This window comes from Salmo salar, chromosome 05, assembly GCF_965601325.2.
Source record: "Salmo salar chromosome 05, fSalSal1, whole genome shotgun sequence".
Taxonomy (NCBI): domain Eukaryota; kingdom Metazoa; phylum Chordata; class Actinopteri; order Salmoniformes; family Salmonidae; genus Salmo; species Salmo salar.
This window is the reverse complement of record NC_138295.1, coordinates 12,287,744-12,431,922: the sequence shown is the minus strand read 5'-3', so window position 1 is coordinate 12,431,922 and position 144,179 is coordinate 12,287,744. Positions and strand designations below refer to the sequence as shown.

General features: G+C 42.6%; 4 protein-coding genes and 1 pseudogene across 13 annotated transcripts in view; all 5 read left to right on the top strand.

The window, feature by feature from the left end:
- Window positions 1-825, top strand: part of LOC106604323 (ribose-phosphate pyrophosphokinase 1) — a 6,590-nt gene extending 5,765 nt beyond the window's left edge. For all 3 annotated transcript variants that reach the window (XM_014198852.3, XM_014198850.3, XM_014198848.3), the window contains exon 7: window positions 1-825. This exon is cut by the window's left edge and continues 2,053 nt beyond it. The gene's annotated coding sequence lies outside the window, so the exon portion shown is untranslated.
- A 5,195-nt stretch (window positions 826-6,020) lies between these two features.
- On the top strand, window positions 6,021-11,653 carry LOC106604324 (solute carrier family 25 member 53). 3 transcript variants are annotated; one of them, XM_014198854.3, is made up of 2 exons: window positions 6,021-6,324; window positions 8,897-11,653. In XM_014198854.3, the coding sequence occupies exons 1-2, from the start codon at window positions 6,312-6,314 to the stop codon at window positions 9,778-9,780; spliced, it is 897 nt and encodes a 298-aa protein (XP_014054329.1). In that variant the 5' UTR covers window positions 6,021-6,311; the 3' UTR covers window positions 9,781-11,653. The 3 variants fall into 3 exon arrangements, with proteins under 3 accessions (XP_014054329.1, XP_014054330.1, XP_014054333.1); XM_014198855.3 differs by having other exon boundaries at window positions 6,310-6,780; XM_014198858.3 differs by lacking the exon at window positions 6,021-6,324 and adding an exon at window positions 8,174-8,553.
- A 19,771-nt stretch (window positions 11,654-31,424) lies between these two features.
- On the top strand, window positions 31,425-53,162 carry zgc:66447 (SLAIN motif-containing protein-like). Of its 6 annotated transcripts, none has more exons than XM_014198861.3 (9): window positions 31,425-31,696; window positions 32,274-32,953; window positions 42,926-43,080; window positions 46,272-46,403; window positions 49,248-49,388; window positions 49,669-49,998; window positions 50,203-50,346; window positions 51,347-51,614; window positions 51,816-53,162. In XM_014198861.3, the coding sequence occupies exons 2-9, from the start codon at window positions 32,286-32,288 to the stop codon at window positions 51,880-51,882; spliced, it is 1,905 nt and encodes a 634-aa protein (XP_014054336.2). In that variant the 5' UTR covers window positions 31,425-31,696; window positions 32,274-32,285; the 3' UTR covers window positions 51,883-53,162. The 6 variants fall into 6 exon arrangements, with proteins under 6 accessions (XP_014054336.2, XP_014054338.2, XP_014054337.2 ...); XM_014198863.3 differs by having other exon boundaries at window positions 31,433-31,696; window positions 32,271-32,953; window positions 42,926-43,065; XM_014198862.3 differs by having other exon boundaries at window positions 31,433-31,696; window positions 32,271-32,953; window positions 50,206-50,346.
- Window positions 53,163-53,594: 432 nt separating this feature from the next.
- Window positions 53,595-75,732, top strand: LOC106604320 (zinc finger protein 711). The gene is made up of 10 exons (XM_082975046.1): window positions 53,595-53,814; window positions 55,035-55,114; window positions 55,365-55,462; window positions 55,704-56,882; window positions 59,365-59,514; window positions 61,209-61,352; window positions 61,675-61,812; window positions 65,949-66,089; window positions 70,803-70,969; window positions 72,115-75,732. The coding sequence occupies exons 3-10, from the start codon at window positions 55,384-55,386 to the stop codon at window positions 73,234-73,236; spliced, it is 3,120 nt and encodes a 1,039-aa protein (XP_082831172.1). The 5' UTR covers window positions 53,595-53,814; window positions 55,035-55,114; window positions 55,365-55,383; the 3' UTR covers window positions 73,237-75,732.
- A 6,583-nt stretch (window positions 75,733-82,315) lies between these two features.
- LOC123743234 (uncharacterized) lies at window positions 82,316-101,590 on the top strand (annotated as a pseudogene).
- The last annotated feature ends 42,589 nt before the right edge of the window (window positions 101,591-144,179 follow it).

The window sequence follows — 144,179 nt, the reverse complement described above, 5'->3', positions numbered from 1 at the left end:
GTACAAACAATAGTACGGAAGTATTTTTCCCATGATGTCAAGCAAAGAGGCAGTGAGTTTGAAGGTAGGCCTTGAAATACATCCACAGGTACACCTCCAATTGACTCAAATTATGTCAATTAGCCTATCAGAACCTTCTAAAGCCATGACATAATTTTCTGGAATTTTCCAAGCTGTTTAAAGGCACAGTCAACTTAGTGTATGTAAACTTCTGACCCACTGGAATTGTGGTACAGTGAATTCTAAGTGAAATAATCTGTAAACAATTGTTGGAAAAATTACTTGTGTCATGCACAAAGTAGATGTGCTAGCCGACTTGCCACAACTATAGTTTGTTAACAAGAAAATTGAGGAGTGGTTGAAAAACAAGTTTTAAATGACTCCAACATAAGTGCATGTAAACTTCTGACTTCAACTGTATATACAGGCTACAGTTGCATAGTAGGCTATGTGTTTCATAAAATTTGAACGTATGAACTAATTCATAATGATAGGTTATCAGTACTGTACACACCAGATATGTCCAGGAAGTTACAGGTGCCTTTGTGGAAGAGTGGGGTAACATCTCACAGCAAGAACTGGCAAATCTGGTGCAGTCCATGAGGAGGAGATACACTGCAGTACTGAATGCAGCTGGTGGCCACACCAGATACTGACTGTTACTTTTGAATTTGACCCCCCCTTTGTTCAGGGACATATTATTCAATTTCTGGTAGTCACATGTTTGTGGAAGTTGTTCAGTTTATGTCTCAGTTGTTGAATCTTATGTTCATACAAATATTTACACATGTTAAGTTTGCTGAAAGTAAACACAGTTGACAGTGAGAGGACGTTTCTTTTTTTTGCTGAGTTTCGTTCAATTACTTTTTTCAAGGTAATAAAATGTGGTGTTTTGTGAATATGACAATTGACCAAAAGAATAATGAAATGAATTACATAAAATGGTTTCAACTTATTTCTATCATAGGTAAAGAATCCAAGTAGCACATCTCTCCATAATAGTATAACATCTTCATAAATGTGTTCAATTATAATCTACTGATGTCTTGCCACAGATTCCTTACATGAGTACAATGCCAAGAAAGATGCAACACTTTGTGAGTGGTCATTACAAAAGGTACAATTTGCATGTATGTATGTGTGTATATATATATATATATATATATATATATTTTTTTTTACTTCTTCATATAGTGGTTGGCAGGATAATATTTATGAATAATTTTATAAGAAACTTCCTTAATAAGGATCGGACCCTTTTTTTCAATTTTTGCCTAAAATGACATACCCGATATAACTGCCTGTAGCTCAGGACCTGAAGCAAGGATATGCATATCCTTGATACCATTTGAAAGGAAACACTTTGACCTTTGTGGAAATGTGAAATTAATGTAAGAGAATATAACACATTAGATCTGGTAAAAGATACAAAGAAACGTGTTTTTTTCTTCTTCCAAACATTCTTTGAAATGCAAGAGAAAAGCCAATGATTTAGGAATCTAGGCACAATTTCGATATTGGCCACTGGATGGCAGCAGTGTCTGTGCAAAGTTTTAGACTGATTCAACGAACCATTGCATTTCTGTTCAAAATGTTATATCAAGACTGCCCAAATGTGCCTAATTGGTTAATTAATACATTTTCAAGTTCATAACTAGCTAGCTGCCTATCAAGCTGCAGGGTTTTGTGGCTGGGACCGTGGATGTCACTGAGTAGGCTGATACCCGGACGGGCCACTGCATGGTCGTCGCCTGCGAGTTTGCAGATCTCTGCCGTGGCTGCATTCGCTGGCACCTCCATGATGGAGGCTATTTGTTGTCGTTGATACAGTGCGATCCATGTGTGCTGTTGGCCAGAGAACCGATCTCTCTGCCTGCCTGCTCCCCGCCTGCCCTGGTCTGTCTCTCCCATTCTGGTACAGGTGCCCTCGCCACTCTCTCTCTCTCTCCCCGGACCTTTGTTCGCCTACATCATACTCATACATCGCTGACTTTTTATTGATCAGAAGTTGGACTATTTGATTAGTGACTTTTAGGGCATTTAACAAACATGATGCTGTTGTTCATTTCGCTGGTGTCTACCTTTGGCTTTTACAATGTTGGCGATACTTTTAGAGCCCGTTGCACTGTGAATGAGGAAATATATGACTGTTTCTCCCTCGAGTATTGTGAGAAACCCCACGCTTGCTCCGGAAATGCACATAAGAACTATGCACATTTCTCCCGAACAATATGGGAGAAATCAGACTCTTGCGCTTACATGTCAGAACTGTTCTCTTGGAACTTAACCATGTCTCTGGACTTTACACATCTCCTGAAATATGTGGCGTTAAAGACTGGTGACTATGGATTCTCGTTCAAGTGCTGTCTGTAAATCCAAATGTTGTAACCCTCGATCTAGACTTGCCATTATCTTGCTGCTTCTATTGTCTGGAAATGTCCAGACAATCCAGAACCAGACATTCTTACCCCTGCAGAAATAAGTAGTCAGATTGGCCTGAAGTTTTTGCATATAAATGTAAGAAGTCTTCTGCCGAAGCTTGATTTTGTGAATATATGGATAAAAACTGCCGACCCTGATGCTTTCTGAAACCTGGCTTAAAAAATATGTCACTGACAAAAATATTGGCATAAAGGGTTACAATGTGTTTCGTACAGATGGTAAATCTAAGGATGGTGGTGTTGCTGTATATGTAAAAGACAAGTTCTCTGTGGTCGTTCTGACTTCTGTTACTAAACTTAAGCAATTTGAATATCTGTCTTTGAACCTAAATCTTGGCTTATCTTTAAATATTGTTGTATCTTGTTGTTATAGACCTCCATCTGCTACTGTTGGCTCTCTGGATTGTATTTTCAAATTGTTATCACAGAATGTTAACTCTGAGTTTGTCCTGATGGGTGATCTGAATCAGGACTGGTTAACATCTAGCTCTGACCAACTAAAAATTCTGTGCAATACCTAAAATCTCACTCAGATTGTCAACAGTGTAACTAGGTTGAATATAAAATATCCTCTTTGATTGATTTATTCTTAACCAATACTCCTCATCGTTTTAATGCTTCTGGTATTTTAGCAAATTACATAAGTGATCACTGTGCTATTGCCTGTGTGAGAGATGGTAAAATTCCTAAGAAATTTCCACGTGTGATTACGAAAAGAAACTGGAAGCGGTTTGATATTCAAGGTTTTTTACATGATGTATCTAGCATTGAATGGAATTAATCCCTGATGTAGAACTAGCCTTTTCTTACTTCCACAACGCATTCCAGGATGTATGCAATAGGCATGCCCCTTTAAAAAAATTCAGGATTAAGGGCAGAGAGAACCCTTGGTTTACTAAAGAACTTACAAAAATCATAAGGGAACGAAATGCTATGTGGGCTAAAGCAAGAGGGACTGGTTTGGCAGATGATTGGAAGGCTTTTAAACATCTTCGAAATATGGGTGTGGCTATGATCCGTAAATTGAAAGCAGACCACTACCTGAAATCTACTTCACAAAATTTAAATAATCCATTGGAGTGCAAAAAAAGATACACAGCTTCCCAAACAATTGTTGGTCGAAACACAGATTGTAACTGAGAGAACCTACATTCTGCAAGCCTTGAATCAGCATTTTTTTAGATGCAGGCAGTTTATTTGAAAAGGTCGAGGGTATAATTGAGCCCCCTATGATTTTACCTGACATAACTGTGCACTCCTTCACCAGGTTCTCCTTTTCATCCTTCTCTGTTTCAGAAGTGCGTAAAGCCCTGAAAGAAATTGATTTAAAAAAATTCCCTGGCCCTGATGAACTAGACCACCGCCTCCTACACCTAGCCGCTGACATCATTGCTCCCCCCTCTTGAGGCTACAATCCCGCTAATGGGATTGGTTGGACAACAACCAGTGAGATAGCACGGCGCGATATTCAAAACAAAATAATATCAAAATTTAAAATTCAAGTATTATACGGCAATATGTATTTTTAACATCACGCTTGATGTTAAGGAAATCCCCAAGTTATGGAAATCTGCTTTTGTACTGCCTCTCCTGAAAGGTGGAGATCCTTCGCTACTTGACAACTATCGACCCATATCAAAATTGTCGACCCATATCAAAATACAACAGAATCTGTATGATTTAAAGCTGATTCTAAATTCAGGTAAAAAAAAATGCATGGTATTTTCAAATGCCAGACATGTTACAAATCATGTCATTGCTACATTGGCTGGACATACTATAGAGCAAGTTAAAGTGTACAAATATTTGGGTGTGTGGGTTGATGATAAGCTGAGCTTCACTGTGCATGTAGAGAACTTGATAAGGAAGCTCAAGCTGAAAATAGGATTTTATTACCGGCATAAGGCTTGTTTTTCTCTGGAGGCCAGGAAGGAGCTGGTACGATGTACATTACTGTCGGTTTTAGATTTTAGTGATGTTATATATATGCAGGCCTCGACCACTACCCTGAGAGCACTTGATTCAGTGTATCATGCAGCCCTCAGGTTCATTACAGATCAGAAATGTCTAATACATCATTGTGATCTCTACAGCGCTGTTGGCTGGTCGTCATTGACCTTGCGTAAGCTTAAACACTGGTATACACTGATTTTATAAGGCCATATTGGGTAAAATGCCATTTTATCTCTGTTCTTTTTTAGTCAGGTCAGTAAATAAATATCAATTACGGTCCCATTCTGATTTGCTTCTAACAGTACCAAAAATTACAACAGGTCATGGTAGAAATAGTTTTAGTTACTTAGCGCCGTGGTCCTGAAACTCTCTCCTGAACATTTTAAAATGTGATGATCTAGTTTCGTTGGTGGAGTTTAAACACTTGATCGATGTGTATATCACAGAAGAGTGGAATTGTCTTCAGGACAGCTGTTTTTTTAGTCAAGACTTTTGTGTTTTTTAACGTAATATGTAATTGTTGTACTGTATGTGTGTCTATAGTTCTGTTTAATGTTGTGTTAGTGTATGTAATTTGTTTTGTCTGAAACTTTGTTCCCCCTGCTGCTATTGGACCAGGTCTCTCTTGGAAAAGAGATGTTATCTCAATGAGAAAAACCTGTATAAATAAAGGTAAAATAAAATAAATAACTGTGAACTCTCCTCAAACAGGGGGGGGGGGGGGGGGCACACACCGATCCTTTAGATTCATTTTGTTAATAAGTAGGTATGTCTGTGGCAACATCCAAACTCTTTTCCAACAGACAGTATCAATAAAACCATTCCAAAAGGCATGACATAAGGTACAGATACAACATCCTGTTGAAACAAGGCTCGTATAGATCTATTGATGTTGAATGGACTAAAAGAAAAACAGATCTTTCCTACTGATGAGTCAACAGGGTTAATGGTAGGTATGTTCTGAGGGTCTTGACACATTCCTGAATAATAAAGCAACACCTGAGGGAATGGCATCTAATACAATTGCAAAATCTTTAGGTGTTACAGGGATCTTGTAAAGTGAAAAGAATTCCTTATAATTCAGTAAAATACCCTCTGCATTTACAAGTTGGCTCATCAATAGGATATTTTTCAAATCAAATTTCATTAGTCACATGCGCCGAATACAACAGGTGAAACGCTTACTTACGAGCCCCTAATCAACAGTGCAGTTTCAAAAAATACGGATAAGAATAAGAGATAACAAGTAATTAAAGAGCTGCAGTAAAAAATAACAATATATACAGGGAGGTGCTGGTACAGAGTCAATGTGTGGGGGCAGTATGTACATGTAGGTAGAGTTATTAAAGTGACTATGCATAGGAGGCAATGCAAATAGTCTGGGTTGCCATTTGACTAGATGTTCAGGAGTCTTATGGTGTGGGGTAGAAGCTGTTTAGAAGCCTCTTGGACCTAGACTTGGCGCTCCGGGAAAGCTTGCCATGCGGTAGCAGTGAGAACAGTCTATGACTAGGGTGGCTGGAGTCTTTGACAATTTTTAAGGCCTTCCTCTGACACTGCCTAGTATAGAGGTCCTGGATGGCAGGAAGCTTGGCCCCAGTGATGTACTGAGCAGGAATCAGGAGGAATTATGGTCAGATTTGCCAAATGGAGGGCGAGGGAGAGCTTTGTATGTGTCTCTGTGTGTGGAATATAAGTGGTCCAGAGTTCTTTTCCCTCTGGTTGCACATTTAACATGCTGATAGAAATTTGGTAAAACTGATTTAAGTTTCCCTGCATTAAAGTCCCCGGCCACTAGGAGCACCGCCTCTGGGTGAGTGTTTTCTTGTTTGCTTATGGCGGAATACAGCTCATTCAATGCTATCTTAGTTCCAGCCTCTGACTGTGGTGGTATGCAAACAGCTACAAAGAATACAGATGAAAGCTCTCGGTAGGTAGTGTGGTGTACAGCTTATCATGAGAAACTCTACCTCAGGTGAGCAATAGCTCGAGACTTCTTTAGATATCGTGCACCAGCTGTTGTTTACAAAAATACATAGACCGCAGCCCCTTGTCTTACCAGACGCCACTGTTCTATCATGCCGGTACATCATATAAGAAGCATAAGATATTACAGTTTTGATTGTCCCGTTGGTAGTTTAATCGTAAGTGTAACTCGTCGATTTTATTGTCCAAAGATAGCAAATGTGCAATCAGAATTGAGGGAAGTGAGGGTTTATTCGATTGCCTTCGACTTCTCAGCAGGCAGCCCGCTCTCCGGCCTCTCTTTCTCCGCCTCCACTTCACGCAGATCACGGAGCTCGGGCCTGTCCCGAGGGAGCCGCATATCCTCCGCCTTGAGCTCGTCAGAGTCGTGAAAGAAGAAAAAGGATTTGGCTAGTCCATTGTGAGTAATCGCAGTCCTGATGTCTAGAAGTTATTTTCGGTCATAAGAGATGGTAGCGGCAACATTATGTACAAAATGAGTAAAAAAACAAGTTACAAACAACGTAGATAAACGAAAAAAAACACAATCTGTTGGGGGCACGTAAAACGTCTGCCTTCTGCTTCGGCGCCATTTTGGAACCAATATTCTAAAAACAAAGACGTTTTTTATACAATATGACCCGATTATTCCATATATAATATCTGTGTTGAGAAAAATTATGCTTATAAATTAAGGACCATGACAAGAATACCTGCTGATGAAAAGCAGAGTTTCACTGGAACTTTGTCAATATTATAATTGCAAACCAACATGAAGTTAAGGCCACCAAAACTAGAGAAGACATGATGAGGAATACAATTCCACATAGAAGTGGGTCTTCTTAGGAATTATTTTATCCAATTGATTATGCCTAAATATGTCAGTTCTTCTTTCACTGGAATATCATCATTTGAGGGTGTCACACAATCTTTGACAGCCATGAGTTCACATTTATTAATGTTAAGATATAGACGCTTTGGAAAAGGATTCTATCACATTGATCGATATGGGAATCTGACGAGCATCTTTCAGAAAAAGTGTAGTATCGTCAGCCAGCTGGCTTATAATAATTTATTTACCAGCTATGGAAATACCTCGTGCGGGACTATTATTTAAAGAATTTGTAAGAAGTTGGGTGATTAATAAAAATAGATACTGTGAGATAGGATAACCTTGCCTAATTCCTCTCTTTAACTCAAATCTAGGTGAGGTGCCATGTTTCAGTTTGGTAGAGCTGTTTCCATTCGTATAGAGTCAATAGCCTTACAGAAAGGAAGTGGAAGAGGAACGGATGCTCTACTGTGTATTTAACCACACCGACTTGGAAGGTGGTTTCAGTGGCGGTTCTAGACCATTTCAACTGGGGGGGCACAAACTCTTCCAGGTCGTAATAGGCCTACTTGGTTATTATGTCCTAATTTGGTTATTATGCGCTAAAAGAGAAAGGATTTCCTTATTACTAAAGAAATTCTAAAACTGCAGGCATTTCAACGGTGGCGCCCACAGCAACAGGGAGCCAGAGAGACACGCAGTTAAACAAATCCCCTGCTTTAATCTTGAGCTATAACTGCAACAACATTTTGACTTGATTCTCAAAAGTACATTTCGAGTATATTCTCGAAATATTGCCACTTTATTCACGAAATGTAATTTTGACTTTATTGTCGAAATATTGGCACTTTTTTAAAGTACATCGCTTCACTTGGCCTTATACCTATTTAAGCGATCACCCAACAATCCTGTCTTCTGTGATAAACACTCCCTGCACGACATTAATTTATAAGTGATGCTGTCCAATCGACGGACACCAGTCGTAGAAATCCATCCAATGGTAATTCTAAGAGGGGCGGGATCCTCTACCCCGACATAACATTGTCGGTGTTGTAATGAATTATTGTTAACCCAATACAACACACATTTATTTAGTTTAGATTTTCCCAATCGTTATTTTGGCCTTAGTCGTTTTGCCTGCCAGTTGAAAAGAAGCGTGGTCGCTTAGGGAAATACGATGAGTTTCATTTTGTCTCAATGAATACACATAAGGGCGTGATGTTCGCAAGGGTTGGTTTCATTTCGCTCGTTTCTTGTAAATGTTGCGATGGATTTGCATTCTGCAGATTGATTGGTTCCGACTAGGCTAGATATAAAACAAGACAATCACCTGTGGGCTAAAAAGTCGTTTTAGGTGTTCTGGTAAGTAGGCTAAAATGTCTTGAAACTGTTGCTCAATACATTTTTTCTTAGGTGTAAATTTATCGTAGAAGTGATTCATTAGGGCATATAGCTGATGAGCAAGTTTAAAGGTAGTTGATACATTTTGGATGGTGGACAGTTGTTTTTTTCCACAAGCTATTATTCTAAAGGGATTGTTGAATATTGCAGTGTTATCAAGAGTTATTAATGGGTTTGTTATTCATAGATTAAATTGAGTATTATTATAGGCTATATTTGTATGATTGTATTGTCCATTTAACTAGTCTGCATCTGTCTGTCTGTATCGACCCTCTCTTCAATATGGTGCATCTTGTTCTCTCAGTGATGGGGCGGGGTCCTGGACATAACCATGAAGACCACGTCCTCAGGACGAACACTATGGTTTGGCTCCCCAGCTTCCTGCATGGTGGGACTTCCAGCCTGGTGTCCACTCTCACCACCTTCCCCATCTACAAGATCGTGTTCCGCCAGCAGTTTCACAGCACCGTAGTCAGCCAGGCGATAGGCCAACTCAGGAAGGAGGGTTTCCTGAAGCTCTACAGGGGGGTGGTGCCCCCTCTACTGATGAAAACCCTGAACGGGACGCTACTTTTCGGGATACATGACACTTTCCTCCACTGTCTCTCCTCCATCACCAACCCCTGCGGTGTCATCCCTCTCTCCACGTTACCAGCTGTGGCCGGGCTCGGCACAGGCATGGTGGAGGCCTTGGTGTTCACGCCATTTGAGCGTGTGCAGAATGTGTTGCAGAACGGGGGCAACGACCGCAGCCTGCCCACCCTGAGGAGTGTGCTGGCCCGGCTGAGGGCAGAGAGGCTGGGGTCGGGGTACTACAGAGCCTTCATCCCCATACTGGCCCGTAACTCCCTGGGAAGCTGCATCTACTTCGGTCTGAAGGACCCCATCAGTGCTGCTCTGAGGGAGAAGGGGCTTCCTCCTATGGCCTCATCCTTCCTGTCAGGAATGGTAATCAGCTCCATGGCGATCAACCTGCCCCTGTATCCTCTGTCTGTGCTGGTGGTCAACATGCAGGCTGGGGTGGTGGGTGAGGCAGCGGGGGTGAGGGGGAGCTGGAAGGCACTGTGGGAAGGTCAGCTGAAGAGGAGCATCCCCCTGCTGTACCGCGGAGGTTCCCTGGTTATCCTCAGGAGCTGTATCAGCTGGGGAATCACTACAGCCCTCTACGACCGACACTCCGCACACTGAAACACAACACCTCATTGCTCCATTCCAGACAAGGTCTGCGTCACAAATTGCACCCTATTCCCTTTGCAGTGCACTACTTTTAGGGCCTTGGTGAAAAGTAGTGCACTATATAGGGAATAGGGTGCAATTTGGGAAGCACCCAGGAAGAACTTCATAGGGTGTATGTATGTCAATAGTCTGAAGTGCTTTCCTTTCTCGTCTCTTTCTCGCTCTCTCTCTCTTTCTCTCTCTCGCTTTTTCTCTTTCTCTCTCTCTTTCTCTCTCTATTTCTCTCTCTCGGTCTCTCTCTCTCTCTCTTTTCCTTCATCTGCCTGGTGTGAAACCTGAGTGGTGGGTGTGTATGGCATGCACCATATTGCGCACATCCGCTAGAAATTATGAGCAGATAAATCAAGATCAAAGGAGCAAAGGAGAGGTGAAGGAGAGGTGAAGGAGAGGTGAAGGAGAGGTGAAGGAGAGGTGAAGGAGAGGTGAAGGAGAGGTGAAGGAGAGGTGAAGGAGAGAAGAGCAGGAGAGGAGACCACTTTTGACTATTGAAACGGTACCCTTGGTGATGACCGCTGATGTCTTATGGATCTGTTCTGTTCAGGAATGCAGCATGTTCTCAAGGATGGTCCAGCACCTGCAGTTGGGCACCACTTTATTAGTCAGGCCATGCAAAACTTTTAACTTGACAGATTTCTATTTTGTTTTTGAGGGACAGCCGTTAAACATTTAATTACATTTGTATGGCCTCAGTCATCAAAACTCTCTGGTATCAGGTTTTTATGACCCAAAGATTACTGTGCAATGACGTTTAATGGTTCTATTTCTCTCAGGTGCCTCACTGTTTCCTATTTTTTTAAGTCCTGAATGTATCAAAGCCTAGGAGATCCATTTATGTTCAAGGTGCTCTGTCAAGGTTCGTCAACATGGACTTTAATATTTCAATGAACAACTGCATGTGAATCAAATAAGATATGTATCACTCAGTATAGGCCTACCCTTCTATTGTCTTATACCATTACCAACTTCTGTTTCTCACAAAATGGACTATAAGTGTATCTATTCTATTCTACTCTGAGAGGAATACTTGAATGATAATGTTTTGACCTCAGATAACATATACCAGACTATTACCATACAATGTTGATCCATAAAGCTGCATTATGAAATGTACTGAACAAAAATAGAAACGCAACATGCAACAATTTCAACGATTTTACCGAGTTACTGTTCATATAAAGAAATCAGTCAATTGAAATAAATAAATTAGGCCCTAATCTATGGATTTCACATGAATGGGCAGGGGTGCAGCAATGGGAGGGCATAGGTCCACCCACTGGGGAGCCAGGCCCAGCCAGTCAGAAGGAATTTTCCTCCACAAAAGGGCTTTATTACAGACATAAATACTCCTCAGTCTGCGGTTGTGAGGCCGGTAGACGTACTGCCAAATTCTCTAAAACGATGTTGGAGGTGGCTTATGGTAGAGCAATTAACATTAAATTCTCTGGAAACAGTTCTGGTGGACATTCCTGCAGTAAGCATGCCAATTACACGCTCCCTCAACTCGAGACAAAACTGCACATTTTAGAGCAATCTTTCATTTTCTTCAGCACAAGATGCACCTGTGTAATGATCATGCTGTTCGATCAGCTTCTTGATATGCCACACCTGTCAGGTGAATGGATTATCTTGGCAAAGGAGAAATGCTCACTAACAGGGATCTTAACAAATTTGTGCACAAAATTTGAGAGAAATAAGCTTTTTGTGCGTATGGAACATTTCTGGGATCTTTTATTTCAGCTCATGAAACATGGAACCAACACGTTGCATTTTATATTTTTGTTCAGTATATATGCCTGAGCATTAATACATGTTTTATCAAACCACACTTGAGTTTCATCTTGCAAGTTATTCTGAATATGTGTATGCATTTTATACTGAACTTCATGCTGAGGGAATTCTCTTCCTGTGACGAAGATGCTCCTTGCATTGCCCTGTAGGCTATAGTGTATATATCCACAAGGTGGCGCTGTGGTATCACTTTCTGATTTATCAAACGAACGCTGCACAAGATTGTCCCCCCTGAACTTCTCAACTCATAGATTTAGCCTGGCCAATGGTATCCCTCTTCTGGATGGATTGGGCCAATGCCGTAGCTCAGATTGGTGTCCATGTTGGTGTGAGAAAGGGCGTGCTTTCCCTATTTAAGCCTACACCCAGACGTTGTACCTGTAACGGACATTCTCACCGCACATCCCCGTACCAGGTAAATATTGGTAGCTTTAGTATAGAAATGATTCAAAGGCCATCTTGTTATCTCCCTCTGTCTGTTGGTTAGTTTATGCATGAAACCCCATGTTGCCATGATAGTCTAATAACGTTATTCTGGTGGGCGGTGGTGTTATTATGCAATTGTAAGCATTTTTTCAGACGTTTTTAAAATGTATTTTTTTAGACAGAAGGAAGGGACTGTCGGCAGGTTGTATTTTGATTGTCAGTAAAGAGTAGTCTATAGACTATTGGTTATTATTAGGCTATATGATTTATTGTTAGGATATTTAAGGATTTATTTTGATTGTCAGTAAAGAGTAGTCTATAGACTATTGGTTATTATTAGGCTATATGATTTATTGTTAGGATATTTAAGGATTTATTTTGTTTCTGTGTTGACAGCTCTGCAATGCATTTAATGCGCCTGCACCCCCTACACATCATTCCAACTAGGCTATTAAACGTGTCTGTGTTTAAATATTGTATGGTTAGGTTAGGCTAATTGTCATCATCATGGCTATATAAAATAGTTACAGACCTTGGTGTGATGACATGCCGAATATATTTTTAAAAATTAAGTTGTCGCACTGTTACCTAAAGTCCAATCAATGCATGTGATGCTGACGGCGCAACGCCATGGTTCTAGCCTACAGTCTGCATATATATTGGCGGTTCATCGGGGTGCGGTTTTATGATAAAACATGTTCTACCGGTGAGCTCAACATGCCTTAACATGACACATCCGTCAAATTATGTTATTTTTTTACTGAAGATGGCGTTGACACCTATCAATGAATCTGTGCGTTTTGCATAAATTGGTTTGGTGAAACAAAATCGAACCCATCACACCCAGTTATTGCGCACGCGGGCGCCTAGATAAGGTGGAGGTGGCACATGATATGCCATTGGCCCTTGCATGTGAAATCACACTGCAATGTAGACTTTCTAATAGTATGCTAAGAATTGCATTTGTGTTTAAATGAGTAGGCTAGAGGTCAACACAGATCTAATAGACTAGTAAGTAGCACCTTAACATCCTAATGCATGTAGGTTCATTCATTAACATCCTTTCATAGATTTAGAGAATTCAATGTTTCCATCCCAATATGCTCTTTCTGCAGCCTCTCGGAACCAGAACGTACCAGTACACGTTCCTGTATACCAGAACCAGTGCATTGCAGCAAACCTGAGTGCTTGGGTAACTCTCAGTGAAACATAACACCATAAGACAAGCTCTCTCTCTCACCTGACTATTTGTTCTCCTTTGTTAGATGGTAAATGGTAAAGTCATGGGAGTGGTGTGTGTTGATTCAAGTAACTGAATTACGTAACTAGCTAGAGTAGTCCATATGGATTATACGTGTGTGTGCGTGCGTGCGTGCGTGCGAGCGTGCGTGCGTGAGTGAGGTAAAGTGGGTGCGGCTGGACTTCACCTGCATGCACACACCTGTATTCTAGATAACATATTTGTCTAAGGGCTCTGTTTCTTTCTCTCTTTCTCTCTCTCGACATTTACATTCTAACTCTTTCTCCCTCAGACATCATCTAAGATGGGCGACAACAACCCAGTGAAGCAGGGAGTGGAGTCCTTTGACAAGAAGTGTCTAAAGAAGACCAATACAGCTGAGAAGAACACCCTGCCAACCAAGGAGGGTACGTTTCTCTACCCTCCTATCTCCTTTTCTGTCTCCTACCCTGTCTCCTCCCCTTATTGCTCTTACTCCTGTCCCACCCTATACCTGTCTCCCTCTCTCTGTACCTGTCCCCCTCTCCCTTGTCAATTAAATTACATTTAAATTTAAGGGCTTTATTGGCATGGGAAACATATGTTAACATTGTCAAAGCAATGTTAATGAATAAACAAATGTGAAATAAGCAATAGAAAATAACAGTAAATATTACACTCACAGAAGTTCCAAAATAATAAAGACATTTCAAATGACATATTATGTCTATATACAGTGTTGTAACGATGTGCAAATAGGTAAAGTACAAAAGGGAAAATAAACATAAATATGCGTTGTATTTACAATGGTGTTTGTTCTTCACTGGTTGCCCTTGTGGCAACAGGTCACACATCTTGCTGCTGTGATGACACACTGTGGTATTTCACCCAGTAGATCTGGGAGTTTATCAAAATCAAGGTTGTTTTTGAATACTTTGTGGGTCTGTGTAATCTGAGGGAAATATGTGTCTCTAATATGGTCATACATTTGGCAGGAGGTTAGGAAGTGCAGCTCAGTTTCCACCTCATTTTGTGGGCAGTGTGAACACAGCCTGTCTTCTCTTGAGAGCCAGGTCTGCCTACGGCGGCCTTTCTCAATAGCAAGGCTAAGCTCACTGAGTCTGTACATAGTCAAAGCTTTCCTTTATTTTGGGTCATTCACAGTGGTCAGGTATTCTGCCACTGTGTACTCTCTGTTTAGGACCAAATAGCATTCTAGTTTGCTCTGTTTTTTTGTTAATTCTTTCCAATGTGTCAAGTAATTATCTTTTTGTTTTCTTATGATTTGGTTGGGTCTAACTGTGTTGCTGTCCTGGGGCTCTGTGGGGTCTGTTTGTGTTTGTGAACAGAGCCCCAGGACCAGCTTACTTAGGGGACTCTTCTCCAGGTTGATCTCTCTGTAGGTGATGGCTTTGTTATGGAAGGTTTGGGAATCACCTTCCTTTTAGGTGGTTGTAGAATTTAACATCTCTTTTCTGGATTTGGATAATTAGCGGGTATCGGACTAATTCTGCTCTGCATGCATTATTTCCATGCATTGTACCTGTCTCCATCTCTGTTTACAGTATCGACCCTGTACCTGTCTCCCTCTCTGTTTACAGTATCTACCCTGTACCTGTCTCCCTCTCTGTTTACAGTATCTACCCTGTACCTGTCTCCCTCTCTGTTTACAGTATCTACCCTGTACCTGTCTCCCTCTCTGTTTGCAGTAACTACCCTGTACCTGTCTCCCTCTCTGTTTGCAGTTACTACCCTGTACCTGTCACCCTCTCTGTTTACAGTATCTACCCTGTACCTGTCTCCCTCTCTGTTTACAGTATCTACCCTGTACCTGTCTCCCTCTCTGTTTACAGTAGCTACCCTGTACCTGTCTCCCTCTCTGTTTACAGTATCTACCCTGTACCTGTCTCCCTCTCTGTTTACAGTATCTACCCTGTACCTGTCTCCCTCTCTGTTTACAGTAGCTACCCTGTACCTGTCTCCCTCTCTGTTTGCAGTAGCTACCTTGTACCTGTCTCCCTCTCTGTTTACAGTATCTACCCTGTACCTGTCTCCCTCTCTGTTTGCAGTAACTACCCTGTACCTGTCTCCCTCTCTGTTTACAGTATCTACCCTGTACCTGTCTCCCTCTCTGTTTGCAGTAGCTACCCTGTACCTGTCTCCCTCTCTGTTTACAGTATCTACCCTGTACCTGTCTCCCTCTCTGTTTACAGTATCTACCCTGTACCTGTCTCCCTCTCTGTTTGCAGTAGCTAAGTGCCTCCCACTGTTTTGTACAGAGAAAAGACGGCAACACTGCACTAGTATGACATAGGCCTGTTACTGATTAACCGAGAGCCTGGTACACACCTGAGGGTAACAATAAGAGGTCTTTGTCCTTCAACCTAATGCCTTTGGCTGGCCAGGAATTCATCAAATACTCAAAGGTGTGCCCTTCTACTGTAGTGTTAGTAGTGTGTTAGTGCCCTTCTACTGTAGTGTTAGTAGTGTGTTAGTGCCCTTCTACTGTAGTGTTAGTAGTGTGTTAGTGCCCTTCTACTGTAGTGTTAGTAGTGTGTTAGTGCCCTTCTACTGTAGTGTTAGTAGTGTGTTAGTGCCCTTCTACTGTAGTGTTAGTAGTGTGTTAGTGCCCTTCTACTGTAGTGTTAGTAGTGTGTTAGTGCCCTTCTACTGTAGTGTTAGTAGTGTGTTAGTGCCCTTCTACTGTAGTGTTAGTAGTGTGTTAGTGCCCTTCTACTGTAGTGTTAGTGCCCTTCTACTGTAGTGTTAGTAGTGTGTTAGTGCCCTTCTACTGTAGTGTTAGTAGTGTGTTAGTGCCCTTCTACTGTAGTGTTAGTGCCCTTCTACTGTAGTGTTAGTAGTGTGTTAGTGCCCTTCTACTGTAGTGTTAGTGCCCTTCTACTGTAGTGTTAGTAGTGTGTTAGTGCCCTTCTACTGTAGTGTTAGTGCCCTTCTACTGTAGTGTTAGTGCCCTTCTACTGTAGTGTGAGTAATGTGTAGTTTCTCTTCATTTGACTATATTTAAAGTAGAGGTTAAATCTTCACATCCAGGAACAGTACAGCATTGTCCCATTTGTACAGGTACGCCCAATGCATTCCAGTTATCAAGTACACACTTGTCTTACTGCTATCCAGCTGCATTGCAGAACCGTGTTGATCTTTTAGTGGTGCCGTGGCCTTGCGACACTCACCTATTACTGTGGTATTGATAACATTATGCTGAGTAGTCATATAGAACTGGTATTGATAACATTATAGTAGTCATATAGAACTGGTATTGATAACATTATAGTAGTCATATAGAACTGGTATTGATAACATTATGCTGAGTAGTCATATAGAACTGGTATTGATAACATTATAGTAGTCATATAGAACTGGTATTGATAACATTATAGTAGTCATATAGAACTGGTATTGATAACATTATGCTGAGTAGTCATATAGAACTGGTATTGATAACATTATAGTAGTCATATAGAACTGGTATTGATAACATTATAGTAGTCATATAGAACTGGTATTGATAACATTATAGTAGTCATATAGAACTGGTATTGATAACATTATGCTGAGTAGTCATATAGAACTGGTATTGATAACATTATGCTGAGTAGTCATATAGAACTGGTATTGATAACATTATAGTAGTCATATAGAACTGGTATTGATAACATTATAGTAGTCATATAGAACTGGTATTGATAACATTATAGTAGTCATATAGAACTGGTATTGATAACATTATGCTGAGTAGTCATATAGAACTGGTATTGATAACATTATGCTGAGTAGTCATATAGAACTGGTATTGATAACATTATAGTAGTCATATAGAACTGGTATTGATAACATTATAGTAGTCATATAGAACTGGTATTGATAACATTATAGTAGTCATATAGAACTGGTATTGATAACATTATAGTAGTCATATAGAACTGGTATTGATAACATTATGCTGAGTAGTCATATAGAACTGGTATTGATAACATTATAGTAGTCATATAGAACTGGTATTGATAACATTATAGTAGTCATATAGAACTGGTATTGATAACATTATGCTGAGTAGTCATATAGAACTGGTATTGATAACATTATGCTGAGTAGTCATATAGAACTGGTATTGATAACATTATAGTAGTCATATAGAACTGGTATTGATAACATTATGCTGAGTAGTCATATAGAACTGGTATTGATAACATTATGCTGAGTAGTCATATAGAACTGGTATTGATAACATTATAGTAGTCATATAGAACTGGTATTGATAACATTATAGTAGTCATATAGAACTGGTATTGATAACATTATAGTAGTCATATAGAACTGGTATTGATAACATTATAGTAGTCATATAGAACTGGTATTGATAACATTATAGTAGTCATATAGAACTGGTATTGATAACATTATAGTAGTCATATAGAACTGGTATTGATAACATTATAGTAGTCATATAGAACTGGTATTGATAACATTATAGTAGTCATATAGAACTGGTATTGATAACATTATAGTAGTCATATAGAACTGGTATTAATAACATTATGCTGAGTAGTCATATAGAACTGGTATTGATAACATTATAGTAGTCATATAGAACTGGTATTGATAACATTATGCTGAGTAGTCATATAGAACTGGTATTGATAACATTATGCTGAGTAGTCATATAGAACTGGTATTGATAACATTATAGTAGTCATATAGAACTGGTATTGATAACATTATAGTAGTCATATAGAACTGGTATTGATAACATTATAGTAGTCATATAGAACTGGTATTGATAACATTATAGTAGTCATATAGAACTGGTATTGATAACATTATAGTAGTCATATAGAACTGGTATTGATAACATTATAGTAGTCATATAGAACTGGTATTGATAACATTATAGTAGTCATATAGAACTGGTATTGATAACATTATAGTAGTCATATAGAACTGGTATTGATAACATTATAGTAGTCATATAGAACTGGTATTAATAACATTATGCTGAGTAGTCATATAGAACTGGTATTGATAACATTATAGTAGTCATATAGAACTGGTATTGATAACATTATAGTAGTCATATAGAACTGGTATTGATAACATTATAGTAGTCATATAGAACTGGTATTGATAACATTATAGTAGTCATATAGAACTGGTATTGATAACATTATAGTAGTCATATAGAACTGGTATTGATAACATTATAGTAGTCATATAGAACTGGTATTGATAACATTATAGTAGTCATATAGAACTGGTATTGATAACATTATAGTAGTCATATAGAACTGGTATTGATAACATTATAGTAGTCATATAGAACTGGTATTGATAACATTATGCTGAGTAGTCATATAGAACTGGTATTGATAACATTATGCTGAGTAGTCATATAGAACTGGTATTGATAACATTATAGTAGTCATATAGAACTGGTATTGATAACATTATAGTAGTCATATAGAACTGGTATTGATAACATTATAGTAGTCATATAGAACTGGTATTGATAACATTATGCTGAGTAGTCATATAGAACTGGTATTGATAACATTATAGTAGTCATATAGAACTGGTATTGATAACATTATAGTAGTCATATAGAACTGGTATTGATAACATTATGCTGAGTAGTCATATAGAACTGGTATTGATAACATTATGCTGAGTAGTCATATAGAACTGGTATTGATAACATTATGCTGAGTAGTCATATAGAACTGGTATTGATAACATTATAGTAGTCATATAGAACTGGTATTGATAACATTATAGTAGTCATATAGAACTGGTATTGATAACATTATAGTAGTCATATAGAACTGGTATTGATAACATTATGCTGAGTAGTCATATAGAACTGGTATTGATAACATTATAGTAGTCATATAGAACTGGTATTGATAACATTATAGTAGTCATATAGAACTGGTATTGATAACATTATAGTAGTCATATAGAACTGGTATTGATAACATTATAGTAGTCATATAGAACTGGTATTGATAACATTATGCTGAGTAGTCATATAGAACTGGTATTGATAACATTATAGTAGTCATATAGAACTGGTATTGATAACATTATAGTAGTCATATAGAACTGGTATTGATAACATTATAGTAGTCATATAGAACTGGTATTGATAACATTATGCTGAGTAGTCATATAGAACTGGTATTGATAACATTATGCTGAGTAGTCATATAGAACTGGTATTGATAACATTATGCTGAGTAGTCATATAGAACTGGTATTGATAACATTATAGTAGTCATATAGAACTGGTATTGATAACATTATAGTAGTCATATAGAACTGGTATTGATAACATTATAGTAGTCATATAGAACTGGTATTGATAACATTATAGTAGTCATATAGAACTGGTATTGATAACATTATAGTAGTCATATAGAACTGGTATTGATAACATTATAGTAGTCATATAGAACTGGTATTGATAACATTATAGTAGTCATATAGAACTGGTATTGATAACATTATAGTAGTCATATAGAACTGGTATTGATAACATTATGCTGAGTAGTCATATAGAACTGGTATTGATAACATTATAGTAGTCATATAGAACTGGTATTGATAACATTATAGTAGTCATATAGAACTGGTATTGATAACATTATAGTAGTCATATAGAACTGGTATTGATAACATTATAGTAGTCATATAGAACTGGTATTGATAACATTATAGTAGTCATATAGAACTGGTATTGATAACATTATGCTGAGTAGTCATATAGAACTGGTATTGATAACATTATAGTAGTCATATAGAACTGGTATTGATAACATTATAGTAGTCATATAGAACTGGTATTGATAACATTATAGTAGTCATATAGAACTGGTATTGATAACATTATGCTGAGTAGTCATATAGAACTGGTATTGATAACATTATGCTGAGTAGTCATATAGAACTGGTATTGATAACATTATAGTAGTCATATAGAACTGGTATTGATAACATTATAGTAGTCATATAGAACTGGTATTGATAACATTATAGTAGTCATATAGAACTGGTATTGATAACATTATAGTAGTCATATAGAACTGGTATTGATAACATTATAGTAGTCATATAGAACTGGTATTGATAACATTATAGTAGTCATATAGAACTGGTATTGATAACATTATGCTGAGTAGTCATATAGAACTGGTATTGATAACATTATAGTAGTCATATAGAACTGGTATTGATAACATTATAGTAGTCATATAGAACTGGTATTGATAACATTATAGTAGTCATATAGAACTGGTATTGATAACATTATAGTAGTCATATAGAACTGGTATTGATAACATTATGCTGAGTAGTCATATAGAACTGGTATTGATAACATTATAGTAGTCATATAGAACTGGTATTGATAACATTATAGTAGTCATATAGAACTGGTATTGATAACATTATAGTAGTCATATAGAACTGGTATTGATAACATTATGCTGAGTAGTCATATAGAACTGGTATTGATAACATTATGCTGAGTAGTCATATAGAACTGGTATTGATAACATTATAGTAGTCATATAGAACTGGTATTGATAACATTATAGTAGTCATATAGAACTGGTATTGATAACATTATGCTGAGTAGTCATATAGAACTGGTATTGATAACATTATGCTGAGTAGTCATATAGAACTGGTATTGATAACATTATAGTAGTCATATAGAACTGGTATTGATAACATTATAGTAGTCATATAGAACTGGTATTGATAACATTATAGTAGTCATATAGAACTGGTATTGATAACATTATGCTGAGTAGTCATATAGAACTGGTATTGATAACATTATAGTAGTCATATAGAACTGGTATTGATAACATTATAGTAGTCATATAGAACTGGTATTGATAACATTATAGTAGTCATATAGAACTGGTATTGATAACATTATAGTAGTCATATAGAACTGGTATTGATAACATTATGCTGAGTAGTCATATAGAACTGGTATTGATAACATTATGCTGAGTAGTCATATAGAACTGGTATTGATAACATTATGCTGAGTAGTCATATAGAACTGGTATTGATAACATTATGCTGAGTAGTCATATAGAACTGGTATTGATAACATTATGCTGAGTAGTCATATAGAACTGGTATTGATAACATTATAGTAGTCATATAGAACTGGTATTGATAACATTATGCTGAGTAGTCATATAGAACTGGTATTGATAACATTATGCTGAGTAGTCATATAGAACCGGTATTGATAACATTATAGTAGTCATATAGAACTGGGCTTTTTGGGCTGGGCATTGAGCTTTGCAGTCCAGCTGCAATGGAGAGGCGGTGCAGTTAGGGGGGGAGAGGCTGCCTTTTGGTGCAGAAAGGGTGTGGACTAAAGAGGGTTAAGTGCAGTCTGAGAGGGTGTGTAGAGGGAGATTTTTAGTGCAGACAGGGAGTGTACTAAAGAGGAGTTTAGTGCAGACAGGGAGTGTACTAGTGAGGGGTTTAGTGCAGATCTAGAGAGGCCTTAGTTCAGACAGGATGGACTAGACTGAAGCCGTAGTTCAGACAGGATGGACTAGACTGAAGCCGTAGTTCAGACAGGATGGACTAGACTGAAGCCGTAGTTCAGACAGGATGGACTAGACTGAAGCCATAGTTCAGACAGGATGGACTAGACTGAAGCCGTAGTTCAGACAGGATGGACTAGACTGAAACCTTAATTCAGACAGGGTGGACTAGACTGAAGCCGTAGTTCAGACAGGATGGACTAAACTGAAGCCGTAGTTCAGACAGGATGGACTAGACTGAAGCCGTAGTTCAGACAGGATGGACTAGACTGAAGCCGTAGTTCAGACAGGATGGACTACACTGAAGCCGTAGTTCAGACAGGATGGACTACACTGAAGCCGTAGTTCAGACAGGATGGACTAGACTGAAGCCGTAGTTCAGACAGGATGGACTAGACTGAAGCCGTAGTTCAGACAGGATGGGCTAGACTGAAGCCGTAGTTCAGACAGGATGGACTAGACTGAAGCCGTAGTTCAGACAGGGTGGACTAGACTGAAGCCGTTGTTCAGACAGGGTGGACTAGACTGAAGCCGTAGTTCAGACAGGATGTCCTAGACTGAAGCCGTAGTTCAGACAGGATGGACTACACTGAAGCCGTAGTTCAGACAGGATGGACTAGACTGAAACCTTAATTCAGACAGGGTGGACTAGACTGAAGCCGTAGTTCAGACAGGATGGACTAGACTGAAGCCGTAGTTCAGACAGGATGGATCTAGACTGAAGCCGTAGTTCAGACAGGATGGACTAGACTGAAGCCGTAGTTCAGACAGGATGGACTAGACTGAAGCCGTAGTTCAGACAGGATGGACTAGACTGAAGCCGTAGTTCAGACAGGGTGGACTAGACTGAAGCCGTAGTTCAGACAGGATGGACTAGACTGATATCGTAGTTCAGACAGGATGGACTAGACTGAAGCCGTAGTTCAGACAGGATGGACTAGACTGAAGCCGTAGTTCAGACAGGGTGGACTAGACTGAAGCCGTAGTTCAGACAGGATGGACTAGACTGAAGCCGTAGTTCAGACAGGGTGGACTAGACTGAAGCCGTAGTTCAGACAGGATGGATTAGACTGAAGCCGTAGTTCAGACAGGATGTCCTAGACTGAAGCCGTAGTTCAGACAGGATGGACTAGACTGAAGCCGTAGTTCAGACAGGGAGTGACGTGAGAGAGGAGCAGGAAGAGAGGAGTTGAGCTGTCACCATGGCAGCAGCCTTGTCAACATGAACTGATCCCTCCCCTCCCTGCTTCCTCCTTTCTCTCGCTGCGTCCCAAATGGAACCCTCCCTTCCATCAGTGTCTTAGATACTCCCTGCTTCCTCCTTTCTCTCGCTGCGTCCCAAATGGAACCCTCCCTTCCATCAGTGTCTTAGATACTCCCTGCTTCCTCCTTTCTCTCGCTGCGTCCCAAATGGAACCCTCCGTTCCATCAGTGTCTTAGATACTCCCTGATTCCTCCTTTCTCTCCTTGCGTCCCAAATGGAACTCTCCCTTCCATCAGTGTCTTAGATACTCCCTGCTTCCTCCTTTCTCTCGCTGCGTCCCAAATGGAACCCTCCCTTCCATCAGTGTCTTAGATACTCCCTGATTCCTCCTTTCTCTCGCTGCGTCCCAAATGGAACCCTCCCTTCCATCAGTGTCTTAGATACTCCCTGCTTCCTCCTTTCTCTCCCTGCGTCCCAAATGGAACCCTTATCCCTACATGGTGCCCGGCTCTGGTCAAAAGTTAAGCACTTCATAGGGAATATGGTGCCATTTGGGATGTAGACTCTTATCTATCTGATCCAATCCTGACCTGAGATACCGCATGCCCACTTCTCAAACTTCATCAATCATGCATTGAAGTCAGTGGGAGGGAGATTATTTGGGTGGATATTAAAGGTCCAATGAAGCCGTTTTTATCTCAATATCAAATCATTTCTGGGTAACAATGAAGAACCTTACTGTGATTGACTTCAATTAAAATGGTCAAAAAGAAACTAAAATAACTTCTTAGCAAAGAGACATTTCTCAAGCAAGAATTTTACTAGGACTGTCTGGGAGTGGTCTAAGTGGGGAGGGGAAAACTGAAAATGAGCTGTTATTGGCAGAGAGGTTTGGAACTCTCTTTCTTATTGGTCTATTAACTAATTTACCTCATGGTGATGTCACCACGGAAGGCTAATTCTCCATCCCACCAAAACAGGCTGGCATTTCAGGTGGTCTTTTCAAACAGCTCTAACACTAAAAGGGCATTATTAACATAACTTTCACAGTTTCACAGTATTATCCCAACCTTATAGTGTGGAAATGTATACACATTGTCTGTTAGTAGCAGTGTGGTAGGAGGTGTGATTTGGGTGGATATTCAAGTTGTTCTCTGTCAGTAGCAGTGTGGTAGGAGATGTGATTGGAAGCGCAGTAGTAAGCATCATGCATGTTCACCGCTCTAGAAACATCCGCTGCAATAACCCCCACCCCAGGACAGAGAATACTGCAATGCAGTGAGGAACCTCTAGTATAGAAATGTAGACCCCTATTGAATTGGGTTGGTTAGGCTTTCTATTTTCAGTTATCTATTTACCAGGTATTTACATCAGTATTACATGGTAATATTAAAATGACATGACAATTACTCTGTTACCATTTTCTATTGTGTAGTCTTCCATTTTATTTCATAAAGCACAATTTCCCCATAAATACCTGTCAAATATCAGACAGGGCTGTACAGTGCGGTATTACCAGCAGGTATACGATAAAGCGTCACACACATTTTGAAGATTTACTGTATAAAGGAGAGGGTTATTGATAACAGGATAAAAGACACGTGACCAATGACAGGAGAAGGAGCCAGCCAGGCTGATAACAAGCCAATGACAGGAGAAGGAGCCAGCCAGGCTGATAACAAGCCAATGACAGGAGAAGGAGCCAGCCAGGCTGATAACAAGCAAATGACAGGAAGTTGAGCCAGCCAGGCTGATAACAAGCCAATGACAGGAAGTTGAGCCAGCCAGGCTGATAACAAGCCAATGACAGGAAGTTGAGCCAGCCAGGCTAATAACAAGCCAATGACAGGAGGTTGAGCTAGCCAGGCTGATAACAAGCCAATGACAGGAGAGGACCCATCTGTCTCACAAGCTGCCTTTCAGCCTGCGCCCCTCCTGAGAGTGGATTCATCCTGTGTTCTATTGCCCAGTGACAGCTCATGATTTTAACGTTCAGTATGATGATTTTAGGACACAGTATCTTCCATTTTGGATTGGTTGTGGTGTCCTGTTTTGAGTGTTTTGGAATAGATTAGGTGATGAACAAATATCTGATAGTTTGGTTACTCAATATGCCAGATATCCATCACAACAGTGTTCAAGACATAGACTAATCACTAACTTCTCTCTCTTCCTCTCACAGATATCGAGCAGGAGAAGAAAGCTGAAGGAGGCTCCAAATGAAACGCCATGTTTCCTCTCCTCCAGTCGTCGTTCTCTCTTCTCCTCCTTTTAAGAAATATGTCTATCATCTCTGCTTCTGCTTCTTTGCGTTTCACCATGTTAATTAATCACAATGGCATTGACTGTGATGCTGTGGGCTTAGGGGTGCATGATTAGTAAAGGGAAGGGCAGTACGATTTTAACCATCAATGTTTTGAATTATGCTTTTTCATGCAGTCTTGGTTGGAAAGCTGGATAAGACATGGTGTTTGTTGAAAAAAAGGAAGAGCTGAGCATGTTGTGTTTGTGTCAATGACATATAATAGTGTCACCATCAACAGTTAACTGTTAACTATGCCCAATGTTCTGCCTGTACACAGTGCCATTCTGGATAAGTTCTGTAACAATAACATGAGAGAAGATATTTTTGTTTTAGTAAAATGAGTGTTGTAGTCTTGTCTTATTTTTTGGGACTTAAGCAATAAGATAAGTGTAATCTTGTGATGTTTTTGTTTATTATATTGAGTATACAATCCTATTAAGAAGATTTTTTTAAATGACGTATGAGTGATTATTAGCTAGTTTTATTTACTGGCAGAGCTAATTCAGGACAGGTTGAAGTGTAATCTGAGGCAGATACCAACCAATGACTGTGAATGACATATGAATGGACAAAGCCATTGATCGCGTGACACCATTCGTTCCTATGTGAAGAATCAATAGCGCATTGAAGCCAAATGAAGTCTGTTAAGATGGCGTCTCATGGAGACCTAATATGCGCAGTTTGAGCTAGTCCAGGAAGTGACTTTGCAGGATAGCCCCTTCTCATTGAGTAACTCAAGTTGAAGGCCGACCGGGGTACTGCAGATTGTCATTAGTAACTAAATTATCCGTGTAACTTGTTCTGTGTCCAATTTTTAAATAATCAGTTCAAGGACATACATCTGGTGTATTAGAAGCAATTATTTGGACCATGATTGTCTTCTAAACATGATTTCATTTGCATAAAGATTGACCACGAAAATGGACATTTTTCCATTCACTATAATCATGGGGCATCCTGTTTTCTGTAAACGATGCCCGCAGTACCACAGTCAGCCTTGAACTCCCATGGCTTCAATGAGAAAGGCCTGTCGTTCTCCCCTGATACAGTACCACAGTCAGCCATAAAATGAAAATATTTCCATTTCATTGTGTGCTACACAGGTATTGCAACACATTTTTCTTATCAGTCTCAACCAAGTGTACCGTAGCTGTGGATGTTACTGGAAGGTGCTGGTGTTGCACAACAACCAGCTGTGGATGCCAACTGATGCCTCCAACTCTAACTACAAACTCTTGCAAATCTGAGGAGTCAAACACGAAACACCCTTTATTATGATCCAACTATTACACCTTCAAAACAACTGTTACCAGGAGATGTTTCCATAGGAACAGCATTGCAGTACAACACAGGGCTGTTGCATATTCAGAGCTGTACAACACTTAGCTGGGTGTTTCCCTTGGATATTGAAATGCAGGCACTACCAAGGTTTTTTTTCCCACAAGTTCTGTATTGCTTGTGTTGTGTTTCACTTTGATGGTGTAGTGCCAGTCTCTGTCCCAAATTGCACCCTATTCCCTATATAGTGCACTCCTTTTGACCAGAGGCTAGCACTATGAGCCAAGGTCAAAAGTAGTGCACTACAAAAGGAATAGCATGCCATTTGGGACATATCCATACTCCTCCCTCTGCCTCTGCAACAGGACCCAGCATGCCAACAGAGAGGTGTGGTTTAGGTTCATAAAACAATAGAATGTACAATCAGTCCTGTACAAGTTATGATCAGGGTTGGGTAGGTTACTTTCTAAATGTTTCTTAACCTTTATTTAACTAGGCAAGTCAGTTAAGAACAAATTCTTACAATAATGGCCAAGAAATAGTGGATTCACTGCCTTGTTCAGGGGTAGAACAACAGATTTTTAACTTGTCAACTCAGGGATTTGATCTAGCAACCTTTCAGTTACTGGCCCAACGCTCTAATCGCTAGGCTACCTGCCACCCCAGGTAGCTGTTACAGTTACTAGTTACTTGTCCAAAATTGTAATCAGTAACGTAACTTTTGGATTATGTAATCTGATCACATTCAGTTACTTTTAGATTACTTTCCCTTTAAGAGTCATTAGAAGAAGATACAAATGTATGTTACCAATTGAATTACATCTATTACAGGATAAATCAATGTTAAAGTTTACATAGCTGGCCATATATGGATGTTAAATTTAACTTTATGGGTTGGTTATATAGGCTTCTTCTAACCCATCGTTTCTACTACATATAATAATACAATAAAATTATATCTTTACATTAATATATATAATAAGTCCAAAAATGGATGTAGCAACTACAGATTGCCCCTTTAAGTCTATCAGAAGTGTGCAAGTCTGAGCATGTGTCCATTAGGCCTATGGAATTATTTTATCAGCATGAATTAGATTGAGCAATAAAAGCCTCACTTGTATTCCATAGGCTGGGATCCGCACTATGCAGCTGTTGCAAGAGCGCATTTTCCACTGGCTGTCCACTGGTTTAAAAAACAATGATTGATAGGTAGCTTAAACTTCTTGAATTAAACCCATTATTGGGTTCAAATCAAATTGTATTTGTCACATGCGCCGAATACAACAGGTGTAGTAGACCTTATAGTGAAATGCTTACAAGCCCTTAACCAACAATGATTTAATTAAGAAGTTAAGAAAAATGGGTGTTAATTAAAGAAATTGAAAATGAAAAATAAAAGTAACAAATAATTAAACAGCAGCAGTAAAATAACAATAGCAATTTGTACATGTAGGTAGAGTTAAAGGGACTATGCATAGATAATAAACAGAGTAGCTGCAGTGTAAAGGAGGGGTCTGGGTAGCCCTTTGATTAACAAATACACATTTCTATTTGGAAACAGCCATCCACAACAACCACAATACGTAAGACACAAATAGCTAAATGAGAGAGCAGCAGTTTGATTTACTTCAGTGTGCTCTGTAGATATCAATAATAAGTGATATCCGTATCGCCGTAGACTACACCACTATGGACTGCTGTCATCCTTACCTCCAAGAGTTTATTCAAATCGGATAATCTTTGGATGCCGACAGCAGTCGTACCATTGGAAGACATAACTTGGACTGTAGCCTACAAAAGCCTATTCCTGCTCTTTTCCCGCGATCCATCAAAAACACATTTGTTGTGTCATCATAGTGGTCTATGATGTGGTCAGACTCGCTCAGGTGGAACAAACGTAAATTTGCGCCTTTTTTCAATTATGATTTGAACTGTCATTGAGAAAACAGAGAAGTGTCTAAATATTTTTTTCCGCAAACATCCTTTCTGAATTTAAAAGTAATCCTCAAAGTAATCATCTAGTTTTTCAAAAGTATCTTTAATCTGATTACAACATTTTTGTTGGTAACATAACAGATTACAGATACAGTTGTTATAGTTGAGAAAGGAAGGAATCATGTCAGGAGATTTAAAACAACTGCATTCCACAATTGATCATGGATCATGCCTCCACGTCTTCCACAGCTCTCCTATTGTGAAAGTGCACATACAGTGCCTTAAAAAGATTTCACATCCCTTGACTTTATCCAAATGTTGTTGTGTTGCAGCCTGAATTTAAAATAGATTCAATTGAGATGTTGTATCACTGGCCTACACACTATACTCCATAATGTCAAAGTGCAATTACATTGTTACAAATGAATTAAAAATGAAAAGCTGAAATGTCGAGTCAATAAGTACTCAACCCCTTTGTTATGCCAAGCCTAAATAAGTTCAGGAGGAAATATTTGCACAACAAGTGAGATAATAACTTGCATGGACTCACTCTGTGTGCAATATTAGTGTTTAACATGATTTTTTTTAACCTTATCTCTGTACCCCACACATACAATTATCTATAAGGTCCCTCAGTCCAGCAGTGAATTTCGAACACAAATTCAACTACAAAGACAAGGGAGGTTTTCCAATGCCTTACAAAGAAGGATGCATATTGGTAGATGGGTAAACAAAAAATAATTCACACATTGACTATCCCTTTGAGGATAGTGACGTTATTAATTACACTGTGGATGGTGTACCACTACAAAGATACAGACATCCTTCCTAACTGTTGCCTGAGAGGAAGGAAACAGCTCAGGGATTTTACCATGATGCCAATGGTGACTTTAAAACAATTACAGAGTTTAATGGCTGTGACAGGACAAAACTGAGGAGTAACTAGAAAGTTGTAGTTACTCCACAATACTAACCTAATTGAAAGAGTAAAAAGAAGGAAGCCTGTACAGAATACAAATATTAAAAAACATGCAATAAGGCACTAAAGTTAAACTGCAAAAAATGTGGCAACGAAATTAACTTTATGTCCTGAATACAAAGCGTTATGTTTGGGGCAAATCCAATACAACACATCACTGAGTACCACTCTTCATATTTTCAAGCATGGTGGTGGCTGCATCATGTTATGGGTATGCTTGTCATCGGCGATGACAAAGGAGTTGTTTAGGATAAAAAGACATGGAAAAGAGTTAAGCACAGGCAAAATTCTAGAGAAAAACCTGTTTCAGTCTGCTTTCCAACAGACACTGGGAGACAACCCCTTTTAGCAGGACCATAGCCTAAAACACAAGGTCAAATATACACTGGAGTTGCTTACCAAGATGACATTGGATGTTCCCGAGTGGCCTATTTACAGTTTTGAATTAAATTGTCTTTAAAATCTATGGCAATACTTGAAAATGGCTGTCTAGCAATGATCAACAACCAACTTGACAGAGCTTGAAGATTTTTTTTAAAGAATAATATGCAAATATTGTACAATCCAGGTGTGCAAAGCTCTTGGAGATTTACCCAGAGACACTCACAGCTGTAATCACTGCCAAAGGTGATTCTAACATGTATTTACTCAGCGGTGTGAATACTTATGGAAATTAGATATTTCTGTATTTTATGATCCCATATTTATGGGGGTTATCTAGCCACAGTAAGACTTTTTTCTTTACTTTTGAACAGAAAAGTCCCCCCTCTCATCTTTACTTTGAATCCAGACCATAACAGCTCACACAGTGAAGAATAGGGTGGTGTACAGACACAGTAACATGTGCTGAAGCCTACTTGTTAGTACATGTTCCCGAACCAGCAGAGTTACTATCAAACTAACACTCACAGGTTTCACCCTCTCTCTCTGCCTTCACTTTGGGAACCCAACCCAGTATTCTTCCAATAGATCAACATCAGGTCTCTGCCCAGGGCTTGTTTCTGGTTGTAGGCTACTAACTCGTATAGCTCTATTATCTACAGGTACAATTCAATAAGTGAAGCATGTTTATTACCATGAGAATCACCGTTGCAACAGAAGTAAGGGTTCTGCAGAACTTGAGCAATGATGGTATGTGTGGGTCTTGGCACAGATAAAGAGAGGTGTTGCATCACAATACTACAGAGGAGTTATTTTCTTCAGTTGGTTTATGTACCCCTTTCACAGCTCATGTAGTTTGTTATGTTAGAGACAGGTTATTTGGATAATTATAAGTATTGTGGATTAGATGTCTTGGAATGTTTGGTGTTGTACTAGGTATGTTATTTACTCTCATGTTGACAGACACTTTTGTGGCTAAAGAGTGTATAGTACTGATGACAGGGCTGCGTTTAGTACGCCAGAAAGGAAACTCTACTGTACTGAATGACCAGTCGAAAAACGCTGTAATTATGGTGGCTCAGAAGGCGATTACTCTATAGTGTGCTGCAAGTGTTTTGCAATTTGAAATAGTCACACCCAGAGCAATGTGTTTATTTATTTATTCTAAATACATGGCTCTGGTCATGGCCATACCACACCCACCAAACGGGAGCAAACGTACCTCAAATGCTGTTGAAGAACGGTTCTCATCGTTTTGGGGAAACGTGTCGTTTCATTTCAAATCGTCACGCAACGTAGAAAAACGTTAAAGCGAACTCGACGCACCTCAGCTGTGACAATGGATGAGTTTTTCTTTCCCCTTTTATTTGGCGACATCTAGCGCATGAGAAGAGAACGACAGGTAATACCTGAAGTCGCCTGTAGGTGGCACCAAATATCGTGTTAATGTCAGGTAGGGGGCGGGACCAATGCTCTGATTGGGTCAACTCGAGTCCCTCAAAGCTGGCAAAACATAGCTGCTTAGTTAGCTATCTTTACTAACTAGCCAGTTACAGGCTAACAGGGACATGGCTTAGCGTGGTTCGAGCCATTACATCGATAATCATATAGCTATATTGTTATTACATACATCTTATTTACTTAGAAAAAAAAATGTATTCCTTGTAAACGTACTTGATTAACGCAAACTCGTGCGTTGGATTTATCAGGCTAATTCGAGCATTTCTTGACAACACGGCTCATCTCAACCGGTGAAGCAAAGGTAGGTTTGTTATGTTTAGCTAGCGCTTTAGCTTGGTGGCTGGCTAATCAACAGTTATCTTGGAAATGCATCGATGTAACAAATGATCTATTGGCTTTCATTGATAAATTATATAAATGCATGTGCTTTAACGTGAATTATATCTAATTAGCTAGCAACAAATGGCAACTAGACGCTGCACTTATCTTTAGCTGCAAATGTTGGCGGCATTCAGTGAAACTGAATGTGAGTGGGGGGAGATGCGGTTTGTGCCCGCTGTTGCTAGTCTACAATTTGTCAGCCTTCGTAGCTTCGGCCGTTATTTCTTTATTCATCATGGCAGCGTTATTAATTATAAACATGGGAGTTTGTTAGTTGATGTAGTCAGAAAATATATTCAACTGCCGTCTATGGCTTTTATTGGCATGTAAACGTAACAAAGTAACTAGCTATGATCAAATTGATTAGTTATCCCACCACGATGAGCTTGCAGTTTGGGTGTTTGTTCGGATGATTGTTAATCTCGAAACAGGGGTTTGAATGGTTTGTTCCTTACGCGAGCTGCTGATCGAAACATTCGATTATCTTCCCCTAGCAGAACAGGACCAACATGGTAGTTCCGGACAGCGCCGGTGAGGTCCAACCGGCAGGCAATGACTGTACCGGGGGTCTCATGAAGGCGTCCCAGCCGAGCTACGAGGAGGAGCAGGAGCTAGCAGGGGTGGAGCTGGAAGAGGTACGTAAGCTCCAGGAGCTCATTCGAAGACTCGAGGTCCAGAATCAAACACTCCGCAACAGGGGAGGCAGTAAGAATCTACATCTCAGAGGAGCGACCACCACAAACAGTAACCTCACAACCAGTAGCAACATCAATGAGAGAATCTCTTCCAGCGAAGAGGTGACCAACACCAACTCTCCTCTCAGGTTGGGGAGCAGTGGAAGTTGTGGAACGGAACTAGGCAGCAGCAGTGACTTGGAGCTGTCCCCTCCTCAGGACAGTAGTAGCAGTGAGGATATGTCCCCTCTACCTGCAGCTAACCGGATAGAGGATGCGGATGGTGGACTGTGTGCAGGCTTTCTGACCCTGCCCTGCGGGAACGGACCAGGACCGGCGCAGACCCAGGGGCTAAGCCCAACCCCAGAGAGTCCCTCTCTGGACAGCTATGAGTCTGAGACTCTGGCCGAGAGCGACTCAGGAGTTGACCAGTTGGCCCTGGATGAGGTTGATGTTCTGGACCTATGGGAGGACCTTGCAGAGGTGGATGACGAGGACAGCTGGTAGGTACCATGGGGATAGGAGCGAGACAAAGGAAGCATCTGAAATTCCAACCTATTTCCTATATAGCTAATGCAGTACTTTAAACTGGGGCCTGCATAAGGCTCTGCTCAAAAGGAGTGCACTATATAGGGAATAGAGTGCCATTTCAGATTCAGTCAAATATCCTCTGCACACTGTTTGGAAGGTCTCCTACCTTTTATTTTCTATGCTCCGATCATAAAGGGTCTTAGTCAGCTTTTTAGTCTACGGTCCCTTCCTTATCTGCTGTGTATCTGCAGATTCTGCTCTGTTCAGATGAAAGTTATTCCCAGTAGACACTAGACATGTATTCTGATCACTGCAGATGAAGGAGAGGAACACATGTAGACGTATCTTCACTAGTCTGCAGCCCCACATGTTGGAGGGGAGACATCTGTTTACCACTGTCTCCAGGGGTCAGCGTGATGTCATACTGTGTGTGGGATGAGTTTGTGTTCACACTCAGGATGGTGGAAGGCCCTATAGCCAGATGAGTCATTATGTTACTGTTCTGTTGAACCTTTCACTCTCATAAGTATAGGGACTATGACTGCGACCTTTAGTCATACCAATGTCCCAAATAGCACCCTATTCCCGTTATAGTGCACTACTTTTGACCAGGGCCCTAGTGCACTATGTAGGGAATAAGGTACTGTTTGGGACGTGACCCTAGGTTGGAGGTGGGTCTCTGCTGTGGGCAGTTGGCCTGGTTTCCGTGATACGCAACAACCAGAGGAGAACATGCAGAAAAATACATGCAGATTTGATGCAGCTGGGCTAGTAGGCCTTTAGATGGAAATATCTGAGCGCTGCTTCTGCCTTGGAAATGCTCGGCTTTGTGGGCTGTATAAAATGGGCACTGACAGGCAGTGCCTCTGATCACTGAATCTATGTGACTGGGAGAGAGAGGCTGGGTAGTGACTGAAATGGACAGAGAGGGGGAGTGCCTTGCTCTAGAGGGAGAGGGGCCACTGTTGTCGCTGGGCGAGGGGCAGCCAGCCAACGCGTTTTACTCTGGGCACTGTGTGTGCGCTCAGCAGCAGTAGTGATTTTCTCCTCTGACATGAATACCCAGAGAGGGAGGAGGAGGCTTGAGCGCAGAGCCAGAACTAGTGCAGCACAGCTGGGCCTCTCAACGGCCGAGGAGACATGGGTCCTATTCACTAGGCACCCAACTGAATAAAACGGACTGAAACTTGTCCAATAAGAAAGGCACTTGTTTTCCATTTTTAAAGCATTTTGCTATGGTGGGCCCTAACACATACAGCCTTTGGGCCCTAACACATACAGCCTTTGGGCCCTAACACATACAGCCTTTGGGCCCTAACACATACAGCCTTTGGGCCCTAACACATACAGCCTTAATAAAATACATACATTTAGTCTCAAATAAATAATAAAACATGTTCAATTTGGTTTAAATAATGCATAAACACAGTGTTGGAGAAGAAAGTAAAAGTGCAATATGTGCCATGTAAGAAAGCTAATGTTTAAGTGCCTTGCTCAGAACATGAGAACATATGAAAGCTGGTGGTTCCTTTTAACATGAGTCTTCAATATTCCCAGTTTAGAAGTTTTAGGTTGTAGTTATTATAGGACTATTTCTCTCGATACTATTTGTATTTCATAGACCTTTGACTATTAAATGATCTTATAGGCACTATTATATTGCCAGCCTAATCTCGGAAGTTGATAGGCTTAAAGTCATAAACAGCACTGTGCTTCAAGCATTGCGAAAAGCTGCTGGCAAACGGAGGAAAGTGCGGTTTGAATGAATGCTTACGAGCCTGCTGCTGCTGCCTACCACCGACCGCTCAGTAAGACTGCTCTATCTAATAAAATGTATTTATAAAGCCCTTCTTAAATCAGCTGAGAGAGAGAGAGAGAGAGAGAGAGAGAGAGAGAGAGAGAGAGAGAGAGAGAGAGAGAGAGAGAGAGAGAGAGAGAGAGAGAGAGAGAGAGAGAGAGAGAGAGAGAGAGAGAGAGAGAGAGAGAGAGAGAGAGAGAGAGAGAGAGAGAGAGAGAGAGAGAGAGAGAGAGAGAGAGAGAGAGAGAGAGAGAGAGAGAGAGAGAGAGAGAGAGAGAGAGAGAGAGAGAGAGAGAGAGAGAGAGAGAGAGAGAGAGAGAGAGAGAGAGAGAGAGTAAACAATAAACAACAAATACAAGCATTGGGTCATTAATATGGTCCGAAAACATAAAGTTTATTCTTTCAGTAAAATACATAACCGTTCTGTATTTTATCGAATGGGTGGCAACCCTAAATATTGATGTTACATTGCACAACCTTCAATGTTATGTCATAATTAAGTAAAATTCTGGCAAATTAATTACGGTCTTTGTTCGGAAGAAATGGTCTTCACACAGTTCGCAACGAGCCAGGCGGTATCGAGCAGCTGCATATACCCTGACTCTGCTTGTACTGAACGCAAGAGAAGTGACACCATTTCAGGCACCGCCATTGATTATGTGCAATGCAGGACAAGCTAGTTAAACTAGTAATATCATCAACCATGTGTAGTTAACTAGTGATTATGATTGATTGATTGTTTTTTATAAGATAAGTTTAATGCTAGCTAGCAACTTACCATGGCTCCTTGCTGCCTGCACTCGTGTAACAGGTGGTCAGCCTACCACCCAGTCTCCTCGTGGATTGCAATATAATCGGCATCCAAATATGACGATTACCGATTTTGTTATGAAAACTGGAAATCGGCCCTATTTAACCGGTCGACCTCTAGCCCTAATACATACAGCCATAGGTAGTCCAATAGCATGACTTGACTTATTGCTTCATACTTGGCAAAGTTCAAAAGAGTGTGTGTGTGTGTGACGAACCAAGGCTGCAGCATTTTCCACAGCCAGAGAAGTGGAAACAAGGCATTAGTGGTCCTTTGTTTATCCCACATGATTATAATTTTTTTAACTTTTATTTAACTAGGCAAATCAGTTAAGAACAAATTCTTATTTACAATGACTGCCACACCCGGATGATGCTGGGCCTATTGCGCGCCGCCCTATGGGACTCCCAATCACGGCCAGATGTGATACAACCTGGATATGAACCATGGTGTCTGTAGTGACACCTCAAGCACTGAGATGCAGAGCCTTAGACCGCTGAACCAGGATGTCTGTAGTGACACCTCTAACACTGAGATGGAGAGCCTTAGACCGCTGAACCAGGATGTCTGTAGTGACACCTCTAACACTGAGATGCAGAGCCTTAGACCGCTGAACCAGGATGTCTGTAGTGACACCTCTAACACTGAGATGCAGAGCCTTAGACCGCTGAACCAGGATGTCTGTAGTGACGCCTCTAGCACTGAGATGCAGAGCCTTAGACCGCTGAACCAGGGTCTGTAGTGACACCTCTAGCACTGAGATGCAGAGCCTTAGACCGCTGAACCAGGGTGTCTGTAGTGACACCTCTAGCACTGAGATGGAGAGCCTTAGACCGCTGAACCAGGGTCTGTAGTGACACCTCTAGCACTGAGATGGAGAGCCTTAGACCGCTGAACCAGGATGTCTGTAGTGACACCTCTAGCACTGAGATGGAGAGCCTTAGACTGCTGAACCAGGCGGGAGCCCATGTATGGTCATAGTGCAGTCGCTGCTCGGGGCTTCTACTACTGCTGGCCCAGTCGCTGCGCGGGGCTTCTACTACTGCTGGCCCAGTCGCTGCTCGGGGCTTCTACTACTGCTGGCCCAGTCGCTGCTCGGGGGCTTCTACTACTGCTGGCCCAGTCGCTGCTCGGGGGCTTCTACTACTGCTGGCCCAGTCGCTGCTCGGGGGCTTCTACTACTGCTGGCCCAGTCGCTGCTCGGGGGCTTCTACTACTGCTGGCCCAGTCGCTGCTCGGGGGCTTCTACTACTGCTGGCCCAGTCGCTGCTCGGGGGCTTCTGCTACTGCTGGCCCAGTCGCTGCTCGGGGCTTCTGCTACTGCTGGCCCAGTCGCTGCTCGGGGGCTTCTGCTACTGCTGGCCCAGTCGCTGCTCGGGGGCTTCTGCTACTGCTGGCCCAGTCGCTGCTCGGGGGCTTCTGCTACTGCTGGCCCAGTCGCTGCTCGGGGGCTTCTGCTACTGCTGGCCCAGTCGCTGCTCGGGGGCTTCTGCTACTGCTGGCCCAGTCGCTGCTCGGGGGCTTCTGCTACTGCTGGCCCAGTCGCTGCTCGGGGGCTTCTGCTACTGCTGGCCCAGTCGCTGCTCGGGGGCTTCTGCTACTGCTGGCCCAGTCGCTGCTCGGGGCTTCTACTACTGCTGGCCCAGTCGCTGCTCGGGGATTCTACTAGAGGTCAGCCGATTAATCGGAATGGCCGATTTTTAATTAGGGCCGATTTCAAGTTTTCATAACAATCGGAAATCGTTATTTTTGGACGCCGATTTGGCTGATTTAATAAAAAATAAACATTTTACACCTTTATATTTAACTAGGCAAGTCAGTTAAGAACACATTCTTATTTTCAATGATGGCCTAGGAATGGTGGGTTAACTGCCTTGTTCAGGGGCAGAACGACATATTTTTACCTTGTCAGCTCGGGGATTCAATCTTGCAACCTTACGGTTAACTAGTCCAACGCTCTAACCACCTGCTTTACATTGCACTCCATGAGGAGCCAGCCTGTTACGCGAATGCAGTAAGAAGCCAAGGTAAGTTGCTAGCTAGCATTAAACTTATCTTATAAAAAACAATCAATCAATCATAATCACTAGTTAACTACACATGGTTGATGATATTACTAGTTTATCTAGCCTGTCCTGAGTTGCATATAATCGCTTAGGTACACGTTGCTCCAACCATAAACATCAATGCCTTTCTTAAAATCAATACACAAGTATATATTTTTAAACCTGCATATTTAGCTAAAAGAAATCCAGGTTAGCAGGCAATATTAACCAGGTGAAATTGTCATTTCTCTTGCGTTCATTGCACGCAGAGTCAGGGTATATGCAACAGTTTGGGCCGCCTGGCTCGTTGCGAACTAATTTGCCTGAATTTTACGTAATTATGACATAACATTGAAGGTTGTGCAATGTAACAGGAATATTTAGACTTAGGGATGCCACCCGTTAGATGAAATATGGAACGGTTCCGTATTTCACTGAAAGGAAAAACGTTTTGTTTTCGAGAGAGGTCATTAATATGGTCGAATCCAGAAACTAAGGCTCGTATTTCTGTGTGTTAATAGAGCAGTCTGACTGAGCGGTGGTAGGCAGCAGCAGGCTCGTAAGCATTCATTCAAACAGCACTTTCGTGCGTTTTGCCAGCAGCTCTTCGCTGTGCTTCAAGCATTGCGCTGTTTATGACTTCAAACCTATCAACTCCCAAGATTAGGCTGGTGTAACCGATGTGAAATGGCTAGCTAGTTAGCCGGGTGCGCGCTAATAGCGTTTCAAACGTCACGCGCTCTAACACTTGGAGTAGTTGTTCCCCTTGCTCTGCATGGGTAACGCTGCTTCGAGGGTGGCTGTTGTCGATGTGTTCCTGGTTCGAGCCCAGGTAGGAGCGAGGAGAGGGACGGAAGCTATACTGTTACACTGGCAATACTAAAGTGCCTATAAGAACATCCGATAGTCAAAGGTATATGAAATACAAATCGTATAGAGAGAAATAGTCCTATAATTCCTACAACCTAAAACTTCTTACCTGGGAATATTGAAGACTCATGTTAAAAGGAACCATCAACTTTCATATGTTCTCATCTTCTGAGCAAGGAACTTAAACGTTAGCTTTCTTACATGTGTGGCAAAGAAGGGGGTCGAGTGATAAATGGCAGATATGTGAGGGCAGAACTAATAAACGGGCTCTGCCCGATCACTAAAATGGCCACCCCGATCAGAACTACAGATCACAAAATGGCCGACTGCCAAAACTACAATTCCCAGAAGCAAGGGGAACCCTCAGAGGGTGGAGCTGACCCACAGATAAAAGGTCAAGAAAAACCAGGAAGAGAGAGAGAGGGCGGGAAGGATCTATGAACCATAGAGAAAATCTACATTGGCTGGATTTACCGTGTACGAGCTGGACTGTTTCGGACTTACCTGTTGGCGTTTAGACCTGGACCTACCGAGAACCAGATTTGTGTACCGAACCCTGCTATCCTTGACCTTACCTGCGGCCTGGGTGGACCAGGACCGCGAAACAAACACACAAGTACTGTCATGTTCGAAATAACTTTCATTCTGGGCTGACTTTGGTGACAGTTTCCCACTTAATTTGTGACAAACGCTCCTAACTTTGAAGAGGTTTGCCACACATGGCACATATTGCACTTTTACTTTCATCTCCAACACTTTGTTTTTGCATTATTTAAATCAAATTGAACATGTTTCATTATTTATTTGAGGCTAAATTGATTTTATTGATTCATTATATTAAGTTAAAATAAGTGTTCATTCAGTATTGTTGTAATTGTCATTATTACAAATAAAAAAAATAAAAAAATGGCCTATTTTTTTTTTATTTAATTTTTTTAATCTGTACCGGCTTTTTTTGGTCCTCCAATAATTGGTATCGGCGTTGAAAAATTCTAATCGGTCGACCTCTAGCTTCTACTACTGCTGGCCCAGTCGCTGCTCGGGGCTTCTACTACTGCTGGCCCAGTCGCTGCTCGGGGCTTCTACTACTGCTGGCCCAGTCGCTGCTCGGGGCTTCTACTACTGCTGGCCCAGTCGCTGCTCGGGGCTTCTACTACTGCTGGCCCAGTCGCTGCTCGGGGCTTCTACCACTGCTGGCTCAGTCAGGATTTGCATCATTCAAATGATCATCTAACTCTCTTCAAATGAATGTCAACCCTGTACTGCTTTTGCTGTCTGGTCTGTGCTCTTCTGTTGTACTGCTGTTGCTGTCTAGTCTGGGTTCTTCTGTGGTGTAGGAGGAGCGTGGCTTGTTTACCAGAATTGAATTAACAGGATTGGATTACCTCAAAATGTTTAATGGCAGACTGCTAATTCCAAGTGAATCCGTCTTCATTTAATTTCCCCTCTGTACGCCACAATGTTCATCTGGGCATGAGGCTTGTGTGCGTTTGCCAAGTTCAGGGTGTTTTAAACTATTATGTGTTTGTTTTACCTGTCCCATTTTGTACAGTATTGTCCGATACGAACGGGTACCATATTGTATTCCTGGTAGCTACTTTAGTAGCTGATCTGTGGATTAACAACCCATAGCAGCAAGGCCTTGTTCTCTCTACCACATTATTAACCATTCTGTATGAACCCCAGGTGGTTATCACTACTACAACATTAAATAAATAATCTGCCCAGGCATGGACCCCTAAGCTGCTTTGGGCTGGTGGCTAGGGCTCAGGACTGAGTCCCAAGTGGCACCCTGTTCCCTTTATGATGCACTACTTTTGACACCAGAACCCTATGGTTGTAGTGGACTACATAGGGAATAGGGTGCCATTTAGGCTAGAGGCTGGATGGCTGCTGCTGGGGCCTAAACTTCTGCTTCTAAAAACATTTACTGAGAGGTATGGAGAATTCTAGTAATCTGTGGGGGTTGAGACTGGAAGTAACCCGGCTGTGCAAGGAACAAGCCAAGAAATGGAACACAAGCTAAGGTGAACAAAAGTGTCCAATGTCCATGCATGAGTGCTTTGTTTTGCCTGCAGATGATGGCGTGCCTACCAGTATTTCTATTTAGCTCTATGTATAAATAACAACAACAACAACAACAGGTCCATTTACCAAATGATCTGCCCTTAGTGCCTCTACCCTTCAACTGTAGCTCTGTGTATCAAATGATCTGCCCTTAGTGCCTCTACCCTTCAACTGTAGCTCTGAGTATCAAATGATCTGCCCTTAGTGCCTCTACCCTTCAACTGTAGCTCTGAGTATCAAATGATCTGCCCTTAGTGCCTCTACCCTTCAACTGTAGCTCTGAGTATCAAATGATCTGCCCTTAGTGCCTCTACCCTTCAACTGTAGCTCTGAGTATCAAATGATCTGCCCTTAGTGCCTCTACCCTTCAACTGTAGCTCTGAGTATCAAATGATCTGCCCTTAGTGCCTCTACCCTTCAACTGTAGCTCTGTGTATCAAATGATCTGCCCTTAGTGCCTCTACCCTTCAACTGTAGCTCTGAGTATCAAATGATCTGCCCTTAGTGCCTCTACCCTTCAACTGTAGCTCTGTGTATCAAATGATCTGCCCTTAGTGCCTCTACCCTTCAACTGTAGCTCTGAGTATCAAATGATCTGCCCTTAGTGCCTCTACCCTTCAACTGTAGCTCTGAGTATCAAATGATCTGCCCTTAGTGCCTCTACCCTTCAACTGTAGCTCTGTGTATCAAATGATCTGCCCTTAGTGCCTCTACCCTTCAACTGTAGCTCTGAGTATCAAATGATCTGACTGTTAAACTGGCCTAGGTACCTAGGCCTACTACTTAGCATCGGCCACCGCTGGTCAGCTCTCCAATTACTAGAAAGAAACTGTTCCAGGATCAAGTTGACTGACTACTGAAACATCTGTAGTGAGAGACCTGGATAGCTGCTGTCTTCATTGTTGCTGGTCCCAGTGGGATAGAGGGCTTGTCTTTTGTGTTTGTCCAATGGGAAGATGAGCCCAAGTTGATTACTCAAAAACCAGTTCGCACAGCCAGGCCTCTTTTGTGTGTGTTTTGTGGCTCAAAGCATTCCCCCATGTGACCCGGATCAAACGTCCTAACGAACTTGGCAGTTTGCACTGTACTTTTTTCAAGGAGAGGGACTAAAACACTCACTGCTACTTAGCGTTACTTCACATGTACTCAAACAGTTAAAGCAATGCAAGACGATCGGGCCCAGCGCTGATGTTCAAGACGATCGGGCCCAGCGCTGATGTTCAAGACGATCGGGCCCAGCGCTGATGTTCAAGACGATCGGGCCCAGCGCTGATGTTCAAGACGATCGGGCCCAGCGCTGATGTTCAAGACGATCGGGCCCAGCGCTGATGTTCAAGACGATCGGGCCCAGCGCTGATGTTCAAGACGATCGGGCCCAGCGCTGATGTTCAAGACGATCGGGCCCAGCGCTGATGTCAGTTGAGATCATCACCTTGTGTAGTAGACTAGGCACATTGTCTACAGTAGGCTAGGCGTGCTGTAGATGTGCCTATTTCAGACAACTCATGCAGTAGAAGGTAATGCATAGTGATGGCTGGGAGAGGACAGTACAGTAGAAGGTAATGCATAGTGATGGCCCGGAGAGGACAGTACAGTAGAAGGTAATGCATAGTGATGGCCGGGAGAGGACAGTACAATAGAAGGTAATGCATAGTGATGGCTGGGAGAGGAAAGTACAGTAGAGCCCTCATTAGGAGATGGGGCCATGCACACACCAGTGCTGCTGATATTGCTACTGTGGAAGGAAGAGGTAACACTGCCAGGTATGGGCTGAGCACACACAGCACTGCTGTGGACTGTGGTTATTGCCCGGGAATCTGGGATGGGCTAGAATGGGCAGAACTAAATGGGTTGAGATGGAGTGGTGACCGTCTAGGATTGGATAAAAGGATGGTTTAGCAATGCCTTATGTATGTAACAAAGACATGCTGCTGTATGTTGAAACAAGTCTATTTCTAGTAGTAGGTGATTAGTGGTATGAAGGATAACGAGTTTGTGTGTGGTTGTTCCACCAATGCGTAAGACTAGAAGACAGGCCTCCTGCAAACATTCCCACACAGGACAAGTTATTAAATGCGGAACTCGCATGCCAGAGAACCATTTAATGCTGTGTTCTTATCCCGCTGTTCGCTTGAGTGCAGGCAGGCTGGATGAACAGGCTTTGATGCTTTGCAAAATGTAAATCGCCTGTTTCTGTCCCTCCCTCTTGCTGTCTCGCTTTCTCCATCCACCACCTCCTTTCTCATCCTCTTCCTTTCATTGCTGCCTGCCTCATTATCCACCACATCTCTCCCTCTCTCCCGGCCTCTTTTATATATATATATCTTTTTTTCTCTCCCTCGTCTCTCTGCAGGTTGTATGTCTCCCCTAAGAAGCAGGTAGTTGCTGAGCCCAGGCCTGAGTCTCCTCTGAAGTGGTGTCGGAAGGTTCTGGACCACCCCAGCCCAGAGACGGAGGTGGCCTGTCGCACCCTGCTCAACCGTCTCGACCAGAGTACACACCTACCTAGTAACCTTGATAATAACCTTTATAATGATCATATACCAACTCTAAAGTAACTATAGTAACCAGTCACCTTATACTAACCATGTAATAACCATGTACAATAACCTTATAGTAATCCTATAATAACCATATACAACCTTTTGATAACCATAAAAAAACAACCTTACATTAACATTATAACAACCCTGTAGGAACCCTTCTACAATAACCTTGCTTCCCGCCAGTGCCCAGTAACCTTATACCAACAGTACCAGTGCAAAGTAACGCTCCAATCCGACACCCAATAACCTCATAACAAGCAATAAACAAATAAGAGGAGCTTGGCACTGACCAACAGTGAATGCAGTCATAACACATTACCTGAGGCAATAACCAGTACTGCCTCCTATCCAATAACATAACGTTATGACTATAACTATTGTTCCCTGAAGGAGGGAAACGAGGTACAACATACTATAGGGAGTCTTACTCCAGCGACTTCAGTTGAAGGATCTACAAACACGCCTGACATGGCCAATGAAATCTGCGCCTCGCTGGAAATCCCGTGTTCCACAGGTTCTAAGTGTGAGGCTTGGATTCAGTCCTTGATTTTTAATGCTGCTGTTCACCGAGCCCAGGAACAGGCGGTGTGGGGCCAAACAGGTGTTGTACCTCGTTTCCTGTCCTTCAGGGAACAGTAGTTATAGTCATAACGTTACGTTCCCTTTGTCAGTCAACTTCGGTACAACATACTTTGGGGAAATATAATCACACCCCAACGTTATGGCGAGATCACAAGACAATTTTCTGGTGATAATGAAGTAAAAGTTTTGTCAATCATGAGAAATTCTATAAATAGGAGTGGACGTATTGATTGATTAAAATCAGCTTTTATTGCTGGGGGTTTGATACAACACACGCAACTTACAGCAGATGTGCTCTAATTAAAGGTCATTGTAGTCTCTTACTGCCTCTGAGGCACAATGACACTACTGTCAACCGATCATCAATATGTCCACACGTACTGTATGTATAGAGTTTCTCTCAACAAAACAACTTGTCGTGATTACGAGAAAATGTATGATCTTGGCATAACGAGGGAATGTTTTCATTCACGCGTCTTCTCTGGACTTAATTTTTATGAGTGCAGATTTATTCGCGTCATGGTTGCGCCGTTACAAAAGTGAAAATGGCTTGCTTCTAGCCCAACCAGGTAAAGAGATCGGACCCATGTTACCGCTGCAACATTTTAATCTTCCTATAGCGGATCGCCGGGACCGCATTTAACGTTCATAAACCATGTCCGGGCCATTCTAAAACTACTTGAGCGCCGTTAAATATTTGTTTACACTTCGTTCAGTCATGTTACCTCGTTAGCTAGCTAACAACCTGGTAACTTTGCTAGTACATGTTACCTCGTTAGCTAGCTAACAACCTGGTAACTTTGCTAGTACATGTTACCTCGTTAGCTAGCTAACAACCTGGTAACTTTGCTAGTACATGTTACCTCGTTAGCTAGCTAACAACCTGGTAACTTTGCTAGTACATGTTACCTCGTTAGTTAGCTAACAACCTGGTTACTTTGCTAGTACATGTTAGCTAGCTAACAACCTGGTTACTTTGCTAGTATACGCAAACATCTGGGGGGCAAAGAAAGAAAGGAAAGGGAATCAATGAATGACAAACCTGACGTTTTTAGAGACATTACATTGACAATTGTACACCGTATCTCAATAGGGAAATTGTGTTTTTTTTTTTACACAATGTAGAAACCTAATCATCTACAAAATGACTGTAATTACAATGACATGTATTCGTATGGACGTGTTTTGCTTTTATAGTAAACTGTCTTAACAGTGTTACATGTTAGTTTATAAGGCATGTGTGCTTCGAAAGTAACTAAATTCTATATAGGCCCCATATATGCTGCTTCTCAATCAATCAATCTAAAAAAAAAAAAATGTATATCTAAATTTCATGTGGTGCTCCTAATGTAGAGATTCTCGGCAACTCCACCACCACCAGTAATTTACCAGTGTTAGATCCAGCAGCACACACCCATTCATTATTTATTTATCCGGTGTGCATCTGGTACTTCCTGCAGCTACTGAACTTCAACAACCAAGCCATTCACACCGACCAGGGCCTGGCTCAATGACCACGTGATGTCATGGTGTAGAGGCTGGCTGTTGGGTTGGATTACCTTGCCCTGGGTCAGATAGACAGAGGTATTCGCACCAGAACACAGCTGTCAGGCCATGAAACTACCCACTTTAGAAGTGAAATGTTGACATGCACACCACCGTGCTGCTCATGTGTGGTACAGGAGATTACAGCCCCAGAGTTGACTTCATTTTAGAAAAGATCAAAGAGAACTCCTGCGCTCAATGTATTACATCAGCTACCCACTGGCACAGGCAGCTGGCAAATATAGGAAATCATTCACTAGGCTATAACCTACCCCATAGTTATGTTATATAAGTGTGATATTGGAGAGTTTCACCCTCCCACACTTGATGTGGCCAATGGCAAACAGTACTGCTTCCTGGAGGAAGTAAATTAAAAATTATAGGAACCAGTGCCTTAGGAATAATGACCTACTATAGCCTCATTGCTACCTCTAGATCACCCTTATAGGCTACGAGAACAGTTTCACCCTCCCAAACTTGTTTTGGCCCATTGGCTCTGGCAATGATTCAGCATGAAGGTAGTGGCCAACAATGACGCTGTGTGAAGTCGGTAAATAATATAGACACCATTATTAGCTCTTCATAAGTATTGCTATAGGACAGTAAGTTCTAAAACTCTTTTTGTGCAGGCACAGGCATTGTCCCACCTTAAGTCTTGGAAACGTCATCTGTCCTACTAAATACACAAAATCAATGCCTTTAGTCTTGCTCTTTTGCAACAGTTTTTAAAATGAACCAGCCACGGCCGACCATTTTTGAAACGATGATGAAAGTTGTAATTTCTCTTTTGATCAGGAATTACTTTTAAAGTTCTTGTTCACTTCAGAATCAGTACCTAAAGAACTGGTAAAGGAATCCTGAGCACACACTTCCACCCAACTGGTGTTTTATTTGTCTACAAGGTCACAGATTTTGGCCAAAAATTGAAGTAAACACTCCCTTTGCACGATACAGGTTGCCTTTTTAAACGGTGCCTTGACTCTGTTTATGTAACTGTGTGTCGTCTCCTCTCCTGTGTGCCTTTAGCGTCTCGCTGGAGGAACATCTACAGCAGCTCTGGTCAGACGGGGGAGGCTGGCTCCTCTGGCTCTGGCCTCCTCTCTCCTGGGTACCACAACAAATCCACTAACAAAATCCTACTAACCAGTGGTGGCTCAGGTACGCATGATAATAATACACCACGTGCTGCTTTACTTTCAGCTGCTCTCTCTCTCTCTCTCCAGTGTGTTTAACAGTGTTGGTGGAACTCAAGATTAAAGTAGTATCAGACTAAAAGTAACTTTTAAGTTCTTAGACCGCTGTGCCACTCGGGAAGCTAGTCTAAGGCACTGCAGCGCTTGGGGCGTCACTACAGATTCGGGTTCAATCGCAGCCGACCTCAACCGGGAGACCCATTGTCCCAGCGTTGTTTGGGTAGGGGAGGGTTTGGCCGGGCCGGAATGTCCTTGTCCCATTGCGCTCTAGCGACTCCTGTGGCGGGCCGAGTGCATGCATGCTGACATGGTAGCCAGTTGTACTGTGTTTCCTCCGACACAGTGGTGTGGCTGGCTTCCGGGTTAAGCAAGCAGTGTGTAAAGAAGCAGTGCGGCTTGGCGAGGTCGTGTTGCGGAGGATGCACGGCTCTCGACCTTCATCTCTCCCGAGTCCGTACGGGAGTTGCAGCGACGGGACAAGACTGTAACTACCAATCGGATACCATAAAATTGGGGAGAAAAGGGGTAAAAAAAAGAATTAGTACCCGTCAAAAGTTTGGACACTTACTCATTTAAGGGCTTCTTTATTTTTATTATTTTCTACATTGTAGAATGATAGTGAAGACATCAAAACTATGAAATAACACATGGAATCATGTAGTAACCAAAAAAGTGTTAAACAAATTAAAATATATTTTAGATTCTTCAAAGTAGCCACCCTTTGCACATTCTTGGCATTCTCCCAACCAGCTTCATGCGGAATGCTTTTCTAACAGTCTTGAAGGAGTTCCCACATGCTGAGCACTTGTCGGCTGCTTTTCCTTCACTCTGCGGTGTGAAGGAGGTCGGGTGATTGTGGAGGCCAGGTCATCTGATGCAGCACTCCATCACTCTCCTTCTCGGTCAAATAGCCCTTACACATCCTGTAGGTGTGTTTTGAATCATTGTCCTGTGGAAAAACAAATGATAGTCCCACTAAGCGCAAACCAGATGGGATGATGTATCGCTGCAGAATGCTGTGGTAGCCATGCTGGGTAATTGTGCCTTGAATTCTATATAAATCACTGACCGTGTCACCAGCAAAGCACCATCACACCACCTCCATGCTTCACGGTGGGTACCACACATGCGGAGATCATCCGTTCACCTACTCTGCGTCTCACAAAGACACGGCGGTTGGAACCAAAAATCTCAAATTTGGACTCATCAGAACATAGGACAGATTGTGTATGTTTCTTGGCCCAAGCAAGTCTTTGTGAGATGCAGAGTAGGTGAATGGATGATCTCCACATGTGTGGTTCCCACTGTGAAGCATGGAAGAGGTGTGGGGGTGTTTTGCTGGTGACACTGTCTGTGATTTATTTAGCACCCTTAACCAGCATGGCTACCACAGCATTCTGCAGCGATACGCCATCCCATCTGGTTTGTGCTTAGTGGGACTATCATTTGTTTTCCACAGGACAATGATTCAAAACACACCTACAGGCTGTGTAAGGGCTATTTACCAAGAAGGAGAGTGATGGAGTGCTGCATCAGATGACCTGGCCTCCACAATCACCCGACCTCAACCCAGTTGAGATGATTTGGGATGAGTTGGACCACAGAGTGAAGGAAAAGCGTCCAACAAGCACTTAGCATATGTGCGAACTCCTTCAAGACTGTTGGAAAAGCATTCCAGGTGAAGGTGGTTGAGAGAATGCCAAGAGTGTGCAAAGCTGTCTTCAAGGTAAAGGGGGGTTACTTTGAAGACTCTAAAATATATATTTTGATTTGTTTAAGACACACCCAAGTGATTTTGGAACTTTTCATGTTGAAACACTATCCCATGTTTAAATACAGTAATCTGGGCACCTGGACCACCTTTTGAGATGTGCTTTTTGTTAAGTAAATCAAGTGATGAATGAGCTGAAAGGGAGACTGGAGTTGGACTTTAAAGTATCAGGTTTTTAACAAGTGTTTGTTTTAAATGTTTGTTTACAATGTTTGCTGTTTTTTCTGGGAAGTTTTCAAAGGGTTGTTCTCCTCAACTCAACGTAAAGGGTCAAAGGTTGGATCTATTGTGTATATTGGCCTTCTACAGCAACGATTCTGAATGGTATCTTATGTTATGCATTGATGATAATTTCACAACTAATGGCATTTACAGGCATGTTTTGCAGAGTGGTGTGGATATCAAATACTTTGGCCCTTAGCGATACTGGGAAAACAAACGTTTTAACTTCTCAAGGTGTGGGTGGCGCTATGTAAACCAACACAATGCTTATGTTATGATGAACACAGACTGTAAATAACACTCTTTGCATGAAGTATGTAAATGCTTTGCTTGCTGGTGACCCCTCCTAATCCCATCTGTTATATAACCAAACACCCTGCATTATGTTGCCTCTTTTTCAGTTTGAATGAAGTGTTTATGTGTTTCAGTTTGAATGAAGGGTGGGTGTGTGTGTCAGACGATGGCCTTGCTGATGCCTAGTAGAAACATCATGCTTCTAGCTGTCCTCAGCACTGTGTCTAGACTAGGACAGACAGGGAAGTCAGGACTTCTAAATATCTCTTCTCATAATGCAGGCCTGATCCAGAAACAATTTCCTAGCTCTATAGTGTTCTCAGGGATTATTCTCAGAGATTATTACTAGACCAGTCTCTGATTAGGCTAATAAAGAGAATTGACTACTCTATGGATAATGTATAGTTGCATGTCCTTGGTTTTCAGGTTGTATTATAGTCCCTTTTTTTTATCCCTCAAGGGGCTGTTGTGTGGGACTACTGTGGTGGATTATATCTAAATCATGGTGTGTTGTTTTTCCAGGCTACATGAGTATGTACTCTGCTCTGAGTTCCCAGTCGTCTATAGACAGTGAGCTGAGTACCTCAGACGACTCCATCACCATGGGTTACAAGCTACAGGACCTCACTGACGTCCAGATCATGGCCCGCCTACAGGAAGAGAGTGAGTGGTGTTGTCTAGAATAATGACTGTGGTGATAATGTATTTCAGGAAGAGGGTGAGTTGTGTTGTGTAGAATAAGGACTGCAGTGATAATGCCACTGATAAAGAAGAAGACCGTAAATATTCTCACTCTGTGGTAGTGTGTGCTTAGGGCAGGACTGTGTTTGTAATGTGTGGGTGTGCATGTAGATACTAAATACACAAGCCCGTAGACGCTTGTTCTTTCATGTGTATGTCTCTGGCAGCAGCGTCCAGGCCCTGTAACTCTCTCCACTCTCAGGTCTGAGACAGGACTATGCCTCCAGCTCTGCCTCAGTGTCTCGTCGTAGTTCCTCTGCCTCCCTCCAGTCTCTACGTCGGGGTGGGACTTACAGCGACCAGGAGTTTGATACCTACAGCCTGGAGGATGAGGAGGATGAGTGTTGCTCTCTGCCCCAGCGACGCCTCCGCTACTCCCCCTCTCCCCTGGGCTCGCCCCGCTGCCTCTCCCCCTCCCCAGGCTCCCAGGGCCAGGCAGAGTACAGCAGGCTGGGGGGCCCCCGGTTACGCGCTCCACGTCGATCGCTACAGGGGCCCGGGCCCGAGCTGCTCAAGTTCGCCAAGACCGAGGGTAGGTGGAGACTGGAGAGGAGTATTCATGCATCACACATTAACCTGAAAACATGGCAGTATCTGTACACAGTCAGAACTACATGGAATTGTCAGTCAGATGTACTCTGTATCGTTTGAAGACATGACTTATAAATCGATTAGTTCTATAGAACGCCGTTTCAGTTCAGTCTTTCTCCAACTCAAACCGTGTGTGTGGTTCCAGAAGAGGTGAGGCACAGCATGCCTAACCTGGCCCCCCGCACCAGCCTGCGATCCCTGGAGGCAGTCAGGAACAGCCGCAGCATGGAGGCTAACCTCCAGAGCTCTGGCAACCGCATATCTCACCTGCCCCACTCCCCCTCCTCAGGTAACCCTCACCTGGTCTGTACACCTGCCCCACTCCCCCTCCTCAGGTAACCCTCACCTGGTCTGTACACCTGCCCCCTCCTCAGGTAACCTTTACCTGGCCTGTACACCTGCCCCCTCTTCAGGTAACCCTCACCTGGCCTGTACACCTGCCCCACTCCCCCTCCTCAGGTAACCCTCACCTGGTCTGTACACCTGCCCCCTCTTCAGGTAACCCTCACCTGGCCTGTACACCTGCCCCCTCCTCAGGTAACCTTCACCTGGCCTGTACACCTGCCCCCTCTTCAGGTAACCCTCACCTGGCCTGTACACCTGCCCCCTCCTCAGGTAACCCTCACCTGGCCTGTACACCTGCCCCCTCCTCAGGTAACCCTCACCTGGCATGTACACCTGCCCCCTCATCAGGTAACCCTCACCTGGCCTGTACACCTGCCCCCTCCTCGGGTAACGTTCACCTGGCCTGTACACCTGCCCCCTCCTCAGGTAACCCTTACCGGTACCTCGCCTGTCTCAACTCCCCACCCTAAAATCACTAATATTCCTCTGGGTGCAGGCATCTAGTCTACAACTTCTCCCTCATTACTGTCCCTCCCTCCCTGGTTATACACCTCAGTTCCACTAATATTCCTCTGGGTACAGGCATCTAGTCTACAATTCCTCCCTCTCCCTGGTTATACACCTCAGTTCCACTAATATTCCTCTGGGTACAGGCATCTAGTCTACAACTTCTCCCTCATTACTGTCCCTCCCTCCCTGGTTATACACCTCAGTTCCACTAATATTCCTCTGGGTTCAGGCATCTACAACTCTTTTCTGACACAATTCCTGATGTCAAGTATACAGAGAATATGTGCTCTTCTCTCTCATTACCTGAATTGTACTGTCATCAGAGCATTGGCATATGAACATGAAATAAGTGAGAAGACCACATGTGTATTACTTTACAGTGTGGATAGGACTCTCCTGAACCCATCTCATCATGCCCATCACCCCCTCCCCAGGTATGTCATCCAGTCGGATGCGAGGCAGTGGCCAGTCCCCTCTGTCCATGCGGGTCCCTGTCAAAGCCATGGGCTCCATGCCAGGGGCCCGCCAGCCCTCCAGGGGCCTGCCTGTAGCCCAGAGTGGACCCAATGGAGGGATACGGAGGGTCCAGTCCCCAGGGCCTGCCAATGGGGGAGCCTACCCAGCTGGAAGAGCCTCTACTGGGGGTGGGAGGCAAGCAGCAGCCCCATCCTCCAGGGGAAGACTGGCCCAGACACCTAGAAGGTGATTATTTAGAAATACACATTCAGCATTATGACTTGGGATGATTACTTCTCATAAAGTGAGTTGATAGGAGTGTGATTCTTCAGTACAGTCACTCCGTTGGTTAAACGTGATTACTCCTTATCAGTGGCGGCCACAAACCGTTTGAATGGCACTCTTACAGCTATCAAGACTCATGTCATTGTTGTCTTTGTTTGTTAGGTCTATGGGGATGACTAGAACGAATGGCCCAATCTCAAATGAGTCGTGGAGAGACGGCTGCTACTGAGGCAACAAGGACACTTCCTCCACCTCTCTCCTTTACCTCACATTTTAGTATAAACACCAACATTGCGTACTGACTCTGAACATACCCCTGTGGGCAACACCAACTTACTTGCCTCTGAACATACCACTGTAGATGAACAGACCTTCCTTGGCATGAAGAACCCTCTCACACCACGGATAAACTGGAGAGACCGGATAGAGAGTGACTGAGCGCACATGGATAAACTGGAGAGACCGGATAGAGAGTGACTGAGCGCACATGGATAAACTGGAGAGACCGGATAGAGAGTGACTGAGCGCACATGGATAAACTGGAGAGACCGGATAGAGAGTGACTGAGCGCACATGGATAAACTGGAGAGACCGGATAGAGAGTGACTGAGCGCACATGGATAAACTGGAGAGAGACCGGATAGAGAGTGACTGAGCGCACATGGATAAACTGGAGAGACCGGATAGAGAGTGACTGAGCGCACACGCACACACCGTTCTTTCGCTCTAGGGACCTAGACAAAGCTTCCACAGAATATGTTTTTAACAAGTCAATTCCAGTCTATATTTTCTGATAGTTGTTGAGAGAAGACTAAGGGTTGTTTTTTTTTATTTGTTTACGTTCTGTAGATGTACAAATGATTGAAGACTTTGGGTGGACTGTTCTATTGTGTGTGAAGTTAAACTCCTAACTGATATGAAGGTGATCTCATCTTGGGTGTTGCATGATGTTTGTTTAGTTTTCTTTCCTCTGAGGACAAAGAAATTAGTTTGTTACATAATAGCCTTATCAATAGTAAGTCTGTTCTTCCAAGGAACAAACCCCATGTTGATGCGTGTGGGAAGGTTTTTTTTGGTTGTGATTCCTCCTATAAGTGTTGTCTATTTGTGTTTTGCCGAGTCTGACACAACGCAACATCTCTGGACCACACTGCCCTTCCATCAAGACCCCCTTAAGAAAAATAAAATGAATATTATTGTTGGGTTAAATTCTTTGTGCCAAGGTGCATTTCTGATGCTGCAGCACTGTTTCTAAAAATCCAATAAAGTACTACTTGTAGTTGAGATACTGTATGCGTTGATTTACCACAGTTGTTTTTACTGCATATCGGTAGGTTCATCTGTTTTGGGTTTTGAATACCACTGTACGACTAAAATGAACTGTTTTATGCACGAAGCAAAGGCCATATGCCTTTTCTAAGACAACCAGCTATGCACCCTTATGCGGAGTGCCTCTGAAAATCAGGAACTGTAATGAAAATGAACAATAAAACCTACCCAGAACTTGAATGTTTACTTTGTTTCTCGTGCAGATGCTCTTCCTCTGCTCATCATGCATGGACCATAGATCGATGTGCCTTAGGCTGGAACACATTCTGCTATATATATAAAAAATCTTGTGATTAAAACTCAGAACCTATGAATAATCCCACTGTTATATCCAATTGAACCAGGCAATTTGTCTATTCCAACATGTGTAGCTGTCATAGTAGGGGACAACTTTATTAGGGTACATGAATGATGAGTGTGCACATGATTAATTGTAACTTCAATGCCCTGCTGTCCTCTATCCAATGTTGAACCCTGTCCGATAACCAAACACATGTATATTCTTATTTCATCAACTGCTGTAACAATCCTGATCAGTAGGTAAGTCAATTCTCTTTGTGTCAACTTGACAATATCGATGTGAACTCAAAGCTCTCGCTTGCGTGACGCAAATAGACAGGGATCAGCGCTAAACGAGGCCACGCATTGTCTGGCCCACCCGCCCTCGGTTGCGAGCGAGCAACGTGATTGGCCCAGGCCTCGGAAAGAGTGCCCGGGGATCCAAATGTACAGGCCGCATTTATCTTAGAGTCGAAAAATAAACCCAAACAATAACAGACACAAGCGAGAAAGGAGACATATCGACGATCCATTTGAAGGAGTCCATAATAAGGTAAAACATTTCGAAACGATTGAAATTGCATATCAAATATAAGACTAGGGCCCAGTCGGCCGTTACGGGCCTTCTACAGCCCGTCGAAAAACAACATGGTTGATAATGCCGCATGCGCTAGCTAACATGTTAGGCTAGCTAGCTAAAGTCCCTTCGCAATTACAAATGCATCGATAAATGTTTAGCTACTAGCAATGTTGTGAATGTACACGTCGATTGTATTTATTGTGGTATCGATCGCGTGTCACGGTGTTCATTTAGCACCAATCGTTGATGTATGAAGGTTTTATGGATTTTTAAAACACGCTATCAAACTAGCTAACCAAAATGGCGGAATCGAGGCTAACTAGCTACGGTTGTTGTGGTCGCAACGTTTTATATATACATATATCGTATATAACAGCCACCAAGCACTATACACACTGTTCAACGACTTATTACTGTTATATACATCCCTTTCTTTGCAGTATTGCACAACGTTGCGTTTGTGGAATTTCCCCCCAGATGTCGACATCTGCCGCAAAACGTCTGCACAACTCCGAACAAGCTTACTTAGTTCGTTATTAGCTAGCTGGCTAGCCCGATACAGATAGCCCTCTACCCCACCGCCACCCAATGAATGTGGATGTTTGCAAGTGTTAACACGAACATTTGGCAATCAGGTGGAATTAGTAACACTAACTAGTTGGTTCTGTTCGGTTTTTTTTTTTAAATAGCGAGTGCTCGCCAGCATGCCCTACAGTTGCATAATCCAGGCAGCCATGAAATTGGGCAATGAATGGTGGGCGTGTGTGGGACAGCTCAAATCATTGCAATTGAGAAGCAGGAAAAACAACCGTTATATATCCGTTCTAGGTCTCTTTCGACCGTCGCATAATAGAAATATGACCGAATATCTCATTATTCAGTCATATTCCATCTGAGCTAGGACTGACTCAAATGGCATCAACAAGTGTTAACTAATCAACAGTTTCCACAGTAGCACCAATTAAGTATGTGGTCATATTTTTCCAGCCATTAATTTTGTCAAGACCGACACAGCTATGCCAGTAGCTAGGATTCGGCAGTTTCAGTATCCTTATCATAAAATAGCTTACACAGAGGATATCTACTGGATATGTGATGTCATCAGTTTTTCCCACACTTCCTCTTGTGTTCCCTGGATGAAAGATCAATGTTTTCAGTGGCATCTTTCTCAGTTTGTTGTCCATTCTTTGCAGGGTTCTCTCCCCAAATGGAAGGAAGAAACACCAGCAACACATTGTTCATATTTTAGAGAGCATTGGCATCAAATGTGAAGGTAATACACACTGACAGTAATTCATATCCAGGGCCTGTCTCTGAGTAGGTGTGCTGCTCTGGGATCTGTCCATATAATATTATTCATTTTGATCTAAAAGCCAAACTGATCCTAGTTCAGCACTCCTACTCTGAGATACTTTCTGGATACCGGCCCTAATCATCTGACATTCCTGAATTCACATAGTGTGTAACGAGTATTGAACCTCTTGAAAGGATGTGTAGGCCTAACATGAATACTTTTATTTAAGCCTTTTTCAGATCAAAGAGATGGACCACGGCGGAGGGATCCTGGAGCTACACACACAGGAGTTAAAGATGCCTCACACCATGATCATGCAAGACTTTGGTAGGTCAATATAGCCTTGTGATAATGTATCCTTTGGGTTCATTAGCCTTCACTTGATAGCCCAATGCCTCATGCAAAGTTAGATGTTGAACACACTACAGCAATGTCTTGTGTAGATGTACCTTTTTTTTGGTGCTTTTCAACTAAGACGAAAGCCTGGAAATGCCTCAGGCCAAACCAGGGCTGCAGTGGAAAAACATTCCTGTAATAATCTTCCCCCTCTTACTGTTTCCCTGTGCAGTGGCAGGAATGAGGGGCCTGGCCCACATCGACGGGGATCACATTTTGGTGTCTGTGCCTGAGGGCATGCTCCTGTCTGATGTCATGACGGACGAAGGCATCCTGCTGGAGCACGGCCTGGAGGTGCAGGGCCTCGAGACGCAGGTGGAAGGCCTAGAGACGGAAGTTGAAGGCTTTGGAGCGGAGGTGGTGGAGCTAGAGACACAGATGGTCGAGGGCCTGGAGGCGGAGGTGGAAGTGGAGGGCCTGGAGGCGGAGGTGGAAGTGGAGGGCCTGGAGGCGGAGGTGGAAGTGGAGGGCCTGGAGGCGGAGGTGGAAGTGGAGGGCCTGGAGGCGGAGGTGGAAGTGGAGGGCCTGGAAATGGAGGGCCTGGAGGCGGAGGTGGAAGTGGAGGGCCTGGAGGCGGAGGTGGAAGTGGAGGGCCTGGAGGCGGAGGTGGAAGTGGAGGGCCTGGAGGCGGAGGTGGAAGTGGAGGGCCTGGAGGCGGAGGTGGAGGGCCTGGAGGCGGAGGTGGAAGTGGAGGGCCTGGAGGCGGAGGTGGAGGAGGCGGAAGTGGAGGGCCTGGAGGCGGAAGTGGAGGGCCTGGAGGTGGAGGGCCTGGAGGTGGAGGGCCTGGAGGTGGAGGGCCTGGAGGCGGAAGTGGAGGGCCTCGAAGCGGAGGTGGAAGTGGAGGGCCTGGAGGTGGAGGGCCTGGAGGTGGAGGGCCTGGAGGTGGAGGGCCTGGAGGCGGAAGTGGAGGGCCTCGAAGCGGAGGCGGAAGTGGAGGGCCTCGAAGCGGAGGCGGAAGTGGAGGGCCTCGAAGCGGAGGCGGAAGTGGAGGGCCTCGAAGCGGAGGTGGAAGTCCTAGAGGAATATCTAGAGACTGAGGTGATTGAAGGCCCTGAAATCGGACACGAACACTTGCTGGGTTCCGACGTGGCCATCGAGGAGGCTATAGACTCTCACCATCACCATGTTCTAACCTCAGACCTCATCCAGGGCTCAGTCCACCATCACCACCACCACATGCCAGACCAGCTTTTTGTGGAGCACCAGGAGGAGGAGGACGGGTTGGAGGGCTTGGACCAGGAGGTGTCGGTGGGGGAGGAGGAGCCAGTGATCCAGGCCCACGAGGAGCTGCCGGTGGACGTGGAGGCTGTCTCTCTGCAGACTGATGAGGAGGACTACCTCATGATCTCCTGTGAGTCAACTAGCCCTACAAACAGACTAATGAGGCTTGATTTTATTGAATGATTTGCTATGATCAGTGATATTAGGGCTGTCCCTTCTTTCGACCAATGGATTGGTTAGTTTTTAAACATGTATTTTTCCATATAGACACACCCTATGTGTTTTAATAAAATCATCTATGTGCATTGACAGTTTGATGCCTTAAGAGGGTGCCAGAGATCTAGAACCAACTATCCTCCCGCTCCTGCTGGCTTTCTGCCATTACTCTCCTGAAGTTTCCAGTAATAGGCTACACGAGGAGTCGGCAATCTTTCTCATGTGGAATGCCAATTTATCTTACCATTTCTACCGATCTACGTGACAGTTATGGTTTTCATATTCACATTTTTATGAAAGTTTAATTTAATTAATAATGACGTCTTCATATCTCAATCATTGTCATGTGGTTAATAAAAATTCTATCCAAATCTAAATGAAAATGATACAAACCTAAAACGTTACTTCCATTGCCAACTATGTAAAAACAAATAAAAACCTTACAGCCTGCAGATAGAAAATATCCTGATTTAAAAAAAATAAAATAATTAAAACAAATCCTATAATTCCCATTGGCTACACATGGCCTGTCTGCAACAAACTTGAAACATTGTGTCAACAATTAACATGTGTCCAGCCTGAAGCTAGAACTATCGAACTTGTTCCTCTTATAGAATATTAGCTAAAAAGTATTGTGGAGCTCCTGCACCTAAATATAAACAGCACCCAAAATGAGTACCGGAACCTATTACAGTCGAGCACTGATAAGAAGCATATTTTATGATGTTTTCACTGGATCACAGAATCACATTTTTCCCTTTCACGCTGAGGGGTTATCAAAAGAGAGCTGGAAAGATTTTTTCAAATACATTGAGGAACTATTGTCATTCTCAATGGATGTAAAAACAAAAATTGTTTGCTTGCTGTTTGAGGTGAAGAAAACATTACTTTGAGAAGCTCCACAGGTGGTGGTGTGTTAAGCCAATCAGAAATACTATCAGATCCCCAAATGGGCACATTTATGTCTACATTTGCGCGCATGCCAGGTAGCCTATGGGCCTACTTCCATGTGTGTGTGTCCTTACTCAACATTTGACAGGAGTGCTCCAAACAAAAGACAATGACTAATTTGACAGAACTCATAAATTAAATAAACCAAAAGTTGTTTTTCACAAGTGTACCAGGCATAGGTTGTGCACTCTGCAAACGTGTCCACATTGACACTGACAACAGGAAGACTGGAATAATATTGAATGGATTAAACAAATGACCGTAACAAACATTGTAGATTAGGAATGAAGGGTACATGTACAGTGGTGATATATGTAAAATGGAATCGATAGACACTAACAATCAAACGCAACCAATTCACACAATGAAGTTATGAGACAATGAATGTGCGCAAATTGGCGGTAGAGAGACGAATGCCGAAGTCGGCATTTACCGTGATTTAGCCTCAGCAGAAGTCGGGGCATCCATACTTCTTGCGCTTCGCGGAGCAGTGCAGAGCTGTTGTCAAGGAAGTGAGTTTCTATTTATACAGGGTGTACCGCTTCCCCCTACCGTCAACCAATCATGTCAATGCGGAGCTATTCAGAGCCCTCTTCATTGTTACAAAATTTAGGGGGCTCATTGACTATGTGGCACAGAGCTCGATTTGGCCTATTGGAGGCAACGCAATTGCGTCACACCTTCCATATGGGCCTCTGACAACATTTTAGAATCAAGCATAAATTGGCTTTTAGTCTAGAGTCTAGGATGAGTTGGACCGCAGAGTGAAGGAAAAGCATCCAACAAGCGTTCAGCATATATGGGAACTCCTTCAAGACTGTTGGAAAAGCAGTCCAGGTGACTACCTCATGAAGCTGTTTGAGAGAATGCCAAGAGTGTGCAAAGCTGTCATCAAGGCAAAGGGTGGCTACTTGGAAGAATCTCATTATATAAAATATTTTGATTTGTTTAACACCTTTTTTGGTTACTACATGTGTTATTTCATAGTTTTGATGTCTTCACTATTATTCTACAATGTAGAAAATAGTAAAAAATAAAGAAAAATCTTTGAGTAGGGGTGTCCAAACTTTTGTCTGGTACTGTGTGTGTATATGTATGCATGCATGTGTGTATATGTATGTATGTATGTGTGTTACTGCTCGACCTAAAACCATCTCGGTCGACCAACAGCCTAATGACCAAGCGACCAGTCGCCTAATTGGGGACAGCCCTAATTTGAATCAATGTTTACAACCACTGCAAATGAATAGGCTACAATAACTCTTTTGACCATTTTTGCCTTCCATGTCCTTGGTATTGTCCTACCCTGCTGCTGGGTAAAAGCTTACTGTCATGTGTTGTGTGTCCATCCAGTGGATGATGATGTTGGTGTGAAGCTGGACAGAGGAGATACTCCTCTAGAGATCACTACTGTAATCTTTGTGTGTGTGTGTCCGTCCATCCAGTGGATGACGTTGGTGAGAAGCTGGACAGAGGAGACACTCCTCTAGAGATCACTACTGAGGTGATGCATGACGAAGAATCCAACAAGGAGGGGTCAGAGGTCATCAAGGTCTACATCTTCAAAGCCGAGGCTGATGACGATGTGGAGATAGGTGAGTGATACTTCTATCTCGTTCAAAACAACTGGGAACTCTCCGACTTCAGTGCTTTCAAGACCACTGGGAACGCAGAAAAAAAGAGCTCCGACTGGGGAATAATCGGTTTGAACGGTCATCCAACTCGGAAACTCTGGCATCTTTCTAGAGCTCCAACTTTCTGGCCTGAAGATCGCCGACGTCATGATTTGACCTCGGTTATTTCAGAGTTCCCACTTGTCTTGAAAGCGCCATTCTTTCATCAACGAGGCCAACATTTCAAGAGCCACGTGTCAATTGAAACGTGAAGCATCATTTTCATATTCTGAATGGCATTAAACTATCTTCTAACGTGAAGTATCAGCTACATACATGGAAATGATAGTTTAGATGGTAAGTGTTCCCTGGAGGAGTAGAGAGAACATAAACTGTGTGTGACTAGCTAGGTTTCCATCCAATTGGTGACAGATTTTTATGCAAATATTCCAAAATCTACATAAGAAAATATGCGCATTTTCCCACCAGTGCTATTTCCCCAAAATTTACTTTTTGTATATAAAATCAGTGCGTGATGACGTAGTGCACACAAAATGTACTTTTTCGCTTACGTTTTCATGTACTGAATAAAAAGTAAAAGTTAAATGTGTTTCCATCATTTTCAACTCAACTGATTGTGACAAAACTAACTGTTGCGTTTTAAATAGCAAATGTGTCTACTCTGGTCTGAGTACAACAGCTCTCAGATAAAGTGAGGGTAGGCTAGTCTACATAATGACATTATTATGGACAACAGACAGATGTAGATTATTTGTCAAACAGCAGTCAAGCATCATCTCACCAGAATAAGACCCTCGATATTTATTGAAAGGAGCATCAATGTCACAGTGCACTTTCAGCACCCTGTGAAGTTCATCACAACTTATTTCATCTATAGCCTAATAAACTGCATGGTTTCCCGTTGTATTGGGAGGACCACACAACATATCATCGCGTGACTCCCAAGTATACTTCCATATGGTTATTCTATATCAATATTTGCACATAAAGGCGTTTTCTCGTGTAATTAATTTTACCGTCATACAACGATCCCACCATGTCGAATAATTGACAAATTATCTGTCAGCATCTATAAAATTGTACCAAAACTTCCTGTTTCCATCACAGCTATCGCAACTTTGTTTTTATATAGTATAACTTTATTTATTCAAAACAGTTATAGTGCTATTTCTATCGTTTTTATTATATTTCACTAGTCCTGCATGTTGGAGCTCGAAGCCTAAGATTTTCAATGTACCCTGCAATCACACCTGCAACCCTAAACATGTGACCATTAAACACTGTGAAACTCTACTAGCATTAAAAACTGTCTGTTGAACACTCTGAAACTTTACTAGCATTTAAAAACTGTCTGTTGAACACTCTGAAACTCTACTAGCATTAAAAACTGTGTATTGAACACTCTGAAACTCTACTAGCATTAAACTGTCTGAACACTCAAACTCTACTAGCATCAAACTGTCTCTGTCTATTGAACACTCTGGAACTCTACTAGCATTAAACTGTCTATTGAACACTCTGGAACTCTACTAGCATTAAACTGTCTATTGAACACTCTGGAACTCTACTAGCATTAAACTGTCTATTGAACACTCTGAAACTCTACTAGCATTAAAAACTGTGTATTGAAGTGTGGTTACTGTCTTTGTCTGTAGGTGGGACCGAGGTGGTGTCTGAGAGTGACTTCCATAATGGCCACCATGCTGTGTTGGAGTCTGGGGGAGGAAGCAGACATGGCCGGGGGGAGAGGATGGTCTACATGGCTGTGAAGGACCACGCCCAGTCAGAGGAAGATATCAGTGAGTAAACACTCTTCTTTAAAAAAAGAACTCCCCATCTGTGAAGGCTTGTTAGTGGAACCCTTAATTTCACCTGTCCTATCATGTGATCAAACACGCCTGGATAGGTTCATTATTCTTCATTTGTTTTCTCTCCAACAAATAGCTTTCACAGGTGCCGTTCAGAAGGATTTGAAGAGGACTTTGTGCAAGTCAAGTGTTTGTGCATGTTCTGTACATGTCTGTGTCGCTCTGTTTTCCAGACGTGGCCGACGTGGCTTAGCAGGTGTAGGTGGTTGAGGAGGAAGGTAAGGGTTGTTACTGAATCTGTCTGCGTTTACAGATGTGTCAGACATGGCAGAGCAGGTGTACATGGAGGTGATTGTAGGAGAGGAGGAGACCTCTGCAGTCCAGGAGAACCAGCTAGATGACTCTCCAAACAGCAAGATGTTAGTCCCTGTCTCCTGGGCTGCTGCCTACGGTAAGAAATACGGATTTGTTGCGTCAACTGGTTTTATATTCATTAATAACAGCATTCCTTAATCTGGATATAACACACACACAACTATGGGCTCTATTTTTAACAAACCTAACGCAATGGTAAGTCCAAGCCCTGGAGGTAGCCCTGGAGGTAGCCCTGGAGGTAGCCCTGGAGGTAGCCCTGGAGGTTTGATGAATAAACAAATTGTGGCTTTTGTCGGGGCTTGGCCCCTCACTTGCCGATCGTAACATGCTCCATGGCTAAATATGTGGTTGTGTATTTACTATCTTTTATGTATTGCCTTGGAATCAACTCCAATTCCAATGTTAGTTTGTTTTATAGTTTGTTAAACAGCTTACAGAAACAAAATAACAAAATATAGACCTATCCCGTCTTTGCTGAATATGTTGGCTCGAACCTGTTTGCAGTCCACATTGTTTTAAGTAATTGCATGGCTTTAATGTGGAAATATATACATACAATCAGCACTACAGGGCCTACAGTCAATTACATTAGGACTGAGCATGGACATGCCAAACGTTGTCAATAAGCATGATTAAATTAATTGTTATTATTTTAGGCTTAAAAAGAGAGAATAATTGTAATACAATTCTAAAGAAAAAAACTTGTTTTTAAATAAGCTAAATGTCTAAATACACTTACAGGCACCATAATTGCTTCCTGCGGGCATGTCATTTTTAAACACCGCAGGCTGTGGTTTTACGCACATCCAAACTGTTCACAGCAGCTGGACAAAGATCCCATGTAAAGAGAAAGGGAGAATGTCCCTTCACCCGTTATACTGCTTCCAAATATGTTTTATGTACATGTTGGAACTGTCTTACAGATCGCAGTCACACGGACGTTCTCACCGTTAAACCAGGACACTGAATCATTCTAATAAGTTTGGTTTTAATCAAATTAAACAAAACCAATCTGTTTTTCAACAACAATAAATCCATGTAAAATGAAATATTATCATAAAATATATTGAACCAGCCAAATTGCAGTTGAAGCAGCTTTCGTTATAGTAGGCTGAGGGTAAGAGTAGCCAACAGAGGGCTTGGGTTTAAACCAAAAAAAATGAAACGGGAAAACAATTTGTTACAGGAAAGTAACTTCTAAATACGAGGTTGGCCGGTATTCACCGAGTTTCTCATCTCTCGTTTCACGATGGACGTTGAAACCCGTTGCCCTGAGTCTTACTATACTTATGTTGACTTTTTGGGGACCAACAGTTAATTCCCATTCAAAATCAGATATTGCCTAAGCCGGCAAAATGCCCTCACTTTTCTGAATTTAGTTGGTTTACTATTCTTGTGAGGACTTCTGGTACTCAAAAGTATAGTAAAACGTGTACACGGGCGCACACACAGACCTTTCAGGAGTAGTGCTTGTTTTAGTATTTTCTAAACCTTATTTCTCCTCCCCTGCTGTTTATATATATATATATATATATATATATATATATATATATATATATACAGTACACATTAATGTATCTATATGCTATTACACTGAACAAAAATATAAACGCAACATGTGAAGTGTTGGTTTCATGAGCTGAAATTAAAGATCCCTGAAATGTTCCATACGCACAAAATGCTTATTTCTCTCAGATTTTGTGCACAAATTTTTTTACATCCCTGTTAGTGAGCATTTATACTTTGCCAAGATAATCCATCCATCTGTCAGGCGTGGCATATCAAGAAGCTGATTAAACAGCATGATCATTACACAAGTGCACCTTGTGCTTAGGACAATAAAATGCCACACTAGACTGTGCAGTTTTCTCACACAACACAATGCCACAGATGTCTCAAGTTTTGAGGAAGCGTGCAATTGGCATGCTTACTGCAGGAATGTCCACCAGAGTTTTTGCCAGAGAATTGAATGTTAATTGCTCTACCATAAGCCACCTCCAACGTTGTTTTAGAGAATTTGACAGTACGTCTAACCGACCTCAAAACTGCAGACCACATATAACCACGCCAGACAGGACCTCCACATCCGGCTTCTTCACCTGTGGATGGTCTGAAACGAGCCACCCAGACAAGCTGATGAAACGGTGGGTTTGCACAACCGAAGAATGTCTGCACAAACTGCCGGGAGTCCTACGTTATCCACCACCATCACCTCATGTTTCAGCATGATAATGCACGGCCCCATGTCGCAAGGATCTGTACACAATTCCTGAAAGCTGAAACTGTCCCAGTTCTTTCATGGCTTACATATTCTCCAGACATGTCACCCATTGAGCATGTTTGGGATGCTGTGGATTGACGTGTACGACAGCATGTTCCAGTTCCCAGTGTCCAGCAACTTCTTACAGCCATTGAAGAGGAGTGGGACAACAGGCCACAATCAACAGCCTGATCAACTCTATGTGAAGGAGATGTGTCGCGCTGCATGAGGCAGGTGGTGGTCACACCAGATACTGACTGGTTTTGTGATCCAAGGCCCTACCTTTTTGTTTTAAGGTATCTGTGACCAATAGATGCATATCTGTATTCCCAGTCATGTGAGATCCATAGATTAGGGCCTAATGAATTAACTGATTTCCTTATGAACTGTAACTCAGTAAAATCTTAGAAATTGTTTGATGTTGCGTTTTGTTTTTGTGCAGTTTAAATAAGTCTTTCTCCTCCCCTGCTGTGTAATTCAATTTAAAGGGCTTTATTGGCATGGGGATCGTGTTTACATTGCCAAAGCAAGTGAAATAGAAAATAAATTGAAGTGAAATAAACAATAAAATGAACAGCAAACATTACACTCACAAAAGTTTGAAGATTAGACCCATTTTAGATGTCATTATGGCTATATTCAGTGTTGTAACAATGTGCAGATTGTTAAAGTACAACAGGGTAAATGCATCTAAATATGGGGTGCCTTTGTGATGGCACTCGGTGGTATTTCACCCAGTACATATGTGACTTGATCAAATTGGGATTGTTTTCAAATTCTTTATGGGTCTGTTATCTGAAGGAAATATGTGTCTCTAATATGGTCATACATTTGGCAGGAGGTTAGGAAGTGCAGCTCAGTTTCCACCTCATTTTGTGGGCGGTGTGCACGTAGCCTGTCTTCTGTTGAGAGCCAGGTCTGCCTATAATAGCAAGGCTATGGTCACGGAGTCTGTAAGTAGTCAAAGCTTTCCTTTATTTTGGGTCAGTCACAGTGGTCAGGTATTCTGCCACTGTGTACTCTCTGTTTAGGACCAAATAGCATTCTAGTTTGCTCTGTTTTTTTGTTAATTCTTTCGAATGTGTCAAGTAATTATCTTTTTGTTTTCTCATGATTTGGTTGGGTCTAATTGTGTTGCTGTCCTGGGGCTCTGTGGGGTGTGCTTGTGTTTGTGAACAGAGCCCCAGGACCAGCTTGCTTAGGGGACTCTTCTCCAGGTTGATTTCTCTGTAGGTGATGGCTTTATTATGGAAGGTTTGGGAATCACCTTCCTTTTAGGTGGTTGTAGAATTTAACATCTCTTTTCTGGATTTGGATAATTAGCGGGTATCGTCCTAATTCTGCTCTGCATGCATTATTTGGTGTTTTACGTTGTACATAAAGGATATTTTTTCAGAATTCTGCATGCAGAGTCTCAATTTGGTGTTTCTTGTTTTGTGAATTATTGGTTGGTGAGCGGACCCCAGATTTCACAACCATAAAGGGCAATGGGTTCTATAACTGATTCAAGTATTTTTAGCTAGATCCTAATTGGTATGTTGAATTTTATGTTCCTTTTGATGGCGTAGAAGGCCCTTCTTGTCTCTCAGATCGTTCACAGCTTTGTGGAAGTTACCTGTGGTGCTGATGTTTAGGCCGAGGTATGTATAGTTTTTTGTGTGCTCTAGGTGAACGGTGTCTAAGTTGGAATTTGTATTTGTGGTCCTGGCAACTGGTCCGACAGAATCTGTGCAGAAGATCTAGGTGCTGCTGTAGGCCCTCCTTGGTTGGGGACAGAAGCACCAGATCATCAGCAAACGGTAGACATTTGACTTCAGATTCTAGTAGGTTGAGGCTGGGTGTTGCAGACTGTTCTAGTGCCCTCGCCAATTTGTGTGTGTGTGTTGAAGAGGGTGGGGCTTAATGTGTTTTTATATGTAGATAAGTCTGTTTCTCCTGCTGTTTAAATGTAGATAACAACAGTGTGGACGCAGTGAAGAATGGAGGGACCAGGCCATACCTTCAGATCAGAGATGGTCAGGACACCAACAGAGCCCTCAAACAGAAGATCAAGAAGAAGAAGAGGAATGGCGAGACACGGCAGTGCCAGACCGGTACAGACATTACATTATCACGGCAGTGCCAGACCGGTACAGACATTACATTATCACGGCAGTGCCAGACCGGTACAGACATTACATTATCACGGCAGTGCCAGACCGGTACAGACATTACATTATCACGGCAGTGCCAGACCGGTACAGACATTACATTATCACGGCAGTGCCAGACCGGTACAGACATTACATTATCACGGCAGTGCCAGACCGGTACAGACATTACATTATCACGGCAGTGCCAGACCGGTACAGACATTACATTATCACGGCAGTGCCAGACCGGTACAGACATTACATTATCACGGCAGTGCCAGACCGGTACAGACATTACATTATCACGGCAGTGCCAGACCGGTACAGACATTACATTATCACGGCAGTGCCAGACCGGTACAGACATTACATTATCACGGCAGTGCCAGACCGGTACAGACAGACATTACATTATCACGGCAGTTCCAGACCGGTACAGACAGACATTACATTATCACGGCAGTGCCAGACCGGTACAGACAGACATTACATTATCACGGCAGTGCCAGACCGGTACAGACAGACATTACATTATCACGGCAGTGCCAGACCGGTACAGACAGACATTACATTATCACGGCAGTGCCAGACCGGTACAGACAGACATTACATTATCACGGCAGTGCCAGACCGGTACAGATATTACATTATCACGGCAGTTCCAGACCGGTACAGACAGACATTACATTATCACGGCAGTGCCAGACCGGTACAGACAGACAGACATTACATTATCACGGCAGTGCCAAACCGGTACAGACAGACATTACATTATCACGGCAGTGCCAGACCGGTACAGACATTACATTATCACGGCAGTTCCAGACCGGTACAGACAGACATTACATTGTCACGGCAGTGCCAGACCGGTACAGACAGACATTACATTATCCCTTCGTCTGACATGAGCTCAAAGAACATGCAACTAGTTATGTCTCCTTAATATATAAAATGATCAGAGGGTTGAAAACATGGCAGAGATTCCCTGATTCTTCCTTTTTGTTTCTTGAAATTCTGCTCTTAGACCTTGTGTGAGTTTTGATCTGCTCCTCGGTAATATACACTACATGGTCAAAAGTATGTGGACACCTGCTAGACAAACATCTCATTCCAAAATCATGGGCATTAATATGGTGTTTGTCTCCCCCTTTGCTGCTGTAACAGCCTCCACTCGTCTGGGAAGGCTTTCCACTAGATGTTGGAGCATTGCTGCGGGGACTTGCTTTCATTCAACCACGAGCATTGGTGAGGTCGGGCACTGATGCTGGGCGATTAGGCCTGGCTCTAAGTCGGCGTTCCAATTCATTCCAAAGGTGTTCGATGGGGTTGAGGTCAGGGCTCTGTGCAGGCCAGACAAGTTCTTCACACTGATCTCGACAAACCATTTCTGTATGGACCTCGCTTTGTGCACGGCGGAAGGTAGCGTTCTCGGGTAGGTAGCGTTCTCCTGGCATCCACCAAATTTGTTTGTTGGACTGCCAGATGATGAAGCGTGATTCATCACTCCAGAGAACGTGTTTCCACTGCTCCAGAGTCCATTGGCGGTGAGCTGTACACCGCTCCGACGCTTGTCATTGCGCATGGAGATCTTAGGCTTGTGTGTGGCCGCTCGGCCATGGAAACCCATTTCATGAAGCTACCAACGAACAGTTCTTGTGCTGACGCGCTTCGAGGCATTTTTTTATTTTTTTATAATTTTTTTCACTTTTATTTAACCAAGGTAGGCCAGTTGAGAACAAGTTCTAATTTACAACTGCGACCTGGCCAAGATAAAGCAAAGCAGTGCAACAAAAACAACCACACAGAGTTACACATGGAATAAACAAACGTACAGTCAAAAACACAATATACTTTTTTTCTATGTACAGTGTGTGCAAATGTAGTAAGATTAGGGAGGTAAGGCAATAAATAGGGAATAGAGGCGAAGTAGTTACAATTTAGCATTAACACTGGAGTGATAGATGTGCAGATGATGTGCAAGTAGAGATACAAAACAATTATTTATAACAGTATGGGGATGAGGTAGTTTGGTGTGCTATTTACAGATGGGCTGTGTACAGGTACATCGGTAAGCTGCTCTGACAGCTGATGCTTAAAGATAGAGAGTGAGATGTAAGTCTCCAGCGATTTATCTTTTATTTAAAAAAAAAATAATGAAATTTGTTCCAGTCATTAGCAGCAGAGAACTGGAAGGAGAAAAAAAACATAACAAATATTTTAAGAATTATAGATACAGAACTCCTTTATGCACTCGCTATGTCCGATTTTTAAAATAGCTTTTCGGTGAAAGCACATTTGCAATATTCTGAGTAGATAGCCCGGCATCACAGGGCTAGCTATTTAGACACCCACCAAGTTTAGCCCTCACCAAAGTCAGATTTACTATAAGAAAAATGTTATTACCTTTGCTGTTCTTCGTCAGAATGCACTCCCAGGACTTCTACTTCAATAATAAATGTTGGTTTGGTTCAAAATAATCCATAGTTATGTTCAAATATCCTCTGTTTTGTTCGTGCGTTCAAGACGCTATCCGAAAGGGTAAAGAAGGGTGACGCGCCCGATGCGTTTCGTGACAAAACATTTCGAAATATTCCACTACCGTACTTCGAAGCATGTCAACCGCTGTTTAAAATCAATTTTTATGCCATTTTTCTCGTAAAAAAGCGATAATATTCCGACCGGGAAACCGTGTTTTAGTACAAAGAGAGAAAATAAAAACATGGGGTCCCCTCGTGCACGCGCCTCAGTCTCATTGTCCTCTGATAGACCACTTACCAAAGGCGCTAATGTTTTTCAGCCAGGGGCTGCCTCGACATCATTCAGCTTTTTCCCGGGTTCTGAGAGCCTGGGAATGCTAGTTCTGAACGTCACATGCTAATGTAAAAAGCTGTTTTTTGATATAAATATGAACTTGATTGAACAAAACATGCATGTATTGTATAACATAATGTCCTAGGCGTGTCATCTGATGAAGATCATCAAAGGTTAGTGCTGCATTTAGCTGTGGTTTTGTTTTTTGTGACATTATATGCTAGCTTGAAAAATGGGTGTCTGATTATTTCTGGCTGGGTACTCTGCTGACATAATCTAATGTTTTGCTTTCGCTGTAAAGCCTTTTTGAAATCGGACAGTGTGGTCAGATAAAGGAGAGTCTTGTCTTTAAAATGGTGTAAAATAGTCATATGTTTGAAAAATGGACGTTTTTGGATTTTTGAGGAATTTGTAATTCGCGCCACGCCTATCATTGGATATTGGAGCAGGTGTTCCGCTAGCGGAACGTCTAGATGTAAGAGGTTAACTGACTTGCCTAGTTAAATAAAGGTAAAGAAAATAAATACGATTTCCGATTGTTAAGAAAACTTGAAATCGGCCATTCCAATTAATCGGTCGACTTCTAGTTAACATGCATGAAACGAAGGCTTTTACGGTTACAGAAGTCAACAAATGAGAGCGCCTAGGGAATAGCTGTGGAGCTGGGGGCTACAGGGCCTGGGTTAACCTCAACATCACCAGAGGACCAGAGGAGGAGTAGGGTAAGAATATGGCTAAAGGCTGCTCTACTGTGAAATAAAACAATAATAACTAACCTAAACAGCAGTAGACAAGGCATATTGACGTTGGGGAGAGGCATGTGTAGCCGAGTGATCATAGGGTCCAATGAGCAGGTAGACCTTTACAACTAGCTGGGAGATGGGCCTAGCTCGAGGCTAACTGGTGCTTGCTTCGGGACCGAGGCGCTAGCCAGGAGTAGCCACTCGGATTGCAGCTAGTTAGCTGTGATGATCCGGTGTAAAGGTCCTGAGCTTGCTGTAGGAATCCGGAGATGGGGTAGAGAAAAAGCAGTCCTATATGCTCTGGGTTGATATTGCGCTGTGCAGACTGGCAGGTATTGACCAAGCTGAGGCTGGCTGGTGTCCGAGTTAACGGTGAGGACCTCTAGCAGTGGCTAACTGACTACTAGCTAGTTAGCTGGCTAGCTTCTGAAGGGGGTTCCGGTTCCAAAGTATAAAAATAGCAGATCCGTACCACATTGGGTGAGGCGGGTTATAGGAGAGTATATTCTGTCCGTAGATGGAAAGTGAGATTAAAATATATGAAAAAAACTAGGAAAACAACTATATACACGTGACAAGACAAAACACACGTCCGACTGCTACGCCATCTTGGAACATACATTTTGGAACTCTGTAGCAAGTGTTGCAACCGAGGACAGACATTTTTTTGTTGCGTTTCAGCACTCGGCGGTCCCATTCTGTGAGCTTGTGTGGCCTACCACTTTGCTACTGAGCCATTGTTGCTCCTAAATGTTTCCATTTCACAATAACCTCACTTCCAGTTGACCCGGGCAGCTCTAGCAGGACGAAATTACTTGTCGGAAAGGTGGCACCCTACGATGGTGCCACGTTGAAAGTCACTGAGCTCTTCAATAAGGTTGTTCTACTGCCAATGTTTGTCTATGGAGATTGCTTGGCTGTGTGCTCGAATTTATACACCTGTCAGCAATGGGTGTGGCTGAAATAGACTAATCCACTAATTTGAAGTGGTGTCCACATACCTTTGGCCATGTTGTGCATCTCTGCTCTTTGTCTGTCTGGTCAGCTGTGGTCATACGTTCTTAATTGGCTCACCTGGATAATTAAAGGCTAAATAGATTTCCCCTCTGTCTCCTCTCAGCTTTGATCATCGGTCCAGACGGCATGCCCCTGACCGTCTACCCCTGTCACATCTGTGGTAAGAAGTTCAGGTCACAAGGCTTCCTCAAGTGCCACATGAAGAACCATCCTGACCACCACGTTAAGAAGTACCAGTGTACCGACTGTGACTTCACCACCAACAAAAAGGTCTCTGTCATCTCTCATATCTCTTGATGTTCCCGTCATTGGACTTTTTCTGTTATTATTCTCCTCTTTTCTTCTCCCCTTCATTCTTTCTTCTTTTATGTTATTTAAGAAATAATGCCTGAGAACCTGGGAATTATCAGACAAGGGTTGTTCTGAGGCCCAAGGCGAAGTCAAGGGTCAGGATACTGCCTTGGAGGGAGTTGTCCCGCGATAATTCCCAGGTTCGAGGGCGTTAGAACTTTTTGTAAAATGGTTGCAAACATATATTTATTCATTAAAATATGAAGGACATTTTAGAATTAAAAACATTATTTTAATGAGTACATTTTGTTTTTGTATTCTGAAGTTTCTACCCAAGTGTACTGGTCATGAGTTATTTTCTCATGTTTTGACCCTGTCGTTAATGCTAATCATTCGATGTTGCGATGCCATTTGACCTTGCTATGCTAAACAAATCATTGGCATGTAGCTAGCTAGCAGAGAGTCAATGATGATGCTGAGAGACAAGCACTTCAATAAAATAATGATTCAAATAAATGACAAATAGAATTCATGGATTTCTGAGTGTTTCCGGTTTCCATGGTGAATTATTAGTTTCAGGTTCATTCTTGGGCTAGCTAGCCTATTGGCAGGGGAGAAACCCCCCTTCCCCCCAACTGTTGCAAACCAAATAGTAGCATGGAAAAAATTGTGTGCTGTTTTTTTTTTTCATTATTTTATTGAAGTGCTTGTCTCTCAGCATCATCATTGACTCTCTGCTAGCTAGCTACATGCCAATGATTTGTTTAGCATAGCAAGGTCAAATGGCATCGCAACATCGAATGAATAGAATGATTAGCATTAACGACAGGGTCAAAACATGAGAAAATAACTCATGACCAGTACACTTGGGTAGAAACTTCAGAATACAAAAACAAAATTAAATTGATGAATTTCCTGCCTGGTCTGCTGGACAGTGGATTTATGAGATTAATAGGTCATGGTATTTTGCGTGAGTTGTTGTCCCATAACTCCTGCACATCAACCAATCAGGATCCAGACAACCCGTTTTATAATATATGTTGTAACTCCTCCCTCTTAAGTGTGTTGCTCTTGTGACCTGTCTGTAAAATGCACTACAAATATATTCTGTTTTGTTTTTGAAGGTCAACTTCCACAACCACCTGGAGTCCCACAAGCTACTGGTCCATCGCAGTGACAGAGACAGAACCTCTTCCCCAGACTACCCAGAATACAACAGGACCACCCCAGAGTACACAGAATACAACAGGACCACCACAGACTACCCAGAATGCAACAGGACCACCCCAGAGTACACAGAGTACACCCGGCGTTACCATGAAGACAGCCAGCTAGGGTCTAACAAGCTGATCCTGAGGGACAAGGAATCCAAACTGCACCACTGTAAGTACTGTGACTATGAGACTGCAGAGCAGGGGCTCCTCAACCGCCACCTATTGGCCGTTCACAGTAGGAACTTCGCCCACGTGTGCGTGGAGTGCGCTAAAGGCTTCCGTCACCCGTCAGAGCTCAAGAAGCACATGCGGACCCACACGGGCGAGAAGCCATACTGCTGCCCGCACTGTGACTTTCGCTGTGCAGACCAGTCCAACCTAAAGACTCACATCAAGAGCAAGCACGGTGCCGACCTGCCTTTTAAGTGTGGCCACTGCCCCCAGGCCTATGCAGACGAGGGGGAGCTGCAGCGGCACACAGAGATGGTGCAGGGCCACAAGACCCACCAGTGTCCCCACTGTGAACACAAGAGCACCAACTCCTCTGATCTAAAACGACACATTATATCTGTTCACACCAAAGACTTCCCTCACCAGTGTGACGTGTGTGAGAAGGGCTTCCACCGGCCCTCTGAGCTGAAGAAACACTCAGAGACACACAAGGGCAGCAAGGTGCACCAGTGCAGGCACTGTAACTTCACAACCTCTGACCCTTTCACCCTCAGCAGACACATCCTGTCCGTTCACACCAAGGACCTCCCCTTTAAGTGTAAACGCTGCCGGCGAGGGTTCCGCCAGTCCACGGAGCTGAAGAAACACATGAAGACCCACAGCGGGAGGAAGGTGTACCAGTGTCAGTACTGCGAGTACAACAGCCCGGACGCTTCAGGATTCAAACGCCACGTGATCTCCATCCACACCAAGGAATACCCCCACTGCTGTGACTACTGTTGTAAAGGCTTCAGAAGGCCCTCGGAGAAGAGCCAGCACATAGCCAGGCATCACAAAGATATGCTGATGGAACGTTGCTAATACAATGTTGACACAACGTTACCCGGACAGACAGACTGACACACTCACTCCTTAGTCTATGTAGACCTTTTTCACACGATGAAGGGGGAACACATTTAGGCTGTTGACAAGGATGGAATGGTACATTTAGACTGCTAGCGATGATAACATTCTGACTGACTGCTTCTCTTTTTCTACTGGTTGTATAGAGTAGGATAGGTCTCACCAGGCCCCTCCCCCCATTTCCTCTCCCCCAGGAGTAATCAAACTAAGCATGTGGTGGAAGTTGGTGAAGTTTAAAACCAGTGTATATGTTGTCAGTGGGGCCGCCTGTCACTTTCTGTATTTATTTATCTGCAGAGAGAGGATTCACCCTATGATGAACATCTTTCTGTATTTATTTATCTGCAGAGAGAGGATTCACCCTATGATGAACATCTTTCTGTATTTATTTATCTGCAGAGAGAGGATTCACCCTATGATGAACATCTTTCTGTATTTATTTATCTGCAGAGAGAGGATTCACCCTATGATGAACATCTTTCTGTATTTATTTATCTGCAGAGAGAGGATTCACCCTATGATGAACATCTTTCTGTATTTATTTATCTGCAGAGAGAGGATTCACCCTATGATGAACATCTTTCTGTATTTATTTATCTGCAGAGAGAGGATTCACCCTATGATGAACATCTTTCTGTATTTATTTATCTGCAGAGAGAGGATTCACCCTATGATGAACATCTTTCTGTATTTATTTATCTGCAGAGAGAGGATTCACCCTATGATGAACATCTTTCTGTATTTATTTATCTGCAGAGAGAGGATTCACCCTATGATGAACATCTTTCTGTATTTATTTATCTGCAGAGAGAGGATTCACCCTATGATGAACATCTTTCTGTATTTATTTATCTGCAGAGAGGATTCACCCTATGATGAACATCTTTCTGTATTTATTTATCTGCAGAGAGAGGATTCACCCTATGATGAACATCTTTCTGTATTTATTTATCTGCAGAGAGGATTCACCCTATGATGAACATTTTTTTCAGGGTCTCAAAATATGTCTGTGTGTACCTGTTGAATCTCTGGGAGAAAGAAATGGACAGAAGGACATAGTCCTCTAATACAGGAAGTGGTTATTTGAGAACGTCACTCAGGCCTGTTCTTCTCTCTATCTCACCAGACTGTATCTGGATCAAACTAGTGGATCAAACTAGTGGATCAAACTAGTGCATACTAGAGAGCTGCAATGCTCTGCTACCGACTAGTATCTTCAAACCTGGGTTCAAATCATTTTTTAAATATTTCTTATACGTTTAGCATTTCCTTTATCCTGCCTAGAGTGGACTTTTGCGAATCGGTTGGTTCCGTTGTGCCAGGCAAGCCCAGCGAAGGTATGTATTTGAAATGATTACAAATAGTTTTTGAACCCAGGTCTAAGTATCCTCCCAATAACTTGGTTTATACCCTAATACGGTTTGTTTTAAAGGCAATCTGAATCACAATCATGTCATTATGAGCCTGTGGGTCCTGTTTGGGTGGTCCACCTGTGAGGTCAGAGTGGAACAATGTTTACACAAGCACCTTAACCTACGAGCTACGAAACCAACTCATTTTAAAAAACAAACAGAACTTTGTTTTGTTTCTTAACAGTGCCAATTTATTATTAATTAAACTTGTTTAATGTTTTGGTGTTTGTTGGACAGATGGTTCTGTATGTTTGGTAAAAAAAACTTCAGCAGTTGTCACCACCATTTTTTGACCTTGTGAATGCCACTGTAAGTTGTGTAAATGACCTTGTGAATGCCACTATAAGGTGTGTAAATGACCTTGTGAATGCCGCTGTAAGTTGTGTATATGATGTGTGTGTCATCACATAGAACACAGATGTGGTCACACACAAGCCAACCATCTGATGGTCATGTCTTATGTTCTGTTTCTTCTCATGCACTGAGCTCTGCTAAAACAGACATCTGAAAAGTAAAGTGATTTTAAGTCTCAAACATATGCCGTGTAAAGAGATTGTGTGTTTGAGTCAGTAGAAAGCACTTTAACTATTATTTTGTTCATTTTACATGTACGCAAAGGGTGTATAATGTATATTCCCTGAATGAGACAATATGAGTGTTGGAAAAGAGTTGTGGGTATTTCAGGGCCTGTAGTGGGACGGTAGTGACCAGTATTCATCAAAATGTATTATCAATAGAAAGCTGTCTAATGAACTCTTCTGTTTTGATATCTGATAGGTAATTAGTTGGTCTTTCTGTTGAGATTTCTGCTCACTGGTGTCCAGCAACCCCACAGTCACTTGGCTACACACACCTTAACTACAAGGGTGGAGAGATTGTCGTTGGAGTCTTAAAGTATGCACAAAGTATTCACATAGTAGGCTGGCCATGAAATGAATTGTGTTAAAAAAAAAATGTATGCATTTTCTTGTACTTTTTTTGTTGTCTGATTTGTTCAGAAACTACTGGTGAGGAGCAACCAAAATAAACTATTATCTTTTTAGTTTTTGCTGTCCTTTTTGGGGGGCATTTAGAGCCTCAAAGGCTCTAGTGAGTAGTGCACGACTAGGGAATAGAATGTCTTCTCTTGCTCAATCATCACCACAAGATGGCGGTCTAACTCCATGGAAATGTAGGAAAATTCAAACGTTATATCAAGCTTTACCGATAAGGTATTACTCATTTGAATAGTATGACAACTAACATAAATGATCATATAAATACCTAGTAATTAACTTAGGTCAAGAGTGGGTTACCATATTGAAAATGGGGAAGGAGTACTTTTCCAATATTTGTCCCAAATGGCACCCTATTCCCCATATGGTGCACTACTTTTGACTAGAGCTCTAAGGGCCTTGTAAAAAAAGTAGTGCACTACATGGGGAATATGGTTCCATTTGGGACAGACTTTATATGTGACGCTACCATGCTGCTCCCTCTAAGAGACAGAACTTATCGAACTGTGATGAAGTGATGTCAGCACTTCTGTGCTTCTCTCCTTCCATACATCAGGATTGATTCTCCAGGCAAGACCGTTTAAATGAACCCTGAGACAGAGCGCTCACCCTGGCTTGTATTCCAAAAGGCACCATATTCCCTACATAGTGCACTTACGTGTTGACCAGAGCCCTATGGGTTGTATAGGGAACACGGTGCCTTTTGGGATGCTCACACTGACTGTATGTCCACTGGTAGAAATGAACCCAGACGGAGAGGATGGACGCTGGGGGGCGTTAGTCCTGTAGTTGAGAAGATGAAGGCTGGGCTTCAAGTAGGCCAGCCTAATTAATATTAGAAGGGATGCTCTGGGCTGCATCAAGTTGGCCAGCCTAATTAATATTCAGTAGAAGGGATGCTCTGGGCTACATCAAGTTGGCCAGCCTAATTTAGTATTCTGTGGAAGGGATGCTCTGGCTAGAATCCTGCTGAAGGATTTCGGGAAGACAACGTTCTGTCCTTTTTTAGAGGGGTTGTGGCATCATCCACATTGAAATTGACATCATACATGACCCTCAATTTGATCCATTGGACCTACTGATAAAGATATAGAATATCGTTTATTTTAGAAATATATCTATTTATTTTTTAAACTTTTTACCTATTTGTTGTGATATCCAATTGGTAGTTGCAGTCTTGTCCCATCACTGCAACTCCCGTACGGTCTCGGGAGAGGCTAATGTGGAGAGCCATGCATCCTCTGAAACATGACCCTGCCAAGCCGCACTGCTTCTTGACACACTGCTCGCTTAACCCGGAAGCCAGCCGCACCAAGGAGGAAACACCGTACAACTGGTCACCGAAGTCAGCGTGCCCACCACAAGGAGTAGCCTAGAGCGCGATTGGACAAGGACATCCCGGAAATGTTAATAATGGTTTAGAGACAGTAGTAACAGTAATATGTTAATAATCTCTCTGTGTAGATGCTGATTAACCATGCCTCTCACAGGAGGGACACGGAATAGGACAGGTGGTTTCGCATCGTTGCTATGGGCACCGGGGAGTGGAAGAGGAATGCAACGTCATATTCCCATGGTTGATGCACTGAATATATCACATACACCACTTACTAAGTGCTGCTGTCTGCAAGGTAAAGCTGCTGAGAACAGTGAGATCAATAAGAAGAGGCCTTTATGTCTTCCTACTTTCTGCCTTTAATGATCCCGCTCAATTCAATTCAATTTGCTTTATTGTCATGACGTAACAATGTACATATTGCCAAAGCTTACTTTGGAGATTTACAATATTAACATATTAATAATAATCCATTTGTCAAGTGAGGGAACACCGTGTGGCTCAGTTGGTAGAGCATGGTGTTTGCAATGCCAGGGTTGTGGGTTCGATTCCCACGGGGGACCAGTACGGAGAGAAAATGTATGAAATGTATGCATTCACTACTGTAAGTCGCTCTGGATAAGAGCGTCTACTAAAATGTAAATGTAATGGGACAACAGTAACAACAATAACAAATGGTCAAAATAACCACACAATAACAATAAGCATAGAGGACATGTGCAGGTTGGTTGGTCCGTCAGACACTGTCCCTCATCTTATGACAGGCAACAATGTAGTGCGCTGCCAACCCACAGCTCTCTGCGTCCTCCCCCAACAGGACGGGTAGGCTATTCTAGTCAGAGGTCTTTGAAACCTTGAATAAGGGTTTGAAATTTGGGGAAATGATCCTAATTGTTTTATATTTTTTACATTTTGTCAGGAAATGCAGCTCTGTCTCAGGTTCTGCTGTGGTGCAGTGGTTGCACAGCCTTTCCTCTACAGGGAGCCAGGTTTTCCTGTGTCTACCCTTCTCAATGACAAGGCAGTGCCCACTGAGCCTGTACTTTGTCAAGGTTTTTCTCAGGTTATGATCAGTAACCATGGTCAAATAGTTTGCCACGGTGTACTGTAGATTTAGGGCCAGATAGCACTGCATTTTGCTTTGTGTTTGTGTTTCCCAATAAGTCATGTAGTTTTGTTTTGACTGTTTTAATTTGTTTTGATCTGATTGATTGGATGTTCTGGTCCTGAGGCTTCAGTGTGTTAGTAGAGCAGATTAGTAGAACAGGTTAGTAGAACAGGTTTGTGAATAGCCCCAGGACCAGCTCGATGAGGGGACTCTTTTCTTTGCTCAGCTCTTGGCATTGCAGGGCTTGGTAATGATATGAGAGGGGGTCACTGTATTTTAGATGTTTCCAAAACTTCATTAATCTTTTTTGAGTTTTTATTATTAGTGGATATTGGCCTGATTCTGCCCTGCATGCATTGTTTGTAGTTTTCCTCTGGACATGTAGGAGAATCTTACAGAACTCTGCCTGCAGGGTTTCAATGGGGTGTTTGTGAAATATTGTTTTGCAAGTGGACCCCGCACCTCGCTGCCATGAAGTGCAGTTGGTTCAATGACACATTCAATTAGTTTTAGCCAGATTTTAATAGGTATTTCTATTTGAATTTGTTTTTTAATGGTGTAGAATGCCCTGCATGCTCTCTCTCTCAGTTCATTCAGTGCATCATTAAGGTGTCCAGTTGAGCTTATGTTTAAACCTATGTAATTGCAGTGTGTACAGTACTCTATATATGTTGTACCAATTAAGACATTTGGTCTAATTCCCTGAGATCTGGATCTTCTCTGGAAAATCATTATTTTAGTCTTTTTGGGGTTTACTGCCAGGGCCCAGGTCTGGCAGTACTGCTCTAGCAGGTCCAGGCTCTGCTGTAGGCCATGTGCTGTGGGTGACAGCAGGCATAGGTCATCTGCGAACAGCAGACATTTAATCTCTGAATTGTGGAGACTAACACCAGGGTGCTGAGGATTTTTCTAGAATAGTGGCCAATTTGTTGATGTAAATATTATAGAGTGCAGGGCTCAGATTGCAACCCTGGTGAAGGCCCCACCCCTGGTTAAAGAATTCTGTTCTTTTCTTGCCTATTAAGATGCTGCATTGATTTAATTGTGTCATATGTTTTACCCCCTACAACACTTTCAATAACTTTGTAGAACAGTCCTGTATGCCAAATATAATCAAATACTTTTTGGAAGTCGATAAAGCAAGCGTACATTTTGGCATTATTTTGGTGGACTTGACTCTTCTCTCCTCTCTTTCTCTCTCTTACTGCAGTAGTCAATAGACATGACTTCTCTCTCTCTCTCTCTGTCTCTCTCTCTCTCTCCCCCCTCTCTCTCTCTTTCTCTCTCTCTCTCACAGCAGTAGTCAATAGACATGACTCCTCTCGCTCTCGCTCTTTCTCTCTCGCTTACTGCAGTAATCAATAGACATAAATTTCCTGTTTCACCATGTTTGCATATTTGCTATTCCATATTGATTGAATTCCTGAAACTTCTTCCTGGAAGTTGTCATTCCTAGAAAAGTGAAGTTAATTTCCTGAAATTCTACACCTTTTGCTATTATTTTGCAAAATGTTCTTAACAAGTCACATGGACTCAATAAGTGTGGAAAAATAGTGTTTGACATGATTTTTGAATGACTACCTCATCTCTGTAGCCCACACATGCAATTACCTGTAGGGTCGCTCAGTCAAGCAGTGAATTTCAGACACAGATTCAACCACAAAGACCAGAAAGGTTTTCCAATGTCTCGTAAAGAAGGGCACCTATTGGTAGATGGGTAAAACTAAATGAAGCAGACATTGAATATCCCTTTGAGCATGGTGAAGTTGTTACACTTTGGATGGTGTATGAATGCTCCCCGTCACTACAAAGATTCAGGCTTCCTTCCTAACTCAGTTACCGGAGAGGAAGGAAACCGCTCAGGGATTTCACCATGAGGCCGATGATGACTTTAAAACAGAGTTGAATAGCTGTTAAAGGAGAAAACTGAGAATGGATCAACATTGTATTTACTCCACAATACTAACCTAATTGGCACAGTGAAAAGAAGGAAGCCTGTACAGAATAAAAATATTCCGGCTGGAAATCCCAGACGATGTTGGTGTCAAGGATGTCGGGACCCAACAGCGCTCCTCTGGACCGTACCCCTCCCAGTCCACCAGGTACAGAATCCGACCCCCATGAAGTCAGGAGTCCAGTAGGGACCTGATGGCATAGGCAGGAATCCAATCGATGTCCAGGGGCAGGCGGAGGGGTGTCGCGGGGGACTCTGTCAACCAGGGGACCAGGAACCACCGGCCTGAGGAGGGAAACATGAACAGGTAGTTGGTGGGGAGTTGTAAACGGTATGTTACCTCATTCATCTTGAAGGGCACCACAAACCGTGGCAAGCGGAGCGGGAGGTTCCTGGTGGAGAGCCAGGATGTGACATGGGAGCCTCACATGGGCAGCATTCCAAACCTCTGCACACCGAAACCTCTCGTCCACCGCAGGGACTTCGGTCTGACTCGGGGTCCATGTGGCCAGGACTGGCTGATACCCCAGGACACACTGGAAGGGGGTCAACCCGGTGAAGGAGTGGCAAAGTGAGTTCTGGGCATACTCTGTCCAGGGAAGGAACCGGGCCCACTCCCCCTGCCGGTCCTGGCAGTGACTTCTAAGGAACCTCCCCAACTCCTGGTTGGTCCTCTCGACCTGCCCGTTGGACTGAGGGCGGTACCCGGATGTGAGGCTGGCCGTGGCCCCCAGCTTCTCCATGAAGGCTTTCCATACCCACAACATGAATTGGGGGCCACGGTCGGAGACAATTTTTCTTTTCTTTATTTATTTCACCTTTATTTAACCAGGTAGGCTAGTTGAGAACAAGTTCTCATTTGCAACTGCGACCTGGCCAAGATAAAGCATAGCAGTTTGACACATACAACACAGAGTTACACATGGAATGAACAAAACATACAGTCAATAATACAGTAGAAAAAATAAAACAAAAAGTCTATATACAGTAAGTGCAAATAAGGGAATTAAGGCAATAAATAGGCCATGGTGGCGAAGTAATTACAATATGGCAATTAAACACTGGAATGGTAGATGTGCAAAAGATGGATGTGCAAGTAGAGATACTTGGGTGCAAAAGGAGCAAAAGAAAGAAAGAAAGAAAGAAAGAAAGAAATACAGTATGGGGATGAGGTAGATAGATGGGCTGTATACAGATGAGCTATGAACAGGTGCAGTGTTCTGTGAGCTGCTCTGACAGCTGGTGCTTAAAGCTAGTGAGGGAGATGGGAATCTCCAGCTTCAGTGATTTTTGCAGTTCGTTCCAGTCAGCGGCAGCAGAGAACTGGAAGGAAAGGCGACCAAAGGAGGAATTGGCTTTGGGGGTGACCAGTGAGATATACCTGCTGGAGCGCGTGCTACGAGTGGGTGCTGCTATGGTGACCAGCGAGCTGAGATAAGGCGGAACTTGTAGATAACCTGTAGCCAGTGGGTTTGGCGATGAGTATGAAGCGAGGGCCAGCCAACGAGAGCGTATAGGTCGCAGTGGTGGGTAGTGTAGGGGCTTTGGTGACAAAACGGATGGTGACAAAACAATGTCCTCCGGAAGGCCATAATTCCGGAAGACCTGCTGGAACAGTGCCTCAGCAACGTGGAGAGTGGTAGGGAGACCTGAGAAAGGGATAAAACGGCAGGATTTAGAGAATCTGTCCACAACAACCATAATAGTGGTGAAACTATCAAACGGAAGGAGATCAGTAACGAAATCAATGGACAGATGGGACCAAGGCCGCTGAGGCACGGGAAGGGGAAGGAGTTTCCCTGCTGGAGCGTGCCGGGGAGATTTTGTTTGTGCACATACGGAGCATGAATTGACATAGTGGGCAACGCCCTGTACCAAGGTGTGCCACAAGTACTTTGCGGAGATGGATTGAATGATGCGGGTGATACCTGGGTGTCCAGCGGAAAGGGATGTGTGTGCCCAGGTCAACAGATGATCCCTCACCCCCTTGCAGTCGTAGATGCGCTCAGGAAGGCAGGTAGCAGGTGCGGGTTCCCTCTCCAGAGCCTGGTTGATGTCCACATCTCCGCCCCAAAACACAGGACCAACGGTACTGGATGACGGAATGATGGGCAGGAGGGCACTCACAGGACTCTCAACTGACGTGGAACCACAATGTAAGGGAAAGCAGGTCTTCCGGCATCCTGGTGCCCAGGTAATGATTTTCATCCTTGACCAGGATATGGTGGGGTTATGTCGTTGGAGTCACGGGAGGCCGAGAATAACTTTGTTAACGGGTGCAGTGATGATGAGGAAGGGAAGGCTTTCTTGGTGCAGGGGTCCCACGGTGAGGGTGAGTGGTGCTGTGATGTGCGTGATAGTGCCGGATCCCAATGGTTGATTATCCAGGGCTTGGACCGGAAAAGGAGAGGAAAGGTGATGTTCAGGGAGGAGACGGGGGTCTTGTCAATGAACTTTCCCATGGCACCGGAGTTCACTAGAGCTGTAGAGACAAACCTGGGGGACAGCCAGCCAGTGAACAAAACATGCAGATTAACAAAACATGAGAAGCGTACAGACCGTGAATGAAAACAAACCAATATTGCCTGATGACCGAGGCTACTGAGGGATAAATAAAGCGAAGGTGATCAAAATGATGATGAAGTCCAGGTGTGGATAATGATGGGGAGCAGGTATGTGTAATGATGGTTGCCAGGACCGGTGGTTAGTAGAACGGCATTGTCGAGCGCTGAAGAGGGGGAGCGGGAGTAGACGTGACACTCTCCATATTTTCAAGCATAGTGGTGGCTGCATCATGTTATGGGTATGCTTGTAATCATTAAGGGCTGGGCAGGCTATCAGGATAAAAAATAAATGGAGCTTAGCACAGGCAAAATCCTAGAGGAAAACCTTGTTCCATCAGACACTGGGAGATGAATTCACCTTTCAGCAGGAAAATAACCTTAAACACAGTGCCAAATCTACACTGGAGTTGCTTATCAATAAGACAGTAAATGTTCCTGAGTGTCACACCCTGATCTGTTTCAACTGTCTTTGTGCTTGTCTCCACCCCCCTCCAGGTGTCGCCCATCTTTCTCATTATCCCCTGTGTATTTATACCTGTGCTCTCTGTTTGTCTGTTGCCAGTTCGTCTTGTCTTGTCATTCTTTTCCGACTTCCTGTTTCTCTAGTTCTGTTTCCTAGTTTTTCCCGGTTCTAACCATTCTGCCTGCCCTGACCCCGAGCCTGCCTGCCATCCTGTACCTGTCTGACTCTGACCTGATTACGAACCTCTGCCTGCCCTGACCCCAAGCCTGCCTGCCGTCCTGTACCTGCCTGATTCTGACCTGATCACAAACTTCTGCCTGCCCTCGACCTGCCCTTTGCCTGCCCCGTATTTCTAATAAATCATCTGAGAACTGTACTATCACTCTCCCATGTCTGCATCTGGGTCATATCCTGAGTTGTGATAGTACGGACATGCCATGACTGACCCAGCAGACTCGGACCAGCTCCTCAATGCCGTCTCCTCCCAGGGAGCCGCCATTGGAAGACACGAAGAGTTACTTCAAGGTCTTATAGAAGGATTACAGACCGCCAGGACCGTGCCTTCAACACATTGCTGGAGCAATTCTGCAGATTTTCTGAGGCAGCCCGCCACTACAGTAACCCCCCAGACTGTCAATTACCCTGCTACCAGCGGCATTTCTCCCCAATCTACCCCGGCTTCCCAAGAACCCTGCTTACCTCCTTCGGAGCACTACGCTAGAAATCCCTGATCCTTCCAGGTGTTTCTCTCCCAGTGTTCTCTTATCTTTGAGCTGCAGCCGTCTTCATTTCCCTCGGATCACTCGAGGATAGTGTACATGATAACGCTGATGGAGGGAGGGCTCTTGCCTGGGCTACGGCTGTGTGGGAGCAACAATCCACCGTTTGCCTCAGATTGAAGGAGTTTGTGGCAGAGTTACGGAAAGTTTATCCATTGTCCGGGAGAAAGGCTGCTCGTAAGCTGTTCCAACTATGTCAGGATTCCCGTAGTGTGGCAGACTACGCGGTGGATATTCGCACGTCGGTGGCTGAGAGTGCCTGGAACCCGGAAGCCCCGTTTGACGCGTTCCTTCATTTACATTACATTTACGTCATTTAGCAGACGCTCTTATCCAGAGCGACTTACAAATTGGTACATTCACCTTATGATATCCAGTGGAACAACCACTTTACAATAGTGGTTGAGCTGCCCCTGGACCTCGACTCCCTCATAGCCTTGACCATCCGGATCAATGGGCGGCTACGGGAACATACACTGCTCAAAAAAATAAAGGGAACACTTAAACAACACAATGTAACTCCAAGTCAATCACACTTCTGTGAAATCAAACTGTCCACTTAGGAAGCAACACTGATTGACAATAAATTTCACATGCTGTTGTGGAAATGGAATAGACAACAGGTGGAAATTATAGGCAATTAGCAAGACACCCCCAGTAAAGGAGTGGTTCTGCAGGTGGTGACCACAGACCACCTCTCAGTTCCTATGCTTCCTGGCTGATGTTTTGGTCACTTTTGAATGCTGGCGGTGCTTTCACTCTAGTGGTAGCATGAGACGGAGTCTACAACCCACACAAGTGGCTCAGGTAGTGCAGCTCATCCAGGATGGCACATCAATGCGAGCTGTGGCAAGAAGGTTTGCTGTGTCTGTCAGCGTAGTGTCCAGAGCATGGAGGCGCTACCAGGAGACAGGCCAGTACATCAGGAGACGTGGAGGAGGCCGTTGGAGGGCAACAACCCAGCAGCAGGACCGCTACCTCCGCCTTTGTGCAAGGAGGAGCAGGAGGAGCACTGCCAGAGCCCTGCAAAATGACCTCCAGCAGGCCACAAATGTGCATGTGTCTGCTTAAACGGTCAGAAACAGACTCCATGAAGGTGGTATGAGAGCCCGACGTCCACAGGTGGGGGTTGTGCTTACTGCCCAACACCGTGCAGGACGTTTGGCATTTGCCAGAGAACACCAAGATTGGCAAATTCGCCACTGGCGCCCTGTGCTCTTCACAGATGAAAGCAGGTTCACACTGAGCACACGTGACAGACGTGACAGAGTCTGGAGACGCTGTGGAGAACGTTCTGCTGCCTGCAACATCCTCCAGCATGACCGGTTTGGCGGTGGGTCAGTCATGGTGTGGGGTGGCATTTCTTTGGGGGGCCGCACAGCCCTCCATGTGCTCGCCAGAGGTAGCCTGACTGCCATTAGGTACCGAGATGAGATCCTCAGACCCCTTGTGAGACCATATGCTGGTGCGGTTGGCCCTGGGTTCCTCCTAATGCAAGACAATGCTAGACCTCATGTGGCTGGAGTGTGTCAGCAGTTCCTGCAAGAGGAAGGCATTGATGCTATGGACTGGCCCGCCCGTTCCCCAGACCTGAATCCAATTGAGCACATCTGGGACATCATGTCTCGCTCCATCCACCAACGCCACGTTGCACCACAGACTGTCCAGGAGTTGGCGGATGCTTTAGTCCAGGTCTGGGAGGAGATCCCTCAGGAGACCATCCGCCACCTCATCAGGAGCATGCCCAGGCGTTATAGGGAGGTCATACAGGCACGTGGAGGCCACACACACTACTGAGCCTCATTTTGACTTGTTTTAAGGACATTACATCAAAGTTGAATCAGCCTGTAGTTTGGTTTTCCACTTTAATTTTGAGTGTGACTCCAAATCCAGACCTCCATGTGTTGATAAATTGGATTTCCATTGATTATTTTTGTGTGATTTTGTTGTCAGCACATTCAACTAGGTAAAGAAAAAAGTATTTAATAAGATTATTTCATTCATTCAGATCTAACCAATGACCAATTTGACAGAACTTGAAGAATTTTGGAAAGAATAATGGACAAATGTGCAACAATTTCAAAGATTTTACTGAGTTACAGTTTACATACTGAGATCAGTCAATTGAAATAAATTCATTAGGCCCTAATCTATGGATTTCACATGACTGGGAATACAGATATGCATCTGTTGGTCACAGATAGCGGTGTGGATCAGAACACCAGTCAGTATCTGGAGTGAACATTCAGTTCTCTGGCAACAGCTCTGGTGGACATTCTTACTTATTGCACACTCTCAAAACTTGCGACATCTATGGCATTGTGTTGTGTCACAAAACTGCACATTTTAGTGGCCTTTTATTGCCCCCAGCACAAGGTGCACATGTGTACGTTTAATCAACTTCTTGATATGCCACACCTGTCATGTGGATGGATTATATTGGCAGAGTAATGCTCACTAACAGGGATGCAAACACATTTGTGCACAACATTTGAGAGGAATAAGCTTTTTGTGTGTGTGGAAAATTTCTGGGATCTTTTATTTCAGTTCATGAAGCATGGGACCAACAGTTTACATGTTGCGTTAATATGAAAAACAGAATGTATGCGTAATATTATAGACCATCTCTGCTATTCTGAAACTTAGCACCGCCTCTCAACCGCTCTCACTGGTTAGGTCCTTCTGTTTTTCACCACAGGGACCAGTAATGTATAGTCTGACAAGCTTGTCAGTTTCATTCCCTCTCACCAGTGAAGTGGTGAATAAGGTTAGGGATAAAGTAATGATTGCAAATATGAACTTTTTTTTCCCTCCATCTTTTTGTCCTCTGCTGTGCTCAGTATCAGGTAAGTTAAGACAAATATTTTGTGTGTGTGTGTGTGCGTGCATGCGTGCGTGTGTGTGTTATTACCTGATACTCCCTGTATATAGCCATATTATTACCTGTTACTCCCTTCATATAGCCATGTTATAACCTGGTACTCCCTGTATATAGCCATGTTATTACCTGGTACTCCCTGTATATAGCCATGTTATTACCTGTTACTCCCTGTATATAGCCATGTTATTACCTGGTACTCCCTGTATATAGCCATGTTATTACCTGGTACTCCCTGTATATAGCCATGTTATTACCTGATACTCCCTGTATATAGCCATGTTATTACCTGTTACTCCCTGTATATAGCCATGTTATTACCTGGTACTCCCTGTATATAGCCATGTTATTACCTGGTACTCCCTGTATATAGCCATGTTATAACCTGGTACTCCCTGTATATAGCCATGTTATTACCTGGTACTCCCTGTATATAGCCATGTTATTACCTGTTACTCCCTGTATATAGCCATGTTATTACCTGATACTCCCTGTATATAGCCATGTTATTACCTGGTACTCCCTGTATATAGCCATGTTATTACCTGTTACTCCCTGTATATAGCCATGTTATTACCTGGTACTCCCTGTATATAGCCATGTTATTACCTGGTACTCCCTGTATATAGCCATGTTATTACCTGGTACTCCCTGTATATAGCCATGTTATAACCTGGTACTCCCTGTATATAGCCATGTTATTACCTGGTACTCCCTGTATATAGCCATGTTATTACCTGGTACTCCCTGTATATAGCCATGTTATAACCTGGTACTCCCTGTATATAGCCATGTTATTACCTGGTACTCCCTGTATATAGCCATGTTATTACCTGGTACTCCCTGTATATAGCCATGTTATTACCTGGTACTCCCTGTATATAGCCATGTTATTACCTGGTACTCCCTGTATATTGCCATGTTATTACCTGGTACTCCCTGTATATAGCCATGTTATTACCTGGTACTCCCTGTATATTGCCATGTTATTACCTGGTACACCCTGTATATAGCCATGTTATTACCAGATACCCCTGCTCATCAACTTGGTACTGGTACTCCCTGTATATAGCTATGTTATAACCTGGTACTCCCTGTATATAGCCATGTTATAACCTGGTACTCCCTGTATATAGCCATGTTATAACCTTGTACTCCCTGTATATAGCCATGTTATAACCTGGTACTCCCTGTATATAGCCATGTTATTACCTGGTACTCCCTGTATATAGCCATGTTATTACCTGGTAGTCCCTGTATATAGCCATGTTATTACCAGATATCCCTGCTCATCAACTTGGTACTGGTACTCCCTGTATATAGCTATGTTATAACCTGGTACTCCCTGTATATAGCCATGTTATAACCTGGTACTCCCTGTATATAGCCATGTTATTACCTGGTACTCCCTGTATATAGCCATGTTATTACCTGGTACTCCCTGTATATAGCCATGTTATTACCTGGTACTCCCTGTATATAGCCATGTTATTACCTGGTACTCCCTGTATATAGCCATGTTATTACCTGATACTCCCTGTATATAGCCATGTTATTACCTGGTACTCCCTGTATATAGCCATGTTATTACCTGTTACTCCCTGTATATAGCCATGTTATTACCAGATACCCCTGCTCATCAACTTGGTACTGGTACTCCCTGTATATAGCCATGCTATTACCTGGTACTCCCTGTATATAGCCATTTTATTACCTGGTACTCCCTGTATATAGCCATGTTATTACCTGGTACTCCCTGTATATAGCCATGTTATTACCTGGTACTCCCTGTATATAGCCATGTTATTACCTGGTACTCCCTCTATATAGCCATGTTATTACCTGGTACTCCCTTCATATAGACATGTTATTACCTGGTACTCCCTGTATATAGCCATGTTATAACCTGGTACTCCCTGTATATAGCCATGTTATTACCTGTTACTCCCTGTATATAGACATGTTATTGCCTGGTACTCTCTGTATATAGTAATGTTATTACCTGGTACTCCCTGTATATAGCCATGTTATAACCTGGTACTCCCTGTATATAGCCATGTTATTACCTGGTACTCCCTGTATATAGCCATGTTATTACCTGGTACTCCCTGTATATAGCCATGTTATTACCTGGTACTCCCTGTATATAGCCATGTTATTACCTGGTACTCCCTGTATATAGCCATGTTATTACCTGATACTCCCTGTATATAGCCATGTTATTACCTGGTACTCCCTGTATATAGCCATGTTATTACCTGGTACTCCCTGTATATAGCCATGTTATTACCAGATACCCCTGCTCATCAACTTGGCACTGGTACTCCCTGTATATAGCCAAGTTATAGTTACCGATTGTGTATTTATTTATTCCTTGTATTATTCTTTTTCTATTATTGCTATTTTTTTCTCTCTGCATTGTTAGGAAGGACCCATAAGTAAGCATTTCACTATTAGTCTACACCTGTTGTTTACGAAGCATGTGACAAATACAATTTAATTTGGCTGTATAAACCATTTACACCAGGGATATTTAATCAGACATTCTCTGCTATTTTCATTGTTAACACTCAACCGCTCTCAGTGGTTATAGGCACTTCTCTTTTTCCCACAGTGACCAGGTTTCCATCCAACCTTTTTAAACAAGTAACGTACATGTCGTATAAAAAACAGTCCTGATGGAAACAGCAAATTTGTTGGTAAACTTTCCAAACGTCCACAAAACAAAATGTGCTCGACAAGGTGGGATCTTTTTGTGTCTGTAAAATTTATTATGTGAGAAATGGCGGTGTAAATGCTTTTATGCACAAATATTGATATAATAACCATCATATCGAAGTAAACTTCGGAGTCACGCAAAGTTATGGTGTGTGGTCCTCCCGCTACGACTTCCCACCATGAAGCATGGAGGAGGAGTGATGGTGTGGGGGTGCTTTGCTGATGACACTGTCTGTGATTTATTTAGAATTCAAGGCACACTTAACCAGCATGGCTACCAAAGCATTCTGCAGTGATATGCCATCCCATCTGGTTTGCGCTTAGTTGGACTATCATTTGTTTTTCAAAAGGACAATGACCCAACACACCTTCAGGCTGTGTAAGGGCTTTTTGACCAAGAAGGAGAGTGATGGAGTGCTGCATCAGATGACCTGGCTTCCCCAATCATCCGACCTCAACCCAATTGAGATGGTTTGGGATGAGTTGGACCGCAGAGTGAAGAAAAAGAAGCCAACAAGTGCTCAGTGGCAAGAAAAAGTATGTGAACCCTTGCCTAATGTTTTTTTTCACCTTTATTTAACCAGGTAGGCAAGTTGAGAACAAGTTCTCATTTACAATTGCGACCTGGCCAAGATAAAGCAAAGCAGTTCGACAACATACAAAAACACAGAGTTACACATGGAGTAAAACAACATACAATCAATGATACAGTAGAAAAAAAATAAGACTATATACAATGTGAGCAAATGATGTGAGATAAGGGAGGTAAAGGCAAAAAAGGCCATGGTGGCAGAGTAAATAAAGTATAGCAAGTAAAACACTGGAATGGTAGATTTGTTATTTGAAGAAAGTTCAAAGTTAAAATATAAATAATATGGTGCAAAGGAGCAAAATAAATAAAATAAATAAACAAAGTAGGGGAAGAGGTAGTAGTTTGGGCTAAATTATAGATGGGCTATGTACAGGTGCAGTGATCTGGGAGCTGCTGTGAACCATGCCTCCAACAAAAGAGATCTCAGAAGACCTAAGATTAAGAATTGTTGACTTGCATAAAGCTGGAAAGGGTTACAAAGGTATCTCTAAAAGCATTGGTGTTCATCAGTCCACGGTAAGACAAATTGTCTATAAACGGAGAAAGTTCAGCACTGTTACTACTCTCCCTAGGAGTGGCCGTCCTGCGAAGATGACTGCAAAAGCACAGCACAGAATGCTCCGTGAGGTTAAGAAGAAACCTAGAGTGTGAGCTAAAGACTTACAGAAATCTCTGGAACATGCTAGCATCTCTGTTAATGAGTCTATGATACGTAAAACACTAAACAAGAATGGTGTTCATGGGAGGACACCACAGAAAAAGCCACTGCTGTCCAAAAAAAACATTGCTGCTCGTCTGAAGTTTACAAAAGTGCACCTGGATGTTCCACAGCGCTACTGGAAAAATATTCTGTGGACAGATGAAACTACAGTTGAGTTGTTTGGAAGGAACACACAACACTATGTGTGGAGAAAAAAAGGCACAGCACACGAACATCAAAACCTCATCCCAACTGTAAAGTATTGTGGAGGTAGCATCATGGTTTGGGGCTGCTTTGCTGCCTCACGGCCTGGACAGCTTGCTATCATTGACGGAAAAACGAATTCCCAAATTTATCAAGACATTTTGCAGGAGAATGTTAGGCTGTCCGCCAATTGAAGCGCAACAGATGTTGGGTGATGCAACAGGACAACGACCCAAAACACAGAAGTAAATGAACAACAGAATGGCTTCAACAGAAGAAAATAGGCCTTCTGGAGTGGCCCAGTCAGAGTCCTGACCTCAACCCGATTGAGATGCAGTAAAATGACCTCAAGAGAACAGTTCACACCAGACATCCCAAGAATATTACTGAACTGAAACAGTTTTGTAAAGAGAAATGGTCCAAAATTCCTCCTGGCCTTTGTGCAGGTCGGATCCATAACTACAGAAAACATTTGGTTGAGGTTATTGCTGCCAAAGTAGGGTCAAGCAGTTATTAAAACCAAGGGTTGACATACTTTTCCCACCCTGAACTGTGAATGTTTACACGGTGTGTTCAATGAAGACATGAAAACGTATAATTGTTTGTGTGTTATTAGTTTAAGCAGACTGTTTGTCTATTGTTGTGACCTAGATGAAGACCAGATCACATTTTATGACCAATTTATGCAGAAATCCAGATATTTCCAAAGGGTTCACATACTTTTTCTTGCCACTGTATGTGGGAACTCCTTCAAGACTGTTGGAAAAGCATTCCTAATGAAGCTGGTTGAGAGAATGCCAAGAGTGTGCAAAGCTGTCATCAAGGCGAAGGGTGGCTACTTTGAAGAATCTCAAATATAAAATATATTTTGAACACTTTTCAGCTGTGCTAACATAATTGCAAAAGTGTTTTCTAATGATCAATTAGCTTTTTAAAATGATAAACTTGGATTAGCTAACAAAACGTGCTATTGGAACATAGGCGTGATGGTTGCTGATAATGGGCCTCTGTACACCTATGTAGATATTCCATAAAAAATCTGCCGTTTCCAGCTACAATAATCATTTACAATATTAACATTTTCTTCACTGTGTTTCTGATCAATTTGATGTTATTTTAATGGTCAAATTTTTTGAACGATAGTGTATGTATATATATATACAGTTGAAGTCGGAAGTTTACATACACCTTAGCCAAATACATTTAAACTCAGTTTTTCACAATTCCTGACATTTAATCCTAGTAAAAATTCCCTGTCTTAGGTCAGTTAGGATCACCACGTTATTTTAAGAATGTGAAATGTCAGAATAATAGTAGAGAAAATGATTTATTTCAGCTTTTAATTCTTTCATCACATTCCCAGTGGATCAGAAGTTTACATACACTCAATTAGTATTTGGTAGCATTGCCTTTAAATTGTTTAACTTGGGTCAAATGTTTCGGGTAGCCTTCCACAAGTTTCCCACAATAAGTTGGGTGAATGTTGGCCCATTCCTCCTGACAGAGCTGGTGTAACTGAGTCAGGTTTGTATGCCTTCTTGCTCGCACACACTTTTTCAGTTCTGCCCACACATTTTCTATAGGATTGAGGTCAGGGCTTTGTGATGGCCACTCAAATACCTTTTGCCACAACTTTGGAAGCATGCTTGGGGGCATTGTCCATTTGCGACTAAGCTTTAACTTCCTGACTGATGTCTTGAGATGTTGCTTCAATATAACCACATACTTTTCCTTCCTCATGATGCCATCTATTTTGTGAAGTGCACCAGTCCCTCCTGCAGCAAAGCACCCCCACAACATGATGCTGTCACCCCCGTGCTTCACGGTTGGGATAGTGTTCTTCGGCTTGCAAGCCTCCCCCTGTCACGCCCTGACCATAGAGAGCCTTTTATTCTCTATGTTGGTTAGGTCGGGGTGTGACTAGGGTGGGTAATCTAGATTATTCTATTTCTATGTTGGCCTGGTATGGTTCCCAATCAGAGGCAGCTGTTTATCGTTGTCTCTGATTTGGGATCATATTTAGGCAGCCATTTCCCCACTGTGTTTTGTGGGATCTTGTTTTGTTTTTGTGTAGTTGCCTATGAGCACTCCACAACGTCACGTTTCGTTTGTTCTTTATAGTTTTTTTTGCGCGGTGCACTTCTAATAAAATGTCGAACCGATTTCACGCTGCGCTTTGGTCTGAATGTTCATACGACGATCGTGACACCCCCTTTTTCCTCCAAACATAACGATGGTCATTATGGCCAAACAGTTCTATTTTTGTTTCATTAGACCAGAGGACATTTCTCCAAAAAGTACAATCTTTGTCCCCATGTGCAGTTGCAAACCGTGGTGTGGCTTTTTTATGGCGGTTTTGGAGCAGTGGCTTCTTCCTTGCTGAGCGGCCTTTCAGGTTAAGTCGATATAAGACTCATTTTACTGTGGATATAGATACTTTTGTACCCGTTTCCTCCAGCATCTTCACAAGGTCTTTTGCTGTTGTTCTGGGATTGATTTGCATTTTTCACACCAAAGTACGTTCATCTCTAGGAGACAGAACGCATCTCCTTCCTGAGTGGTATGAAGGCTGCGTGGTCCCATGGTGTTTATACTTGCGTACTATTGTTTGTACAGATGAACGTGATACCTTCAGGTGTTTGGAAATTGCTCCCAAGAATGAACCAGGCTTGTGGAGGTCTACAGTTTTTTTTCTGAGGTCTTGACTGATTTCTTTTGATTTTCCCATGATGTCAAGCAAAGAGGCACAGAGTTTGAAGGTAAGCCTTGAAATACATCCACAGGTACACCTCCAATTGACTCAAATGATGTCAATTAGCCTATCAGAAGCTTCTAAAGCCATGACATCATTTTCTGGAATTTTCCAAGCTGTTTAAAGGCACAGTCAACTTAGTGTATGTACATTTCTGACCCACCGGAATTGTGATGCAGTGAATTATAAGTGAAAAAATCTTTCTGTAAACAATTGTTGGAAAAATTACTTGTGTCATGCACAAAGTAGATGTCCTAACCGACTTGCCAAAACTATAGTTTGTTAACAAGAAATTTGTGGAGTGGTTGAAAAGCGAGTTTTAATGACTCCAACCTAAGTGTGTGTTAGCTTCCGACTTCAACTGTATATATATCTATATCCTGAGTTCTTTTTACATCTCCTACATTTAGGACAAACACATTTTTTTTGGACTGTTATTTTTGCCATTTATGAATGTGTTATTCAACGTGTTTCTATGGGCATTAGTAGTAAAGGCCAAAATAAAAAAATGTGCAAATAATTTTGTAATATTTTAGTTTGAATTCAAAAGGGCTCTCCCCCAACATCTTAGACTCTAAATAATTAAAAACAATGAATGCACAATTAATATTTCAGTTTTCAGTTATGTGCTATGAGTTTTACATCTGGAATTTGCACCAAAGTGGGGAAAACAGTTTATAAAAACGCTCCAATTCATATTACCATGGGCTCTTCCTTTATCCTAGAACAAAAGAAAACAGCAGACATCAAAGAAACTGTCCCTCTTGGATACAATCATATCCACAATACAATAATCAGGATACCTTGGATGAACGGTGTGAATTATGTTTGTTTATTTGTTTGTTTGTCTTCAGGTGAGCAACTTTCCAGAGAAGTGGGAGGTGAGCTGGTGTTGAAGCCAGATATGTCATCCCCACCCCATCACAAGCATCCTGTGGAAGAATGGTAAGATGAAGGTGGCAGAGTGGGACAAGGATTTTGTTGGTCTGGACATCTATGCTGCCTTTAAAGGCCGCACAACCCTGGACCAGACCACTGGAGAGCTGAGAGTCACCGGCTTGATGAAACCAGACAGTGGAGTTTACTCAGTGGAGTTCAACAGCAAACTGCTCGACAAGACATATACACTATCTTTTAGTGTGTGTGTGTGTGTGTGTGTGTGTGTGTGTGTGTGTGTGTGTGTGTGTGTGTGTGTGTGTGTGCGTGCGTGCGACGTGCACATGCATCAAACAGTTATGTATTTTCACATTCTAATCTTGTATAGAAAATACATTTCACCACCATGGCATGAGGAAATTAAAAAAGGGGGTGGTGGACCAAATTGCTCTCAAATATATATATATTTTTTACTAGGCAAGTCAGTTAAGAACAAATTCTTATTTTCAATGACAGCCTAGGAACAGTGTTGTGTAAAGTGGGTGGTGGACCAAATTGCTCTCAAATATATATATATTTTTTACTAGGCAAGTCAGTTAAGAACAAATTCTTATTTTCAATGACAGCCTAGGAACAGTGGGCTAACTGCCTTGTTCAAGGGCAGAATGACAGATTTGTACCTTGTCAGCTCGGGGATTCGATCTTGCAACTAGTCCAACGCTCTAACCACGAGGCTACGCTGCCACCCCAGTGTGATCAGAAAGTTATTTTCAAAGGCCTCTTTTCAAAACACACTTCTCTAATATATTTGGTTCCTGTAGCCAATTGCAACCCACCATGCAGTCCCAATAATGTAAATACACTGTTTAGATTTTCTCTGTATATCTACAGTGGCTTGCGAAAGTATTCACCCCCTTGGCATTTTTCCTATTTTGTTGCCTTACAACCTGGAATTAAAATGGATTTTTGGGGGGTTTGTATCATTTTAATTTACACAACCTGCCTCCCACTTTGAAGATCCAAATATGTTTTATTGTGAAACAAACAAGAAATAAGACAAAAAAACTACTTGAGCATGCATAACTATTGACCTCCCCAAATTCATTACTTTCTAGAGTCACCTTTTGCAGCAATTAGAGCTGCAAGTCTCTATAAGCTTGGTACATCTAGCCACTGGGATTTTTGCCCATTCTTCAAGGCAAAACTGCTCCAGCTCCTTCAAGTTGGATGAGTTCCGCTGTTGTACAGCAATCTTTAAGTCATACCACAAATTCTCAATTGGATTGAGGTCTGGGCTTTGACTAGGCCATTCCAAGACATTTAAATGTTTCCCCTTAAACCACTCAAGTGTTGCTTTAGCAGTATGCTTAGGGTCATTGTCCTGCTGGAAGGTGAACCTCCGTCCCAGTCTCAAATCTCTGGAATACTGAAATAGATTCTTAAGAATTTCCCTGTATTTAGCCCCATCCATCATTCCTTCAATTCTGACCAGTTTCTCAGTCCCTGCTGACGAAAAACATCCCCACAGCATGATGCTGCCACCACCATGCTTCACCGTGGGGATGGTGTTCTCATGGGTGATGAGAGGTGTTGGGTTTGCGCCAGACATAGTGTTTCCCTTGATGGCCAAAAAGCTCAATTCTAGTCTCATCTGACCAGAGTACCTTCTTCCATATGTTTGGGGAGTCTCCCACATGCCTTTTGGCAAACACCAGAGATGTTTGCTTATTTTTTTCTTTGAGCAATGGCTTTTTTCTGGCCACTCTTCCGTAAAGCCCAGCTCTGTGGACTGTACGGCTTAAAGTGGTCCTATGGACAGATACTCCAATCTCTGCTGTGGAGCTTTGCAGCACCTTCAGGGTTATCTTTTGTCTCTTTGTTGCCTCTCTGATTAATGCCCTCCTTGCCTAGTCTGTGAGTTTTGGTGGGCGGCCCTCTCTTGGCAGGTTTGTTGTGGTGCCATATTCTTTCAATTTTTTTTAATAATGGATTTAATAGTGCTCTGTCGGATGTTCAAAGATTCTGATATTTTTTATAACCCAAACCTGATCTGTACTTCTCCAGAAATGTGTCCCTGACCTGCTTGGAGAGCTCCTTGATCTTTATCCTGTTAGGGCTAGGGGGCAGTATTGACACGGCTGGATAAAAAACGTACCCGATTTAATCTGGTTACTACTCCTGCCCAGTAACTAGAATATGCATATAATTATTGGCTTTGGATAGAAAACACCCTAAAGTTTCTAAAACTGTTTGAATGGTGTCTGTGAGTATAACATAACTCATATGGCAGGCCAAAACCTGAGAAGATTCCATGCAGGAAGTGGCCTGTCTGACAATTTCTTGCCCTTCTTGATTATCTCTATCCATTACAGAGGATCTCTGCTGTTACGTGACACTTCCTACGGCTCCCATGGGCTCTCAGAAGGCGGCAAAAAGCTGAATCGTGGCTTTGCAGGCTCTGGCTGAAAAAAAAGTACCGCGTTTGGGTAGTGGCTGGTTACAGTACTGTGAGACTCAGGCGCGTGCCCGAGTCGACCTCATGCTTTGTTTTCTTTCCTCTGTTTACCTAAATGCAGATTCCCGGTCGGAATATTGTTGCTTTTTTACGAGAAAAATGGCATAAAAATGGATTTTAAACAACGGTTGACATGCTTCGGATAGTGTCTTGAACGCACGAACAAAACGCTGCTATTTGGATATAACGATGGATTATTTTGGATCAAACCAACATTTGTTATTGAAGTAGCAGTCCTGGGAGTGCATTCTGACGAAGAACACCAAAGGTAATCAAACTTTTGTAATAGTAAATCTGAGTTTGGTCAGGGCTAAACTTGGTGGGTGTCTAAATAGCTAGCCGTGATGGCTGGGCTATGTACTCAGAATATTGCAAAATGTGCTTTCACCGAAAAGCTATTTTAAAATCGGACACCTCAATTGCACAAAGGAGTTCTGTATCTATAATTCTTAAAATAATTACGTTTTTTGTGAACGCTTATCGTGAGTAATTTAGTAAATTCACCGGATGTTTGCGGGGGGTATGCTAGTTCTGAACGTCACATGCTAATGTAAAAAGCTGTTTTTTGATATAAATATGAACTTGATTGAACAAAACATGCATGTATTGTATAACATAATGTCCTAGGTGTGTCATCTGATGAAGATCATCAAAGGTTAGTGCTGCATTTAGCTGTCTTCTGGGTTTTTGTGACATTATATGCTAGCTTGAAAAATGGGTGTCTGATTATTTCTGGCTGGGTACTCTGCTGACATAATCTAATGTTTTGCTTTCGTTGTAAAGCCTTTTTGAAATCGGACAGTGTGGTTAGATTAACGAGAGTCTTGTCTTTAAAATGGTGTAAAATAGTCATATGTTTGAGAAATTGAAGTAATAGCATTTCTAAGGTATTTGAAAATCGCGCCACGGGATTACACTGGCTGTTGCGTAGGTGGGACGATTTCGTCCCGCCTAGCCCAGAGAGGTTAAAGTCCCGCTTGCTTGGTTGTGCCCCTTGCTTAGTGGTGTTGCAAACTCTGGGGCCTTTCACAACAGGTGTGTGTATATATACTGAGATCATATGACTGTCAAGTCCTCCTCTTGTTCAACATCCAAAGGACACAGGGACAACTCAATTTTCCGACTCAATCTTTTTTATTTTTAGTTTGCCTTCAGTTGATTGGTCTGTCCAGTAATTTAGCCAGTAAATTAGCCAGTAAATTAGGTTGTAAACCTTTAAAGACAGAACAAAAAGTTACCACCTTAATTCAACATTTTAATGAACTTAAATTAGTTTAAACATTTAAATAACATTCTAAATAACTAAGATGAATTAACCATTTAAGCCTTTTACCATTGGCGTCTTTGGACTGAACCTGAGTGAACTTGGAGTTTTCCCTCTCAAGTTTGTTCTTCTGAATGACTGACGCCCTCCATGCCTTCACAGGTGCTCCAAATCAGTGAAAATGATTGATCAGGTGACAAGCAGCCGGTTTGCTGCTGCTGGTGCACTCTGGGAAGTGTAGTTCTTTGACTCACTCCTGATATTCAGCTCAACAATGACAGATGATGTGACACTTAGATTGCACACAGGTGGACTTTCTTTAACTAATTATGTGACTTCTGAAGGTAATTGGTTGCACCAGATTGTATTTAGGGGCTTCATAGCAAAGGGGGTGAATACATATGCATGCACCACTTTTCCGTTTTTATTTTTTATACTTTTTAATTTTTTCATTTCGCTTCACCAATTTTGACTATTTTATGTATGTCCATTAGATGAAATCCAAATAAAAATCCATTTAGATTACAGGTTGTAATACAACAAAATAGGAAAAATGCCAAGGAGGGTGAATACTTTGCAAGGCACTGTACATGCTCTGGTATAGTGCATGCATACAGGACAGTCACATGTATTAGGACCTGTATAAACCATTTATTACAGAGACATGTAATCACACTATCTCTGCTATTTTCATTAACACTAAGCTCAGCCTTTCAACCTCTCTCAGTGGTTATAGGCACTTATCTTTCTCCCACGTTGACCAGTTATGTACAGCTTCAAAAGCTACCCTGAACAAAAATAAAAACGCAAAATGTAAAGTGTTGGTCCCAAGTTTCATGAGCTGAAATAAAAGTTCCCAGAAATGTTCCATATGTACAAAAAGCTTATTTCTCTCAAATTTTGTGCACAAATGTGTTTACATCCCTGTTAGTAAGCATTTCTCCTTTGCCAAGATAATCCATCTACCTGACAGGTGTGGCATATCAAGAAGATCATTAAACAGCATGATCATTACACAGGTGCACCTTGTGCTGGAGACAATAAAAGGCCACTGTAAAATGTGCAGTTTTGTCACACAACACAATGCCACAGATGTCTCATGTTTTGATGGAGCATACAATTGGCATGCTGACTGCAGGAATGTCCACCAGAGCTGTTGCCAGAGAATTTAATGTTCATTTCTCTACGATAAGCCTCCTCCAATGTTGTTTTAGAGAATTTGGCGGTACATCCAACCGGCCTCACAACCGCAGACCACGTGTATGGCATTGTGTGGGTGAGTGGTTTGCCGATATCAGCGTTGTGAACAGAGTGCCCCATGGTGGTGGTGGAGTTATGGTATGAGCAGGCATAAGCTAAGGACAACGAACACAATTGTATTTTATCAATAGCAGTTTCAATGCACAGAGATACCGTGAAGAGATCCTGAGGCCCATTGTCGCGCCATTCATCCACCGCCATCACCTCATGTTTCAGCATGATAATCCATGTCGCAAGGATCTGAACACAATTCCTGGAAGATGAAAATGTCCCAGTTCTTCCATGGCTTGCATACTCGCCAGACATGTCACCATTTAAGAATGTTTGGGATGCTCTGGATCGACGTGTTAGACAGCGTGTTCCAGTTCTCGCCAACATCCAGAAATTTCGCACAGACATTTGAAGCGGATTTGGACAACATTTCACAAGTCACAATCAACAGCCTGATCAACTCTATGTGAAGGAACTGTGTCGCACTGCATGAGGCAAATGGTGGTAACACCAGATACTGACTGGTGTTCTGATCCACACCCCTACCTTTTTTTGTATGTATCTGTGACCAACAGATTCATATCTATATCCCCAGGGAAATCCATAGATTAGGGCCTAATTAATTTATTTCACTTGACTGATTTTCTTATATAAACTGTAACTCTGTAAAATATTTTAAACTGTTGCATGTTGTGTTTATATTTTTGTTCAGTGTATATATCATTATCTGTTGTACTGGTGATTCACAATAAACTAGGATTCTGCATGAATGACTCAGGAGTGTAAGACGTGTTCAAAACATTGAATGCACAATCAAAGGTTCTGAACATAAGGCAGAGAGCATTACAAGTGTTATCAGTTTTTAGATGTGTGCTCAGAGTTTTAAAAATGAACCATTTACATCTGAAATTTGCATAACAGTGATAGCAAAGAATCAAATCAAATTTTATTATTCACATGCGCCAAATACAACCTTACAGTGAAATGCTTACTTACAAGCCCCTAACCAACAATACAGTTAAAAGAAATATGGATAAGAATAAGAAATAAAAGTAACAAGTAATTAAAAAGCAGCAGTAAAATAACAATTGCAAGACTATTTACAGGGGGTAACAGTACAGAGTCTATGTGCGGGGGCACCGGTTAGTTGAGGTAATATGTACCTGTGCTGTTGGTAGAGTTATTAAAGTGACTATGCATAGACGACAACAGAGAGTAGCAGAAGTATAAAAGGAGGAGGGGGCAATGCAAATAGTCTGGGTAGCCATTTGATTAAATGTTCAGGAGTCTTATGGCTTGGGGGTAGAAGCTGTTTAGAAGCCTCTTGGACCTAGACTTGGCGCTCCGGTACCGCTTGCCATGTGCTAGCAGAGAGAACAGTCTATGACTAGGGTGGCTGGAATCTTTGACAATTTTTAGGGCCTCCCTCTGACACCGCCTGGTATAGAGGTCCTGGATGGCAGGAATCTTGGCCCCAGTGATGTACTGGGCTATTCGCACTACCCTCTGTAGTGCCTTGCGGTTGGAGGCCGAGCAGTTGCCATACCAGGCAGTGATGCAACCAGTCAGGATATGTGTGTGTGTGTGTGTGTGTGTGTGTGTGTGTGTGTGTGTGTGTGTGTGTGTGTGTGTGTGTGTGTGTGTGCCTCACAAGCATTTTCTGACACTATTCCTTCATCTGTTTATGTCCTCTATTTACAGAGGCCGTCCCCAAACCCACAATCCCTTCCTCCTGCACTCTGACCTGTGAAGGCGACACCACTGATGCTGAACTTGTCACCTACAGCTGGAAAGTGGGAGAAGGGGGCATGGGAGGTCTTAGACAAACAGCTGATTTGTCTCTAAGAGTGACACTGGTGAATCAACCAATGGTTACAAGTACACCTGCAAGATGAAGAATTGTGTTGGGGAAGGATAGGTCAGCGAGCCAGTTGGACTGGTGTTTGACTAAGGTCAGTGGACACTCAGAAGTGTGCTACGGTCTTATGTATTGTTATGTTAGTAACACTACTAGTGTTCTAGGGCATTTGGATCAATATGACAGTAATATCTCCCATGACCATCTTAAGGCTTCCGAAACATTTACACCTGGGCCACTGGTCAATCAGCCTGGACACCACAGACATCCTGCTTGCTGCTTTGAAACAGTGCACTTTCACTTTTACTCTCCCTGTGCTCCATACTTTTGTTGTTAAATTAAAAAAAATATATGTTTTTACATTTCTCAAAGGCCCAGTGCTGTCAAAACATGATTTCCTGTGTTTTACAGTGGCCAGTTTATTAGGTACACCACCCTATTCACAGAATGGAGGATAACACCATTTTAGTGTAAGAGCTGTTTGAAAAGACCACCTGAAATTTCTGCCTGTTTTGGTGGGATGGAGTTTTGGCCTGCCTGGTGACATCACCAGTAAATTGGTTAATGGACCAATAAGAAAGAGAGTTCCAAACCTCTCTGCCAATAATAGCTAGTTTTCAGCTTTCCCATCCCTAGTCAGACCTCTTCCAGACAGTTCTAGCTAAATTCTTGCTTGACAAATTGCTCTTTGCTAATAAGCTATTTTTGTTTCTCTTTGACCATTTTAATTGAAAACCATCACAATATGGTACCCAGAAATGACTTAATATTGAGATAAAAACGGCTGCATTGGACCTTTAAGGACTATTGGAAGACTAGCCATTGGTGGGCTAAAAGAAATCCTAATTAAAAATCATCGAATCAAATGTTCTTGTATTTTAAGTTGTCAGAAAACTTTGAACATGTTCACTGACAATTGTGTAAACACTTTTGAAAAAGCTAATGTCTATCTATACTGCAATTTTCAGTTTGCACCATGCACCTATTTTAATTGAAAATAAAACATTTGAATGTGTGATATAATTATTTCTTAATTTCTTAATCCTTTCACTTAGATATGAACAGTGGCGACCCGTCATTCACAGCAGGTGGGGCAGAGCCCCACATTTTTAGCACTTGCAAAACAGGCAAGCCTTCATCATGTTATTTTGGCATTAATACGTGTCACATGTCAGTTTGCAAACAATGTAAAAAATATTTATATATCATTGAGTTAATAAAACCGCATACAAACATGGTCTCTTTTTTGTTTTCTTGACTAAGGCAGCTCCAAAATGCAGGTGTTTCAGCCTAGCTCAGTGCTTTCTGTGGTGGTGGGGCAGCCAGCAGAAAATACGGAGCGTAGGGGTTGGTAATGTTCTCTCGTTGCGCCGTGACTGGCTCAGTGTTCTCTCACTCATGGGGACACTACGTCACCGCCAAGTCTAAGGGTAGACATAGAAAATTATAGCCCCTTGGGTGCTGCCATAGAGTTACATTAGAAGTGCCCATCCAAGAAGGCTCAAGGTCATTGGCCACAGATAAAATGACGTGAAATCACGTTATATCTACAGTAGCTTTGATTGGACTGATCATGTCAACATCATACTTTCAAAATCTTAGCTGGTAGTCATCATCATGAATCAAGTCGACAATCTACCGGCAAATCCTTTTTAATCCTTGTCATATGAAGAGAAATAATGAAGAGAAATTATAGATAAAATGTATCAGTACTCATCGGCCATTGGACATAAACATTAAACAACAAGTTGGAAATCGCAAATTCAACAATGAGTGCTTTGGATGGAATCAGTGCCTAACTGCAAGCATTGCAAAGCAATCATTAGCCTGCTACTCAGTGAACTGGCTGTGGCTGTGTAGTCCTAAATCTAAGATTAATACATCTAGACGTTCCGCTAGCGGAACACCTGCTCCAATATCCAATGATGGGCGTGGCGCGAAATATAAACTCCTCTAAAATCCGAAAACTTCCATTTCTCAAACATATGACTATTTTACAGCATTTTAAAGACAAGACTCTCGTTAATCTAACCACACTGTCCGATTTCAAAAAGGCTTTACAGCGAAAGCAAAACATTAGATTATGTCAGCAGAGTACCCAGCCAGAAATAATCAGACACCCATTTTTCAAGCTAGCATATAATGTCACAAAAAACAAAACCACAGCTAAATGCAGCACTAACCTTTGATGATCTTCATCAGATGACAACCCTAGGACATTATGTTATACAATGCATGCATGTTTTGTTCAATCAAGTTCATATTTATATCAAAAAACAGCTTTTTACATTAGCATGTGACGTTCAGAACTAGCATACCCCCCGCAAACATCCGGTGAATTTACTAAATTACTCACGATAAACGTTCACAAAAAACATAACAATTATTTTAAGAATTATAGATACAGAACTCCTCTATGCACTCGATATGTCCGATTTTAAAATAGGTTTTTGGTGAAAGCACATTTTGCAATATTCTCAGTAGATAGCCCAGCCATCACGGCTAGCCATTTAGACACCGACCAAGTTTAGCCCTGACCAAACTCCGATTTACTATTACAAAAGTTTGATTACCTTTGTTGTCTTCGTCAGAATGCACTCCCAGGACTGCTACTTCAATAACAAATGTTGGTTTGGTCCAAAATAATCCATCGTTATATCCAAATAGCGGCGTTTTGTTTGTGCGTTCAAGACACTATCCGAAGTGTAAATAAGGGTCACGAGCATGGCGCAATTCATGACAAAAGATTTCTAAATATTCCATTACCGTACTTCGAAGCATGTCAACCGCTGTTTAAAATCAATTTTTATGCCATTTTTCTCGTAAAAAAGCGATAATATTCCGACCGGGAATCTGCGTTTAGGTAAACAGACGAAAGAAAACAAAGCATTCTGTCGACGCGGGCACGAGCCTGAGTCTCACAATACTGTAACCAGCCACTACCCAAACGCGCTACTTTTTTTCAACCAGAGACTGCAAAGCCACGATTCAGCTTTTTGCCGCCTTCTGAGAGCCCATGGGAGCCGTAGGAAGTGTCACGTAACAGCAGAGATCCTCTGTAATGGATAGAGATAATCAAGAAGGGCAAGAAATTGTCAGACAGGGCGCTTCCTGCATGGAATCTTCTCAGGTTTTGGCCTGCCAAATTAGTTCTGTTATACTCACAGACACCATTCAAACAGTTTTAGAAACTTTGGAGTGTTTTCTATCCAAAGCTAATAATTATATGCATATTCTAGTTTCTGGGCAGGAGTAATAATCAGATTAAATCGGGTATGTTTTTTAGCCGGCCGTGAAAATACTGCCCCCTATCCATAACAGGTTGGGTCTCTTTTCCTAGTTTAAAATTGTAAACATTCAACATTGGCCATGCTGTCAATTAAGCATGATTTGTGCCGTGCTCGAAACAACTGTTAACTCGGAACTGCAAAATCTGACTTTAGTGAGTTCAAGACAACTGGGACCTCGGGAAAAATGAGCCAAGACTGGGAAAATACCTTTTGAACTTTCATCCAACTCGAAATTGTAAATCGGGTTACTCGTGCTTCTTTCTAGAGCTACAACCTGAAGATAACTGACGTCATCATGATTTGACCTTTTTTTCTTCTTCGAGTTCCCAGTTGTCTTGAAAGCATCATAAATCCAGAGAATACCAGACTTTGATGACAAAGTTAGATGACAAAATTTGCCCACGAAGGACCGCCACGCCACCTTCCTGTTTAAGTGGGCACAGCACAACAAGGTGAGTCCAAAAATGTATTGTATGCTGCTGCATAAATTATGCCAGGGAGATATGTATACTGTAGCTAAGAAAGTAATAATAAGTGTATGTTGTGTAGTAAGCTGTTAGTAGCCCATGTGCCTCACCTTAATAATTTAGTCTATTTTCACCTCAAAACTTTGCCTACTGTTCTGACTTGGTGGTGCACATGTAGCCTGTTTTTGAGAAATGTAATCATTGAATATCGTAAGAGCTTTCATTGTCTTATACGCCCCCTTTATTTATGCTATGGTTCTGACTTGGTGTACAGAGAGAACACTGTAAGAATGGTCCATGTTCTGAATTCTGTCGCTGTACATTTCAAAAGTGCTGAACAAATAGTTATATTGATTATGTCCGTCTCGCTCATTAACGTCTTAATCAAAATTACGGATTGCTTCGTATCCGCTTATCATCCCTTTATGCCATAGTTTGTACATCTCAATTGTCAGAAGAAAACACATTTGTTTAAGAGGTTCGGATCTCTTGTTGAAATGGTTAACGTGTCGTCTTTAAAAACACTGGACCCCGGGTTTGAGTCCTGGTCTGTGCTACCAATATAATTTGTTACAGTTCCTTGTAATATTATACAGATGACTGTCTTGCATGTGTGCACTATACGTGACCATGTAGAGCCAGAGAAAATACTTTAGTTGGGACTGGTGGTGGGCTGCAAAAGCCTTCAGACAACGAACTGTGGGTAGAACAATTAATGACAGACAGTTTGGGATGAAAGTTTAAAGGCCTATTAATGATAAAAAATACATACAGTATTATCCCACCACTACAGTAGGGTTTACTGTACCGGTGGGTAGTGGTTACTGTAGCGGTGGGTAGTGGTGGTTAGGGGTTACTGTAGTGGTTACTATAGTGGTGGGTAGTGGTTACTGTAGTGGTGGGTAGGGGTTACTGTAGTGGTTACTGTAGTGGTGGGTAGTGAATACTGTAGTGGTATCTGTAGTGGTGGGTAGTGAATACTGTAGTGGTAGGTAGCGAATACTGTAGTGGTGGGTAGTGAATACTGCAGTGGTGGGTAGTGGTTACTGTAGTGGTGGGTAGTGAATACTGTAGTGGTTACTGTAGTGGTAGGTAGTGAATACTGTAGTGGTTACTGTAGTGGTAGGTAGTGAATACTGTAGTGGTTACTGTAGTGAATACTGTAGTGGTAGGTAGCGAATACTGTAGTGGTAGGTAGCGAATACTGTAGTGGTGGGTAGTGAATACTGCAGTGGTGGGTAGTGGTTACTGTAGTGGTGGGTAGTGAATACTGTAGTGGTTACTGTAGTGGTAGGTAGTGAATACTGTAGTGGTTACTGTAGTGGTAGGTAGTGAATACTGCAGTGGTTACTGAAGTGGTGGGTAGTGAATACTGTAGTGGTGGGTAGTGAATTCTGTAGTGGTTACTGTAGTGGTGGGTAGTGAATACTGTAGTGGTTCCTGTAGTGGTGGTTAGTGAATACTGTAGTGGTGGGTAGTGAATACTGTAGTGGTTACTGTAGTGGTGGGTAGTGAATACTGTAGTGGTTACTGTAGTGGTGGGTAGTGAATACTGTAGTGGTTACTGTAGTGGTGGGTAGTGGTTGCTGTGGTGGTGGGTAGTGGTTACTGCAGTGGTGGGTAGTGAATACTGTAGTGAATACTGTAGTGGTGGGTAGTGAATACTGTAGTGGTGGGTAGTTAATACTGTAGTGGTTACTGTAGTGGTTACTGTAGTGGTAGGTAGCGAATACTGTAGTGGTGGGTAGTGAATAATGTAGTGGTTTCTGTAGTGGTGGGTAGTGAATACTGTAGTGGTGGGTAGTGAATACTGTAGTGGTGGGTAGTGAATACTGTAGTGGTTACTGTAGTGGTGGGTAGTGAATACTGTAGTGGTTACTGTAGTGGTGGGTAGTGAACACTGTAGTGGTTACTGTAGTGGTGGGTAGTGAATAATGTAGTGGTTTCTGTAGTGGTGGGTAGTGAATACTGTAGTGGTGGGTAGTGAATACTGTAGTGGTGGGTAGTGAATACTGTAGTGGTGGGAAGTGGTTACTGTAGTGGTGGGTAGTGAATACTGTAGTGGTGGGAAGTGGTTACTGTAGTGGTGGGTAGTGAATACTGTAGTGGTGGGTAATGAATACTGTAGTGGTTACTGTAGTGGTGGGTAGTGAATACTGTACTGGTTACTGTAGTGGTGGGTTGTGAATACTGTACTTGTGGGTAGTGGTTTCGGGTAGTGGTGGGTAGTGAATACTGTAGTGGTTACTGTGGTGGTGGGTAGTGAATACTGTAGTGGTTACTGTAGTGGTGGATAGTGAATACTGTAGTGGTTACTGTAGTGATGGGTAGTGAATACTGAAGTGGTTTCTGTAGTGGTGGGTTGTGAATACTGTAGTGGTGGGTAGTGAATACTGTAGTGGTTACTGTAGTGGTGGCAGTGAATACTGTAGTGGTTACTGTAGTGGTGGGTAGTGAATACTGTAGTGGTTACTGTAGTGGTGGGTAGTGAATACTGTAGTTGTGGGTAGTGGTTACTGTAGTGGTGGGTAGTGAATACGGTAGTGGTGGGTAGTGAATACTGTAGTGGTGGGTAGTGAATACTATAGAGGTGAATAGTGGTGACTGTAGTGGTGGGCAGTGAATACTGTAGTGAATACTGTAGTGGTTATTGTAGTGGTGGGTAGTGGTTACTGTAGTGGTGGGTAGTGAATACTGTAGTGGTGGGTAGTGAATACTGTAATGGTGGGTAGTGAATACTGTAGTGGTGGGTAGTGAATACTGTAGTGGTGGGTAGTGAATACTGTAGTGGTGGGTAGTGAATACTGTAGTGGTTACTGTAGTGGTGGGTAGTGAATACTGTAGTGGTTACTGTAGTGGTGGGTAGTGAACACTGTAGTGGTTACTGTAGTGGTGGGTAGTGAATAATGTAGTGGTTTCTGTAGTGGTGAATAGTGGTGACTGTAGTGGTGGGCAGTGAATACTGTAGTGAATACTGTAGTGGTTATTGTAGTGGTGGGTAGTGGTTACTGTAGTGGTGGGTAGTGAATACTGTAGTGGTGGGTAGTGAATACTGTAATGGTGGGTAGTGAATAATGTAGTGGTGGGTAGTGGTTACTGTAGTGGTGGGTAATGGTGGGTAGTGAATACTGTAGTGGTGGGTAGTGAATACTGTAGTGGTGGGTAGTGGTTACTGTAGTGGTGGGTAGTGAAAACTGTAGTGGTTACAGTAGTGAATACTGTAGTGGTGGGTAGTGGTTACTGCAGTGGTGGGTAGTGAATACTGTAGTGGTGGGTAGTGAATACTGTAGTGGTAGGTGGTGAATACTGTAGTGGTGGGTAGTGATGGGTAGTGTTTACTGTAATGAATAATGTAGTGGTGGGTAGTGGTTACTGTAGTGGTGGGTAATGGTGGGTAGTGAATACTGTAGTGGTGGGTAGTGAATACTGTAGTGGTGGGTAGTGGTTACTGTAGTGGTGGGTAATGAATACTGTAGTGGTGGGTAGTGAATACTGTAGTGGTAGGTGGTGGTTACTGTAGTAGTGGGTAATGGTGGGTAGTGAATTCTGTAGTGGTGGGTATTGAATACTGTAGTGGTTACAGTAGAGGTGGGTAGTGAATACTGTAGTGGTGGGTAGTGAATCCTGTAGTGGTTACTTTAGTGGTGGGTAGTGAATACTGTAGTGGTTACTGTAGTGGTGGGTAGTGAATACTGTAGTGGTTACTGTAGTGGTGGGTAGTGAATACTGTAGTGGTGGGTAGTGAATAATGTAGTGGTTTCTGTAGTGGTGGGTAGTGAATAATGTAGTGGTTTCTGTAGTGGTGGGTAGTGAATACTGTAGTGGTGGGTAGTGAATACTGTAGTGGTGGGTAGTGAATACTGTAGTGGTGGGAAGTGGATACTGTAGTGGTGGGTAGTGAATACTGTAGTGGTGGGAAGTGGTTACTGTAGTGGTGGGTAGTGAATACTGTAGTGGTGGGTAGTGAACACTGTAGTGGTTACTGAAGTGGTGGGTAGTGAATACTGTACTGGTTACTGTAGTGGTGGGTTGTGAATACTGTACTTGTGGGTAGTGGTTTCGGTAGTGGTGGGTAGTGAATACTGTAGTGGTTACTGTGGTGGTGGGTAATGGTGGGTAGTGAATACTGTAGTGGTGGGTAGTGAATACTGTAGTGGTGGGTAGTGGTTACTGTAGTGGTGGGTAGTGAAAACTGTAGTGGTTACAGTAGTGAATACTGTAGTGGTGGGTAGTGGTTACTGCAGTGGTGGGTAGTGAATACTGTAGTGGTGGGTAGTGAATACTGTAGTGGTAGGTGGTGGTTACTGTAGTAGTGGGTAATGGTGGGTAGTGAATTCTGTAGTGGTGGGTAGTGAATCCTGTAGTGGTTACTTTAGTGGTGGGTAGTGAATACTGTAGTGGTTACTGTAGTGGTGGGTAGTGAATACTGTAGTGGTTACTGTAGTGGTGGGTAGTGAATACTGTAGTGGTTACTGTAGTGGTGGGTAGTGAATACTGTAGTGGTGGGTAGTGAATAATGTAGTGGTTTCTGTAGTGGTGGGTAGTGAATAATGTAGTGGTTTCTGTAGTGGTGGGTAGTGAATACTGTAGTGGTGGGTAGTGAATACTGTAGTGGTGGGTAGTGAATACTGTAGTGGTGGGAAGTGGATACTGTAGTGGTGGGTAGTGAATACTGTAGTGGTGGGAAGTGGTTACTGTAGTGGTGGGTAGTGAATACTGTAGTGGTGGGTAGTGAACACTGTAGTGGTTACTGAAGTGGTGGGTAGTGAATACTGTACTGGTTACTGTAGTGGTGGGTTGTGAATACTGTACTTGTGGGTAGTGGTTTCGGTAGTGGTGGGTAGTGAATACTGTAGTGGTTACTGTGGTGGTGTGTAGTGAATACTGGTGTGGTTACTGTAGTGGTGGATAGTGAATACTGTAGTGGTTACTGTAGTGAATACTGAAGTGGTTTCTGTAATGGTGGGTTGTGTAAAATGTAGCGGTGGGTAGTGAATACTGTAGTGGTTACTGTAGTGGTGGCAGTGAATACTATAGTGGTTACTGTAGTGGTGGGTAGTGAATACTGTAGTGGTTACTGTAGTGGTGGGTAGTGAATACTGTAGTTGTGGGTAGTGGTTACTGTAGTGGTGGGTAGTGAATACTGTAGGGGTGGGTAGTGAATACTGTAGTGGTGGGTAGTGAATACTATAGTGGTGAATAGTGGTTACTGTAGTGGTGGGCAGTGAATACTGTAGTGAATACTGTAGTGGTTACTGTAGTGGTGGGTAGTGGTTACTGTAGTGGTGGGTAGTGATGGGTAGTGTTTACTGTAATGAATAATGTAGTGGTGGGTAGTGGTTACTGTAGTGGTGGGTAATGGTGGGTAGTGAATACTGTAGTGGTGGGTAGTGAATACTGTAGTGGTGGGTAGTGGTTACTGTAGTGGTGGGTAGTGAAAACTGTAGTGGATACTGTGGTGGTGGGTAGTGAATACTGGTGTGGTTACTGTAGTGGTGGATAGTGAATACTGTAGTGGTTACTGTAGTGAATACTGAAGTGGTTTCTGTAATGGTGGGTTGTGTAAAATGTAGCGGTGGGTAGTGAATACTGTAGTGGTTACTGTAGTGGTGGCAGTGAATACTGTAGTGGTTACTGTAGTGGTGGGTAGTGAATACTGTAGTGGTTACTGTAGTGGTGGGTAGTGAATACTGTAGTTGTGGGTAGTGGTTACTGTAGTGGTGGGTAGTGAATACTGTAGGGGTGGGTAGTGAATACTGTAGTGGTGGGTAGTGAATACTATAGTGGTGAATAGTGGTTACTGTAGTGGTGGGCAGTGAATACTGTAGTGAATACTGTAGTGGTTACTGTAGTGGTGGGTAGTGGTTACTGTAGTGGTGGGTAGTGATGGGTAGTGTTTACTGTAATGAATAATGTAGTGGTGGGTAGTGGTTACTGTAGTGGTGGGTAATGGTGGGTAGTGAATACTGTAGTGGTGGGTAGTGAATACTGTAGTGGTGGGTAGTGGTTACTGTAGTGGTGGGTAGTGAAAACTGTAGTGGTTACAGTAGTGAATACTGTAGTGGTGGGTAGTGGTTACTGCAGTGGTGGGTAGTGAATACTGTAGTGGTGGGTAGTGAATTCTGTAGTGGTGGGTATTGAATACTGTAGTGGTTACAGTAGAGGTGGGTACTTAATACTGTAGTGGTTACTGTAGTGGTGGGTAGTGAATACTGTAGTGGTTATAGTAGAGGTGGGTACTTAATACTGTAGTGAATACTGTAGTGGTGGGAATTGAATACTGTGGTGGTGGGTAGTGGTTACTCTAGTGGTTACTGTTGTGGTGGGTATTGAATAATGTAGTGGTTACTGTAGTGGTGTGTACTGAATACTGTAGTGGTGGGTACTGAATACTGTAGTGGTGGGTAGTGAATACTGTAGTGGTTACTGTAGTGTTGTGTACTGAATACTGTAGTGGTGGGTAGTGAATACTGTAGTGGTGGGTAGTGGTTACTGTAGTGGTGGGTATTGGTTACTGTAGTGGTGGGTAGTGAATACTGTAGTGGTTACTGTAGTGGTGTGTACTGAATACTGTAGTGGTTACTGTAGTGGTGTGTACTGAATACTGTAGTGGTGGGTATTGAATACTGTAGTGGTGGGTAGTGAATACTGTAGTGTTGGGTAGTGAATACTGTAGTATTTACTGTAGTGGTGGGTTGTGAACACTGTAGTGGAGGGTAGTGATTACTGTAGTTGTGGGTATTGAATACTGTATTGGTTACTGTAGTGGTGGGTAGTGAATACTGTAGTATTTACTGCAGTGGTGGGTAGTGAATACTGTATTGGTTACTGTAGTGGTGGGTAGTGAATACTGTAGTGATTACTGTAGTGGTGGGTATTGAATACTGTAGTGGTGGGTAGTGAATACTGCAGCGGTAGGTAGCGAATACTGGAGTGGTGGGGAGTGAATACTGTAGTGGTGGGTAGTGAATACTGTAGTGGTGGGTAGTGAATACTGTAGTGGTGGGTAGGGAATACTTTAGTGGTGGGTAGTGGTTACTGTAGTGGTTACTGTAGTGGTGGGTAGTGAATACTGTAGTGGTGGGTAGTGGTTACTGTAGTGGTTACTGTAGTGGTGGGTAGTGAATACTGTAGTTGTGGGTTGTGAATACTGTAGTGGTGGGTAGTGAATACTGTAGTGGTTACTGTACTGGTGGGTAGTGGTTACTGTAGTGGTGGGTAGTGAATACTGCAGTGGTTACTGTAGTGGTGGGTAGTGAATACTGTAGTGGTGGGTAGTGAATACTCTAGTGGTTACTGTAGTGGTGGGTAGTGAACACTGTAGTGGAGTGTAGTGAATACTGTATTGGTGGGTAGTGAATGCTGTAGTGGTTACTGTAGTGGTGGGTAGTGAATACAACAGTGGTGGGTAGTGGTTACTGTAGTGGTGGGTAGTGGTTACTGTAGTGGTGGGTAGTGAATACTGTAGTGGTTACTGTAGTGGTGGGTAGTGAATACTGTAGTGGTTACTGTAGTGGTGGGTAGTGAATACTGTAGTGGTGGGTAGTGTATACTGTAGTGGTGGGTAGTGAATACTGTAGTGGTGGGTATTGAATACTGTAGTGCTGGTTAGTGAATACTGTAGTGATTACTGTAGTGGTGGGTATTGAATACTGTAGAGGTGGGTAGTGAATACTGTAGTGGTTATAGTAGAGGTGGGTACTTAATACTGTAGTGAATACTGTAGTGGTGGGAATTGAATACTGTGGTGGTGGGTAGTGGTTACTCTAGTGGTTACTGTTGTGGTGGGTATTGAATAATGTAGTGGTTACTGTAGTGGTGTGTACTGAATACTGTAGTGGTGGGTACTGAATACTGTAGTGGTGGGTAGTGAATACTGTAGTGGTTACTGTAGTGTTGTGTACTGAATACTGTAGTGGTGGGTAGTGAATACTGTAGTGGTGGGTAGTGGTTACTGTAGTGGTGGGTAGTGAATACTGTAGTGGTGGGTAGTGAATACTGTAGTGGTTACTGTAGTGGTGTGTACTGAATACTGTAGTGGTTACTGTAGTGGTGTGTACTGAATACTGTAGTGGTGGGTATTGAATACTGTAGTGGTGGGTAGTGAATACTGTAGTGTTGGGTAGTGAATACTGTAGTATTCACTGTAGTGGTGGGTTGTGAACACTGTAGTGGAGGGTAGTGATTACTGTAGTTGTGGGTATTGAATACTGTATTGGTTACTGTAGTGGTGGGTAGTGAATACTGTAGTATTTACTGCAGTGGTGGGTAGTGAATACTGTATTGGTTACTGTAGTGGTGGGTAGTGAATACTGTAGTGATTACGGTAGTGGTGGGTATTGAATACTGTAGTGGTGGGTAGTGAATACTGCAGCGGTAGGTAGCGAATACTGGAGTGGTGGGGAGTGAATACTGTAGTGGTGGGTAGTGAATACTGTAGTGGTGGGTAGTGAATACTGTAGTGGTGGGTAGGGAATACTTTAGTGGTGGGTAGTGGTTACTGTAGTGGTTACTGTAGTGGTGGGTAGTGAATACTGTAGTGGTGGGTAGTGGTTACTGTAGTGGTTACTGTAGTGGTGGGTAGTGAATACTGTAGTTGTGGGTTGTGAATACTGTAGTGGTAGGTAGTGAATACTGTAGTGGTTACTGTACTGGTGGGTAGTGGTTACTGTAGTGGTGGGTAGTGAATACTGCAGTGGTTACTGTAGTGGTGGGTAGTGAATACTGTAGTGGTGGGTAGTGAATACTCTAGTGGTTACTGTAGTGGTGGGTAGTGAACACTGTAGTGGAGTGTAGTGAATACTGTATTGGTGGGTAGTGAATGCTGTAGTGGTTACTGTAGTGGTGGGTAGTGAATACAACAGTGGTGGGTAGTGGTTACTGTAGTGGTGGGTAGTGGTTACTGTAGTGGTGGGTAGTGAATACTGTAGTGGTTACTGTAGTGGTGGGTAGTGAATACTGTAGTGGTTACTGTAGTGGTGGGTAGTGAATACTGTAGTGGTGGGTAGTGTATACTGTAGTGGTGGGTAGTGAATACTGTAGTGGTGGGTATTGAATACTGTAGTGCTGGGTAGTGAATACTGTAGTGGTTACTGTAGTGGTGGGTAGTGAATACTGTAGTTGTGGGTAGTGGTTACTGTAGTGGTGGGTAGTGAATACTGTAGGGGTGGGTAGTGAATACTGTAGTGGTGGGTAGTGAATACTATAGTGGTGAATAGTGGTTACTGTAGTGGTGGGCAGTGAATACTGTAGTGAATACTGTAGTGGTTACTGTAGTGGTGGGTAGTGGTTACTGTAGTGGTGGGTAGTGATGGGTAGTGTTTACTGTAATGAATAATGTAGTGGTGGGTAGTGGTTACTGTAGTGGTGGGTAATGGTGGGTAGTGAATACTGTAGTGGTGGGTAGTGAATACTGTAGTGGTGGGTAGTGGTTACTGTAGTGGTGGGTAGTGAAAACTGTAGTGGTTACAGTAGTGAATACTGTAGTGGTGGGTAGTGGTTACTGCAGTGGTGGGTAGTGAATACTGTAGTGGTGGGTAGTGAATTCTGTAGTGGTGGGTATTGAATACTGTAGTGGTTACAGTAGAGGTGGGTACTTAATACTGTAGTGGTTACTGTAGTGGTGGGTAGTGAATACTGTAGTGGTTATAGTAGAGGTGGGTACTTAATACTGTAGTGAATACTGTAGTGGTGGGAATTGAATACTGTGGTGGTGGGTAGTGGTTACTCTAGTGGTTACTGTTGTGGTGGGTATTGAATAATGTAGTGGTTACTGTAGTGGTGTGTACTGAATACTGTAGTGGTGGGTACTGAATACTGTAGTGGTGGGTAGTGAATACTGTAGTGGTTACTGTAGTGTTGTGTACTGAATACTGTAGTGGTGGGTAGTGAATACTGTAGTGGTGGGTAGTGGTTACTGTAGTGGTGGGTATTGGTTACTGTAGTGGTGGGTAGTGAATACTGTAGTGGTTACTGTAGTGGTGTGTACTGAATACTGTAGTGGTTACTGTAGTGGTGTGTACTGAATACTGTAGTGGTGGGTATTGAATACTGTAGTGGTGGGTAGTGAATACTGTAGTGTTGGGTAGTGAATACTGTAGTATTTACTGTAGTGGTGGGTTGTGAACACTGTAGTGGAGGGTAGTGATTACTGTAGTTGTGGGTATTGAATACTGTATTGGTTACTGTAGTGGTGGGTAGTGAATACTGTAGTATTTACTGCAGTGGTGGGTAGTGAATACTGTATTGGTTACTGTAGTGGTGGGTAGTGAATACTGTAGTGATTACTGTAGTGGTGGGTATTGAATACTGTAGTGGTGGGTAGTGAATACTGCAGCGGTAGGTAGCGAATACTGGAGTGGTGGGGAGTGAATACTGTAGTGGTGGGTAGTGAATACTGTAGTGGTGGGTAGTGAATACTGTAGTGGTGGGTAGGGAATACTTTAGTGGTGGGTAGTGGTTACTGTAGTGGTTACTGTAGTGGTGGGTAGTGAATACTGTAGTGGTGGGTAGTGGTTACTGTAGTGGTTACTGTAGTGGTGGGTAGTGAATACTGTAGTTGTGGGTTGTGAATACTGTAGTGGTGGGTAGTGAATACTGTAGTGGTTACTGTACTGGTGGGTAGTGGTTACTGTAGTGGTGGGTAGTGAATACTGCAGTGGTTACTGTAGTGGTGGGTAGTGAATACTGTAGTGGTGGGTAGTGAATACTCTAGTGGTTACTGTAGTGGTGGGTAGTGAACACTGTAGTGGAGTGTAGTGAATACTGTATTGGTGGGTAGTGAATGCTGTAGTGGTTACTGTAGTGGTGGGTAGTGAATACAACAGTGGTGGGTAGTGGTTACTGTAGTGGTGGGTAGTGGTTACTGTAGTGGTGGGTAGTGAATACTGTAGTGGTTACTGTAGTGGTGGGTAGTGAATACTGTAGTGGTTACTGTAGTGGTGGGTAGTGAATACTGTAGTGGTGGGTAGTGTATACTGTAGTGGTGGGTAGTGAATACTGTAGTGGTGGGTATTGAATACTGTAGTGCTGGGTAGTGAATACTGTAGTGATTACTGTAGTGGTGGGTATTGAATACCTTAGAGGTGGGTAGTGAATACTGTAGTGGTTATAGTAGAGGTGGGTACTTAATACTGTAGTGAATACTGTAGTGGTGGGAATTGAATACTGTGGTGGTGGGTAGTGGTTACTCTAGTGGTTACTGTTGTGGTGGGTATTGAATAATGTAGTGGTTACTGTAGTGGTGTGTACTGAATACTGTAGTGGTGGGTACTGAATACTGTAGTGGTGGGTAGTGAATACTGTAGTGGTTACTGTAGTGTTGTGTACTGAATACTGTAGTGGTGGGTAGTGAATACTGTAGTGGTGGGTAGTGGTTACTGTAGTGGTGGGTAGTGAATACTGTAGTGGTGGGTAGTGAATACTGTAGTGGTTACTGTAGTGGTGTGTACTGAATACTGTAGTGGTTACTGTAGTGGTGTGTACTGAATACTGTAGTGGTGGGTATTGAATACTGTAGTGGTGGGTAGTGAATACTGTAGTGTTGGGTAGTGAATACTGTAGTATTTACTGTAGTGGTGGGTTGTGAACACTGTAGTGGAGGGTAGTGATTACTGTAGTTGTGGGTATTGAATACTGTATTGGTTACTGTAGTGGTGGGTAGTGAATACTGTAGTATTTACTGCAGTGGTGGGTAGTGAATACTGTATTGGTTACTGTAGTGGTGGGTAGTGAATACTGTAGTGATTACGGTAGTGGTGGGTATTGAATACTGTAGTGGTGGGTAGTGAATACTGCAGCGGTAGGTAGCGAATACTGGAGTGGTGGGGAGTGAATACTGTAGTGGTGGGTAGTGAATACTGTAGTGGTGGGTAGTGAATACTGTAGTGGTGGGTAGGGAATACTTTAGTGGTGGGTAGTGGTTACTGTAGTGGTTACTGTAGTGGTGGGTAGTGAATACTGTAGTGGTGGGTAGTGGTTACTGTAGTGGTTACTGTAGTGGTGGGTAGTGAATACTGTAGTTGTGGGTTGTGAATACTGTAGTGGTAGGTAGTGAATACTGTAGTGGTTACTGTACTGGTGGGTAGTGGTTACTGTAGTGGTGGGTAGTGAATACTGCAGTGGTTACTGTAGTGGTGGGTAGTGAATACTGTAGTGGTGGGTAGTGAATACTCTAGTGGTTACTGTAGTGGTGGGTAGTGAACACTGTAGTGGAGTGTAGTGAATACTGTATTGGTGGGTAGTGAATGCTGTAGTGGTTACTGTAGTGGTGGGTAGTGAATACAACAGTGGTGGGTAGTGGTTACTGTAGTGGTGGGTAGTGGTTACTGTAGTGGTGGGTAGTGAATACTGTAGTGGTTACTGTAGTGGTGGGTAGTGAATACTGTAGTGGTTACTGTAGTGGTGGGTAGTGAATACTGTAGTGGTGGGTAGTGTATACTGTAGTGGTGGGTAGTGAATACTGTAGTGGTGGGTATTGAATACTGTAGTGCTGGGTAGTGAATACTGTAGTGATTACTGTAGTGGTGGGTATTGAATACTGTAGAGGTGGGTAGTGAATACTGTAGTGGTGGGTTTTGAATACTGTAGTGGTGGGTAGTGAATACTGTAGTGGTTACTGTAGTGGTGGGTAGTGAATACTGTAGTGGTGGGTATTGAATACTGTAGTGGTTACTGTAGTGGTGGGTAGTGAATACTGTAGTGGTTACTGTAGTGGTGGGTAGTGAATACTGTAGTATTTACTGTAGTAGTGGGTAGTGAATACTGTAGTGGAGGGTAGTGGTTATTTTAGTGGTTACTGTAGTGGTGGGTAGTGAATACTGTAGTGGTGGGTAGTGGTTACTGTAGTGGTGGGTAGTGAATACTGTAGTGGTGGGTAGTGATGGGTAGTGTTTACTGTAATGAATAATGTAGTGGTGGGTAGTGGTTACTGTAAAGGTGGGTAATGGTGGGTAGTGAATACTGTAGTGGTGGGTAGTGAATACTGTAGTGGTGGGTAGTGGTTACTGTAGTGGTGGGTAGTGAAAACTGTAGTGGTTACAGTAGTGAATACTGTAGTGGTGTGTAGAAGTTACTGCAGTGGTGGGTAGTGAATACTGTAATGGTGGGTAGTGAATACTGTAGTGGTAGGTGGTGAATACTGTAGTGGTGGGTAGTGATGGGTAGTGTTTACTGTAATGAATAATGTAGTGGTTACTGTAGTGGTGGGTAATGGTGGGTAGTGAATACTGTAGTGGTGGGTAGTGAATACTGTAGTGGTGGGTAGTGGTTACTGTAGTGGTGGGTAGTGAAAACTGTAGTGGTTATGGTAGTGAATACTGTAGTGGTGGGTAGTGGTTACTACAGTGGTGGGTAGTGAATACTGTAGTGGTGGGTAGTGAATACTGTAGTGGTAGGTGGGGAATACTGTAGTGGTAGGTAGTGGTTACTGTAGTATTGGGTAATGGTGGGTAGTGAATTCTGTAGTGGTGGGTATTGAATACTGTAGTGGTTACTGTGGTGGTGGGTAGTGAATACTGTAGTGGTTACTGTAGTGGTGGATAGTGAATACTGTAGTGGTTACTGTAGTGATGGGTAGTGAATTCTGAAGTGGTTTCTGTAATGGTGGGTTGTGAATAATGTAGTGGTGGGTAGTGAATACTGTAGTGGTTACTGTAGTGGTGGCAGTGAATACTGTAGTGGTTACTGTAGTGGTGGGTAGTGAATACTGTAGTGGTTACTGTAGTGGTGGGTAGTGAATACTGTAGTTGTGGGTAGTAGTTACTGTAGTGGTGGGTAGTGAATACTGTAGGGGTGGGTAGTGAATACTGTAGTGGTGGGTAGTGAATACTATAGTGGTGAATAGTGGTTACTGTAGTGGTGGGCAGTGAATACTGTAGTGAATACTGTAGTGGTTACTGTAGTGGTGGGTAGTGGTTACTGTAGTGGTGGGTAGTGATGGGTAGTGTTTACTGTAATGAATAATGTAGTGGTGGGTAGTGGTTACTGTAGTGGTGGGTAATGGTGGGTAGTGAATACTGTAGTGGTGGGTAGTGAAAACTGTAGTGGTTACAGTAGTGAATACTGTAGTGGTGGGTAGTGGTTACTGCAGTGGTGGGTAGTGAATACTGTAGTGGTGGGTAGTGAATACTGTAGTGGTAGGTGGTGAATAATGTAGTGGTGGGTAGTGATGGGTAGTGTTTACTGTAATGAATAATGTAGTGGTATGTAGTGGTTACTGTAGTGGTGGGTAATGGTGGGTAGTGAATACTGTAGTGGTGGGTAGTGAATACTGTAGTGGTGGGTAGTGAAAACTGTAGTGGTTACAGTAGTGAATACTGTAGTGGTGGGTAGTGGTTACTGCAGTGGTGGGTAATGAATACTGTAGTGGTTACTGTAGTGGTGGGTAGTGAATAATATAGTGGTTACTGTAGTGGTGGGTAGTGAATACTGTAGTGGTGGGTATTGAATACTGTAATGGTTACTGTAGTGGTGGGTAGTGAATACTGTAGTGGTGGGTAGTGAATACTGTAGTGGTGGGTAATGAATACTGTAGTGGTTACTGTAGTTGTGGGTAGTGAATACTGTAGTGGTTACTGTAGTGGTGGGTAGTGAATACTGTAGTATTTACTGTAATGGTGGGTAGGGAATACTGTAGTGGAGGGTAGTGGTTATTGTAGTGGTTACTGTAGTGGTGGGTAGTGCAGGGTAGTGGTTATTGTAGTGGTTACTGTGGTGGTGGGTAGTGAATACTGTAGTGGTTACTGTAGTGGTGGGTAGTGAATACTGTAGTGGTTACTGTAGTGGTGGGTAGTGAATAATATAGCGGTGGGTAGTGAATACTGTAGTGGTGGGTAGTGGAGGGTAGTGAATACTGTAGTGGTGGGTAGTGAATTCTGTAGTGGTGGGTAGTGGTTACTGTAGTGGTGGGTAGTGAATACTGTAGTGGTGGGTAGTGAATACTGTAGTATTTACTGTAGTGGTGCGTAGTGAATACTGTAGTGGTGGGTATTGAATACTGTAGTGGTGGGTAGTGAATACTGTAGTGATTACTGTAGTGGTGGGTATTGAATACTGTAGTGGTGGGTAGTGAATACTGCAGCGGTAGGTAGCGAATACTGGAGTGGTGGGGAGTGAATACTGTAGTGGTGGGTAGTGAATACTGTAGTGGTGGGTAGGGAATACTTTAGTGGTGGGTAGTGGTTACTGTAGTGGTTACTGTAGTGGTGGGTAGTGAATACTGTAGTGGTGGGTAGTGGTTACTGTAGTGATTACTGTAGTGGTGGGTATTGAATACTGTAGAGGTGGGTAGTGAATACTGTAGTTGTGGGTTGTGAATACTGTAGTGGTGGGTAGTGAATACTGTAGTGGTTACTGTACTGGTGGGTAGTGGTTACTGTAGTGGTGGGTAGTGAATACTGCAGTGGTTACTGTAGTGGTGGGTAGTGAATACTGTAGTGGTGGGTAGTGAATACTCTAGTGGTTACTGTAGTGGTGGGTAGTGAACACTGTAGTGGAGTGTAGTGAATACTGTATTGGTGGGTAGTGAATGCTGTAGTGGTTACTGTAGTGGTGGGTAGTGAATACAATAGTGGTGGGTAGTGGTTACTGTAGTGGTGGGTAGTGGTTACTGTAGTGGTGGGTAGTGAATACTGTAGTGGTTACTGTAGTGGTGGGTAGTGAATACTGTAGTGGTTACTGTAGTGGTGGGTAGTGAATACTGTAGTGGTGGGTAGTGTATACTGTAGTGGTGGGTAGTGAATACTGTAGTGGTGGGTATTGAATACTGTAGTGCTGGGTAGTGAATACTGTAGTGATTACTGTAGTGGTGGGTATTGAATACTGTAGAGGTGGGTAGTGAATACTGTAGTGGTGGGTTTTGAATACTGTAGTGGTGGGTAGTGAATACTGTAGTGGTTACTGTAGTGGTGGGTAGTGAATACTGTAGTGGTGGGTATTGAATACTGTAGTGGTTACTGTAGTGGTGGGTAGTGAATACTGTAGTGGTTACTGTAGTGGTGGGTAGTGAATACTGTAGTATTTACTGTAGTAGTGGGTAGTGAATACTGTAGTGGAGGGTAGTGGTTATTTTAGTGGTTACTGTAGTGGTGGGTAGTGAATACTGTAGTGGTGGGTAGTGGTTACTGTAGTGGTGGGTAGTGAATACTGTAGTGGTGGGTAGTGATGGGTAGTGTTTACTGTAATGAATAATGTAGTGGTGGGTAGTGGTTACTGTAAAGGTGGGTAATGGTGGGTAGTGAATACTGTAGTGGTGGGTAGTGAATACTGTAGTGGTGGGTAGTGGTTACTGTAGTGGTGGGTAGTGAAAACTGTAGTGGTTACAGTAGTGAATACTGTAGTGGTGTGTAGTGGTTACTGCAGTGGTGGGTAGTGAATACTGTAGTGGTGGGTAGTGAATACTGTAGTGGTAGGTGGTGAATACTGTAGTGGTGGGTAGTGATGGGTAGTGTTTACTGTAATGAATAATGTAGTGGTTACTGTAGTGGTGGGTAATGGTGGGTAGTGAATACTGTAGTGGTGGGTAGTGAATACTGTAGTGGTGGGTAGTGGTTACTGTAGTGGTGGGTAGTGAAAACTGTAGTGGTTATGGTAGTGAATACTGTAGTGGTGGGTAGTGGTTACTACAGTGGTGGGTAGTGAATACTGTAGTGGTGGGTAGTGAATACTGTAGTGGTAGGTGGGGAATACTGTAGTGGTAGGTAGTGGTTACTGTAGTATTGGGTAATGGTGGGTAGTGAATTCTGTAGTGGTGGGTATTGAATACTGTAGTGGTTACTGTGGTGGTGGGTAGTGAATACTGTAGTGGTTACTGTAGTGGTGGATAGTGAATACTGTAGTGGTTACTGTAGTGATGGGTAGTGAATTCTGAAGTGGTTTCTGTAATGGTGGGTTGTGAATAATGTAGTGGTGGGTAGTGAATACTGTAGTGGTTACTGTAGTGGTGGCAGTGAATACTGTAGTGGTTACTGTAGTGGTGGGTAGTGAATACTGTAGTGGTTACTGTAGTGGTGGGTAGTGAATACTGTAGTTGTGGGTAGTAGTTACTGTAGTGGTGGGTAGTGAATACTGTAGGGGTGGGTAGTGAATAATGTAGAGGTGGGTAGTGAATACTATAGTGGTGAATAGTGGTTACTGTAGTGGTGGGCAGTGAATACTGTAGTGAATACTGTAGTGGTTACTGTAGTGGTGGGTAGTGGTTACTGTAGTGGTGGGTAGTGATGGGTAGTGTTTACTGTAATGAATAATGTAGTGGTGGGTAGTGGTTACTGTAGTGGTGGGTAATGGTGGGTAGTGAATACTGTAGTGGTGGGTAGTGAATACTGTAGTGGTGGGTAGTGAAAACTGTAGTGGTTACAGTAGTGAATACTGTAGTGGTGGGTAGTGGTTACTGCAGTGGTGGGTAGTGAATACTGTAGTGGTGGGTAGTGAATACTGTAGTGGTAGGTGGTGAATACTGTAGTGGTGGGTAGTGATGGGTAGTGTTTACTGTAATGAATAATGTAGTGGTATGTAGTGGTTACTGTAGTTGTGGGTAATGGTGGGTAGTGAATACTGTAGTGGTGGGTAGTGAATACTGTAGTGGTGGGTAGTGAAAACTGTAGTGGTTACAGTAGTGAATACTGCAGTGGTGGGTAGTGAATACTGTAGTGGTGGGTAGTGAATACTGTAGTGGTGGGTAGTGAATACTGTAGTGGTGGGTAGTGAATACTGTAGTGGTAGGTGGTGAATACTGTATTGGTAGGTTGTGGTTACTGTAGTATTGGGTAATGGTGGGTAGTGAATTCATTAGTGGTGGGTATTGAATACTGTAGTGTTTACAGTAGAGGTGGGTACTTAATACTGTAGTGGTTACTGTAGTGGTGGGTAGTGAATACTGTAGTGGTTACAGTAGAGGTGGGTACTTAATACTGTAGTGAATACTGTAGTGGTGGGAATTGAATACTGTGGTGGTGGGTAGTGGTTACTGTAGTGGTTACTGTTGTGGTGGGTATTGAAAAATGTAGTGGTTACTGTAGTGGTGTGTACTGAATACTGTAGTGGTGGTTATTGAATACTGTAGTGGTGGGTAGTGAATACTGTAGTGGTTACTGTAGTGGTGTGTACTGAATACTGTAGTGGTGGGAACTGAATACTGTAGTGGTGGGTAGTGAATACTGTAGTGGTTACTGTAGTGGTGTGTACTGAATACTGTAGTGGTGGGTATTGAATACTGTAGTGGTGGGTAGTGAATACTGTAGTGGTGGGTAGTGAATACTGTAGTGGTGGGTAGTGGTTACTGTAGTGGTGGGTATTGGTTACTGTAGTGGTGGGTAGTGAATACTGTAGTATTTACTGTAGTAGTGGGTAGTGAATACTGTAGTGGAGGGTAGTGGTTATTGTAGTGGTTACTGTAGTGGTGGTTAGTGAATACTGTAGTGGTGGGTAGTGGTTACTGTAGTGGTGGGTAGTGAATACTGTAGTGGTGGGTAGTGATGGGTAGTGTTTACTGTAATGAATAATGTAGTGGTGGGTAGTGGTTACTGTAGTGGTGGGTAATGGTGGGTAGTGAATACTGTAGTGGTGGTTAGTGAATACTGTAGTGGTGGGTAGTGGTTACTGTAGTGGTGGGTATTGAATACTGTAGTGGTGGGTAGTGAATACTGTATTGGTGGGTATTGAATACTGTAGTGGTGGGTAATGAATACTGTATTGGTGGGTATTGAATACTGTAGTGGTTACTGTAGTGGTGGGTAGTGAATACTGTAGTGGTTACTGTAGTGGTGGGTAGTGAATACTGTAGTGGTTATTGTAGTAGTGGGTAGTGAATACTGTAGTGGAGGGTGGTGGTTATTGTAGTGGTTACAGTGGTGGTGGGTAGTGAATACTGTAGTGGTTACTGTAGTGGCGGGTAGTGAATACTGTAGTGGTTACTCTAGTGGTGGGTAGTGAATAATATAGTGGTGGGTAGTGAATACTGTAGTGGTGAGTAGTGAATACTGTAGTGGTGGGTAGTGAATACTGTAGTGGTGGGTATTGAATACTGTAGTGTTGGGTAGTGAATACTGTAGTGATTACTGTAGTGGTGGGTATTGAATACTGTAGTGGTGGGTAGAGAATACTGTAGTGGTGGGTAGTGAATACTGTAGAGGTGGGTAGGAAATACTGTAGTGGTGGGTAGTGAATACTGTAGTGGTTACTGTAGTTGTGGGTATTGAATACTGTAGTGGTGAGTAGTGGTTACTGTAGTGGTTACTGTAGTGGTGGGTAGTGAATACTGTAGTGGTGGGTATTGAATACTGTAGTGGTTACTGTAGTGGTGGGTAGTGAATACTGTAGTTGTGGGTTGTGAATACTGTAGTGGTGGGTAGTGAATACTGTAGTGGTTACTGTACTGGTGGGTAGTGAATACTGTAGTGGTGGGTAGTGAATACTGTAGTGGTTACTGCAGTGGTGGGTAGTGAACACTGTAGTGGAGGGTAGTGAATACTGTAGTGGTGGGTAGTGAATACTGTAGTGGTTACTGTAGTGGTGGGTAGTGAATACTGTAGTGGTGGGTAGTGGTTACTGTAGTGGTGGGTAGTGGTTACTGTAGTGGTGGGTAGTGAATACTGTAGTGGTTACTGTAGTGGTGGGTAGTGAATACTGTAGTGGTTACTGTAGTGGTGGGTAGTGAATAATGTAGTCGTGTGTAGTGAATACTGTATTGGTGGGTAGTGGTGGGTAGTGTATACTGTAGTGGTGGGTAGTGAATACTGTAGTGGTGGGTAGTGAATACTGTAGTGGTGGGTAGTGAACACTGTAGTGGTGGGTAGTGAATACTGTAGTGGTGGGTAGTGAATACTGTAGTATTTACTGTAGTGGTGGGTAGTGAATACTGTAGTGGTGGGTAGTGGTTACTGTAGTGGTTACTGTAGTGGTGGGTAGTGAATACTGTAGTGGAGGGTAGTGAATACTGTAGTGGTGGGTAGTGAATACTGTAGTGGTTACTGTAGTGGTGGGTAGTGAATACTGTAGTGGTGGGTAGTGGTTACTGTAGTGGTGGGTAGTGGTTACTGTAGTGGTGGGTAGTGAATACTGTAGTGGTTACTGTAGTGGTGGGTAGTGAATACTGTAGTGGTTACTGTAGTGGTGGGTAGTGAATACTGTAGTGGTGGGTAGTGAATACTGTAGTGGTGGGTAGTGGTTACTGTAGTGGTTACTGTAGTGGTGGGTAGTGAATACTGTAGTGGTGGGTATTGAATACTGTAGTGGTTACTGTAGTGGTGGGTAGTGAATACTGTAGTTGTGGGTAGTAAATACTGTAGTGGTGGGTAGTGAATACTGTAGTGGTTACTGTACTGGTGGGTAGTGGTTACTGTAGTGGTGGGTAGTGAATACTGCAGTGGTTACTGTAGTGGTGGGTAGTGAATACTGTAGTGGTGGGTATTGAATACTGTAGTGTTGGGTAGTGAATACTGTAGTGGTTACTGTAGTGGTGGGTAGTGAATAATATAGTGGTTACTGTAGTGGTGGGTAGTGAATACTGTAGTGGTGGGTATTGAATACTGTAATGGTTACTGTAGTGGTGGGTAGTGAATACTGTAGTGGTGGGTAGTGAATACTGTAGTGGTGGGTAGTGCATACTGTAGTGGTTACTGTAGTGGTGGGTAGTGAATACTGTAGTGGTTACTGTAGTGGTGGGTAGTGAATACTGTAGTATTTACTGTAATGGTGGGTAGTGAATACTGTAGTGGAGGGTAGTGGTTATTGTAGTGGTTACTGTAGTGGTGGGTAGTGCAGGGTAGTGGTTATTGTAGTGGTTACTGTGGTGGTGGGTAGTGAATACTGTAGTGGTTACTGTAGTGGTGGGTAGTGAATACTGTAGTGGTTACTGTAGTGGTGGGTAGTGAATAATATAGCGGTGGGTAGTGAATACTGTAGTGGTGGGTAGTGGAGGGTAGTGAATACTGTAGTGGTGGGTAGTGAATACTGTAGTGGTGGGTAGTGGTTACTGTAGTGGTGGGTAGTGAATACTGTAGTGGTGGGTAGTGAATACTGTAGTATTTACTGTAGTGGTGGGTAGTGAATACTGTAGTGGTGGGTATTGAATACTGTAGTGGTGGGTAGTGAATACTGTAGTGATTACTGTAGTGGTGGGTATTGAATACTGTAGTGGTGGGTAGTGAATACTGCAGCGGTAGGTAGCGAATACTGGAGTGGTGGGGAGTGAATACTGTAGTGGTGGGTAGTGAATACTGTAGTGGTGGGTAGGGAATACTTTAGTGGTGGGTAGTGGTTACTGTAGTGGTTACTGTAGTGGTGGGTAGTGAATACTGTAGTGGTGGGTAGTGGTTACTGTAGTGGTTACTGTAGTGGTGGGTAGTGAATACTGTAGTTGTGGGTTGTGAATACTGTAGTGGTGGGTAGTGAATACTGTAGTGGTTACTGTACTGGTGGGTAGTGGTTACTGTAGTGGTGGGTAGTGAATACTGCAGTGGTTACTGTAGTGGTGGGTAGTGAATACTGTAGTGGTGGGTAGTGAATACTCTAGTGGTTACTGTAGTGGTGGGTAGTGAACACTGTAGTGGAGTGTAGTGAATACTGTATTGGTGGGTAGTGAATGCTGTAGTGGTTACTGTAGTGGTGGGTAGTGAATACAATAGTGGTGGGTAGTGGTTACTGTAGTGGTGGGTAGTGGTTACTGTAGTGGTGGGTAGTGAATACTGTAGTGGTTACTGTAGTGGTGGGTAGTGAATACTGTAGTGGTTACTGTAGTGGTGGGTAGTGAATACTGTAGTGGTGGGTAGTGTATACTGTAGTGGTGGGTAGTGAATACTGTAGTGGTGGGTATTGAATACTGTAGTGCTGGGTAGTGAATACTGTAGTGATTACTGTAGTGGTGGGTATTGAATACTGTAGAGGTGGGTAGTGAATACTGTAGTGGTGGGTTTTGAATACTGTAGTGGTGGGTAGTGAATACTGTAGTGGTTACTGTAGTGGTGGGTAGTGAATACTGTAGTGGTGGGTATTGAATACTGTAGTGGTTACTGTAGTGGTGGGTAGTGAATACTGTAGTGGTTACTGTAGTGGTGGGTAGTGAATACTGTAGTATTTACTGTAGTAGTGGGTAGTGAATACTGTAGTGGAGGGTAGTGGTTATTTTAGTGGTTACTGTAGTGGTGGGTAGTGAATACTGTAGTGGTGGGTAGTGGTTACTGTAGTGGTGGGTAGTGAATACTGTAGTGGTGGGTAGTGATGGGTAGTGTTTACTGTAATGAATAATGTAGTGGTGGGTAGTGGTTACTGTAAAGGTGGGTAATGGTGGGTAGTGAATACTGTAGTGGTGGGTAGTGAATACTGTAGTGGTGGGTAGTGGTTACTGTAGTGGTGGGTAGTGAAAACTGTAGTGGTTACAGTAGTGAATACTGTAGTGGTGTGTAGTGGTTACTGCAGTGGTGGGTAGTGAATACTGTAGTGGTGGGTAGTGAATACTGTAGTGGTAGGTGGTGAATACTGTAGTGGTGGGTAGTGATGGGTAGTGTTTACTGTAATGAATAATGTAGTGGTTACTGTAGTGGTGGGTAATGGTGGGTAGTGAATACTGTAGTGGTGGGTAGTGAATACTGTAGTGGTGGGTAGTGGTTACTACAGTGGTGGGTAGTGAATACTGTAGTGGTGGGTAGTGAATACTGTAGTGGTAGGTGGGGAATACTGTAGTGGTAGGTAGTGGTTACTGTAGTATTGGGTAATGGTGGGTAGTGAATTCTGTAGTGGTGGGTATTGAATACTGTAGTGGTTACTGTGGTGGTGGGTAGTGAATACTGTAGTGGTTACTGTAGTGGTGGATAGTGAATACTGTAGTGGTTACTGTAGTGATGGGTAGTGAATTCTGAAGTGGTTTCTGTAATGGTGGGTTGTGAATAATGTAGTGGTGGGTAGTGAATACTGTAGTGGTTACTGTAGTGGTGTCAGTGAATACTGTAGTGGTTACTGTAGTGGTGGGTAGTGAATACTGTAGTGGTTACTGTAGTGGTGGGTAGTGAATACTGTAGTTGTGGGTAGTAGTTACTGTAGTGGTGGGTAGTGAATACTGTAGGGGTGGGTAGTGAATAATGTAGTGGTGGGTAGTGAATACCATAGTGGTGAATAGTGGTTACTGTAGTGGTGGGCAGTGAATACTGTAGTGAATACTGTAGTGGTTACTGTAGTGGTGGGTAGTGGTTACTGTAGTGGTGGGTAGTGATGGGTAGAGTTTACTGTAATGAATAATGTAGTGGTGGGTAGTGGTTACTGTAGTGGTGGGTAATGGTGGGTAGTGAATACTGTAGTGGTGGGTAGTGAATACTGTAGTGGTGGGTAGTGAAAACTGTAGTGGTTACAGTAGTGAATACTGTAGTGGTGGGTAGTGGTTACTGCAGTGGTGGGTAGTGAATACTGTAGTGGTGGGTAGTGAATACTGTAGTGGTAGGTGGTGAATACTGTATTGGTAGGTTGTGGTTACTGTAGTATTGGGTAATGGTGGGTAGTGAATTCATTAGTGGTGGGTATTGAATACTGTAGTGTTTACAGTAGAGGTGGGTACTTAATACTGTAGTGGTTACTGTAGTGGTGGGTAGTGAATACTGTAGTGGTTACAGTAGAGGTGGGTACTTAATACTGTAGTGAATACTGTAGTGGTGGGAATTGAATACTGTGGTGGTGGGTAGTGGTTACTGTAGTGGTTACTGTTGTGGTGGGTATTGAAAAATGTAGTGGTTACTGTAGTGGTGTGTACTGAATACTGTAGTGGTGGTTATTGAATACTGTAGTGGTGGGTAGTGAATACTGTAGTGGTTACTGTAGTGGTGTGTACTGAATACTGTAGTGGTGGGAACTGAATACTGTAGTGGTGGGTAGTGAATACTGTAGTGGTTACTGTAGTGGTGTGTACTGAATACTGTAGTGGTGGGTATTGAATACTGTAGTGGTGGGTAGTGAATACTGTAGTGGTGGGTAGTGAATACTGTAGTGGTGGGTAGTGGTTACTGTAGTGGTGGGTATTGGTTACTGTAGTGGTGGGTAGTGAATACTGTAGTATTTACTGTAGTAGTGGGTAGTGAATACTGTAGTGGAGGGTAGTGGTTATTGTAGTGGTTACTGTAGTGGTGGTTAGTGAATACTGTAGTGGTGGGTAGTGGTTACTGTAGTGGTGGGTAGTGAATACGGTAGTGGTGGGTAGTGATGGGTAGTGTTTACTGTAATGAATAATGTAGTGGTGGGTAGTGGTTACTGTAGTGGTGGGTAATGGTGGGTAGTGAATACTGTAGTGGTGGTTAGTGAATACTGTAGTGGTGGGTAGTGGTTACTGTAGTGGTGGGTATTGAATACTGTAGTGGTGGGTAGTGAATACTGTATTGGTGGGTATTGAATACTGTAGTGGTGGGTAATGAATACTGTATTGGTGGGTATTGAATACTGTAGTGGTTACTGTAGTGGTGGGTAGTGAATACTGTAGTGGTTACTGTAGTGGTGGGTAGTGAATACTGTAGTGGTTATTGTAGTAGTGGGTAGTGAATACTGTAGTGGAGGGTAGTGGTTATTGTAGTGGTTACAGTGGTGGTGGGTAGTGAATACTGTAGTGGTTACTGTAGTGGCGGGTAGTGAATACTGTAGTGGTTACTCTAGTGGTGGGTAGTGAATAATATAGTGGTGGGTAGTGAATACTGTAGTGGTGAGTAGTGAATACTGTAGTGGTGGGTAGTGAATACTGTAGTGGTGGGTATTGAATACTGTAGTGTTGGGTAGTGAATACTGTAGTGATTACTGTAGTGGTGGGTATTGAATACTGTAGTGGTGGGTAGAGAATACTGTAGTGGTGGGTAGTGAATACTGTAGAGGTGGGTAGGAAATACTGTAGTGGTGGGTAGTGAATACTGTAGTGGTTACTGTAGTTGTGGGTAGTGAATACTGTAGTGGTGAGTAGTGGTTACTGTAGTGGTTACTGTAGTGGTGGGTAGTGAATACTGTAGTGGTGGGTATTGAATACTGTAGTGGTTACTGTAGTGGTGGGTAGTGAATACTGTAGTTGTGGGTTGTGAATACTGTAGTGGTGGGTAGTGAATACTGTAGTGGTTACTGTACTGGTGGGTAGTGAATACTGTAGTGGTGGGTAGTGAATACTGTAGTGGTTACTGCAGTGGTGGGTAGTGAACACTGTAGTGGAGGGTAGTGAATACTGTAGTGGTGGGTAGTGAATACTGTAGTGGTTACTGTAGTGGTGGGTAGTGAATACTGTAGTGGTGGGTAGTGGTTACTGTAGTGGTGGGTAGTGGTTACTGTAGTGGTGGGTAGTGAATACTGTAGTGGTTACTGTAGTGGTGGGTAGTGAATACTGTAGTGGTTACTGTAGTGGTGGGTAGTGAATAATGTAGTCGTGTGTAGTGAATACTGTATTGGTGGGTAGTGGTGGGTAGTGTATACTGTAGTGGTGGGTAGTGAATACTGTAGTGGTGGGTAGTGAATACTGTAGTGGTGGGTAGTGAACACTGTAGTGGTGGGTAGTGAATACTGTAGTGGTGGGTAGTGAATACTGTAGTATTTACTGTAGTGGTGGGTAGTGAATACTGTAGTGGTGGGTAGTGGTTACTGTAGTGGTTACTGTAGTGGTGGGTAGTGAATACTGTAGTGGAGGGTAGTGAATACTGTAGTGGTGGGTAGTGAATACTGTAGTGGTTACTGTAGTGGTGGGTAGTGAATACTGTAGTGGTGGGTAGTGGTTACTGTAGTGGTGGGTAGTGGTTACTGTAGTGGTGGGTAGTGAATACTGTAGTGTTTACTGTAGTGGTGGGTAGTGAATACTGTAGTGGTTACTGTAGTGGTGGGTAGTGAATACTGTAGTGGTGGGTAGTGAATACTGTAGTGGTGGGTAGTGGTTACTGTAGTGGTTACTGTAGTGGTGGGTAGTGAATACTGTAGTGGTGGGTATTGAATACTGTAGTGGTTACTGTAGTGGTGGGTAGTGAATACTGTAGTTGTGGGTAGTAAATACTGTAGTGGTGGGTAGTGAATACTGTAGTGGTTACTGTACTAGTGGGTAGTGGTTACTGTAGTGGTGGGTAGTGAATACTGCAGTGGTTACTGTAGTGGTGGGTAGTGAATACTGTAGTGGTGGGTATTGAATACTGTAGTGTTGGGTAGTGAATACTGTAGTGATTACTGTAGTGGTGGGTATTGAATACTGTAGTGGTGGGTAGTGAATACTGTAGTGGTGGGTAGTGAATACTGTAGAGGTGGGTAGGAAATACTGTAGTGGTGGGTAGTGAATACTGTAGTGGTTACTGTAGTTGTGGGTAGTGAATACTGTAGTGGTGAGTAGTGGTTACTGTAGTGGTTACTGTAGTGGTGGGTAGTGAATACTGTAGTGGTGGGTATTGAATACTGTAGTGGTTACTGTAGTGGTGGGTAGTGAATACTGTAGTTGTGGGTTGTGAATACTGTAGTGGTGGGTAGTGAATACTGTAGTGGTTACTGTACTGGTGGGTAGTGGTTACTGTAGTGGTGGGTAGTGAATACTGTAGTGGTGGGTAGTGAATACTGTAGCAGTTACTGTAGTGGTGGGTAGTGAATACTGTAGTGGTGGGTAGTGGTTACTGTAGTGGTGGGTAGTGGTTACTGTAGTGGTGGGTAGTGAATAATGTAGTGGTTACTGTAGTGGTGGGTAGTGAATACTGTAGTGGTTACTGTAGTGGTGGGTAGTGAAGAATGTAGTCGTGGATAGTGAATACTGTATTGGTGGGTAGTGGTGGGTAGTGTATACTGTAGTGGTGGGTAGTGAATACTGTAGTGGTGGGTAGTGAACACTGTAGTGGTGGGTAGTGAATACTGTAGTGGTGGGTAGTGAATACTGTAGTATTTACTGTAGTGGTGGGTAGTGAATACTGTAGTGGTGGGTAGTGGTTACTGTAGTGGTTACTGTAGTGGTGGGTAGTGAATACTGTAGTGGAGGGTAGTGAATACTGTAGTGGTGGGTAGTGAATACTGTAGTGGTTACTGTAGTGGTGGGTAGTGAATACTGTAGTGGTGGGTAGTGGTTACTGTAGTGGTGGGTAGTGGTTACTGTAGTGGTGGGTAGTGAATACTGTAGTGGTTACTGTAGTGGTGGGTAGTGCATACTGTAGTGGTTACTGTAGTGGTGGGTAGTGAATACTGTAGTGGTGGGTAGTGAATACTGTAGTGGTGGGTAGTGGTTACTGTAGTGGTTACTGTAGTGGTGGGTAGTGAATACTGAAGTGGTGGGTATTGAATACTGTAGTGGTTACTGTAGTGGTGGGTAGTGAATACTGTAGTTGTGGGTAGTAAATACTGTAGTGGTGGGTAGTGAATACTGTAGTGGTTACTGTACTGGTGGGTAGTGGTTACTGTAGTGGTGGGTAGTGAATACTGCAGTGGTTACTGTAGTGGTGGGTAGTGAACACTGTAGTGGTGGGTAGTGAATACTGTAGTGGTGGGTAGTGGTTACTGTAGTGGTGGGTAGTGGTTACTGTAGTGGTGTGTAGTGAATACTGTAGTGGTGAGTAGTGAATACTGTAGTATTTACTGTAGTGGTGGGTTGTGAACACTGTAGTGGAGGGTAGTGATTACTGTAGTTGTGGGTATTGAATACTGTAGTGGTTACTGTAGTGGTGGGTAGTGAATACTGTAGTATTTACTGCAGTGGTGGGTAGTGAATACTGTATTGGTTACTGTAGTGGTGGGTAGTGAATACTGTAGTGATTACTGTAGTGGTGGGTATTGAATACTGTAGTGGTGGGTAGTGAATACTGTATTGGTGGGTAGTGAATACTGTAGTGGTGGGTAGTGAATCCTGCAGTGGTGGGTAGTGAATACTGTAGTGGTTACTGTAGTGGTGGGTAGTGAATACTGTAGTGGAGGGTTCTGAATACTGTAGTGGTTACTGTAGTGGTGGGTAGTGAATACTGTAGTACTTACTGTAGTGGTGGGTAGTGAATACTGTAGTGGTGGGTATTGAATACTGTAGTGGTTACTGTAGTGGTGGGTATTGAATACTGTAGTGTTTACTGTAGTGGTGGGTAGTGAATACTGTAGTGGTGGGTATTGAATACTGTAGTGTTTACTGTAGTGGTGGGTAATGAATACTGTAGTGGTGGGTAGTGGTTACTGTAGTGGTTACTGTAGTGGTGGGTAGTGAATACTGTAGTGGTGGGTATTGAATACTGTAGTGGTTACTGTAGTGGTGGGTAGTGAATACTGTAGTTGTGGGTTGTGAATACTGTAGTGGTGGGTAGTGAATACTGTAGTGGTTACTGTACTGGTGGGTAGTGGTTACTGTAGTGGTGGGTAGTTAATACTGCAGTGGTTACTGTAGTGGTGGGTAGTGAATACTGTAGTGGTTACTGTAGTGGTGGGTAGTGAACACTGTAGTGGAGGGTAGTGAACACTGTATTGGTGGGTAGTGAATACTGTAGTGGTTACTGTAGTGGTGGGTAGTGAATACTGTAGTGGTGGGTAGTAGTTACTGTAGTGGTGGGTAGTGTTTACTGTAGTGGTGGGTAGTGAATACTGTAGTGGTTACTGTAGTGGTGGGTAGTGAATACTGTAGTGGTTACTGTAGTGGTGGGTAGTGAATAATGTAGTCGTGGGTAGTGAATACTGTAGTGGTGGGTAGTGGTGGGTAGTGTATACTGTAGTGGTGGGTAGTGAATACTGTAGTGGTGGGTAGTGAATACTGTAGTGGTGGGTAGTGGTTACTGTAGTGGTGGGTAGTGAATACTGTAGTGGTGGGTAGTGAATACTGTAGTATTTACTGTAGTGGTGGGTAGAAATTACTGTAGTGGTGGGTATTGAATACTGTAGTGGTGGGTAGTGAATACTGTAGTGATTACTGTAGTGGTGGGTATTGAATACTGTAGTGGTGGGTATTGAATACTGTAGTGGTGGGTATTGAATACTGTAGTGGTGGGTAGTGAATACTGTAGTGGTTACTGTAGTGGTGGCTATTGAATACTGTAGTGGTTACTGTAGTGGTGGGTAATGAATACTGTAGTGGTGGGTATTGAATACTGTAGTGGTTACTGTAGTGGTGGGTAGTGAATACTGTAGTGGTTACTGTAGTGGTGGGTTGTGAATACTGTAGTATTTACTGTAGTAGTGGGTAGATAATACTGTAGTGGAGGGTAGTGGTTATTGTAGTGGTTATTGTAGTGGTGGGTAGTGAATACTGTAGTGAAGGGTAGTGGTTATTGTAGTGGTTACTGTGGTGGTGGGTAGTGAATACTGTAGTGGTTACTGTAGTGGTGGGTAGTGAATACTGTAGTGGTTACTGTAGTGGTGGGTAGTGAATACTGTAGTGGTTAATGTAGTGGTGGGTAGTGAATAATATAGTGGTGGGTAGTGAATACTGTAGTGGTGAGTAGTGAATACTGTAGTGGTGGGTAGTGAATACTGTAGTGGTGGGTATTGAATACTGTAGTGTTGGGTAGTGAATACTGTAGTGATTACTGTAGTGGTGGGTATTGAATACTGTAGTGGTGGGTAGTGAATACCGTAGTGGTGGGTATTGAATACTGTAGTGGTGGGTAGTGAATACTGTAGCGGTAGGTAGCGAATACTGTAGCGGTAGGTAGCGAATACTGGAGTGGTGGGTAGTGAATACTGTAGTGGTGGGTAGTGAATACTGTAGTGGTGGGTAGTGAATACTGTAGAGGTGGGTAGGGAATACTGTAGTGGTGGGTAGGGAATACTGTAGTGGTTACTGTAGTTGTGGGTAGTGAATACTGTAGTGGTGAGTAGTGGTTACTGTAGTGGTTACTGTAGTGGTGGGTAGTGAATACTGTAGTGGTGGGTATTGAATACTGTAGTGGTTACTGTAGTGGTGGGTAGTGAATACTGTAGTTGTGGGTTGTGAATACTGTAGTGGTGGGTAGTGAATACTGTAGTGGTTACTGTACTGGTGGGTAGTGGTTACTGTAGTGGTGGGTAGTGAATACTGCAGTGGTTACTGTAGTGGTGGGTAGTGAATACTGTAGTGGTGGGTAGTGAATACTGTAGTGGTTACTGTAGTGGTGGGTAGTGAACACTGTAGTGGAGGGTAGTGAATACTGTAGTGGTGGGTAGTGAATACTGTAGTGGTGGGTAGTGGTTACTGTAGTGGTGGGTAGTGGTTACTGTAGTGGTGGGTAGTGAATACTGTAGTGGTTACTGTAGTGGTGGGTAGTGAATACTGTAGTGGTTACTGTAGTGGTGGGTAGTGAATAATGTAGTCGTGGGTAGTGAATACTGTATTGGTGGGTAGTGGTGGGTAGTGTATACTGTAGTGGTGGGTAGTGAATACTGTAGTGGTGGGTAGTGAATACTGTAGTGGTGGGTAGTGAACACTGTAGTGGTGGGTAGTGAATACTGTAGTGGTGGGTAGTGAATACTGTAGTATTTACTGTAGTGGTGGGTAGTGAATACTGTAGTGGTGGGTATTGAATACTGTAGTGGTGGGTAGTGAATACTGTAGTGATTACTGTAGTGGTGGGTATTGAATACTGTAGTGGTGGGTAGTGAATACTGTAGTGGTGGGTATTGAATACTGTAGTGGTGGGTAGTGAATACTGTAGTGGTAGGTAGCGAATACTGTAGTGGTGGGTAGTGAATACTGTACTGGTGGGTAGTGAATACTGTAGTGGTGGGTAGTGAATACTGTAGTGGTGGGTAGTGTTTACTGTAGTGGTTACTGTAGTGGTGGGTAGTGAATACTGTAGTGGTGGGTATTGAATACTGTAGTGATTACTGTAGTGGTGGGTATTGAATACTGTAGTGGTGGGTAGTGAATACTGTAGTGGTGGGTATTGAATACTGTAGTGGTGGGTAGTGAATACTGTAGTGGTAGGTAGCGAATACTGTAGTGGTGGGTAGTGAATACTGTATTGGTGGGTAGTGAATACTGTAGTGGTGGGTAGTGAATACTGTAGTGGTGGGTAGTGGTTACTGTAGTGGTTACTGTAGTGGTGGGTAGTGAATACTGTAGTGGTGGGTATTGAATACTGTAGTGGTTACTGTAGTGGTGGGTAGTGAATACTGTAGTTGTGGGTAGTAAATACTGTAGTGGTGGGTAGTAAATACTGTAGTGGTTACTGTACTGGTGGGTAGTGGTTACTGTAGTGGTGGGTAGTGAATACTGCAGTGGTTACTGTAGTGGTGGGTAGTGAATACTGTAGTGGTGGGTAGTGAATACTATGGTGGTTACTGTAGTGGTGGGTAGTGAACACTGTAGTGGTGGGTAGTGAATACTGTAGTGGTGGGTAGTGAATACTGTTGTGGTTACTGTAGTTGTGGGTAGTGAATACTGTAGTGGTGGGTAGTGGTTACTGTAGTGGTGGGTAGTGGTTACTGTAGTGGTGGGTAGTGAATACTGTAGTGGTGGGTAGGGAATACTGTAGTGGTGGGTAGTGAATACTGTAGCGGTTACTGTAGTGGTGGGTAGTGAATACTGTAGTGGTTACTGTAGTGGTGGGTAGTGAATACTGTAGTGGTTACTGTAGTGGTGGGTAGTGAATACTGTAGTGGTTACTGTAGTGGTGGGTAGTGAATACTGTAGTGGTTACTGTAGTGGTGGGTAGTGAATACTGCAGTGGTTACTGTAGTGGTGGGTAGTGAATACTGCAGTGGTGGGTAGTGAATACTGTAGTGGTGTGTAGTGAATACTGTAGCGGTTACGGTAGTGGTGGGTAGTGAATACTGTAGTGGTGGGTAGTGAATACTGTAGTGGTGGGTAGTGAATACTGTAGTGGTTACTGTAGTAGTGGGTAGTGGTTACTGTTTGACAGGTATGTTGTTTAGATCTGTAACTTCCTGAATTCCTCACAATTCAGATGGAAGTTGGTATCGGCACGCTGAACTTTGCATTATTGATGAATCGGATGAAGTGAAGGCCTACTTATTGTAAAGTTTTTTAACTTGATGTAAACAATAACCAACACTTACCTAAGATCTGTTTTGTGTTTTAACCCTAATGGTTGAGTTCAGGATTTGGGGTGGATGAGCTAATCCTAGATCTCTGCCTAAAAACAACTTCTTCCTGGAGTGTAGTCTCTACCCAACAAAATTATAATGTGACACCCTTTAGAGGATACTGAACAACACTGCACTGTCAAAGGAGCATTATAATTATCAGGTTGTCATAAGTAGTTCCAAATGAATGAGGACATATTTTGTACATATCTTGTATACATGTCCCTGTCTGTATATAAATAATATCTATTGATAGCATTAATATATCATTATGAGTATGTGTCAACGTTCTTGCCGAATGAAGGTGATTCTTATTCTGAAGAGGATTGGAGGCTGCAGTAATGTTGAGATGCCAGTAGAGAGATCTCTAGTCTGGAACACTGGAACCTTCAGTAGCACTTTGATGAGTGATGAATATGAGTCACATTTTGCCTCCTTTACAAATGTAGGGCCCACTCCTTAAAGAGAAGAAATGCAACGATTTTTGCATGCTAATGTCATAAACCCCTCACTAGGCTACATTATCCCCTGAACTCATTCTTACAGTAGGCTACTTCTTGTTTCTATGCCCTGACAGGAAGTATTGTTGGTTTACTCAGGGGTGGGCAATTCCAGTCCTAGAGGCCCTGATTGGTGTCACAGTTTTGCCCCCAGCCACAGCTAACACACCTGACTCCAATAATCACCTAATCATGATCTTCAGTTTAGAATGCAATTTGATTAATCAGCTGTGTTTGTTAGGGCTACATTAGACTATAATATGGATAACAGGCTACATTAGACTATAACATGGATAACAGGCTACATTAGACTATAATATGAATAACAGGCTACATTAGACTATAATATGGATAGCAGGCTACATTAGACTATAATATGAATAACAGGCTACATTAGACTATAATATGGATAACAGGCTACATTAGACTATAATATGGATAACAGGCTACATTAGAATATAATATGGATAACAGCCTACATTAGACTATAATATTGATAACAGGCTACATTAGACTATATATGGATAACAGGCTACATTAGACTATAATATGGATAACAGGCTACATTAGACTATAATATGGATAACAGCCTACATTAGACTATAATATGGAAAGCAGGATACATTAGACTATAATATGGAAAGCAGGCTACATCAGACTATAATATGGAAAGCAGGATACATTAGACTATAATATGGAAAGCAGGCTACATTAGACTATATACGGATAGCAGGCTACATTAGACTATAATATGGATAACAGGCTACATTAGACTATAATATGAATAACAGGCTACATTAGAATATAATATGGATGACAGGCTACATTAGACTATATATGGATAACAGGCTACATTAGACTATAATATGAATAACAGGCTACATTAGACTATAATATGGATGACAGGCTACATTAGACTATAATATGGATGACAGGCTACATTAGACTATATATGGATAACAGGCTACATTAGACTATAATATGAATAACAGGTTACATTAGACTATATATGGATAACAGGCTACATTAGACTATAATATGAATAACAGGCTACATTAGACTATAATATGAATAGCAGGCTTCATTAGACTATAATATGGATAGCAGGCTACATTAGACTATAATATGGATAACAGGCTACATTAGACTATAATATGGATAACAGGCTACATTAGACTATATATGGATAACAGGCTACATTAGACTATGATATGGATAACAGGCTACATTAGACTATAATATGGATAACAGGCTACATTAGACTATAATATGGATAACAGGCTACATTAGACTATAATATGGTGAACAGGCTACATTAGACTATAATATGAATAACAGGCTACATGAGACTATAATACGGATAGCAGGCTACATTAGACTATAATATGAATAACAGGCTACATTAGACTATAATATGAATAGCAGGCTACATTAGACTATATACGGATAGTAGGCTACATCAGACTATAATATGGATAACAGGCTACATTAGACTATAATATGGATAACAGGCTACATTAGACTATAATATGGATAACAGGCTACATTAGACTATAATATGAATAACAGGCTACATTAGACTATAATATGAATAACAGGCTACATTAGACTATAATATGAATAACAGGCTACATTAGACTATAATATGAATAGCAGGCTACATTAGACTATATACGGATAGTAGGCTACATTAGACTATAATATGGATAACAAGCTACATTAGACTATAATATGGATAACAGGCTACATTAGACTATATATGGATAACAGGCTACATTAGACTATATATGGATAACAGGCTACATTAGACTATATACGGATAGTAGGCTACATTAGACTATAATATGGATAGCAGGCTATATTAGACTTTAATATGGATAACAGGCTACATTAGACTATATATGGATAACAGGCTACATTAGACTATAATATGGATAACAGGCTACATTAGACTATATATGGATAGCAGGCTACATTAGACTATAATATGAATAACAGGCTACATTAGACTATAATATGAATAACAGGCTACATTAGACTAAATACGGATAACAGGCTACATTAGAATATAATATGGATAACAGGCTACATTAGACTATAATATGGATAACAGGCTACATTGGACTATAATATGAATAACAGGCTACATTGGACTATAATATGAATAACAGGCTACATTGGACTATAATATGAATAACAGGCTACATTAGACTATAATATGGATAACAGGCTACATTGGACTATAATATGAATAACAGGCTACATTGGACTATAATATGAATAACAGGCTACATTGGACTATAATATGAATAACAGGCTACATTAGACTATGATATGAATAACTGGCTACATTAGAATATAATATGGAAGCAGGCTACATTAGACTATAATATTGATAACAGGCTACATTAGACTATAATATGGATAACAGGCTACATTAGACTATAATATGGATAACAGGCTACATTAGACTATTATATGGATAACAGGCTACATTAGACTATAATATGAATAACAGGCTACAGTAGACTATAATATGAATAACAGGCTACATTAGACTATCATATGGATAACAGGCTACATTAGACTATAATATGGATAACAGGCTACATTAGACTATAATATGGATAACAGGCTACATTAGACTATAATATGAATAACAGGCTACATTAGACTATAATATGGAAAGCAGGCTACATTAGACTATAATATGGATAACAGGCTACATTAGACTATAATATGGATAACAGGCTACATTAGACTATAATATGGATAACAGGCTACATCACATTAGACTATAATATGGATAACAGGCTACATTAGACTATAATATGGATAACAGGCTACATTAGACTATAATATGGATAACAGGCTGCATTAGACTATAATACGGATAGCAGGCTACATTAGACTATAATACAAATAACAGGTTACATTAGACTATATATGGATAACAGGCTACATTAGACTATAATATGAATAGCAGGCTTCATTAGACTATAATATGGATAGCAGGCTACATTAGACTATAATATGGATAACAGGCTACATTAGACTATAATATGGATAACAGGCTACATTAGACTATATATGGATAACAGGCTACATTAGACTATGATATGGATAACAGGCTACATTAGACTATAATATGGATAACAGGCTACATTAGACTATAATATGGATAACAGGCTACATTAGACTATAATATGGATAACAGGCTACATTAGACTATAATATGGATAACAGGCTACATTAGACTATAATATGGTGAACAGGCTACATTAGACTATAATATGAATAACAGGCTACATGAGACTATAATACGGATAGCAGGCTACATTAGACTATAATATGAATAACAGGCTACATTAGACTATAATATGAATAGCAGGCTACATTAGACTATATACGGATAGTAGGCTACATTAGACTATAATATGAATAACAGGCTACATTAGACTATAATATGAATAACAGGCTACATTAGACTAAATACGGATAACAGGCTACATTAGAATATGATATGGATAACAGGCTACATTAGACTATAATATGGATAACAGGCTACATTGGACTATAATATGAATAACAGGCTACATTGGACTATAATATGAATAACAGGCTACATTGGACTATAATATGAATAACAGGCTACATTAGACTATAATATGGATAACAGGCTACATTGGACTATAATATGAATAACAGGCTACATTGGACTATAATATGAATAACAGGCTACATTGGACTATAATATGAATAACAGGCTACATTTGACTATGATATGAATAACTGGCTACATTAGACTATAATATGGAAGCAGGCTACATTAGACTATAATATTGATAACAGGCTACATTAGACTATAATATGGATAACAGGCTACATTAGACTATAATATGGATAACAGGCTACATTAGACTATAATATGGATAACAGGCTACATTAGACTATAATATGAATAACAGGCTACAATAGACTATAATATAGATAACAGGCTACATTAGACTATAATATGGAAAGCAGGCTACATTAGACTATAATATGGATAACAGGCTACATTAGACTATAATATGGATAACAGGCTACATTAGACTATAATATGGATAACAGGCTACATTAGACTATAATATGAATAACAGGCTACATTAGACTATAATATAGATAACAGGCTACATTAGACTATAATATGGAAAGCAGGCTACATTAGACTATAATATGGATAACAGGCTACATTAGACTATAATATGGATAGCAGGCTACATTAGACTATAATATGAATAACAGGCTACATTAGACTATAATATGGATAGCATGCTACATTAGATTATATACGGATAACAGGCTACATTAGACTATAATATGGATAACAGGCTACATTAGACTATAATATGGTGAACAGGCTACATTAGACTATAATATGGAAAGCAGGCTACATTAGACTATAATATGAATAACAGACAACATTAGACTATATACGGATAGTAGGCTACATTAGACGAAAATATGGATAACAGGCTACATTAGACTATAATATGGATAACAGGCTACATTAGACTATATATGGATAGCAGGCTACATTAGACTATATATGGATAACAGGCTACATTAGACTATATATGGATAGTAGGCTACACTAGACTATATATGGATAGCAGGCTACATTAGACTATAATATGAATAACAGGCTACATTAGACTAAATACGGATAACAGGCTACATTAGAATATAATATGGATAACAGGCTACATTGGACTATAATATGAATAACAGGCTACATTAGACTATGATATGAATAACTGGCTACATTAGACTATAATATGAATAACAGGCTACATTAGACTATAATACGGATAGCAGGCTACATTAGACTATAATATGGATAACAGGCTACATTAGACTATAATATGGATAACAGGCTACATTAGACTATAATATGGATAATACGCTACATTAGACTATAATATGAATAACAGGCTGCATTAGACTATAATATGAATAACAGGCTACATTAGACTATAATATGAATAACAGGCTACATTAGACTATAATATTGTCACGTCCTGACCAGCAGATGGAGCTAGTGTTTTAGTTTTGGTCAGGACGTGGCAGGTTTGTGTTTGTTAAATGTTGGGTTGATGATTGGGACTTCCAATTGAAGGCAGGTGTGTATAGTTGCCTTTGATTGGAAGTCCTATATAGGTGTGTGTGTTTGTCTTTGGGGTTGTGGGGAATTGTTCTGTGTTGAGCCTATGCTTTGCCAGACTGTTTGTTGGTTGTTCGGTCATTCTCATGGTTTGTTATTTTGGCATTCATTTTGATAGTGAATAAAAGTCAAGATGAGCCTGTACATACCTGCTGCGTTTTGGTCCTCTTCTCTCCAGTACGACATTTTTAAGGATGAGTACAACTTATTTTATGACAGAATTCCCCACCAAAAAAGGACCAAGCAGCGGAAGAAGGCTGGCGAGGTAAGGGAGACCGAGAGGCACCCCCAATAATTTTTTAGGGGGGGGCACAAGGGCTGATTGACGGGGCAAGAGCTGCCCGCCAGTCAACAGTCGTCACCAGAGCTGCCCGCCAGTCAACAGTCGTCACCAGAGCTGCCCGCCAGTCAACAGTCGTCACCAGAGCTGCCCGCCAGTCAACAGTCGTCACCAGAGCTGCCCGCCAGTCAACAGTCGTCACCAGAGCTGCCCGCCAGTCAACAGTCGTCACCAGAGCTGCCCGCCAGTCAACAGTTGTCACCAGAGCTGCCCGCCAGTCAACAGTCGTCACCAGAGCTGCCCGCCAGTCAACAGTCGTCACCAGAGCTGCCCGCCAGTCAACAGTCGTCACCAGAGCTGCCCGCCAGTCAACAGTCGTCACCAGAGCTGCCCGCCAGTCAACAGTCGTCACCAGAGCTGCCCGCCAGTCAACAGTCGTCACCAGAGCTGCCCGCCAGTCAACAGTCGTCACCAGAGCTGCCCGCCAGTCAACAGTTGTCACCAGAGCTGCCCGCCAGTCAACAGTCGTCACCAGAGCTGCCCGCCAGTCAACAGTCGTCACCAGAGCTGCCCGCCAGTCAACAGTCGTCAGAGCTGCCCGCCAGTCAACAGTCGCCAGAGAGGCCAGACTGCGCTGAACTGCCGGAGAGGCCAGACTGCGCTGAACTGCCGGAGTGGCCAGACTGCGCTGAACTGCCGGAGTGGCCAGACTGCGCTGAACTGCCGGAGTGGCCAGACTGCGCTGAACTGCCGGCGTGGCCAGACTGCGCTGAACTGCCGGCGTGGCCAGACTGCGCTGAACTGCCGGCGTGGCCAGACTGCCCTGAACTGCCGGCGTGGCCAGACTGCCCTGAACTCCCGGCGTGGCCAGACTGCCCTGAACTGCCGGCGTGGCCAGACTGCCCTGAACTGCCGGCGTGGCCAGACTGCCCTGACCTGCCGGCGTGGCCAGACTGCCCTGACCTGCCGGAGTGGCCAGACTGCCCTGA

Coding starts and splice junctions, on each gene's coding strand:
- zgc:66447 (XM_014198861.3), top strand. CDS start 32,286: ATGGTAGTTCCGGACAGCGCCGGTGAGGTCCAACCGGCAGGCAATGAC. Junction 43,081..46,271: donor CCAGAGTACACACCTACCTA/GTAACCTTGATA, acceptor GTGTGCCTTTAG/CGTCTCGCTGGAGGAACATC. Junction 49,389..49,668: donor GGCCCGCCTACAGGAAGAGA/GTGAGTGGTGTT, acceptor CTCCACTCTCAG/GTCTGAGACAGGACTATGCC.
- LOC106604320 (XM_082975046.1), top strand. CDS start 55,384: ATGGACCACGGCGGAGGGATCCTGGAGCTACACACACAGGAGTTAAAG. Junction 61,813..65,948: donor CTCCTGGGCTGCTGCCTACG/GTAAGAAATACG, acceptor GTTTAAATGTAG/ATAACAACAGTGTGGACGCA. Junction 66,090..70,802: donor GACACGGCAGTGCCAGACCG/GTACAGACATTA, acceptor GTCTCCTCTCAG/CTTTGATCATCGGTCCAGAC.